Genomic DNA, 144,179 nt, shown 5'->3' with positions numbered 1-144,179 from the left:
GTCCACCAGCAGGCGCTTGGAGTACAGGATCTTGTGCAGCAGGCGGTCCTGGATTACCTGGTTAGTTAAGCATTATGCATTAGTTATAGGGGTTTATTTATAGCCTCTGCTTTTCGACACGGCACTCACCTGTTTCTGCTTCAGGTCATCCGCCCACTGGCGTCGCTCAAACCGTTGCTGTAACGGTTATATAGATTATATATAGTTTATATTGTACATTATTGAGATAATATTATAAGGTCTATTTACACCACGCACCTTGAGCTCTTGCATGTTCCACCTTTTGTTGTTTAGAAATACTTGTTAATTTATTCAACACTAAATATACCGAAAATACCAAAAATACCGCCAGCATGCGGTGGTGGAGGGTATTCCAGCCAGTATTGCAAATACAGCTATTTTCAGCTAGAACTAGCTTTTTTAAGCAACAGCAAATAATAATTTTTAAAATTTAGGTACGAATTTGGTACGAATTTTATAAAGCTACATTTTGAGAGCAAGGGTATGTAACGCTTATTTCAACAAGTCCTATGACTAGGATTTTAAAATTATAAAAAACTGTTTAAAATAACATTTTTTCGCGTGTTTTTATTATTATTATTTTTTTTTTATTATAAATGCCAAATAACTTTTATTCTAGCGTATTTTTGTCACAGACAGAAACTCAAAAAAAAGTTATATTTTTAAAAGGTTATTTTACGTTTAGTCCATCTCTAGTCTTGGCGGCAATTATCGACGGTTACTATCTCATTATCGATTTTTCAATTTCGTTCAGTAAACTTTTAAGAAAAATATTCATCCGAAAATATTAGGAATTTTTAGGGAGCTGATTAAGATAGGTTTATAATTTAATTATTATTATGTTTCCACATATTCCTCATTAATCTTCAAACCATATTTAAACGTTTTTGGCATTTAAAAACGTACGTTTGAGGTATTTTATTTATACTTTTATTTGTAGATTCTTAGAGTAGTTTGTGTTGTTCAAGATTACATAACATTTGTTTACATATCTAGTAGATCAATATCCCATTTACATAGACTCAACATCATAAAATTTTTTCGCCGCGGGTTATAGACATTCCATTTTTCTCATCTCTTCATAATATTGTAATCCATCGGGCTGCGAACAGGGGCTAGTGGTTGGTGGATAGTGGGTGGTTGGTTAGGCGCGATACAAATTTGGCTATATGCTAGACGACAGATGTGAGACATTATAAAATAAATAACATGGTTACTGCTCGCCGCCCGTGCCGAATATCTGCGGTGGCCACTCCTTTTCGTTTTCGGGGTAGGCGGAATGGATCTCCATCTGGATCTACATCTTGTAGGTGGCGGGCACTGAGCGAGGATAGTCCAGGTCGTACATCTGGGCCTTGATGAAGGCCAGCTTGTTGGCCGGCTCGGGGCGGATGGTGGCCAATCCGTTCTTGTAGGCGTACTCCACGATACTCTCGGCGATGGCCACCGAGCAGCTGACAATGGAGCTGAGTGGTGGATACAGGCTACCCTTGGCCAGGTCATCCTTGGAGACGATCTCGGCCAGACGCTCTGCGGCGACCAAGAAGACCTCCTCGGGAATGGTGAGCATGCCGGCGCACAAGACACCCAATGCCACTCCGGGGAAAATGTACGAGTTGTTGCCCTGACCCGGGTAATACTTCTTGTTGTTGTATGTCACGGGGGCAAATGGAGATCCACTGGCGAAGATGCAGCGACCCTTGGTGTGGGTGTAGGCCTCCTCGGCGGTGCACTCTGCCTTGCTGGTTGGGTTGGACAGAGCAAAGATGATGGGGGTCTCGTTGATGTCGGCCATCAGCTCGAGGATCTCCTGGTTGAAGGCTCCGCCCTGGGCAGCAGCTCCGATCAGGACATTGGGACGCACCTTGCGCACCGCCTCAGCCAAGGTATCGATGGGCTCGTGCAGCTGGGCAAAGTGCAGCTTGTGCTCGGTGAGTCCACCCTTTGGGCGATCGCGGACGATGACACCACGGCTAAAGGGATAGATTTATTAGAATTCAGTTATAAATTCCATATGTTATGTATTTACCTGTCCACCATCCAGATGCGGGTCTTGGCCTCCTCCTCGGACAGACCTTCGGCCTTCATGGCCATCAGGCACAGGTTGGCAATGCCCAGGGCAGCCTCTCCGGCTCCCAAGAACAAGAGCGTGTTGTCCCGCAGCTGGGTCTTCTTGATCTTCAGCGAGGCCAGCAGTCCAGCCACGGCCACCGAGGCGGTTCCCTGGATATCATCGTTGAAGGTGCAGAACGAGTCGCGGTACTTGGACAGCAGCTTGAAGGCATTGGCATTGGCAAAGTCCTCGAACTGGATCAGGCAGTTCTGGCCAAAGCGACGCACGCAGGCGTGCATGAACTCATCCACGAACTCGTCGTAGAGGGCTCCAGTGGCCCTGCGCTCGCGCAGACCAATGTACAGGGGATCCTCCAGCAGGGACTCGGTGTTGGTGCCCACATCCAAGGTGATGGGCAGGCACTGCGATGGCTTGATGCCGGCCAGAGCCGTGTACAGGGACAGCTTGCCCACGGGGATGCCCATTCCGTTGGCTCCCAGATCTCCCAGACCCAGAATGCGCTCACCATCGGTGACCACAATGGCGCGGATGTCCGTTTCCGGCCAGTTCTTAAGCACATCGTAGACGTGTCCCTTGTCCTTGATGGAGATGAACATGCCCTTGGCGGCCTGGTAGATCAGGCTGTAGCGCTGGCAGGCCAATCCCACGGTGGGCGTGTACACCAGTGGCATCATGTGAGCGATGTCGGAGCTCAGGACCTTGTAGAAAAGCCTTTCGTGCCTCTCGGACAGGTTGATCAGGTACATGTACTTGTCCAGGTCCTGGTCCAGACGATCCAGCAGGGTGCGGCAGTGCTCCACCTGCTCGTTCGCCTCGCGCACCACGTAGGGCAGCAGGCCATGGATGCCCAACTGCTGGCGCTCCTCGTGCGTGAAAGCCAGGCCCTGAAAGGAATAAAAATATGAAAATTATATTAAGAAATTGTCAAAAATCAAGAGGTTCTAAATAGACATCATGATCTATTCCTTATTTACATTAATAAACCTAAAATAAAACATCTCAAATATCAACAAACTTACAAAATTTCGAAAAAAGTTTAGGCCTTATCTTAGAACATTTATAAACCTAAGGTGACCATATCTGCTTTAAAAGCAAAAAGATGCTATGATGGTACTATGGCATTTGCTATAGCAAACATCAAAGAAAACTTCTACGACTTGTTAGTAAGAAAAATCAAACCATAATAAACCCATGATGTACTCAATTTAAATGGCCTGATCGCCCCATAGAGAGATTGTAGAACCTTTCAAACAAAACAAACAAAAGTGGGATTGTGGAAAAGTTCGCCTCTGCTTATCGTGGACTCATGTACGAGCAATACCAAGCACGCGCCCCTATATACTCTAGACAATCCGGCTGGAACTGGCCACCGAGACGGTAGGAGTTATCACCCGACCTTCACGGATCCGATCAGACGGATCTCCCGCCCGGGCACGAGTCGGGTTTCAAGTTCAAAGTCAAGTTCCAGCGACAAGTCGATGGAGAATTTAAGCTGAAATACGACTTGCACTGGGAACTCTGCTGTAAACAAAATTTCTGAGGGGAAGTGACTCAGCGTTGGCCTCGTTTCACACGCACTATTATGAGTTGCTTTCGAAAGTTTTGTGCTTCGTAATTGCTGCGGTTATGATCGAAATAGACAAGACAACCCGGGATTATGATGGGGGCGTTATTTCGAACCTTTCACTGGGTCACATAGTAGATAAAAAATACGTACAAGTTGGCATTCAAACACAAATTACGCTGCATTATGTGGCATTACATTACGGATGTGCCTGCTAGTATGCACATTAGGAAATAATTACTCGTGCTTTAAGTAACTTAGCAAGTGGCAGCTGTTCGAAAATCGTGCCCATACGAGGTCTGTGTATAATGTCATAGTTCATTACAGGTTTCTTGGAACATTTAGGTTCAACCTTGAATATTTAATACCTGCAAACGGGTAAATTTAAAACTATCCATCAAAAAATTGTTTTAACTGAAGGCGTATTACATAAACCTTATGAAGAAATTCAATTTTCATTTCTTTCCCTCTCGAATTAAGTAGTTATTCAAAATGATGGTTATTAAGTCATCTATCATTCACAGTCATTTTGAGTTTTATTAAAACTTTTGTTTTATTTCTGTCACGCAATGCTTTTAATGATCAACATTTAAATGTTTAATGTTATAGTTATTAATTTATTTTCAGTAAGTCAAATTATTTTAACGAGTTTTAGTTAAACTTTTAAAGTTCATTAGTGTCGATATGACACTTATTTTTTGTAGCTTCGCAAACCCACTATTTATCTGATTTGGAAAAGATACATTAGTTAAACACAACTTAGCTGTTTACATTCATGGTGAGGTATCTATCAGCTTTTGGAAAGGATATTAAAGTTGACCACAAAATTGCTGAGTTATAGTGACATGGATTATTTTTTTCATATTCATGATGACAGGCAAAGAAAACCAACTTCATCATGAGTCGGCTCTTCGGGAATATATATCATTTGACCACAAATTATCTTTCTTTTGCTGCATTTTCATGGTGAAAGGCAAAGAAAATCATGTTTAATCTACTTAATAATACTCCTTTTGTTTTATGGAGTAAACAAAAATGTCAACTTGTAATCCAGAAGATGTTTATTTAAATGTACTATTTCCAGAATTCTTCTATTTCAGAAAAGAAAAAAAAGAATAATAAAACCCCCTAGTAAGTTGTGAAAGTTAAACAAATAGACTTATAACCGTTTAGAGGGAAGTCCGTGTGTCAAGTTTCGTACGTATTAAATTCAATTAGTTCTGTACTTGCTGTTTGGACAATAAACACTCGAGTGGTCCCCATAAACAATAATTTAAGAGCCTCGAATTAACTATTATCGCGCTACTACGTCACCGGTGGGCTGGTGAAATACGACGAAAAAAGTCGAGAGAACGACACCGTTGACATTGAAAGCGACGCACGCCCGTCGATAAGCGTGCGAAAGTGTTTGCAAGCCGCCTGGCAACAAGTATTCCCCGTTCTCCACTCCACATCATGCATATATTCAGTCCCCCAACAACTGCTCCAAACATCCGAGCTTGCTTCCTCAGCAAAATCCCCCAAAACTCGGGCTAAAAAATAAAACTATAAACAGATATAGCGTTTTTTAATGCAGAAACTGTGAATATTTAAATATTAAACATTAAGTAATTGTACCATCAGTTATTTCCAACAATATAAGGATTAGGTCCTCTTATTTTAAACACAATTTCATGGGGAATTCTTTATTTTCTAATGAAAATTCCATGAATTTCAGATGTATTTAGTTATTATAGGGGCTATGCCTCTCCCCTACCCTATACCTCATATCAGACATGCGTATACGTAATGGGCAACTCCGAGATTACGCATACCCACTTCGCATGATATTGCAAAAAGTAAAGAAACCAACGAAAATAGACAAAAATCGGAGCAGCAACCAAAAACCGAAGCAAAACACGAATTAGCGCGGGCTCAGCTGATTTTTTTGCACTGTCTGGCGCGACCAGTTCGATCATTACGATCGCAATCTGATCCCCCTTACACCTATGGCTATTCATTAAGTCCAGCTATCAAAGGCAGTCTGTCTCTGAACTTTGAATACGTTTCAAATGACGAAAGCGCCGCTTTAATCAGCACGAGTGGAAGTAGGCAAAACAGGCAATCTCAGCAAAGTGTTTCCTCCACAAAGGTGGGATGATGAAAAGACCTTCTTTTGCTTTTCAGCAGGTAAACTAGGGTCTTTTGTGGGTCAGGCGGTGCGGAATGATGAGGGATGTGCCAGTAAAACAGGCTATTCTTTAAAGAACCTTGGGCCTCTCGGACATAGAACATACGAGCTACTTTGCGTTGAATGAAATGAGTCACAGAGGAAAAAAACCCGAAACCGAAAAAGGGGGCATAAACATTTCTAATAAAATTAAGAAAATATACTAATTTTACAGTATTAATAAACATTTCAGAAGATATCAGAGACTTAAAAACATTTTCAATTAGATAAACAATAGCGGAATAAAAAGACTATGATAAAAAAGTAAAGATTGATTTATCTCATTTTACTCTTTGTAAAGTTTGATCGATAAATCGCACCAATATCTATCATCCAAAGCACCTTTACAATTCGAACCCATTGACAACTACACTATATATTGTTCTTTCTCCGCTTGCCCAACATAAACAACCAATACCGATAAATCGTTGGGTAAACAATGAACTAATCCAACTATTTCAACAGGTCTCGCGCTCTCTGCTCTTTCAGCACATTGACCGCTTGAATTTGTTTAAATTTTTAATTTCCTCAGACCAGCAATAAATAAGGCAAAGCCCAAACCTAGGGGAAAGAGAGCGCATAAAGCGAGAGACAAGTAAAACCTATGAATGCAAATATTTTCTACCCGCTAACTGTATTTGGTGTGGGCAAACTCACAGATAAATAAATACATAGCACAAATGTGTATTTGTCAGATACCGCATGGGGATTATCGTCATTCAGTGCTTTGTTCGAAACAAAGTTAAATTTATTGCTGAATGTAGGTCAGTTTTTGCTGGTTGGGCTTGATTTTGCGATGTTTGCTTCGAAGAGATAAGAACTTGAAAACTTTCCATGGAGGAGGCACTTAGGGAGTCAAAATCAAGCCTCCTCCTTCTGGGGGGACCTTGAGATAAACAAGTGTCATTTGCGGGGAGCGTGTAAGAGGTAATAACAAACGGTAGTACGTAGTACTCGAGTGGCGCCCTCCTGATAAGAAAACTTGCCAAGATAACTCATGGCTAAATTAAAATTCTGCCAAAAATTCATGAGATTACGGCCTGACATAGGTCGACGCAATTTGTATTGTTATTGCTATGGGGAAACCGAATTTTGGAGAGCCTCTTCACTATTCTTAGTGCAGCTGCTGTTTACATTATGGATTTTTCCCCTTTTAGATGGTGTTGCACATGGGAAAAAATCATTGCCCACTTGTTTATTTATGTACTACATTTTTCTACTAAAAGTTATATGACTAATTAATACTTTTCACACCTTTAAACATTTAAAAATCGAATTTCAGCTACTTAAAAAAATATTTTTTTGAATGATATGGGGGTAAATTAAAACCCTTGATATAAAAAAAGTGTTTTAAATAAAGAATTTTATTTCTCAAACTAATTCTTAACAGGTTTTATTTCTCTGTGCAGCTCCCCAAAACAAAACAATCTCAAAGCCCATGCGCCCTCGCTCTTAGAAGTGCTCTCCTATGTTTTCCGAAACAATCCGTGCATCAGCGCATTCATGTCTCTGTGGGAAAATAGCGCAGAAACCAACGCAAGCAGAAAAAGTGCACCACCATTGAACTTGAAATTGCAATCTGCTAATGTACACATTCTGCGAGACTGATTCGAGCAGACCGCTTCATACCCTACAGCTCCGCTATTTGACCGACGTTTAATTGGCTCAATTATACGAGTTGGCTATCGATTTTCGCCGCCTTTGACGGGCACCGTAAAAAGTAAAAAACCCGAAAAATATACATATAACAAAAACATTGAGCTTTGGTCTTCCAGAGTGGCGCGTGTACTATCCGCCGTCTCTGTCGCTCCCTATGTCATCTAAAGGTCACCCACACCACTTGCCGAAAAAAAGCGACTGCCAAAAGTATCTTTTTTGCCCCGAATTCATCAGCTGACGTTTCCGCTTAATACTTATTTATGTGTTTATGAATTGGAATTTTTTATGCTTAAAAATAGCAGGTGGCCTACAAAAAATAGACACATTCTTCAAGAACAAGGGCCAGATTTACGATAAAAAAATGTATTTAATTTGGTAATCTTCCAGAGAACTGGTGGTCCCAGGCAAGATGTTAATAAAAATGTTCTCTTTGAAAGACAGTCTAAAAATCAACTTTTCTGTGATTTTTAGAACAAATTTCCGGGTTTGTATTCCGGTTGAAATACTTCCCCAAGCCCGGCTCTCTATTAAAATGCTGGCCCTTTCGACACCCTACACCAAAAGCGGAGAACCCAAAGGCGAACCCACCCCGAAACCTTTGCCTGGTACTTTTCCACAAGCCCATGGGCGCGCGGCAAAGGGGATGGCCCGAGAACTAGCGGACATGGAACTATGGAACTCACCTTCGAGTAGCGCTTGTCGTAGAGGCGTCCGAAGCCGGAGATATTGCCCACGACTTCGTTGTCGCCGGTTCCCCAGACTCCCAGGCGATCGCGCTGGGCGTACTTATCCAGATTGGTCACGGGACTGCTCATGTTGTCCTCCAAGTTCGTCTGGCTGTCGCTGCTGTAAGAACGTATCTGTATCTGCGGCTGTTGCTGCTGCTGGTGGTGGAGGGCGTGCAGGCTGCGCTGCAGTTGGTTCCAGTGGTGTCGCGAGGATAACGGCAGAGCCTTGGGCAAGTCCTGATGCGTGTGAGTGCTCGAGCTGGAATTCGTATCCCTGTCCGTTCCCGTCACCGTCGGTGTTGCGACTTCGGCGGCACTTTGCGTTGTGATTCGTGTCGTTAGTTTTGCGAAATTGGAAAGTTCGTATTCGAGTGTGGTTGTCGTTGTAGTCGTATGATTGTTACACACACGACTACTACAAGCACAGCCCTGGCTCTCCGAGAGCTGGGTGTGTGCATTGTTGTTGTTGTTCGTGGGAGAGGTGCGCCCATCAGCTGTTCGCGTGTGGCAGTGAGAGCAACCATTGCTGCTCTCGCCATTGTTGGTGCTCCCGCCGAGGGAGCTTCCAACGGGAATGGTGGTCTTGTAGTAGCCGTGCTCCCGCTCTTTGCCGTGGTTGTGGTGTGTGTGCAGTGGCGTTATTTGGCCATTGGAAGGACTCTGGGAATTGTTAGCTGTGGGATATACCGGCGTGCTGGGGGCGAGAGAGAGCAGACAAGACAGGGGGTGAGTGGGTGGTTGGGCGGAGAGAGTGGGGGTGCCAGTGAGAGTGGGAGTGGGAGACTGGGAGAGCGGACAATAACGGAATTGTGCTGGCGGCATGCGAATGCGAGATATTTTCTCTGTCACTCTCTGTAATTCAATTAGAAAAAAACCTGAGCGCATCGAGTGTGAATGAATGTCAATGCGGGCGGGACAATAACGGCATTGCCAACTGTGTATACGACTTTGGAATACACTTTCAAAAAAATGTTATCCCCAACCTTTTATAGCTGTAACTAAACTATTGATTTAAAAATGTTATCTACGAAAATTTTGTAAAAATCCTTTTTTTTTTAGGGTTGTATGCTTACATCTATTTTGTCACAGATGTCCAACATGTCGTATGAAAGATTTTTCAGAATTTTATGCAAATTTTAAAGTAAAATGTCCTTAAAAAAATGGTTAAATAAATTGACGATCGAGTATTTTAATAAAATTAATCAAATAATTAATTAATTAAAATTTTTAAAAATTAAAAAAATGTATTGCTTGCGTACTCTTTAAAAATTTATTAATCGTCCAGTTTAAAATATGAACATATTCGAACAATAAACAAAGTTCAAAGCATATTTTTTGCAAATGGAAAATTAAATTTTTTTTTTTTGTCAAAACAACATTTAGAATCCATTAATCACCGGCTAGACGACCTTAATTGTTAGAACTTTATGTGTTGTAAGTATATTTTCCCTTATCAGCGTTTTAAAGAACCTTTACAAAGTGCATACATCAGTACATGAATAAAGGTTTATATGTACATATGACCGGGCAAGCACTCTATTAAGCCCCACTGAACACGATGAGGTGATGCACCGCCGACAGGCCTTCGAGATGGGAGCCGATAATAAAATCAGGGTGACAAAGTGACACTGATTATCGCGGACCCAGAAACACACCCCTGGCTCCATGGTCCAGTTGAGCCCAGACGATTGTACGTAGTACCGTATTATTCTTATTCCTCGATTGTTTTTATTTTCCACTCACAGCCGTCCAAAGGTTTTTCTGATTCCGGAGCAGCGCCGGAGGATCGCGTACATGGCGTGCACTTGGATGTTCTGCTTGTCCTATGCCAACTCTTGGTGCTGATTTCCCCGGCAACTATCTCGCTGTCTGAGTTGCTGCAGCTGTCGAGCCAAACTGAGCCCTATGTTCGATTTGTCTTGCCATCGAGTCTTTTTCTCTTTTACATTTTACACTTTTGCGAACTCTGTTTTCCACGCTCTTCTCTCTCAGATTAGTTGGATCGTTTCTATAGGGGGCCGTGGGCGGGGGAAATCAGCTGACTGATAAGGGCGGTTCAAACACTTATCTGTACCCACACTACTGAACCTGTGGCGCATAATAACAATAATAATTACCAGTCTAATCATTTGTCTGGGACCTGGAAAACATTTCGAGGCGGCGTGAAAAACATGCGAAAAATATTCCGTGAGTACAGCAGAGGGCGAGGTAGTAATACGAAAATTAATACTGTACTACTCAAATCTCTTCTATCATTTAAATAGTTCCTATACGCTGATAATGAACTGACATATTATTAAATAAAGGTATGTTATCATACTACCTTAAGGGGTATTAATACAGAACTAAAATAAGTAGTGTAAGGTATATATATTATATAAGGATACAATAAAAAATGACCAATAAAAAAAATAAAAAATGTTAGAAAAAGAATTAATAGCAAAAATGTTATTTATTAAACGATTATAAAAAGTACATTATTGTTTTCCTTATTTTATAATGATAGAACTGATGCTTAGAAGTTAACTGAAGGTTATATAGAAACTAGTTTGTTGAACTCGATTCTTGCTATAATACCTTTAATAAATAAATTACCTATTAATTTTGTTCTCTCTAACGATTCCTCCTAACTTTTGTGTACTATTAAGAGGTATAAATAATTTAAAGAGGCAGAAACCTAATTACGAGCCGGACCCAATTGAAACCTTAGCCCCAACCTTCGGTGTCCCGAATCGTTTGAATCCCCGCCTCACTCACTTTGCACTTGAGTCACTCATACGCCCGGTGGGTTCGATGGCTGCTACGTTAAGTTATTACACAAAAATTGAAAGTAAAACACGACAGGCGAATAAATTGGAATACTTCACACAAGTGTTCGAGTAACCTTCATAAATATTAACAGTTTGCCTCAACTGCGTCTCATAACGAATTCTGACTTTATTTTGACGAGGACTTTCGTGAGCGAAACACACCTGTCGCTGCTGTTTTTCTGTATTTAATTCGAAAATCGGTAATTATAGATGTAGTGCACCGATTTCATATCGATGGGTGGGATGGCACGCGCCAGGAGTCGTATTCTTTGTCGAAGCGTCGATGAGGTTCTGGCGATAAAAAGCTAGTAAACCGCATCATTAAACACTAATGAGACCTCAAGAAGTGGATTTATGAGGGGGCGTGATCTTGGGCGGTTGTTTGCTAGAAAAAAGCCAGGTATTTGCTGGGTTAAACTAGAAGTTCAGGGAAGGTTCTCATATAGGATTGTTTATAAACAGAAAACAATTTAAGCCACAGTGCCAACATGCTTTTTTAAGGCTTTTTTAATTAAAATGTATATTTTTGTGTTTTTACAAAAAGGGTTCGCCAAATAAATCAATTTTCTATAGACCCGAAACTTTTCAACCAACTCTCGTATTTCTGAAATCTTCTGTTAGTTTGCAATGTGCCTCTTACAAACTTTTAGTTTGAGCACTATTCCCCTTCATTCCTTACCCATTTTCATCGAAATTCCTTATGGCATTGCGTTCGGCGCAAATGGAACTGGAATTGCCCATTTTTGTTTTCAATTTTCCTTTGGTTAACTGCACTAAAATTGTTTGAGTTAATTGTTTTCAGAAAATAGGGAAAACACCAGGGGACCGAGAACAGACGAGAACTTTAACACGCGAGTATATTAGCTCAAACCCCTCAGTTCACACGGTATTTCGCCTAAATTATTCAAAGCCGTTAATAGCTGAAATTAACAGAGCGTTTTTAGCAATTGCGCTGGACTAAGCGACTCTGAACCGCCTGAAACTGAATCAAAAACTGAACTCGCGCTGGAGCCTCAGCGTTTCGAGTACCGGAGGCCACTTGTTAGCGAGCGGCCCAAAGGAGAATGTCCGCTGCAGGTGCGAGCGGGACGGGGCCACTCGCCCCCTCCTTCTCGCTCCCCCAGGCGGGCAGCACGCGACATTTGAGCGGGAGCTGAGTTGAGTCACTTAGGGTGGCCCCAGACGACTACAGTGTTACCTGGCTAAGGCTGACATGGTTTGTATGGGTGTAGAAACCAAAAAAAGGTTGAAATATCTCAAAAAGATAAGTATTATACAAGTAATTTGGCAGGTTTTGTCAATAATTTTGAATGTTTATAAACAACTAAAAAGGAGCCTGTATCATATATTTAAAAACACAATTTTTCAGAAAACATTTAGGATTGTGGATAATATTGAAAAGAATTATAGCTTGACAAACTAATTTTTAAAGTAGTTTATCTTCATATCAATTATGTGTTCATTAAAGAAGTAACACCCTATTATTAAACTTTATTAATTGATTTAATGTTGGATTTTATGTCTTATAATATATATTTTTTGTTTATATAATTTTTATTTTTTATCAAGTAAATTTCTGTCTTAGAGTTTTTAAAAATTGTAAGTTCTTAAAGAAAACTTTAAAATCGATATGTTTGTTTAATTTTTTTATTTAAAACTTGTTTAATTTTAAATACTTGTATTACATATTCAGGTAGCACCGTACTTGATGAATCGTTGCAGCCTTAGAGAGGCTTTGGTGTTGAGCTAAACTTCATTTGGAGTCGCACAAAACCTGAGCGGTTGGTTAATCGCAGCGACCTCTGGGCGGCTCACACAGGTGCATGAAGCAATTTGTTGCTGGCCAATTAAAAAATAATAACTTCAGCCATAGGAGAAGGCGACTCGACGGCTGACCATCGCGTCCCAGTCGGCTGCACTTGGCAACCGAAGAAAATTGATAAGTAAATACAATGGATTCCGGGTCATTTGAAAATCAGTGAAGCAAAACGGTAATGTAGGAAATTGAGCAGTCGGCTTGGCAAAACCTTCAGGTTTTTCGACTGGTCGTCTCCGATTTTATCAACTAATGATTTCTCCGTTGCTTCAATTGTCGCGCAGGATTTTAATTAGATTTGTTTTATTACACTTTCGTATGTGCATGTCAGAATATACATTGCACGAGGGTTTTAAAATCTTGTTCGGTTGTGCAAATATGATCTAAATTAATTACTGTGTTTAGTTTGTTATACTACACTTATTATTCCAGTGCCTTTTTGTGCGCATTGTTTATTGTTTGTAATTTTGCGAAACTGTCACATAAAAAGTTGCAACACGATTTCAGTTGTAGTCAGGGTCAAATGTAATTTTTATTAAGTGAGTAAATCTTAAAGAAAATCTTCAAACAAGTGCAAAACAAGGAACAACAAAATTTGGTTTTGATATCACTTTGCGGCTTAAACAAAATATGTTTAAGTCGACCTTAAAATAGTTTATCATTCTTTGGTAACCACTTTTTCTATTCACTTGAACTTCTTTATTCAGTTCCTTTGTTTTAGTAACCACAAAGTAAGATAAAACTAATAGTTAAACATGACCCTGATATTTGTCGGCTTTTAAAGTGTGTCCTAAAAAATATATTCCATGGTGTTTTTTTTCCGTTATCTAATTTATTAATTTTTTAATTTTGTAAAATTTAAAAATTTTTTGAGATTAGAATTTAATTTTTTCAATGTTAATAACAAAAAGCTCTTTAAAGCTTTTTACTGTCACTCTCTACTTCTATTACATGCTAATAGGTGGCGCCAGCGGTGTAGTTCCAGAAATTCCCAAGCTAAACGCCACTGAGTGAGTTTAAAAGAAACAAAAAGAATCTTTGGGGACAGAAACCTTTTGAGTTGGAACCTATTATTCCACAGTTTTCTGTGTCACCAAAATGATTGCATACTGATTTTGGTAGAATTGCCAATGCTTTAATTGTTTTTCAAATAATTATGTAAAGAAAACGGAAACAAGTGCTTTGTTTTTACTGAGTTGCCATTCGAAAGTGAATCAAAACGGCATACTGCCACATTATAATAAACCAGACAACATAATGAAATATGAATGTTATTTCAGATGGATCCATTGTGTGTGTCAGCTGTTTTCCCAGGACCTTTCACATCCTCTGCTCCACCATGTTTTTCACTTTTTGCTAGTCTCAATTTAATAACAACGAGATGAGGGGAAAAGCAACGACGTGCAACAAGCAGCAAAGCAATTGAGGGCCACTTTTGCCATCAAATGATTTTACCCAGCTAAGCTGGCGCAATTTCCACGAAGATGCATGAGACGAGGACAGCACTGAAAAAATGTTAGTTTTGGAAAAAAATTTTAAATTCCTAGCAATTTTAAAAAATGTATTCATAATTAAAATGAAAAGGTATGCTATACGGCTATCCTAATTATCATTTGTGAACTATTTGGAACATAACTTAGAATTTGGGCTAATGTGGTTGCTGATATAAGTAATTTTATTAAAAGCAATGTGGCTTTGAATAGAAAGTATTTAGAAACTGTTAAAATAAAAAAAAATTAAAGATGTTTTTAAAGTGTAGACAAATATTGTGGGGACTGCAAAAAATTCGACGGGGGGTGGTGGTTATTGCATGGGAGTGCAGCGGTAATCTATCATAATTTTTATATCCTAAAATCCCATTTTCCGTATAGGGCAAAAATGTCTGAGAGCAAATATAATAAAAGGGCCAACACATCGACGTGGTCGATGGTACAAAGGACGATGGAGAAGCCACACTCCTGCCCTGCCAACCGTATGAAATTCCAGCCATCCGCTTGATTTTTCCCTATTTTCTATTTTCGATTCGCTCCTTTCGTGCCCTCTCTTTCTCTGCACCGCCATCTGTCTCTTTCTATTAGCCTTTGCTGGCCGCGTTTTATTTTTCAATGCCTTGACTTTGGCCAGCACAAAAAAGCGTTCAAATGGCCAACAATTTTATGAGTCCCGCGTACACGATCTCACTTCGACTCGCTCTTCCATGCCGGAAATGCCAAACTCGACAAAAAGGAGTTTATCGGACTTGAAAGTCCACAGACATAAGCTATATTTCCACATATTTTAATGTTCGTACTATATAGTAAACATATTTTTTACTGGTTAAGCTGGTGATTAAAATATTAGAATAGATTTACTTCTAATTAACTTCCTTAAAAAGAGGCTTACCCTAAAAATATATTAGAAACTTTTTTTTTAGATAAAAGCAAAAAGGTTAAAGGGCAATGGTCGATGGAAGCTGGGGGATTTCCCAGCTTAAAGCCATGAATAAGCCATGAAAATTCTCGGGAACCTGGCGATGGGATCCTGAGCGTCCAAAGTAAATTTAAATTAATACGCGATAACTATTTTTTAATATATGACCACGTGGTGTCGGGTAGCGGTAAGTCAATATTTTATATTTAAATTAAAAATGGCAACGACCGGTAAAAATGCGACGAAGTAATGCGGCAAAAACCCAAACGAGCCAACGTGGCATATAATTAATTTTTAAATAATAATATAAAAGCAGTCAATAAAAAAAAGGCAAGACAAAAATCCGAACACCAGGCTGCCGTTAAAGTAAAATCAAGAATATATTGAGGTTGGTTATTGAAAAAAATCGTTTCACGCGTTTTAAACCGCTTTAAAAAATCACCGGCTCATCGACGGTAAGGGAGTCCGAGCGGCTCATTATGCATTTACAACTACATTAAATGGGATGGCAGTCGGTGGCAGTCTGGTGGTGCTATACATATTCACCGCCGGCCACGCCCACCTGGGAAAACCGCCTGCGGGCGACAGCAGATGGCCGGGATGTCAGCGCCGCCGGTGTCCTTGTTTGGAGGCATGTAGCACTGGCCACTTGACTAGTGGGCTTCACGCGCTTTAATTGAAAGTCAAGAAGTCGACCTTTACAGGGGAATTTCCGCATTATATCGAATTCATCAAACTAACAATTTATTTAGTGTTTAAAATGAAAAATAAATGTACATATCTGAGCTTACATATCGTAAAAAGATCTCTTAAATATTTATATAAAACTGTAGCTATAACACTAAAGACGATTAATTTCTTCTCATTTACACCATGTTTAGCACATAAATTTCCTTCGCTCCCATTTTTCTTCCTTAAAACTTTAAATACTTCACATACTGCAATTAATTTTCATTGAAGACCTATTTGAGACCATGCTGGCAATGTTTTGGCGTTGGAAAAATAATGGCAAAATGGAGACAAAGAAGCGACAATCAATTTAATTAAAACTTTTAACAGGCTTTGCCTCATTTCACTTTCTCCCGGTTAGGCTCGTCCGTTTGTGTGCGTTTCCAGTAGGTTTTTGATTTTGGGCCATTATTTGGGATGCTCCCGGATATGGCAACGTTTCATATTTGATATTAATTAAAAAGTTTACGCTGTCTGCTTGCTGCTTTAAAACAAATTGTTGTCAAAAGCAACAAAAAAGCAGAGGGGAAAAATAAAATCCGTGCCCTGATAAAAAAGCCAAACAGAATGGCACTTGCATGTGATCCATCAGGAAAAGATTGGAAAAATGGCGGGACGATGGGTGAAAGTTCGTTGGGCTATTGGGGTTTCATGTTGCACTGTCGCCGAAAAAGGAAAACCCCGCGGTGACGACAGCTGCTAATGTCACGCCTCTGCCCTGACATTGCCGAAAAAATTCATAACAGGAACAAGGGAAAACAATGGAAAATGAAAAATCTCTCACACGACATGAACAAAACTTTGCCTATTAAAATTGAATATTGACCTTCAAAGGAAGCGTAAAACAAAACGTGTTTGAGGCCAGGAACTGAATTCTCCCTTTATAAAAAATCGGATTTCCACAAATTTCAGCATTTATAGAGCGCATAACGCTTTAAAATAAGAAATATTTACTTTAACCTTTTTCTAAGCATAGCTTTTTCGTGCCCGGGCAGCATCGTAAATTCATAAAATGAGTACTTGCTTAATAAATATCTTTTACAAATCATTATTATTGTATAATTTAATTTTTATAACAAAGTTAAATAGCTTACGAAGAGCTTATCAATGAAAATCATAAACCGATTTGCCAATTCTAAACAAATTAATACCCATTGAAGAAGAATCCCCCATTTCCTACACATCATTTAAATCCACACTGAAAGTTCATTGAATTGATGCTTACAATTTGGCGGAACAGAAACGAAATGCAAATTGATTCCCTTTTTTGGGAAATTACAAATGTAATACGGACTTGACTCATTTCTTATATTTCCCATTACATAAACAAAATACAAGTAAGCAGTTTTTACAATTTACATACATATGAAAATATATATGCCCGTATTTATGCTCTTTGAAAACACGAACATTGCTGGCATAACTCATAAGTCTACTTATCCGGGAACCCTCCAGCAAATCCCCACATGCAAATATGTGTTTGCAGATACATATATATTTCGTGCCTATGACATTTTCAAATAAACGAACGTCGCGACGACAACTCGCCTTTCACTTTCACATCATAAAAGTCAAGAGCTTCCACCTCAAAATCGCACTGCTTCCTAGCCACGCCGCCCGCCCACAGTCTCGCCCTAAAATCGCGAAACAATATCCACCATATACGAAGTCGTATGTAAAAGGAAATTAATACACTGGTAAAATAATTAGTTTTTCTTTTTTGTTTTATTATTTATATATGCATTATTAATTATAACCTTTTTATGTTCATAATAAGAGTTTTAAGATTTAAGAATAAACGTTATTTCGAAAGTAAAACAAAATAAATAGTACCAAAGTAATTTCGAAAATTGATTTTTACATTAGTTTAGCTTTCTAAGGTTTTAATATTTTTATTAAAGAATCCTTAACTTCGTGTTGGATTCATATTTTTGGAACGAAATTTTTCCCAGTGCTTCGTGCTGAACCGAACTCAACTTTTGCACAATAAACGAACGCACTTGACTGAAAATGTAAGCGATAATCCCCCGGGGCCAGGACATTTCGGGGAGGTGGAAAACGCGCGTAATTGAACTCGGAACTGGGATAAGTGGGTTGGAGAAAGGGGGACTCTGGAGCGGGAAATGCATATTTATGCGAAAGTTGCTCCTTTTTTTACAAACTCCATTCAAATGGTAGCCCATACTGTGGGCGCTCGCCCATATTTGATTATTAAAAAAAAAACAATTAGAATTGATCAAACATTTTTAAAAATGCTTAAATATCTTTCATTAGACTCAAATTACATTTTAAGATCTTTTTCTGTTGCATTTCAGATGTAAGTAAAGAATTTTTTTAAAGAGTCAAATGAAAAAACAGTGTTTCAAAAACAGTTTTGTGGCTTTACTTCGCTTACCTTTTTATATTATCGGTTCCACTGTGCAGCGGTGTCTTCTCGAGAACCGGGCTCCTGTGAGTCCCCACATCCTGTTGCTAATAAACTCTCGCCGCATTGCCGAGTGGAAGACTCCGCGACTCGACTCGCCTCGACTGGAGTCCTCGTCCTCGTTCTCGTCCTCGAGGTTGCCGAGCGCCAATAAGCGCCAAACTTTGTCGATATTTATCGAATTTCATAGCCTCTGGTTAAATGTTTGCCGGTTTTGCATGTGTATTTTGGCGGCGGCGGTGGGTGGCGATTCCTTTGGCATTAAATAAAAGGCTGGGAGGAGGGGGGCCTCGTGGGTTAAGGGATGTGTGCACCCACATCCTTCGCGAGAGATTCTTCCGCCTTTGGGTTTATGGCATGTACTGAGGCATGTTTTAAGTGGTTTTACAGGACGCGCTTCATTGCGTCATGCAATCAATTTACTCAGCTCGTTATGTTTACCAAACGTTTATACAAACGCACACATTCGCTTGTAAATTTATTCATATTTTAACTAATATTTATCAATACGAGTTGCGGCAAACGATTTTTCCCAGGTAAAGCGAAATTGTGCGCTTCCTTTGGGTGGGTGTGTCCTGCATATTTAGTGCTTATTATGGCGAAATGATTGTTTTCTTTTAGACGAGTTACATTTACATATCCGCATGTTACGTACACACCGCCTAGACTCGCACAGATACTCATGTTTGGCGGTACGAAAACATAAAAAAGATATTTATGCGCATAAATTGCGCTGCGTTATTCTAGCATTTAATTGGCCTTCAGCTACAACACAATAAAATTCAAAGGCGCACCGCTCGGATAGCTGTCTCATTAAATTGTATAGGAACAAGCTAATAACCATTTGGGCAACGCAAACAAATTGACTTGAAATGTTTACGAAAACAATATTTAACAAAAAAAACAATTTAACAATTAAACAATCAATTCGCATTCACACCTTTAAAATTTTATTTTTAACCAATTTTTGCAAAAGAAGACTTGAAAAAATGTGATCCAATGTTAAATTGCTTTTATTACGAGGAAACGTTTAGTTTAGTTTACTTTATCTAATTTAATTTTTTAAATTTAAAAATGTTATTTACATGTATTTAATTCAAAAGCGACTTTAAAAACCGCTTAAAATGGAACCCTAAAAACAATGTGTTTCATTTATTTACCTTTATCCTATGTTTCCCTAGTGGACTTACCCATCCATGGGGCAACCTTTAATAGACAGACATTTGCATTATAATATGCCACTCCCGTTGATCGGGTAAAACAGAGTCGTTCGCTGAGAATATACAAAAAGGTGTCAAAGGCCTTTTGTCTGCCTGTCAATGACAACCGGGCAGAAGTGTGCCAAAAAACCAGGCAAAGGACTGTGTTAACCCCAAAAACGACAACGACATCGAGACTTTGTCAGCCGAGAATATTGTGTGCAAAATTCAAATGCCTCCCCTTTTGCCATGGCTGTGCTTGGCAGTCCTTTTTAGGCCCGCTGCCATGTCTAACATAATTTAAAGCCGTAGAAAATCGAAGAAGTCGGAGCCGGAGCCGGAATGCCGGACGATTTGGGGGCCATAAGCTAAGCGCTGTCAGGCCTGCCAGTTGACCCTGACGAGCAATCGAGCAATCGATTTGCCAGCGACCGAACGACTTCTACAAGCCTGTCACTTGACTTGGTCCTTGGTAGTCCCCAGTCCCCGGCTCTTTTGTTGCCCGATTTTATGCGGCTACATCAGCGATGTGTGGTAATCGGGTCTCGAGCATGGGCGGCGATCCTAAGTCGGATTATTGGCACGCCCACCAGGGCACAAACACACGGAGGCCATAAAAATTAAATTTACAACACTTGGAAAAATCCTAGGGTAATAATACATCGTTTTAAAAATAATTCTTCAATATTTATTTTTTATATAAATATATAATTATACATTTACTAAGGTAATAATAATTTTAAAATGTATATTATATGAATATTCAAGTGCTGAATTGTACAGAATTATAAGTTAAGTGGTTTCTTTAAGCTTAAAATATAAAACACTTATACAATTTTTTTTTTAATATTTAAATCTGAAATTATAAATAAACTTGAAAATATTTTTCGATTTGTTTAAAAAACCTATCAATTTAAATACTATTCTATATGTACCTATCAATGACTTTTATGACAATTTAAAAGTGAATTTAATGGATTAAATGAAGAAGAAATAATTGAATAAAACACCTTTTAAAATCTTGAAAGAGTATAAAAATTTAGTATTATTAAAAAATGTATTTCTTAGTAAGTTAGTTATATTATCTGCATTTTGGAATACACCTGAGCCCCTTTTCCCGCAGTGCGGTCATTTTGCATTGTCTCCGATGCAGGCCGTATCTTGAATTTCAATTAAACGTTCTCCGCCCTCTAATCGAGTGAGCGGGGCCATAACTCAGTCAAGGCTGAGCTCCGCGCACTGCGAGTGTCCTGCGATTCAATTATGCTCCTCCTGTGCAATTTACCCTGCCGCTCGCCCCATCCCAGCCCGCCGCAAACTAATCGTAATTGAAGACTGCGCCGCGGCCTTCATCCCCTCAGGTGTGTGTGAGTACTGGTCTCATTATTTATGGATTTGTTAGTGCAATTTGGCTTAATTAAGGTGTTGGACGTCGGCGGAGATCTCATATTGTGTGCGAGGGAAAGAGGAGACGGCAGGCGGCTTACCGAGTGCTTGCCAGAAAGCGAAATTGCACAGGAGTTGTTAGCCGAATTCCTCGTCGGCTTAATCTCTGCCAAAGATTTGACCAAAAATTCTGAGGGACTTAAAACATCCGTGACAAAGAGAATATTGCCCTCGGCTGTATAATCTTAAACATATAATTTAATCTCCATTCGAAGAATAATAAAACTTAACAAGTCGATAATTTCAATTAACACGCAATAAGAACAGCATTCTTGTACAACCGTATCCAATTAAGTTGGAAAACTACTTGAAATGCAATTGCAGCTGCTGAAGTTTAATAATTAGAAAGATGATTTAGCCCCCAAGGCAACTCCTGCATAAGTTTTCTGCGAAATGAAAAGCCAACATTTCATATTTTGATCGGAATTGTTTGTTCAAGCCACAGCCACAGCCCCAGCGCCCAGCCCCCACACAGTTCACATAACCGATTAAATGTTCTTTGTGCAATTTGGGGGTAATTTTTCAGTGGAATTTTTCTTCTTCGCAATTGAGGCTCATAAAAACCATACTGCACACATGTATAAATATTTCTATGGCCAAGAGTGTGTGCGCTGCACTTATCCTTTCACTTGATGCGCATAATGAAGAGCACTTTGCGCTTATAAAAGCAATGGCTAAAAACAGGCAACAGAACAAACAGCCAAACAAACAAACACACAGACGTCAACGAGCGTGCGATTCGCATAAAGAAGCCTGTTGGCCCCATCGAAAGGCGGGGGCGTGGCAGGGGCGGCGGAGGGCGGCGTGAGGTGGGCTGTGGGTGGTGGGCGAGGTTGTTGCATTTAGCATGCTCAAGATAGCACCCATACTCATATTCAAAGCCATGCGTCTGCGAAGGACATGAGCAGTGACTGCAAAAACTGGCTGTCACAGCGAGGTCCGATTCTTTAGTTCCTCTAAAGGATAAATAATTTATATAATTATAAAAATATGTTAATGGAAATTATATATAATAATTTTTTATTTTTCTAACATTTATAAATTTTTGATTGCATTTTGTTATAACTTAAGGTTCATTTTTAAAATAATTAAAAAAAAATCATCATTTTATTTATCATCGTTACTTCTTGGTGTTTCATATAGAAAACCTTTTTTGTCATGCGTGACGTACGATGAACTATTTTGTAGCATACTTTTAGACAGCCAAAATGACATTGAAAAATGTTCACAAATCATAGTGATTTCTGTAGAAGGCCGAGTGTGTCCAACCTCTTATTCTGAAATTAATTTATTTATTTCTAGTTGATATGAATTACGCCTTAATTTTATAAGTAAGATCTATACCTACTTGAATGTTATTATAATTAAATAATTATGACTTAGTATAATTGAGCCCTAGTTAATGTTTTAAATTAGCCCTCGCATCTGTCTTTTTATGCTTTTTTCGTTGCAAATGAAATGCAAACAGTTGAGGCTGGAAGGGCGCTGTGCAATCCCTGCTGTCCCGCTGTCAATTGACGGCCACGCCTCCTTTTTTGCCAGAGGAGAACTTAGTTTTTAATTTCACTTTCGCTGGCAGAAACGCCCCCGGCGGCAGCCCTCACATTTTTGCTCATTTAATACGTGCGTTAGCCACAAGGACACTCCGCAGCTGTAGTCCTCCCACAGTTTTGCAACCTTTTTTAATGCGCTTTAAAAGGGTATTTTAATTTAGTTTTTCAACGCACTGAGTGGGGTTTTGAAAAGATTTGTATGTAGGGGATCAGCTGAGTAGTTTTTGTTTTATTAGTTACCTTTCTGTTTTTATAGGAATTCATTTTGTATACGTACTCAAATAATATCTAAATGAATAGATGGGTAATGAATTAACTTCTATAAAATTATTAAAATAAATAATACTATTTCTTTGAATAAACTTTGATATGATATTCTAAAAATATTCTTTTACTTATACATAAAATTTAAAGTTATCTATTAATTCATTTTGACTTCGAAATATATTTTTGCAGTCATATCTGTTCGTGATGAGTAGTTTTGGTTGCTTAAGGAAAATCCTTTTTGGATTAACTATTAGGGTATCCAGAGTTCCAGTCGCAGGACCTCAGCCTTTATTCCCTTTTTTATTTGAGCTTTTCATGTTTATGTATTTACAGCACACACACATAAATCACACATACACCCGCATTTGTTGGCATGGGCATAAGTGGCTTTAGCCAAGCGTGTATGGGGTGAAACAGTAAACAGCTGCGAGATAAATTGCTCATCTGCTCGACCTCGACGTTGATGCGATGTCGCCTTTCTCTGACCCCGCGCCCATTTCCCAATTCGAGTCCACTCCCGCCCCTTCCTTTCCCCCCTGAGAAAGCCTGGACTCAGTGTCATCGCATCGCAGGGTGCTGAGCTGAAGTGTTAAGTACATAAAACCCACATACATTGCGTTTATCCATAATGATGACCTAACTTATGACTCGTCCGGCCACGCTGCGTATACGTAATGCGCATAAGAAGCGAAGAGCAGAAAGAAAAGCATTGCTGGAAAAGCGGAAAATCGCTGCGAAACGCCTGAGCTTGTGTTTGTCCGAGTTATTGGACATAAAGATTGGATTTGTGACGGCTGCCACTTTAATTTTGAGGCAATTGTGGCAAGTGTCTGAGGTGTTTGGAGAGATTTTGATTTGTTTTGGAAATCTGATGGCTCAAAGGTGGGCCAGAAAATCTTCTTCTTTAAAATACCACACCAAAAGATGAGAATTTTCTTAAAAATAAATATTTTTTGATAGCAAAAGAAGACATTTTCGTTTATATCAATGATTTTAAAACATTTATAGAATTATGTTAAATATTTAAAACATTTTTCTATATTTAAAAGTTAAAAGATATTGCTTTATGTGGTTCTTCAAAGACAGGAACCATTATTCCCACAATTGTAGCTCTGCAGAGGAGATGCCAATCTTGTGTAACAATCGAATAAAGTTTTGTTTAGTAGTGCAGTGCACACTTTCCGCCATCACCTAGTTTTCGAATGATTCCGGATGTTTTGTCTGTGACATCGGTTGTGGCCTCTTTGCCCCTTGACCTCTGCCAGTCTACTCTTTCAGCCATTTGCCTGCCCCATTGGGATGCCTTGGTGGAGAATTGGCAGCCAAAGCAGCCAATCGGGAGCACTTTGCCACTCAAGTGCCAAACAATTTCAAAAATCAACACCACCTACCGAGTTCGAAGGGAAAATCAGAGGGGTTCCAAAAGGAAAACAGGAAGTGGGTAGGGTAGAGGGAAAAAAAGGAAGGAAAACCAATTCATTTGGAGCTCAGGAGTACTCGTGTTGCAATGACACCGGCAAAGCCAACCAATCTTTGCGCTCAATTAATTAACTTGGCCAAAAGGTAACGCCGGGCTTGGCTCTAATGAATACCAAATGAGCATATCAGCATGTGTACCGGCAGACAGCCCGTGATTTATTTTGAGTAATAAATTCGCTAAAAAAGTGTCACGAATTTATGGAACCGCCGACATTTCAGGCACGGATGACAGATTGCTTTGGATGCGAATGAACAGAGATTGCCCGGGGTTTGGGATTCGTGTGGGCGTGTCTGCACGCCCAGCTCTTGAGTAACCCTGAACGATATGGATCCTTGGATCCTCCTCCATCTCGCTTAGTCATTCGTGCTAATGTACATTTTTTATGCCCACCGCTGATAAGAGGACCCGTCGCCTGTGCTTCTGCCTCGTACAAATCCAAATCCATCTCACAGGCGGGCTCATTCGGAACGCGGTCCTTTCGTTTCAATTTACATATGCCCTCGCCTTTTCAAAAATACACTGAGAAATACTAAACTAAAAAGTTCTTAAAACGCTTATTTAATGAATTGAGTAAATAGTTTTGTTTAGTTTTCAATAAACAAAATCCGAAATATTTATCTTTACCATAACAAACTTGTATAATTTTTGTATTCTTACATTGGAAAATTTTATAAAATTTAATACCAGGTGTCCAAAAGCATGCAAGGAAATATCTGAATTCAGTTAGGAAAACTGCTATCGTATATTCTTTGCATACTTTTGGGCACCTAAATGTCATTTTACGTTTTCTGGATTTTAGAATTTGATTAGAAGTGTATACCCCACATATAAATGATGTGTCAGTTTGCGTTGCCGGTTGCGTTTTTACCTCCAACTTGCTTTCACTCATTTTACGCTTCGCCGCCGCTGCTCACTCGAGGTTACCGCTTTTCTCGTTTCCTGATCTTGGTCGTGGCCTCCTCCGGAAAAATTCTTAGCCATCCAGGTGGCGGGCGGACAGGTGGGTGGTGCAAAGCTGGTTGGATTTTGGGGTGGTGGGCGTTCGCGCGAGTGCTAAAACAGATTACAGTTCGGGACATGTTTTGATAAGCAGCAATTTAAAACGTGATGCTATTTTGGGCTTACCCAATGAAGAAGATCCGCCACAAAATCAATCTTGACTGGCTAACCAAACAAAAGAGAAGGGGACTTGGAAATAAAAAGGTAACTCAGACATTGATGTATTTTTGAAAGCTTATTACCTTTAATGCAAAAAGTATTATATATATGTAAATGCAACATAAAGTTAGTAAATTATGTTTAAAGTTAGTAAATTATGTTTATAGGTTGTAGTTTGGACAGTAAATAGATTCAGGGACCGATTCGGTTTTTGAATCCAATGCCAAACATATTCCTACATAATTCGCTTGAATTTCAGTTTAATTAAGCCAATTCATGATTTTATGAAACTGAAATACTGTTAATCAAGGATGCTGACAAAGTGGTAAAACTCTGATATCAATAATCCAATTTAATGGCATTATGAAAAGAAAAGCCAAGTTCAAAATAAATAGCAAGCAACAATAGGGACAAATGAAGTAAATCAATTACAAATGGGAATAAATACAAACAAACAAGCGTTAAACGTGAAGCCTTTAAATTTACCCAAGCTTAAATTTTCCATCCTGCATCCTAAAGGGAAAACAACAGAGTTCCAAGATGAAAATGAAGTGCTTGGAGTTTTAAAGAGCGCCATGAGAGTTCCAAAATGTCGCAGCAATATGTTTTGATTTGAGGGATAAGCAAAAGATGTGGAAGCGCTTTTGGCTGCTGCCTCTTTTATCCAGGACACAGACAATCAACGTGGCTAATAACTGTCATAAACAAAATTGGTGAAATCCTGCCAACTTTCGATATTCTAAAAACATTTCCTCACTTAAGAACACAAGAAGTTATTATATTGGTAGCTGGTTATTTTCTTAAAAACAATATAATACAAAATTTTTTATTTTTTTAAAAATTATTATTAGATGTCTTTCACTAATATAGTTTTGTGTGTTTTGCGAAATGTCAACTTTTTATAAAGCTGTTGCCCTGCTAACAAGGCTTAAAACCCATAAAACATTGCGACCAAAACGATATATTAAGTAAATTTGATTTATTAAACTCTGGCTAAAACACCGTGAGAAGATAAAATACAGACAAAAAGCCATTCCGTTGGCTGTCATTTTCTTGTTGTGTGCCAGGTTTACTATCCTAGAGTCTTGGCCAAGCCAAAGAGCTCAATCTGAGCCAAGATCCAGAAGTTTCCATTTCGATTCTCCAGTTTACCCGACTACCACCCCACCTATTTATTTTTTTTTTGGCGGCACGTTCGCACTTTTTGCTGTCGCTTCATTTTGTATCCGCCCCTCCACTCGCCTTTCCGTTTTCCTTTCTTTTCCCGGCTGTTGTTATAAGAAACTCATTCGTATTGTCAACTTCGTTTTCATCAGCAGACAGCCGGAGAACCTGCAGGGGAATGCCGGCTAACTGACAGCAGCTTTAAGATAACAATTTTTATAACTACACGGCAGCGTCTCATCCACTTTCCTGTATATCTTAGGCCTCCAAGGGCACTCGGACAAAAATTGTACTTTAAAATCTTTAAAAAAAATTTTTATGTATACTTTAAAAGCATTTTTGAAAACTGAATACAATATCTTATCTAAAATTTTATTATGTCACAAATATTTCTTTGGGATGTATTTTAAATTAGAAATGCTCGAATTTTTTTCTGAGTGTGTGATATAAGGTTTCACAGCATTTTCGCACGCCTCTTCGGTTGCCCATTTATTTTTCCTCTTCTTGTTATCGTTGTTATTGTCGCTCGCTTGTCGTGTCCTGTCATAAAAAAGGAGCAGGAAAAGCTGCGATTCGGGGTGGTGGAAAAGTTAAGCATCTTGGCGGGCATATGACAGATTGCTTAAATGGTACCCATGTGGGATATTACCGGTGCTCGAAGGTCGCACTCCTAGTTGACATTTCAAAGTTCCCGCTTCCTTTCTACTGGCTTTTTCGGAAGTTAATTGGAATGTTGTTTCAATTTTAATTTAAATTGAAACAGGATAAACGAAGTACTTCGAGTAATATTTTCACTCAATTTATTTTAGGAATAGTTTGTCAAAAGGCATTAAGTAGTATTCCAAATGAGTTATCATAAGTTAAAGAAAATCCAAAGACAATCCTAAAAGTATACTACATTTGGATTATTTATTTAATCAAATTTAAACTTAATGGTGACATAATGTTAAGTTTAAACAGAAAGTGTGTTGCTGAAACTAGAATTTAAATTCTGAAACATTCCCAGGCGGCTTATCTTTGCGTCAGGGGCAAATGTGAATCAGAAATGCGAGCATTAACTGCAACAGCAGCGACACATAGCGCAGGACATTCGATATCCTGCGAAATGTCCTGCGGCGAAGGGAAACTCGTTTCCATGCTCGTCCAGTGGACGATAAACGGACGCGATTAAATGAGCAAATCGTTTAATTATAAGTCCACTTAATGCCAAGCGTAAAGCCAAAGGCTTTATAGGCGACATTTTCTGGCAAAAGCACGAGGGCATGGACGGGGCTATGGATTGGCAATTTCGATTGCCCTTAGCCGGATCGGGAATCGTGACGCGACATTTTGACAGTCGCAGGGACCCAAGAACACTCGACATGGCCGATAGCAACAATATGTCAATGCAATTTGGCAATGATACGGCAGGCTGTGTGTGAAAAACAGCCTGCCACCCACTTTTCCACCCCCTCTGCTAGATTTTCCCCAAAAGTGCCAGCAGTCAAAATTCGTTCGACAAGACGACTGCTGCCCTTGGCAGTTCTTTCTGAGGAGTCACAAAAGGAATGGCATTGGCTTTGGGACTGCCGATCTGACAACCGGCCCACCTTCCACGATTTTCCATTTAATTACTACAAAACATGCACTCAGAAAAATGAGTTCACAAAGACAAAAATTTAAAAAATATTCAAATGATTATTTTTTTTGACAAATATTTTTCAAATATTATATACATTTTCCTAGGAATCCTATTGGTGTATAATTACTTGGATCAAAAGTTAAATACATTTTTTTAGTGCTTTGTAACATGGTCATCTGCAGATCTAGCAGTCCAAAAACAGCATAGTAAGCCCAGGAAAGGGCCGCCGAATAAGGGATTCCGGGGCAGCTTAAATTGCCATCATCGCGCTGAACGCATGTCGGGTTCAGAGCCTTGTCATGGGCCAGGAATCATGACCTCGCAGCGCTTTGACTGACAGCCCGTTCTCGAAATGTAAAATCAATGCTCACACCAGCTCACACATCAAATCCCTGCCTGGAAAAAGGACACCCAGCGATGACACTGACTTACTGATTTTCCAAAGCTGCGCCAGCGTCTGATTTTTAGAATATTTATAGTACAACATTTCAATATTCGTTTTTGGGGTGGCTTAGACTTTCAAGCTATAGAAATGTTGAGAATTAAGCCCTCTACTAATTTATATTAATCTGCAGATATAAATAATATTTTCTACTGAATGAAATACATTTTTCATTAATGTTATTTAATATAAAGATTTACCATTCTTTCTTATTTAATATTGTTCTTAATGTTTAATGTAAAAATATAAATCTATATCTTTTATAGTCATTTGTATCTGATATACTTTTTAAAGCCCCCCTATTCTATCAATTCCGTTCAGTCTACTCCTTGTCCGTCATCACTGTTGTATATAAAATCAATTTTGTTTTAGCAAGTTAGTTTAAAATGAAATCCTAAAAAACCCAAAAAGTAGGGAGATTGATAACAGCAGCCAGGATGTGAAAACCAGTTTATGTTTATTTGAATCCGTGCAGACAGAGTGTCACAGCCGGTCCGTCCAAATATTTAATTTAAATCAGTGTCACTGGCCATTAGGCGAATCTGGCCAATTGTAAACTGGTTAAATAAAAATACACACCGTCCTAGTGCAAATGCAAATGGGACAAAACATGCTCAAATTAAATTAAAACTTGCTTTAAATTGAACAATGGGAAGAAGGAAGAGCCAGTTTTGGGACGAAGAAATTAATCAAGAAATGGTGAGGGAAGTGGAAGATAAACAGAACCCACATGTTATCACCTGAGAAGCGACTCTTATGCGGTTGTTTTTGCTTTCGTTTCATTTGCCTGAAACTACATGGGTACATCCCAGAGATTCCGGAGGATGGCGGAGCCATTTGGGTGTTTTCATTTAATTTAAAACATTTTCTTTGCCGAAATTACAAAGTGCATCTAGAGCTGAGCTCACCTATAAAGGCCTTCTAAATACCCCCCGTACGCTTTAAAGAGTGGCCAGTAATAAGCTCAGATAGACAATTATTTACAATGCTGCTTTAAAAGGAAACCATAACCAAGAAATATATACGAGTATATATTTATATATATATATATCTTGTAATATATTATTGTAATATATATATATATGTAATTCTTAATTTAAAATTATATACCGTAAAGTGGTGGGTCTGTTATCAGACCAAAACTTTTGATAATTCCACTTATCTTATCAATTTAATACCATTCTCGCTAAATAAATGCAATATACTCAAGATTTATTTTATTGATCGCTACAATAATAGCTCCCTTGATAAACTTTTAATGAGAAAGAAATTTTCATTACATCAATTTCAATAATAACAATTTCATATATACTATTTAATATTAAAAAGGGTATCATATAATTTAGTAATTAAGTTTTAATTTTCAAAGTTTCCCTAGTTAAAAGTTTTTTTTGTACTATTTTAATATCATAGCGACTAAGTTCTTTTCGAAAATGTATTGTTTTTTTGCAATCCAATCGAAACCTTTCAGTTAGTTTTTTCCTTCCTTGACATTGTAAAGAATTTTCTGTAAGTTAATTTCACAAGCGCCTTGAGAATAAGTACAAGAATAACTAGAATGACTGCGAATAATGCGTAGATATCGATATTATTGGCGGATATGAAGTTCATATGGACCAGAGGACTCTGAAGATGGGCAGCTCCATGGTGGCGGATCACGTACTCCGTCCAGTAGACCACTGACTCCCTGGCGGTCATGGGGCGATCGCGGTAGAGGGAGGAGAACGATGCCACCTTTTGAGCATACTGTGGGTTCCACAGGATCTCAAGGATCGCCTCCTGGAAAGGCTGCTCCTCCAAGGTTAGTAGACTAAGAGTGAGGCCAAAGCCCTTTTTGACCATGGCATCCGCATTCCCCGGTTGGTCTGCAAACACTGGCAGAGACAGCATCGGCTTCCCATGGTACTGCGCCTCAGTTATGCCACCCTTTCCGGCGTGATTAATGAAGAGTTTGATTTTCGGATGGGCCAGAATGTCGTCCTGAGGCAGCCACTTGGAGTAGAGAATGTTGTCCGACTGGCCGGGGGTCTTCTCCAGATCCTCCCACTTCCAGATGACCCTTTGCTTCAGTTTCGAGAGGACGTTGAACATCTTGACAACCGTGTCTGGCTTGAGATGGCTACCCTGAACTTTGGAACCCAGGGACAGAAGAATAGCTCCATCAGTTGCATTTCCAAGGAACTCTGCCATATTCTGGGGAAGCGGATCCGGCTTGTCCTTAATTTGAATACCCCCAATTTCTATGGCACCAGGGACATTGGGTCTGATGGGACCTTCACTGGCCGCGTGGGATGCGAAGAATATGAGCGACGTGTTTTTGAGAACTTCAGAATACTCTGGAATGGTAGGATCATCTCCGAAAATTTCCCTGTAAACCAAAATCCATATAAGCTTTTAAGTATTGAAAATCACAATTTCTGGTCTACTTACTTGAACAATTTTCGATTCCGTCTCTCCGTGAGGTATTGAAAAAGCCCAAGGGATACACTGGACACGTAGTTGGTCAAACGCTGCTTGAAGGGCAAACCCTTGCCCTTTTCCACAGAGTCACTGATTGAGGGCACGTAGGACACCTCCAGGGGGTTTCCGATCAGGGGGTTCACCAGTTGGTTGGGTGCCATTGTGGCCACGACGATGACAGGTGCCTTCACCTTCTTAGCGAATCCCAGCTGGAAGTCGTTCATGAAGTATCCAGAAAGAACCAGATCGAATTTATTGTCCTCATTCAGGTACAGGTCCTTCACTCGATCGTCCATCAGTGTTTTTGCATTCCTTCTGAACTTAAACTCCATCTGTCCCATCATTCGGAGCAGGGATAGAGCCAAGTTGCTGTTGTCGGATTCGGACATCTTGCCAACTGTGTCGCTCATTTGCCGCTTTTCCTCCTGGGAAAGAGGGACTTGAATCACAGTGATGTTCTTATGAGTCACCACGGGCTTTAGTGTTGTGACCACAGTCACATTGTGCCCTTTCTCCGCCAGAACCTTGGCCGCCGACATTTGGATGATCAGGTGCGAGGGACTCAGACTCGCGAAGATGCCCAGAATATTTGCACTCTGAGAGCCACTTATGAAGGCGACGGCTACTGCCAGCAGCAGAAATCGACTCGGCTTGCTAACCATTTGGGCGGATCGCGAACAGCAAACTGATGGGGAATAATCGCTGGCAGTGGCTTTTATTTGCAATTGCATAGATGTTGAGTTCGGATGACACTTTCGTTCGGCACCGATAAGTAGGCCGCACTTTTCGGGTTTCGGCCCACAAATATTTCACCACCAATTTAAGCTTGTTCGAGAATCTATTCACTAAAAGTTAAAATTTTAAATATACATTTAATAAATCTTAATTATGTGTTCATTTTTAATAAATAATAAATGTTTTGCCTTCGAAAAAAATACATGGATAAAAAAAGGATAGGAAACGAATGGTGAGTAAATCGCACCACCATTACAAAATAAAACTGGTAACTACGAATAGTAAAAACCAAAAAAAAGTATTTCCTTATAAATAATATTTTCCATATGAAATTCAATGTTTTAATCAAATTTTGAATGGAAAATGTTGTCAATGTTATTACATTGATAAGATATTGAATTAGATTAGTAAGTACGAAATATTGGACGATAAGAAAAAGTTTGAGTAGACTACATTTATTTTACGAGAATGTTATCACATTGATAAGAACTAGAATTAGATTATAATTATTAAAACGTTATAAGTAATCGATGAAATGGGTTGTGAAATGTTTTTTGGTCTTTTAACCTATCACAACAATGTGGAATTTACGCTACTCACTTATCGGTGGCAAACCGAATGGTCATCCGGAATCAGCCCGAAACCAATTTCAAATATAGGGAATTGCCAGCCGGTTGAGTTCGTCAGTCTGCCTTTAGCTAACCGCCGAAATGGTTTCCAAGTCGGGTCGGATTTTTGTGCTGGCGATAGCCCTCGCTGCTTTTGTGGGTGGATCTCAAGGGGCAAACATTCTGGGTCTATTTCCCAGTCTGAGTCCCTCACATGTGATCATCCAATTGTCAGCGGCTAAAGCTCTGGCGGAGAAGGGCCACAATGTGACGGTGGTCACAGTGCTAAAGCCGACGGTTACCCACAAGAATTTCAATGTCATCCAAGTTCCTCTCACCAAGGAGGAGTCCCAGCAAAGGAGCGATGCAATCGGAGCGATTTCCAAGAGCGACAATAGCAACATGATCCTGTCCTTGATCCGCATGTCGGGACAAATGGACTTTATGTACTACAAGATGGCGGAAGCCCTCAAAAACGATCGTGTTCGTGATCTCTATCTGAATAGTGACAACAAGTTCGACCTGGTTCTCTCTGGATACTTCATGAACGACTACCAGCTTGCGTTTGCTAGGAAGGTACAGGCACCTGTCATCGTCGTGGCCACAATGCCGCCCAACCAACTGCTGAACCCCCTGATTGGCAACCCCCTGGAGGTCTCCTACGTGCCCTCCATCAACGATTCAGTGGAGAAGGGCAAGGGAATGACCTTCCGACAGCGATTGTCTGGCTTTGCTACAAGCCTCTTTTTCGAATTTTTCAGTTACCTTTCAGAAAGGCGTAACAGATATTTGTACAAGTAAGTTAGAACCTGGCCTTAGTTTGCACTCTCTGTTATTTTACTTTCATCTATAACTTTCCCGTTTATAGGGATGTTTTCGGTGACGATCCCAACTTGCCAGAGTACTCGGAACTGGTCAAAAACACTTCGCTTGTGTTCTTTGCCTCCCACGCGCCCAGCGAAGGACCCATCCGACCCAATGTTCCTGCAGCGATAGAGATTGGCGGTATTCAAGTTAAGGACACGCCGGATCCACTGCCCCAAAATATGGCAGAGTTCTTGGGAAACGCCACAGATGGTGCGATTCTCCTCTCTCTGGGCTCCAATGTCAAGGGAAGCCACATCAAGCCAGACACGGTTGTCAAAATGTTCAACGTCCTCTCGAAACTGAAGCAAAGGGTCATCTGGAAGTGGGAGGATCTGGAGAAGACCCCCGGCAAGTCGGACAACATACTCTACTCCAAGTGGCTGCCTCAGGACGACATTCTAGCCCATCCGAAAATCAAGCTGTTCATCAATCACGCCGGAAAGGGTGGCATAACTGAGGCGCAGTATCATGGAAAACCCATGCTCTCGTTGCCCGTATTTGGAGATCAGCCTGGCAATGCTGACGGCATGGTCAAGAAGGGGTTCGGCCTCACCTTGAGCCTCCTTACTCTGGAGGAGCAGCCCTTCCAAGAGGCAATCCTAGAGATCTTGTCGAACCCGAAGTATGCCCAAAAGGTGGCCTCATTCTCCTCCCTCTACCGCGATCGCCCCCTGACGGCCAGGGAGTCAGTTGTCTACTGGGCGGAGTACGTCATCCGGCACCATGGAGCTCCGCACCTGCAGAGTCCATTGGTGCACATGAACTTCATAGCCGCCCATAACATAGATCTATATATCTTGCTTGCAGCTATTTCAGTTACTTTCATACTGCTTCTTAAGGTGCTGGTGCAGTTTATTTACAGGAAGTGCACATCGAAGCCAAAGAAGGAGAAAAAGCACTAAACATTGCACTAAAGCAGGCAACCAGTGAAAATACTCGGCACAAAATTTTCGATTACCATAGCTTTGTAAAATAAAGATGTTTAAATATTTATAAAGAAATGCTTTATTCGTATTGGAAATGTGGTTATAAAAAAGTAAATATGTCCTTACCCAAACTACAAAAAAGCGTGGCTATTCCTCTAAATCAATAATTATATAATTCCAAATAAATTGTCAAATCATTTTTAAAGTCCTAACAGTTCGAGAGCAAAAAGGCTTATCAAAGTTTCTGATACCATTTAATGTACTTTAAAAAGCGTTATCATAACAATTTTGTTGTACAAATGTATGAGTGAAATGGTCAGATAAGATAATTTAAGCAACAGGTTATCATTGTTCCTACTATTAGTATTAAGCTTGAGATTCCCAGGCTTACTTGTAGAACTAGATTAGTCATCGTGGGAACGTAAACAAATTCGATTTCATAATTCCAAACTTATTCCCATATTTTCTTTGAAACTTTTTTTTAGCTTTTACTTACACCACCCACAATTGAATGAATCGATTGGCTTGTAAAAATAGTTTAACCATTTCCCAATTATTGGAATTTTCCGAAACATCAAATACAAATAGATTTTTTTTTTATGTATACATTTATTTGTTTATTTTAATTTATTCTTAATTAATTTTTAGCAGAGTATTTGCCTTAAAAGGTCCCATAATCTTAAGTCTTGAAAACTTTTAGTGAAGTTTTTCCTTCTTTGACCTCGATGAAAATCTCCTGTAAATAAATTTGACTACAGCCTTAAAAAGCAGTATCGAAGACACTAATACAAGGGCAAACAGGACGTATATGTCGATATTATGGGCGGCTACGAAGTTCATGTGGACCAAAGGACTCTGAAGATGGGCAGCTCCATGGTGACGGATCACGTACTCCGTCCAGTAGACCACTGACTCCCTGGCGGTCATGGGGCGATCGCGGTAGAGGGAGGAGAACGAGGCCACCTTTTGAGCATACTGTGGGTTCGACAGGATCTCAAGGATCGCCTCCTGGAAAGGCTGCTCCTCCAAGGTTAGCAGACTAAGAGTGAGGCCAAAACCACTTCTGACCATATCCTCCGCATTACCGGGCTGATCTCCAAAGACGGGCAACGAGAGCATGGGTTTTCCATGATACTGCGCCTCAGTTATGCCACCTTTTCCGGCGTGATTGATGAACAGCTTGATTTTGGGGTGTGCTAGAATGTCGTCCTGAGGCAGCCACTTGGAGTAGAGAATGTTGTCCGACTTGCCGGGGGTCTTCTCCAGATCCTCCCACTTCCAGATGACCCTTTGCTTCAGTTTCGAGAGGACGTTGAACATCTTGACAACCGTGTCTGGTTTGATGTGGCTTCCCTTGACATTAGAGCCCAGCGTCAGAAGAATGGCTCCATCAGTGGCATTGCCCAGGAAATCAGCAATATTTTGGGGCAGGGGATCCGGCTTGTCCTTAACTTGAATACCGCCAATCTCTATCGCTGCAGGAACATTGGGTCGGATGGGTCCTTCGCTGGCCGCATGGTTGGCAAAGAACACCATCGATGTGTTTCTTAGCATTTCTGAGTACTCTGGCATGGAGGGATCGTCACCGAAAACCATCCTGGAGGTGGAAAAGGAAAATAAGTTTTGGAGTGCAAACTTGGAATCGGGGCTTGACTTACTTGTACAATTCCCTGTTACGCTTTTCCGAGAGATAAGTAAAGATCCCGAAGGCGTAGCTTGTAATGTAGCTGGTCAATCGCTGCTTGAAGGTTGCTCCTTTGCCCTGCTCCACATCGTTGCTTCCCGCGTAGGAGATCTCCAGGGGATTGCCAATAAGTGGGTTCAACATTTGATTGGGCGGCATTGTGGCCACGACGATGACAGGTGCATTAACCTTCCTTGCGAATCCCAGTTGGAAATCGTTCATGAAGAATCCAGAGAGAACCAGGTCGAATTTGTTGTCCCTGTTCAAGTACAGATCCCTAACTCGATCGTCCATCAGGGTCTCTGCATTCTTTCTGAACATGAAATCCATCTGCCCCGTCATGCGAATGAGGGATACAGCCATGTTGCTGTTGTCGTTCTTCGACATCTTTCCAATTGTGTCGCTCATCAGCTGGGACTCCTCCTTGGTGAGGGGCACCTGGATCACGTTTATATTCTTGTGGTTAACGACTGGCTTCAGCACTGTGACCACAGTCACATTATGGCCCTTCTCCGCCAGAACTTTAGCCGCCGACATTTGGATGATCAAGTGCGAAGGACTCAGGCTCGGAAAGAGACCCAGGATGTTTGCACCCTGGGAGCCTCCCATAAAGGCAGCCATGGCTATGGCCAGGAGCAAAACCAGACTACGGTTGTGAACCATGTTGGTAGATCGTTAGGCACAGACTGATAAGGTGCATTTACTGGCAGCGCCTTATATTGGAAATTATACGGACGCTGACTTCGGGTGACAGCTCAGTTTGCTACCGATAGCCGGTATCACTGTTTCGCGATTGTTGTGCTAGGTTGCACCAAACAAAAGCATTTCACAACCGATTTCTGATATTTCGTGAAAGGTGGCTTGCATTTCTTATCGCGCTAAACATTATGATAATCTTGAGCTTTCTAAAACGGGAACATAGTCTTATCATCGTATTTTATTGGGAGATAACTATAACGCAGCTTATCAAGGATTTGTGTATGTATATTTCAATATTTACTAATTATTTCGCTTTTGACTGAAATTCTAGCCGATACTTTTATACCCTTTACTTGAAACTTAAAAAACTAAGAGCCAACAAATTGAACAGACGTATATTCTTGATGATAAAGGTAATTTTTTAGTTTAGTTAAAAGAAATTTTAAGAAGACATGGGAAAGAGACCCAGAATATTTGCACCGTGAGAGCCACTTAAGGAAGTGGAAATCGCAATCAGTAATAATTGTTTTTATATTTGAGTACAACATACGTATTTCGACCGTATGTATATATTTTCGGGTGATAAAAGTCTGACAAAATTTAGGCAATTTTTATAACCGATTATTTGCTACTAGTTTCGCAATTATAAGTAATGCATGGGTGATCCCTTGACCTATAGTTTAATATTGTATTTTTAAATTATTATGTATTTAAAATATATAGTATGAAAGGGATCGTAATAAAAAGAGGGAATGACTTTTATCTTCTCTCATCTTGAAATACAATTTTGTGCCTTTTATACGTGTTCTGGCAGAGCCTGCGGTCAAAAGTGTGTACTTTTTGCTGTCGAAATTCGGTGGAAAAACATTTGACTGGGAAAAGGGGGCGATGGCAAACGCAAGTAAAGTAAAAACGGCGACACTTTGTGGCACACGACTTGGAAAACGGAACCCACACCTGAGCGGAAAACCCGGATGAGGCAATTTACAGTTACGCGGCCACGTGACTTACTAAATCAACTTGGACTGTCGCTCGTTTTGCGGCATCCGAAAAATACAGGACTAAGAAGTGAAAATAAAAAACACCTCGAATCCAATTCCCGCCCAGGGTGACGTCGCCGGAAATGTCGGGCTGACAAATCGCGTGCAAAAATCTGTGAAATCTTCGTTTGTTGCCATCTCTATCTGTAAATTCCGAAGCTGGAGACCTCGTGCACTCAGAAAAATTCTTTGGTTTTTATTTAATTATAAAATTTACGGATTTAATAGCTCACGGAATGTTAGACAATGGTAATGGTAGTGACAATAAAAAAAGTGGACTGCCTAAATTATGTTTATATTTGAATAATTAGAAGTTACTATCAAATACTTTTTCAACATAGCTTATGGTTTTTAATTTTTTACCTAGATTAAATAAAATTAAAATAAAACTATTTTCAAAATATAAATTTTTATAGCTTTCCGAAAGTATAACCCAGTGTACGTACTGCACTGTTAATTATCTTTTGTAACCTAAAAATACCTAAATTTTTTCGAGTGCAGATTGTCGAGCAACTGTTCCGAGTTTCCTTTCCATGAGTAGGGTTTTTGCTTTGGCGCCTCGTCCTGGACTCAAAAGATCCCTCCGAGCACCGGCGGCGCCTCTTTGGCAATTTGTTGGGTTTTCTTTTTTTCTGCCCTCGCTTTTGCTGTTGTTGTTTTATCCCATTCCACTGGCCGTGGTAAATTTTTTGATTAATCAAAGGACATTTTTTGTGCAGTGCCCGTGTCTCTTGGCTGTTTGGTTGTTGGTTTGGCCAAAAAAGGAGGCAGAATTAATGCAAAAATGATGAGTGGAAATTTGTCAAGCTTATTTACTTCCGTCATTTAATGGGCCCGCGGCAAATTGGGAGAGGGGCGCCGGGGGTCGAAGGCGTATCCGGATCCGGAGCTGGAACTCAAGGCAAGCCCAAACCAACAGACGGCGGAACTTATCTTTGTTTGCTCCAATTTTTTCGTTGGTTATTTTCCCGTAGCCCCAGGCAATTTTATGCATAATTTTCGGTCAATGCCTGACAGTTTTTTGTTCTTGTTATTTTTGCTACTGATTTTTTTCGGCTGTCATTTTTACCTGCGGCGGCCATTGGCCATTGCATATTTTAGCCCGGATTTGCCCTAATGCGTTGAATATTTTTCACTGCCCTGTAAAGTGTTTGGTTTTATATTTATTTTCTGGGGGATGCTAAATCGAATTTTCCGTTGTTGGCATTTTCCTTTCATTTTTGCTGTGTTTTTGTTTGTTTGTATCTGTTTGCCATAAGTTAGGTAAACGACTTCAGGAAAGGAAATGTGGGGCATAAGCGGGGTTTTTTTCCTTCAGGAGTCCCCATTGGGTTTTCGGAATTCAGATTAGGTAAGGCATTCGAGTTGAGATTTTTTTCCCCAGTCCAAAAGAGGCACTCAGTAGATTTCCAGGAAATGGGAAACACTTTAAAGATTAAGGAATACTCGAGGAATACTAATTTAATAAATTAACCAAAGGTTCGACAGCAAATACTTATAGCTTGTTAGGTCTATAAATTCTATAGTAGTTTATGTAATTTTAAAAAACAGATTTAAGTTATCTTTCCTTTTTCTTTCTCATTTCAATTTCAAAAAAATTGTATCCGATCGTTAAAATTTTCAGTGCATAAATCATTTAAAATGCAATGGCGTTCATTACTATGCAAGCTTTTGTCTTTAAGTATTTTATTACTGATGGAAATGACTCACATTTGCCGGTTTCTTTGGCAGCCTTTGAGCTGTCAGGATCCAGACCCAAGTTCTATGATATTTACTGCTGCCATCCACACTTACCTCCTTCAAGTTGGACCACTTCGCAAGATCAGAAAACAGCATAGTATCGCTTTCAGACATATCATAGGACTTATAGTTCTTCATCTAGTTGTGGCTTATCTATTACTGGCAGTGGTTTGGGACACATCCGGTTGCCTAATACAAAAGATATTAGCTTATGGAGAAAATATAAAGTTACCCAAATATTTTAACCTAATTCGACTTTCCATGGCGTTCACCTTACTTATGAGCTGCTGGACTCTTCCAAAGAAATGTGAAAACTACTGCAAAGGAAGAGCTGTTGGCTTGGGAAAAGATGATGATATTTTTGACTTCTATACCGTGTGGGATGCTTTTCCATCTGAGATCCACTTGGGTAGTTTGGGCCTGCGCTACAGAGAACGCTTTCCGCGGCCAAGGGAACCGGCCTATAATGCTATTGCCAGGGGCGTCTATAAGCCCAATAAATATGTATGAATGTTTGTTTTAAATGTACATTATTTGATGAAGCCAAACACATTTTTCTTCATAACAATATTTACAAATGTAACCTACCCTTACATTTTTTGTACCGCAATCAAAACTTCAAAAAAACCCTTTTTAGTACTCTTTTATTCGTATTTATTTATTTCCCATACATCTTTTAATACAATTAACAATTCACATACAATAATTAAGTTTACTTGCCATTGATTGTGTGTGTTCCTTTTTCTGTGCTCAAATATTCATGTGTAAATTTGTTGATATTCGAATTTTCCTCCGCTATTGAAATTATTCTGACATATAATCGTATTTGGTAGCAAATTTTACGTTTAGATACCTATGTATTAATTTATATTTCATAGTTTGCCATCTGTGCTGTGTTGTTGATTTTCTCGATTTCACTTTTCCGACGGCTTCTTGTTCACACATAAAACAAATGTTGCATTACACTTATGTAGGAAATGGCTGGGCTTCCTGCGCGGACCTAGACTAATTCGGTTTCGACTATATACAAATTCAACTGTTGCTGCCTTGGCTTGTTAACTTTTCTTTTGGCTCGAAATGGTGCGAATCACCCAATTTATTTGGTGCCCGTCTCTGTCTCGTTTCTTGAATATTTATTTTAGAGTGTGTGCACTGGGAGACAAATCCTGGAAAGTTAGGCCACAAACAGAGCCCCCGTCAATGCCAGCCACTAACTCTGGGAGCCGTGCCAGCGCAGAAAGTGGACGAGGCTTAGTAGCCAGGCGGCCAGGGAAGCTGAGAAAAATAGGAAAAAATTAGTCTACAGTTTTAGGGCTTTTTTTTAATATTTAATTTATTCATTTAATTTTATAGGTTATTGCCATGATAGTTTGAAGGAACATTTTTAACCATATAAGCAATAAATTTGTCTATGCTTTCTAACACAACTGAATGCCATCTCACCTGGTTGGCCGGTGATGCAGGATCCGTTCTCGGTGAGCCGCTGCTTGGTGCCGGCGTCCTTGAGCGCCAGGATGGTGGTCCTCACCCGGCTCTCCCGCCGCACCGCCGCCAGTCCCATGATGTCCGCCGTGCAGCGCAGCTCCAGCATCTCGCTCTTGCTGATGAACCGCGGGTCGTCCAGGTGGAGGCGCAACTGCAGGTGGCTGGCGAACAGGTGAAAGCCGTCGGCGTTGCGTGTGACTTCGTTGATTTGCGGCTGCAAACTGTGCCCAGGTGCCTGTGGCCGGAAGCAAACGGAAACGGAAATGGAAATGGGAATGCAAATGGAGAGCGGTGGGCTTAAAAGCCGAACTGTGCACCACATGCGGGCGTGACTTTCAGCCGGTCTTCTGTCCCAGTTCTTTGTCAACATTTGGACAAGTTCGATGAACAGAGCGGGCTTACTAACTGACTGGCTAACATACGGCTCAAATATAGAATGAAGTCAATCTAATACACTCGAAAAAATTCTATAGAAAATTCTTATTAAAGCAGAAATCGTCTACACTGTCTATGAACTCGTATGTTTCAGTAACTATTCAGAAATATTAATTTCAAACTTTATTCTTAGGAATTTAAATTGTCCTTTTTTTAAATTTTGATTATTGTAATGATAAGTTAGATATTTGTTTCATAATATGTAACAAAACCAAGGAGAAAATGTATCCTAATTAAGTTGGTTGGTTTCCTAATGTTTTATAACTTAATTTCCTTATATTTATTTATTTCTTACCGTTTTGTTGTTTATATACCACATTAACTTTGCCATGGGACTAGACATCTCTGAGCTGCAGTTGGCCACCAGATAATCGTGATATTTATAGGCATGTCGCACGCCCGATATAAAAGGATCAAATTTGGGTAGCACTGAAATGAATTCAAAAGAAATAAATAATTTTAATTATAAATAGAGTAAAAATAATTCCAAAAGGCTAAGCATATAAACCTCAACAGGAATTAAAGGCCACCAATTTGCCATTTGCCTAAAGTGCATAAAGTTTCATTTCAGTTCGCCCACTGGCAAAAGTACATTTTTGGCTTAAAACTCTGCCGGCAAATGCATAATGCCATTCGGGCACCAAACTTATCCCAATTAGAACCGAAATCCGAGCTTAGTTTCGGTAGCAAATGGATGCTGCATGGTAAAGTACGGCACTTAGACAATTACCGGCACGCCAACACCAAATATTTATTTGAAGTGTTAATTAATCTTAACAAATAATTGCCCAGGACAAAGTTTTTTGATGAAAACAAGCGTAATTTAGTTTATGGCGAAGGTCCCCTCCTTTCCTCTAGCCTTTCCATTACCGCAAAGGCAACAAATCCCGCATCCGAATGAATGTTGTTGTGGAAAATTTGTGAAATATGCTAAGGACCTCGAAGGACTCAGGAGACAATGGACTGGGCGAGGGGCACAATCAGGGGGGCATCAGAAGTCAGGCAGTCAGCAGGACTGTAAACTTTTTAATTGACTTAATACAAACCACTTTGGTGGAAAGTTTCTGACCTGTTTCAAGTACAACCTACGGGTCGGAGGGTGCCAGGGACTGACGGACAGACGAACGGAATCCGGAGTTGAAGTTGATGATTGCGGCCATGTTGTGCCGGGTGCCACGCCCACTTGGCCCATTTGCCCATTTTGCCCGTTTTGCCGCCCCCAATTGTGTGACTTGCATTGCGGGCGAAACAAAAGCAGCAAAAATGAAAATTCAACGAAAACAAAGCAATCAACTAGGGTAAATAAACCAAAAATGGCAATGTAGTATACCCAAGTACTAGTAAACCACCAGAAACAAGATTGAAAAAATACACACTCTTGGTGGAGAGGGAAACTCCCACCGAAAACCAAAAAATACAAAGGAAAGTCAGTTTTTGGGGGGTCAGAAATTGTGTTGTTGGAATGCTAAACGAGGCTAAACGAGCCAAAAAAAAACAAGTGGAGAATTGCTAGTCTGGACAGGTGTAACCATTTCGGAGAGTGTGTTTAGTTTAAAGGGAAAGCTGACCTCGAATGATAAGCCCCCGCATTAAAATACAGAAGCATAGAGAGGGCATTATAAAGTGGGTTGGGTCACCGAGAATTCATATTTTAAAATAAATATGTTGCGTAGAACAACGTGCTTTTTGTAAAACTAGGTTACAGGACTATTTTTCTGTACTTAAAAGTCAGAACAAATATGTTTTTTAAAATAGCTTCTAATACATATTTTATTGATCAACATTAAAAGGTTAACTTAATTTTATTACGTTGTTGCTAATGTTACTAGCAGTTTATATTTATTCAACTTTATATTTAATTTTGATGTATTTTAAATATTATTTAACCGGTATGTAAGTGATCATATCGTAATGTAGGCTATTTATTGCAGATTTTACTTCAGTTAAATTACACTATGAGCGCAGTAAAATTAAGTATGAAGAGCTCAATTTATTTAAATAAGAAATTTGCTTCTCCACTTTCCACAATGACCTTTCTTTCAGTGCAAAAGCTAAAAAGAACGTAAACAGCTTGTGCCCAAAAATGCGGCAAATCTCCGAAGTAATTAAGTGCGGCTCAGTTGCCGTTTTATGGTCAGTGTGTGGACCGGCATGTCCTGGCGTTCCCGGCGTATCCTGTCATTTGCCGGCCCACTGGTGAGCTGTGCAAACTTGGCAAAGTTAATCAGTGTGATGACACACGGCACGCAGCTAAGCGACAAAATATTTGCCAGGCAAAAGTTTAAACCAAACCTCGAGCCCCCGGGCCTGATCCTGTTTTCCTCTGTTTCCGTGTGTTTCCACGGATCCCCGTGTCCCTGTAGCTCTGGTCCTGTTTCTGGGCATCATCAAAGCGACCGGTTTGAAAATCGAGCGAGTGCTCTCGGGCCGATGCCGATGTTGTTGTGACAAAGTTTTTAAGGTGGTTACGATGGCGATGGCACTTTAGTGACAAAATTCCCAAGTCGATTGTTGGTCTGTCAACAGCTTCGCCTTCATTGAAACAAAAAACGGGCGACACCAGCTAAAACTACGTGCATCCAATTCCCCCTTTAACCACACTTTTCCGAACACTTTCCCCGCTTTTCCCCACATCTCCCCGCGTTTCCCCGCTTTCCCCGCACACGGACACATTGTCCCGCCCAAAGAGGACTTTAAACTTTGCCGCTATCTCGTTGATGAAGTTTGATGCCATGGCTGGTTGGCTTTATTTTGTTTTGGCTCTTGCCCCTGGTGGCATTGTATTTTTGTACTTTTTTGTTGTTCAGCTTATTCTCTGGGTTTATATGTATATAAATTAAAATGACGAAACCAACTGGCCACTGACACTGGCATATGCCAAAGGCACTCATCGCTCGTCGGACAATGCAGCCACTATGATTATATGGTCTGTTCTCCCTTTTATTATCTCGGAAGGGATTTATTTGAATTTCATATGATGTGGACCTATGTAAGTTGGAGCAGAGCAGAGCAGGGCAGTCGTGAAAATAGCGGAGAAATATTAGGCAGAGCTTAAATTTAAAGACACAAAAAATGTATAATTTATTATAAAAAATTAAATATAAACTAAGTGTAACAATTATATGTCAATCTTGGAATAAAAATAATTGGAGAAAAAATAGTAAAAAAATGTTTAACAATTTATTTTTCATGTAATAAAACCCCCTTGTAATGAATTGAGTTCCTGCACTTCTGCTGCTGCACTCATTTCAACTTTTCACAACTCCCAATCAATCACTAAAAATCAGGAAGCCATAAATAAATGCCAACTAATAATCGAGTATCCAGGCAAAAAGCAAGGGAAAATCCATCAGGTGAGGGGGGAAAATCGAGCCAGGGCAGGAGGGAAAACCATCCACGTTTCAGTAAGCCGTCCTGCAGACTGGCACTTAATCTAGCCACTGGGATTTCCATGTACAACCACTTGAGCATGGCTTACTTTGTCTATTTAAGTACGCTGAATAGATAAAAGTCAAATTGACATGCAAATAGCGAGCACACAAACAGTCTGCCCTCTGCCAAACATCCAATTAAAGACGCAATACAAATACGAAAATGCGAATTCAAATTTGATTGTTACGCGTAAACAAATGCCTAAGTGCGCATTATGCAAATCAATATCTCTTAAAGTAACGTCAATAAATAAGACGCCCACAAAACCGAATCCGAATACAAAAACCCACTCGAAGCCGATGCCGAAGCTCGAGGCCCCGGGCCACGACCATCATCCAGTTAGCATCTATGTAGAAGTATTGCCTGCTCCAAAAAGGAGACAAATCGCTGAGCGGCGAAATTGCGACAAATAAATCATTTTGAGCCGCATAGAAACTAGAAACAAAAGACATAAGCAGGCCATTTCCATTTGGACCGAAATCAATTGATTTGAATTTCAAAGTAGAGCCAGCCCAGCGACCGAAGCTCTGACTGACTGTCTGCCCGCCTGACGGATCTTCCTCCTGGCCGCAATCAGCCGCAGAAAAGGGGCAAAAAGGGGCATTGTTACACCTAGAGAATAATTTATAGGTATAGATCTATTTAAGAAATATGACATTTAATATTTCACATATCAGTAAAGGTATTCCAAATCAATGTATATCTATTTGTTGGCCATAAAAAGAGCCATAAATAAAAAAAATACAAAGTTTCAGTAGTTAATCCACCTAAATCAGCGGTCGGGAGCTTACCATACGGCGTAATGCCGCCACACAAACAGTGTGAAATGAGAAATACCAAAACGATCTTGTATTTCGTGCCTGACAACTGATTAATTATCAATCAAACAGAAATAACTTGTGGTACTACTTTAATTATAAAAGTGTTCTAATTATTTTATAACAAACTTGTTAACAAAATGTAAAAAAATTTTTATGATTTTGATTTTTGGTACAATGTATAAAATACAATAAATTTGTTTTAACAAAGATAGTCTTATAACATATTTTTTCTAAGCTCTGATTTCGTTCAGTGTAGCTCAGAGGGTTGGGTGCTGGGCGGACTCATCGTCATGTACGCTGCCAATCAAAGCGAAATCAAAATGGTGGGCGATGCGTTGCCAGCGGCTTTCGGCGGTTCGGTGTTGGGTGGCGCGGTGGCTCGGCGGTGCGGCGATGACGTTAACAAACCCAACTACAAGTGCCGCAAACGAGTTGGTCCTGGGACATTTGTTGTATTTTGTGCCATTTCTCTGGCTATCGTTGTTGTTGTGCTGGGTAGGCCCAGCACGTGACAACGGCAAACGACCGCGCATTGAAGATTATAAATTGATTCGTACAAAACTCACAATTGAGTCGAATTTGTTCAGTAGAGCGGCAGGTGGCGCGGCGGGGCTTTCGTCTGGGGTGTTCACTGTACACAGGCTGAGCGTCGGGATTTATTAACAATCATTACTCATACAAATGGCTGACGCGTGTCACAATTTTCCAGCGTTTATGCGACGCCCTTTTGAACTGCCTACTGCCCTGGGCTCGCGACCCCGGGAACCTCCGGCACCGTACTGCCGGCCCCCACCCATCTATCCGTATCCGGTAATCCGTGTGATTCCCTCCGCAATCCGCCCGGAAAACACTCTGCCGGTGTGGCATTGATAAATGGAAAGGAGTTCAGGCGGCGAACTCCCGACCCCGAATTCTGGTGGCCGTGCAAGGACCATTTATAATTTTATTAAGTGTTTGCAAAATTGCACATAATTTGTTGTCTTTCTGTTGCAAAACATAAATCAAAGACAGCTACAAAAATTACACAGTGTGGAGAAAGGGGCATCGGACAGAAGGTTGTGTTGTGTGTTTTCTTTGGATCTAATTTTATAAGGGAGCTATAGTTAAATGGTATTATAGCATTTGGATATAAATGTGTTTTTCCTATTTTTTTATTTAATTAATAAATGTTTTTTAATTAATTAAATATTACTATCTAGTTTAGAAAAAAATAATGGATATTTTTGGTATTAAGAATGTAATAATTGGTTAAAATTCAAAATAGTCTTAGTGAATTGTTTTATCTTATAAAAAATGTTCTAACTCTATTATAGGTAGGAACTAGGATCTAATGGGTACTTTTAGAGATCTTGCCCACTGTGGGTGGCCTGGGGCTCTGGATCGCTTTTGAGGGTTTGGGGTCATTGTGCACCTACCTCCGACTGTCATATTGGCCGTCTGATCGATCAGCTTGAACTCGGGCGCGTCGCCGGACACCTCGCACCTGTATTGCCCCGAAGAGTGGGCGCTGAGCTTCTCCAGCTCCACGTTGCAGATGAATTGATTGCAATGCGGCGAACCGTCGGCGATGGTGACACCTTTAACGGGGAACCAATTTGTTGTCGGCGGTGTTAGTGGCGAATATCTGCAAGGATAGAGATGGCAACACTGCGTTAGAAAGAGACAGGCAGACAGAGGGGCAGAGACTGCTGCTTGAGTTCGAGTACTGCGCAAAACCGAAACCATGAAATATTGATGAGCGAATCATGCTAAAAAAGAAATCTTTTTTGGTTTCCATTTCAGTTTCTACAGCTGCAGCTCTCGTCGAATTGTATCCATTTTTTGGCCGGGCTGTCGATTTTATTATGAATAATATGCAGCTCCACTCAGGTCCGTATTCTCTCCACTGCCCAAATAAAATTCAAATTCGAATGCGAATTCAAATTCCGTTCGTACATATATGTATGTACGTATGCAGGGAATGTTGCATTTGATTACAGCAATTAGCGTGGCGATTGGGGAAAATCGTTTTGAATCGCTTCGAATCGAAAATGTGTTGAGAAATATCTGAAGGGAATTTAAAACAAATATTTTAAAATTGGGCAAAGGGAGAACAAAAGAGTTGTTAAATTTAAACAATTTGTTGTGCTCCAAACGAAGAGTGCATTTACTTGTAGACCACATAATTTCGATCCGATTCTCTAATAATTTTTCATTCTATTTGATTTTTAAAGATCAATCTATATTTTTACCAAAGGTTTAGCTTGGGAAACTGCAATTCTCGACTTCATAACTTTTATAATTTTATCCCGATTTTGACGTGGGATACCTCTCTGAGTTTGTGCTTAGATTCTCTAAAAATTTGTATTCAAATTAACTTATTTTACGAGGGTCAAAATTTTAACCCATTTTCATGTTTCGTTTTTCCGTATTTTCAGCATAGGAACCCAAAACTGCACTTCTATATTCTATAACTTTTATAATTTTATCCCGATTTTGACGTGGGATACCTCTCTGAGTTTGTGGTTTGATTCTCTAACAATCTGCATTAAAATATTTTTATTTTACGAGGGTCAAAATTTTAGCCCATTTTCATGTTCGGTTTTTCCGTATTTTCAGCATAGGAACCCAAAACTGCACTTCTATATTCTATAACGTTTATAATTTTATCCCGATTTTGACGTGGGATACCTCTCTGAGTTTGATCTTTGTTAAAATTTGTTTATTTTGCGAGGGTCGCAATTTTAAGAAATTTTTATGTTTGATTGTTTTCTATGTTTCCTGGTTTTCAGTTATTAACACATAAATACATAGTTTTATAGAGACAAATTTTGTGTTAAAATCTGACCACTAAGAGCATTTTTCTAAATGCACACAAAGACGTAGAGGAAAAATCTGGCTTTGCGAATGCAAGTGGTTTTGCAATATTAATCAAAAAAACCACAATTAAGAGCTATTTTTGTAGGACTTCTTAGTACGCGCAAACAACGAATGGATTGTTACGTTGATTTGTTGTCCGTAAACACTCAATTTAACAAATAGAAAAGCATGGCCGAACAAATTCAGAATTACACTCGAAATGCGTGTATCTTTTGTGGCGTTTTTTGTTACAGATGGAAGCAACCGCAGTGTCAAATGCACATGAATAATTGAAGCCGAGTGCAGACCGCACAATCAAAACGTTCACACAAAAGCGTAATTGATAAAAGCCAACTGCCTACGGCAGTAAATTACTGGGAAGCCATCCCAGAATACGCCCCCTTCTGCCACAACCGTCCTCAACGGCCACGCCCCCTCGCGAATATGTCAAAAACAATAATTTGGAACTGGGCATGCCAATCGACTGTGGTCGCCAAAATGCTTCAAATTTACATGGAACCTTGTTGCAGTGGGCGTGGATGCCAGAGTGCACTGAACTATAAGGAAATAAATCAAGTTTCCAGAAATATATTTACAATTATAATTTCAAAATATTCACAGCAACGATTAAAAGGTGTTAGTAAAAAGAATAAATTGAATTTTTAATCCCAAAATTTGAAATAGAGCCTTTTAAATATTAAGGTTTGAATGAATAAATAAATTATCCTATTCATTTTTAAATATGAAATAAATAATGTGGAACTCTGACGAATTTTATTTAGATATTCATGTAGCACACCCGAATAATGTTAATTTAAAAAATTGCAATCACACGAGAGCATCCCACAATTAATACAAAATTCAGTAAAAATAATGATAAAAAATAATTTCTTTCGCCCACAGATTAAGAGTGTTATGAATTCAAGTGTTTTTGCCAAAGTGGGTGTGTCCGACCATTTGGCAAAGCCCATAAGCCATTAAATGGTTCTGATATTTGGCATAAATAATAATTTTTTCCGCTGCCCGACATCGCCATATTTGTAGCTGACCTTAAAAAATCAATAAGCAAAACATTAAAAAAGAATTGTAATGCCCAAACACACACCTTTGTTAAAAATTTCACGCTCGATTAAGTCCCGGATGGGAAGCACGGATCTGAGCTACGGTCGCTACGGTTCCTCACTTTCGGGGATATACGTGGTATAGTATATGCGGCAATGTGCAACAATTAAGCCAGTTAAATAAAAGCCCTCTTCGCACATATTTGGACCCGATATGGCAGCGTCACCTGGCCGCAACTGCAGGCGGGCCATAAAAATCCATTTCAATTAAGCATTTAAATTAGTTGCGACACTTTCAAGCGACCCAGCCCACTTCCATTATTTTGTTTTTATTTCCTTCATTCGTTTTTGGTTTGTTTTGTTTTGTTTTTTTTTTTTTGGGCAGGGGGACTTTACTTTGTTGCGGACAGTGTTGCAGTTTCATGACGTTTTCAATTTGCGCCATAAAATCTGCATGAATGCGCCGGCACATTTCGCAGCTCCCAATCTCCGGGGCTCCCTGGCGACATTTTATTATTTCAAACTGAATGCCGAAAAATATTTTTATGGCTTGGGTCTAGGGGGCTCGGGACTCTGGGTTCGGAGGGACCGCTTTTATTTGCTCCACGGCCGCAGCCGGTGGGTGGGCTCACCTGAAAAACTCGAGGCCATCCTTGTACCATTTGACGGAGTTCAGCGTGCGATTGCCCATCGCGTAGCTGCAGAAGAGCTTCGCCTTCTGGGCCACGTCGATAATGCGCGGCACGGAGAGGTTGGACAGGTGCAGTCCCTCTGCGGGCACGGGACCCATTCCTGGAAGGAGCATGAAGGCAGTGCAACTCAGTATATAGGAGATGAAATCAGGTATCAAACGTGACTTAAATGATTTTTAATTTTGTGCTATAAGTCTGGCTATCGTAATGAATAAATAACAATATTTAAATAAAGAGACATTTTTATACGACTTTTAAGATATGTTTTTCAAAATACTATAATATATTTAAATAAAATATTGTATACAACAAGTATAGATAACTTTATTTATTATGTTACAAAGCCTTCTAATATTGTATAGTTATTTAGCCGGATATCGGACTCTGTAAAAACCATGGTTGTAACATAGCTTCTTTGCCATCACTGAATGCAACCGGAGCGGGAAGCGCTTCCATAGGTATTACTCGGTAAGCTGTTGATAAGTGCGAGCTTGCCACGCGGGCGGATAAATGGGTGATTCGATTCCGGGGAAGGGCAGATTGACCTGCACATGAAAAACTTAAAATAATAGATTTTGTTTCGTTATCCGCGGGATTTTATTGTTTGTAAATTGATTTTTTGTTGGGCTTGAATAACTCGAATGTGGAGGCTCACACCTCCAAATGTGTATAAAATAAAAGGAATATTCTATAACATTTTCTGAAATATTACAAGTGGTATTCTTTATGAAACTTTTATTTTTTCAGAAGTTAATTTTTGTTAAACCATTGCCACAAACAATTTATACAAGTATTATTTGTAATAGAATGTTTTCCTTGGGCAGTTCCCACAGTGTACCCAAGGAACCCCTTTTCCCAAAGCGGAGGTGCCAAAAAGGTCGAGGCGTGGTTAAAGCCCTGACTTTGGGAGCTGACCCGTGGTCCGACCTTTACGCCTTCACACTTTGTGCGGTCATACTTTGCACATTTTTATACGCTTACTCTTATTTTATTCCGCGTCGCCACAGCCATTATTGCATTTAAGCCGGGCCCCGCAAATGCAGGCCATGAATCAAATGCCCGACCCGTCGGCCGACGTGGGTATTAATTAAGTTTATATTACTTGGCCTGATAATAAAAATTATACAAACGGACCAGCGACGAGTGGGCGGTGCTTTTCGCCCCTTCATGCCCTGCGCCGCTGTTTGTGGCATGTGAACTATGAACTTTGGCTGACCGACAAAATAATTAGCCCGGACTACGACCATCTCTTTTCGTATATATAGTCCCTATCTCTCTCTCTCTTTTTTTACACGCAGCCACCGGAAGCAACAGTTTTTTGTTTGTTTATGTCCTGGAGCGTTTCCGGCGGCCAGGGACGAGTTTTAATGGCCCCTGGGACAACGGCTTGAACGTCGACTAATTACAACAAATAACAGGCAAACAGAAATTAACTTATGTGCTACATAAATTAGCGATGTAATATGACTTTTTCTGGCGACCCCGCCGGATGCCCTGAATTTATTGCCACGACAACTACGGCACGATGATGATTTTCGTCCCCAAGGAGGCGAAACGATGACTAATCTGCGTGACACGGTTTGCATGCCAAACGATAATGAAATTAAATAATTGGGAAACTCATTATGTGAATGACATTAAAATGTGCTGTTTATTGCATATACATATTTATATATATTTATCACTTAAAAAGATTTTTAATGTAGTATTGCAATACCCTATATGTAAATGGGGTCCCCAAAAAACAAAGGACAAGAAGTTCACTGAGTAATTTCTTGTATAATCATAATATAAATATAGAAAGGGTTCAGAATTTTATTTTACCTCTAGGGACTCTGATTTGCGCTATTTAAATATTTACACACTTTTGTTAACCATTTTTGCCATCTCGTTAAATGTTTTTTTGACTGCTCGTTGGCCATTTGTAATCATGTTTTGTTTGTCTGCGAAATTAAGGCCAGATGACATGTGCGATTATGTTGGGTTGGCATTTTGTTTTTCATTTTTTTAATATGGTTTTGCTGATTTAACGGTGGATTACATTTAAACGGTTTCATTGTTTATGGCGGTATTTCGCATAACCCGAATAGTTTAAACTGCCGGGGGCTTAGGGCAATTTGCCACTCGGCACAATCTTCTCGACAAATTGCTTTATGTGCGCATCCCAAACACATTACTCATAATGACAGGCAAAAAATTCGATTAGCCTGGCAAGGCAATTAACATGCGAGCTGCATAGACGTCCTTTGAAGGGGGTTATTAACCCTCTTGGCTCTAGAAATAAAGTAGTAAGATAAGATTGTCTTCACAAATTAAATAGTTGTTATTTATAAACGCTACGTTTATTATAACAATCAAAAATATTCGTATTATATCATTTTTATAAATTTTTTTCTTTAAAGGAAATAGTTTTTGTTATGCCATATTTTTATTGTAGATTAGTATTAATATAAGTCACCTTCAGAAATTGTATAAAAATCCTTTATTTAAAGCTTATTTTTATGGACTGGGAAGTATCCCGTCTTCCCTTCAGTAAACCACATGTGTAACATAGGGTTAAATCTGTATATCCGTGAAAATGACTAGGGCTATTCGTGGTCAACTTGCCAGGCGCTCGAATGGTCTACCTCGTCTCCGCTCCCCGCGATGGCCGAAAATCTGGTCTAAGCCTCTTTTGGCCAACTTTGCTTTGGCCGCCGAAGCTCCAGTTGCCCTTGACTGATTGTCGGTCAGTTAATATCACTCAAGCATGCCGTGGCGACGAAGCCTCGATGACAGACAGAAGGACAGTCGGACAGCCGGACAGCTGACCATGTGAGCCCGGCGATGAGTTGGTCAAAAACAGGGCATTTGGCTCAGAACCCTCGCTTTCTCGGCTCTGGGCCTTCAGCTCTAGACTCACATGCGATGAGATAATGAATGCGTTGACGTTCAAGGATTTAATGTGCCGAAACAATGATGAATTAGTGACGAGACAGAAATTTCTCGAGCGCAAAATAATGAGCATTAGGCAGTTGGCTTGCCGTCTCCTCGAGGACATTCGTGATGTCTTCCCTGGCAAACATTTGGGCTGGGCCATTGTGCGGACAATTTGCTTTGAATTTAGCTGATTGCCGGACGGAATTTGGCGCCATTTGTGCGCCTCTCTTCTCTCTAGCAGCACATTAAATTCACAAAAAATAAGAGGAATTTGAAATTTAAGGAGAAGCTCGGGACTATTTTCCAATTTACATTTTTAATGGCCTTCGCTGGCCGGGCAAAGTGAAAGATCTCCTTGCTTGCCGTGTTGGGTGAATTTATCTTTGTCATCGCCGTTGACATTGACATGTGGTGCGCTCTTTTTTTTGGTGATGCATTAATTCAGTAAGTGTGTGATGGTAAAACTTTCTAGCAGCGGTTCCGAGTCCTTAATTTAGTTAGCTATATTCATAATTTAAAATCAAAGCAAATGTTGGCCAATCGAACATTCTCAAAACCCTGGTACAGATTTACTACACATTTTGTTATGCTATACTTCCTTGGGCTTCCGCAATTTCTGTCTCTCAGAAAGTTTCTTGTTTGATTAGCATTTGCCTAAAAGCATTTCAGCTACCCCCCAGTTCTCATTTAGTTTCCGACAGTTGCTTCTGGTTTTCGTAATTTTAAAGAAAACGAGAAGTGAGAGCTCAGTTACATGATTCGTTACGCCCTGAATGGAATGGAATGCAGGCTCGAAATTTTCTTGTTAGTTTTATGCTGAGCCACACAGGACAGCCAGGACTATTTTGTGCTTGTCAATGCCCTCCATCTCAACCTCCGCCCCTCGAAGTCCGCCCCACGTTTCCGTGTCCTATTTCCATCTGCTCCCCATTTCCATCATAATTTTTTGCTCAACATGTTATTGCTGCTGCCGCTGGAGCTGTGCACATTTCATCTTGGTTACATTTACTTTCCCTTTCCCTGTGTCTTCCCTTTTTTTGTTCGTCTGAAACCATATATTCTCCCTGTATTTTAGTTAACATTTTTAGTGGCTTTCGGAGCCGGCGAACAACAAAAGATTCATCATCTTTTTTTTCGCTTTCCGGATAGTTCGCTGGCGGTTCTTAAAGCAGGGGCTTTAACTTGGCGAGTATCGGATGGTAAAGTGTTTTATTTTGTTATTTTTTCCTCCCCTACAGTCGGCGTTCGCTAGTTCCTGACAGTTTTATACACTGGGGAATTGGTGGGGTTTAGTTTTTGGGCGCTTGCCGAGCATGATACGCCTTGATGGATTGCCCGGGGCCTGTACTCTGGCGTGCCTTCGATTCCGGAAGGTTATCTCTCACTTCCCCGCTGATTAAAGCCAGTCCGGAATGAACTGAGCTGTTATAGCATTATGCATAAATTGCGAATAAATATGTAATCAGATGAGCAACTTTTCTGCAGATGCTCAGCAGCTAGAAAAAAGAAACTGCATACTTGCAACTATAAGATGCAGCGAGTCGACACTTGATTGCAGGCGCAGAGGGAAACTCGTCAGGGAAAAAGGGCTGGGGGCGGGAAAAGCTGAGCGGAAAGAGGGGGGCGTGGCCGAGATCGACCGAGCCAGCCGGCAAGTAGGTAATAGTTTCAGGTAAAAGCCTGTAAACGAGCAAAACTGGCACAAACGAGCTGCAAGTTGAAGGCAGACGAAGATGACGATGATGATGGCATGGAGGAGCTGGAGAAAAGCAAAGACTTTTATGTATCGAATATGTCATTTCCTTAGAAAAATATCTGTTTATATATGACTAATATAACTATAAATATATTACAATAAAAATATTACTACAATTACAATATGTTATTTAATTTTTTTTATAATTTTTGTTTTATTTAAAATTGTAAAAAAGTTTTTCTTTAAATAAGGGAAGGAAAGTTAAATGAAGAGAACAAAAAGGACAGACTTTAAGACCTTAAGAATATGCATTGTCTTAAAACCAGCTTCTATCAGAGGATAATATGTAGAAGTAAATTCCCCTGTCAGCTTATAAAACCCGATACAAGCGTATCAAGTGACTCTGGAGAGGTGGGACATAGGGCAACTCCACGAGGATGGCCAGAGATCCTTGGCAGCTGTGGCAAAGGCAGTCCTAGTTGTTGGATATAAAGCCATTCAGTTGGAAACTGTTTGCCGGTGCCAAGTTGCCGAGAAGGGCTCAAGGAGCAGCCACTCCTCGTCCATTTCCACTCCCATTCCCAGTCCCATTTCCATTCCCACCTCTTTTATTTATTACATGGCGTATACGCAATGCAAATATTCCGCAATGCATTGTTTATGCTCCTGTTTCTCTTATATTTTTTCCCTTACTCCTATTTTTTTGTAGTATTTTGTGAGCCGCTATTTTCGCTGTCTGACAAATTCGGTTTTTCCTTAAATTTATTTCCGCTCTGTGCAATTTTTGCGATTGTTTGTTCTGCCTTTTGCATTCTGCATTTTGCAACTTTTTTAATCATTTTTATAAATTCAGCGCTGCAGTAACCTTTTTCAATCCGCAATCTGCCGCTGCCATTCTTGGCGTTCCTTTTGCGTTTAATTAAAACGAACTCTCAATACAATATGCTCGACTCTGGGAGAGCGACGCTTGCCTTTTTGTTTGCTCTTAATTTTCCTCCATTTCTTTCTATATTTTTTAAAATTTTTTCCCGGAGTTTTCCTCGTTTTTTTCGGCTTGGTTTTTGCTACCAGTAGATTTCCCACGTCCCATAGTTTTGGTTGTTTCTACGAGGTCTCCACAGACTCAGAGGTTTATTTTTTGTGTGCGTGTGTGTATATATAAGGATGTTTGCTCGTTCGTTTTGGACAACAAAAAGTTGCAAAACTAAAATTAGTAAACTGGGCGGAGCCGAGAGTTCTGAGTGCGATGCGGTGGCCTATAAATGGGGAAATGGATCCCAAGGAAAAGTGTGCCAATTGTAGAAGTTATGGGTGGGAATTGAAGAATGGCCCAGCAGCCTGGCATATTTCAATCTTCACATTTTTACAAAGTGCTAATTGCTGAACAAAACAGGCAGAGGTCTTGGGTTACGAAATATAAACTAGAAAAACCCAGTAAAATTTAAAAATAATTTTACTTAGATTTTATTTGTCTTACACGTATCGCTTTTTGAGTTTTAAAAAAGCTAAACTGTTGGCCTAAAGATCATTAACGGCTGGCAAAACGACAAGAGGAAAAGGGAAAACAAGGACACTTCACCTGCCACGAAGGAGTAGCGGCCAACTTACACGAAAAACTGCAACAAACACTTGGGCAAAACTTTTCTCATTTAACGTCGACTCAAACTGAAAAGCTACTCAAAATCTATTTGAGTTGCCAGCGCTGCCAGCGACTTTTTGCAATGGAATAAAAACCTTTGGACACTTTTGCAAAACTAATAACAAAATATTAAGTTTACACAAATTCGAAAAAATAAATAAAATAAAAATGGAGAGGGGGAAAACTTTCTCCTGCAATTGACAGCCATTAAAGTTGTCCGACTTGCGGGCCAATATCAATTTTAATGTTCATTTTCAATTGCAGCGTTTAGGGCGAAAAACTTTTCGCTGGCATAAATATTATTCAGGGCTTTATTTCAATTTTTTTTTTACCAGCCATCAATGTTGGCCTGCATATGCTGCAAGGGAATGTGATGAAGGGGAATTTGGTATCCTTAAGATACTTTCACATCAGCGCAAATGTCGTCGCATAATGTTTAAGAAAATATATATTTTTCCCATTCGATGCAATGTCGCTGCGTTGTTTTTTCCACATCGTCTGCTTATTTTGCCAAAGTCAAATATTAGCTGAAAAGTTGAGAAAGTTTTCTCAAGCAATTTTGCGCTTACATTTTACGAAGGAGCAGCAGCAGCGGAGGCAGCAGAGGCATCCCGGCAACTTCACGCTGGCTCCTGGTCTATCTGTCAGGCATTTCCCTCGGTTTTCCTCTTGGTTTTTCCATGGCTTTCCACTGGGCTTCCCCAGCTTTTCCGCCATCAGCCCCACAGATCCTTATCCCGAGCAGCTGCCTCGGCATCCTTCTTGCGTTTCATTTTCCCCCAAAGTGCATTAAAAAATATTGTTGCTGCATGGTCGGATACGAACAGCGCGTATCATTTTTGATAAAATTCATGGTAATTGTTTCAACTGTGAATTTATCGAAGTTTTTCATGTTACGCACAAAACTTTGCCAAAGCCAACCACTGAGACAGAGATCCCGAGATCCCGAGCAGGAGGAGCAGGCATTGCTTTTTATGGTTCAGTGGGGAGAGATGGTGCTTTTCGGGCGGATTGAATGGAGAATGGATGCTTTCGACATCGACATCGACACGGCATTGCTGTCAGTTAGCTGCCTCAGTTTGACTTCCCCAACCCGCCGAACGAAAGTCTGCTCCAATAGTATGTGGTTGTCTGGCATGAGTGAGGAGGAAATTAACTCTTTAAATTCAACTCCGGTTCAGAGGTTTCCTTGGCGAAAAATATATTTGCAGGCTGTTGAACAGGAAATTTAAATAAATACTACTAAAAAGCAGGGAATTTAAAAAATAAATAGTTTAGTAATAATTTAGGTGCGTTTCAGACATGATATATTTTTAATCATTAACTAAAAAATAGCTTTTTTATTTATTAACAACTTAAATATTTTAAATAATACCCAAATTAATAAATATGAAACCAGATAACATAATTTTTTAGAAATATATTTAAACAAAAATCTATAGCACACAAGTTTTTTTTTTGTGTTTTAGGGCTGTCATGGTCTGGCCCAAAGTACTCGAAATCCAAGTGAACTGTCACAATTGCAACATTCTGGGACATTTGTTTGTTTTTTTGGCCAGACACCATCCCATGTGCTACCTACCAAGTTGCATATCTCTCTCGTAGATCGACTCCCCGGTGCCAGTTTACTTTGATCAGAGTTTATCAGAGGGAAAGACCCTTCGGCCACATCAAAAAGAATAGTAAAGTTGGAAGTTTTAATTTGGAAGCCCGAGCCCGAAACCCCCAGCAAACTGTCTCGATGCACAGGGCCACAACATTTACATTAACTTCTGACCTTATCACAACAAAGCCAATAGAATCAATTTGGGCGTCCAAAGAAAACAACAGGGTAATGCTGATGGCAAAGGGGCAGTGCCACTGCCAGATGGAAATGGAAATGAAAATGGGAATGTAAATGGAACCAGTACGGGGAAAACGGAGTTTGTCTCACTGGCAGGACATACAAACAATTGTGTGTATCATTGGCAATAAAACAAACACCAAAGGTTCAAGTTTCCCAACCGAACTTGTGTACTTTTGCATACAGATGCGTACTTATGGGGCTCAGAGTGGTCACCACACGTATTCTCGGCTCTGGGGGACTGGAAAAGCTTTTCGAAAAAGAACAACTTTAACAAAAATGCAGGACAAGGAATCGAAGGATATTTAATGTGACAGTACACCAGGGCAAAGAGCCGTATAAAATATAGAAATGCCACTTAAAGCTGTTGAATTTATATATTGGGTGACATTTTAAATATATTGTATAAATTTTCTCTATAAATAAGTACTATATTTTAGCAAGTAATAGTAGTTTTATTCATTGCTGTAAATAGCTTAGCACGCAAGCAATTGCCACCTTATTGAATTAGCAATTGGGGATAAATAAAGCGAACGACTTTATCATGGTCCGACACCCTCCGAAGCATATTTCATGGTAAATTATTACAAATGTACGTGGCTCGGTGGCACATAGGGAAAATGATAATACAATAACAGGATTGGGGCAAACTAAAGTAAAATTTAAACATATTTTCTCCCTCAGCTGGGAGTTTGGGTCGTAGGAGTAGAATGGCGATGGTGTACAAGGCTACGTGGCTTTCTTGATTCAAAGTTATGACTGCTCAAGACGCGGCCGGCGGCTCTAAAATTTATTGTTCGCTACTATGAAAAACTGCTGCGAACGTGGCCCAGGCACTTGGCTGTGCAACTACACGAGATTATGATTAATTGTTCGGCGCCCGCTCTACAAACCGAACACGAAGCAGCCCCCAACCACTTGAATTTACAGTGAGACATCAAAGGGTTAAACGTTTCTTAGAAACTACAAAAAGGAAGGTAAAAATGGTAAATGTCAAGTGTTAAATAAGGACATCATAGATCAATTCATTTATTTGGAAATACAGTAATGATTTTAATTATAATATTAAAAAAATCCAAAGGTATATAAGCACTAGTATTAAACTCGTTTATATGCAAAAACTATTTTTATAAGAAAAATAGTTATTGATAATATGGACGTTTTTTTACTGGACTGGCTTTTGAATGTATTCTTGAAATTTTAAAAACGGTTTTATATATTCAGATCTAAGGAGGGTTCCTTTCATAACTAATATCAGAAAGAGGAAAAATAAAACCTATTGGTCTATTAAAATTATGATTTTGTAAACATTTCCCTCATAAACTCTATAAAAAAGAGAAATACTCAAAACTAGCTTATTAGTTTATTACAATTATCCCCAATCTGAATAAACATTTACATATATATGTATTTTTCTCGCACTTTTTTGTCGAGCTTCACTGTACTGGGTGTGGGCGTGGCACGTGTGACACAAGCGCGGTCGATGACACAAAAAGCATGCAGCTTGGGCATACGGCAGCTGCTTTGGCTCAGCACATAAATATGGGGCCGCCTGACAAAGCCAAGGCATTAAAAATTAATTTACCCCCGACCAGGACTGGCTTACAGGAAATAAGAAACCAAAATAGCTGGCGCTAATATTTCACGCTCATTTTTACGTAATTTAAAAACATCAAATATCCAATTAAACTTGCCACAAGCATTCATCCTCAATTTATAATAGTTACAAACTAATTAACTCTGATCCCTCGTCCGGGCAACGCGGGCTGCCATCAACCACAAGCAATGCCGAAAATGCGAAAATAATTATTAACAAAAATTAAGTCAAATTATAGCGGAACCCAAAATCCAGCTCCTCGCCATGGCAATCCAGCTGAGAAATGAGACGTGGAAAAAATGTTTAACTTTCCCAACAGAATTAAAGCGCACCGCAAAGCCAAACTTATCCCCCCGGCAAAAAATGACTTTTCGGCGGGCCGAGGAAATCTGTTCGCAACTACGGCTCATTATAGACGTTGTCCTGTTCTGTTTGTTTACTTTAAAGCGGGGGATGAGCCAAAAAATTGTGACAGAATTTGTAAAGTCATGGAATACCTACTGTGGGTGTTCTATGTTCTGCACTGCTAAAAATTGTAATATTTTTGTGGGGATACCTCTTAAGTCAATGCCTAAGTTAAATAAAATACAAACGACCAAAGTATATATGTTATTTAAAAACAATATGTAATACATTTTGAACAGAATAATATCTAAAGGTTCTATAGGGACTTTTGTTTGATTGTAACATCTTTAATACATTTAAAGTATTTTGTTAACTTTAAAATTCCATAACTATAGATATCGAAACATTAGGGTAATGGTAAGTGTGATTTATTATTAGTTAAAATAGGTTTAAAGTAATCTAATAAATTTAAAAACCAATTGTTTTTAATGTCAAAACCTTGAGATATGTATCTTTATTATAAAATATCATTAGTAGGAATTTGTGCACATTCTGTGAAATGACATAGGAAATCTTAGGATTTTATCTAATCAGTAGAATTTTCCCCAGTGATGTCCTTTTGTCCAGGGCCCAATGCACGTGGCTGCAAAACTTCATCGGCCACAATGGGATGGCCTGGCTGGCGGGCGGCAGGACGATGGGGAGCCTGAGCATGTGCGTAACGTTAATGGAATTAGAAAAGTTTTTAAGCAAAGCTGAATATATGAGTGTGATTTTGATAAAAAGTCGCCCACTATGCCGGCAGCGTCGAGGTGCGTATGTACGCTGGCGTAGCGCAAAAATTGCGTAATGAAAAAGTTTTGCGTGTTTTTCCCCCGCCTTGCGGAAAAGCTCCCTCTGCACTACCACTTATACCCATACCTTGGAAATCTTTTCAGCACGCATATGGATGGGCCGAGTATTTTTCTGACATTTTCCCGACTTGCGGCGAAAAATGGTGCAAAAGTTTTTGCCAAACGCAAATCACTGTCAATGGCAGTCGTAGCTTTGGCAAATAACCAAAATTCACGGCTATTGGCATGCAGAGTTTGAGAGCGTCTCCAAATCACAATGCATTATGCCCAAGGCCAGAATATTTAGGCATCAAAAAGAACAACATTTTAGCACACGAGCGATTTTCGAGGGATTCAATGAACTTAATTATTGGTATAAGGCAGGTAGCCCCGGCACATAATTGATTCAAATTGATAAGCCGCTTTGCAGAAACTTGAAATTGCTTTATCGACCACTCTTGCGATACATTTTTGGGATACTTTGTTTCCTAACAGGCTTTTAACTTTTACTACTAATAAGCTTATATTTTGTTTATTTCATTTTAAAATTTTGTGTGGTTTTGCTAAGGAGCTGATTAAATTAAAAATCTTTGAGTAACTGGATTACCAATGAAAAGAAGTTGGTCTGTAAGAACGTAAACCATTTTAATGTTTAATTTTGTAAGAAGGGATATAAGATTTTAGATGCAATTTTAAAGCTTCTCCCAGTTTCTTTGGAAACTTTTTTCTTTTCATGGCATGCAATCATTTAAAGATATGATCAAATATAAATATTTCAATTGTCTTCAAGTCTATACCTAAAATCAATTAATTCCCACATTAAAGTATATCTTAACTACTTGTTAAGACAATTCCATGAGGCGTCGAAACGACAATTCCATTTATGTGCTGCCATTAAACGGAAGTAAATAAAATTAACGACTTTTTAAATTAAACCATTTGATTTTACTGCCAAAGTTTGAACATATTTTATGGCCACTAATGCAAATCGAAATGATGCAAATGAAACTTGAGCGGCATTTAAAGCTTTTCCTTTGGCATTTTCTTTATATTGAAGTTGTTTGGGTGAGTTTTTCAGTTAGTTTCCGACATCTGTAACAGGATACCGATTCAGGAGATGAAATCAGATGAGATGCGAAAAGTTTGGCAGTGTTGGTGTTGCTGCACACATATCAAAGTGCGATATAAAAAATCAAATTTATATTTATGGGTCGGCGCCAAGGCATCAGACGGCTGGCTGGTCAAAAGAACTTTGCCGCCCGGCCGGATGGAATTATAATTTCAAATTTTCATTCTGACTGCTAATAAGGGAGTGCACTTCGAAAAAAAATTATTACTTTAAAGGGGTAGTTGCTCTAAAGAAGTTTTTAAAAATAATTGTACAAGTTCCAAAATCTTAATCAATTTAAAAAGCCTTTTACTAAATTTGAGCAAGTGGAAAAACGGTTTATTTTTAGGAGCTTAAAACGTTTTATGTTTTCATTAATATCATTTTTTTAATATAACCCTTTCCTAACCTGAGTTTTAAACATTTTGTTAACAGGCTAACAGTATGGGTAACCGAAACTAATTAAATACTTTTTTCAAATTTAAACATTTAATTTACTTAAAAATTTACCCGAATATTCTTAGTTACAAAATAGTACCTTTTTATTTATAATTTTTCCTTCTAGTTTTTTTCTCCGTTTAGATTGAGAAGTTGAGCCAGACAAACGAGCCGTTGGCCTTCAAGTCCTTTGGTCCCATCGTCCTTCCGTCTGAAAGTCTGCGTGTAAAATTATGCCCGTTGTCTGCCCAGAGGCCATTACGATGGCATTCGATTTCGATTTCGTTTAGTAGCAACAGCGGCAAGCTGCTTTGGCAACACTTACAACTTTCGACAGTTCAAACGGCCGCGGGGTTGGTCGGCACAATTGTGGGAAAATTTCGTTGGGAAATCGGGGGAAAATCGGTGGAGGGGCCGGAGTGGGTAGCCAAGCGCTGCGGGACACATAAATCATATTTCCCCAGCTAGAGTGGTTCAAGGAGCTGCCATTGATAAATGGAAAGGATCAACTTCAAGCGGAGCCGTGTTACAATGATTTAACAAAGGACAAGTGGCGAGTCCAAATAAATATTATTCGCTTGCAAGCGATTTGCATTTAATCGATGAAGCTCTTTAAGAGGAAATAAAGCTTGACGTTGAATTAAATTTTGTTTTTGGTAAACTAATAAGGCGTAATACGAAAATCTTAGAAACTAGAGGCGACAATTTAATCTGTGCATTATTAGGTTAAATAAATCGTTTGGGAACTGCATTTAATAGCAAATTAAGGAGATTGATATCCCTATAATTCGAAGACACAAATATGGGTGCAATAAATAGTATTGGGATATTTTCAACTAAAACATCTAAATGCACATGTTAATTAGCCATAATTCAAGACTCAACACAAAATAGACCGATAAACTAATTGTTTATGATACTCTTTGCAATAGAAGCCTCGTTAAACGCGGGGTTAAATTTTTTATATGGTCATTAACATTTCGCTGCAGACAGAAAGCATTTTTCCATCGTTTTTTCTTCCCCTAGATTTGTATTTTTTCGGTTCTGTGTTTGCGGTGCTTAACTACATATCGATGTGAAAATGGAAAAAATATTAACAGCTGGTTTTTATGAAGCGCGCTCAACTATTGCCAAGTAATCCCCGTTGTTATTGATATCATTATCATTATTATGGTTATTTTCGGGTTTTTATGGCCAAAGTTGGTGCTACGCTTGGGGTCTCGCATAAATGAATTTAATTATTTCGGGGAATTCCCCACTCGAGCACCCCATTCCATTCCAAGTCAAACACGGTGTGCTCAGCTGGGAGACGGCATTAATATGGATGCTGGCCGACCTGTTGCCTAATGGCTTAACAAATCTGGCTGAATAGCGGGAATAATTACAATTACCACGCGGCGTATACGCAACATCGTAGCGTGTGTGTGTGGCGGAGTGGGTTGGTATGTAGGACGAAGTTTGAGTGGCTTTCAGGGGAAAAGTCTTGGCGCTACGAAGTGCCCACGGCATGACGGTCACATTGTTGGCATCAGCCATTGTTGACAGCCAAAGCCGCAGTCACACTTGCCACAGCAGCAGCAGCAACAGCAGCAACACCAACAACAAACACTCGGTGAAAGCAACAGCCATGCAACGCCAACAACACAAGCACACAAGCGCCAGCGGGCCAACAACAATAACAAACAGTTGTTGACATTTATGCCGGCGAATGTCACATGCCAGGCACGCCCCTCAGCGCCAAACAGCAGAAGGTACACTCCGAAAAAAAATTTGAAAAACGAGTTCTGGAAATATTTATATTCCACTTTTTAAGGAATAGTCAATGGCTCAGATAGATGGTTTATAAGATAGTGGGATAAAAAGGGAGAAGATAAAAAAAAATAAACTAAAGCTTATTAAAGATTCCAAAAGGATACCCCTAAAAATAAAAAAAATTGTAAATTACGTTTAAAAAAATATTGATCAAATTTTAATTTACTTAGAAAGGAAGTCCCCTGTTTTTATACTTATTATAAACGGTTATACATCAAAAGTAATACATTTAAATTTGAAACCCAATTTCCCCTGGATATATTATACCATTATATTATATTTTATGTAAATTATATTATATTATAGAAAAATACCCTAAGTTTTTTCTCAGTGAATGCGAAGTTAAGCCGACCAGGGTAGAAACAGAAGCACAGGAACTACAATGCAGCCCCTCGGCGCTATGGGAAAGTGATGGAGAGAGTCAAGGACAGCTTTTAGAGCTCCAGTTAAGTCTGTAATATTTAAAGTTCCTGTTTTAATACAAATAGCAACAGCTGTACTTAAACTATTTCTTTAATTACTCAACTTTTAAACAAATAAGTTTGCTGGATATGATAAAGGAGGATTAACTTCAGTGTAATAAAATACCATTAACGAAAGTAAAATTAATTTTGAATATGTAGAAAGAATTACAATATTTAAAAGCCATATTTAATTTAAACATTTTAAAATCCTATTTTTTTGCTTCGGTTAAACAAATTAAAATGAAGATTAATCCTTTTTCCTTAAAAAGCTGAACTGCAAATCCCATTCAATCATAATTTTTGTCACAATCTATTTGTCAGCGGTAAACTTCGAGAATTCCTGCAGTTAAGCCAGTGTGGCACAGTGCGTATGCGTAATGCGACTTAAAAGCACTTGGCATTCTCTTTTTGGCTTAATGTAAAACTGTAATATATTTATTAATTTAAATAATGGCCGGGCCAAAAGGAGCAGTCTGGCGAAAGGCGTAAAGAAACGTAAGTACATCTCCGCCTATATAGCCCAGAGTCCTTGTTGTTGTCCTGAATTTATGTTGCTTGTGCATCGTTGTTATTTTTCACAATTACTGTGTCTGCGTATATGCATGGCATAAAGCGAGTTTATGGCCTTCTGTCGGGTGATATAAATTAATAAAATATTTTAATTAAATGCGGTCGAATACTGACGAATTGAGTTATTACACTTAGATAGGCTCAGGCAATATTTTCTTATTCATTACAGCAGAGCACGTGAAGGCACTTTAAGATTAATTTCTTTACTCACACTGCCCTGGTAATCCTTTGAGATCAATCAAAAGACTTGCAGTTAACCTCTGACATTTAGCACACACTTAGCACAGTTAAGCCGTAATTACTTAAACTGTCAGGCCAGCAAATCAACGCTGGCTATACCAGTATGCCAATCCCAAGTCAATTGCCAAATGACACAGTAATTACTTTCAATGATGTGGTAACATTTTTACAGCTTCTGGGGGGGGGGGGGGGGGGGGCGATGGGGCGATCTCGACAAAACATTAACAGGATGTCTGGCTGCAGCAGCTAACTGGGCAATTTGCTGCAATCCAGTTAGCTGGAAAGCTGCTGAGCAATTTGCCCGGCCATTATTCATGGCACATATTGGTCCAGGAACCGGAGACCGGAGTATCTAGTTACCACCACCAAGACTGCCCGGTCAAACGAGCGGCTAAAGTGGCAAATCTTTGTTCACACCTCTGCAAATCCGGGGAAAAGGGGCATCGACTCGATTCGATTTGGCTCGGGTCGCATGTGTTTGGCGAGCTATTTTTATGGATTCCTGCGTATGTCCTTTTGGTCAACCTTAAAAGTGTTTTCCTCTACATAAATTTGCTATAAAAACCATTTAAACGGAAGCGTTTCAAACATTCAAAGGGGAACCGCTGCCAAATAGTACACTGGGGGAAAACCATTTTAAAAAAAATAAAAAATGTTAAAAAAATATGGTATAAAATATCTTACAGATATATCTCTGCTCAAACGACATTACATATGGAAATTATAATTGTTGATTTTTTTTCGTATATATATTTTTTTTTCAAAATATATTATTCTGAACCAGAAAAATATTTTATATAATTTTTAAAGTAACTGTGGAATTGAGTAAATTTTAATTGGTTTGTATGGGAAGACTCACTACTACAAATTAGTCCAAAACAAACGTTGGCATTAAAAGGATTTTATATTAATATTAATATCGATGTCTACCTTAAAAACTGTTTTAGACTCTTTTAATATTTCTAGTAATTTTTCGACATATTTATTCTATATTTCTAGTAATTTCCTAATATATTTTATTGTAAACCTAAAAATATATATTTAAATTGAGAAAATAGTAGTTTTCTACTCTGCAAAATTCTTAACTGCTTTCAAATCTATGTGATTTCTCAGCTTTAATAATATATTTTCCTCAGTGCACCCCAGAATAAGAAGGAGTCAAGATTGGGCCCCAGTCTGGACACATGGGTACGCTCTAGTTGTCGTTTGACTTGTGGTCCGGTTCGGTGCAGACCGGACCGCTCCGCTGGCCAAATCTAAACGGCTTCAATAAAGCAAATTATCGTTAAAATGCTGCTGCACATAAGAAGATTTACGATTGCTCAGCTCGTTGCTCGTCGTTTAAGATTGGGTTGGGTTTCTTTTTTTCTGGCAGCACAAACAGCACCAGTAGTTGGGGCCTTCAGGAGGGGAGTGGGAGAAGCTTTGGCCATGATTCGGTTTTGGTAGCTTGTTGTCCGTTGTACATTTGCGGTTCCCCTTTTCGTTTGTTTACTCTGCTGCTGCTCTTGATTTTTGTGCTTGAATCCTTGAATCGTTTAGTCGAACCTTTTCGCCTTATCCCTTTGCCCTTTTTTCCTTATCCCCTAGCCCTTTTCCCCACACTTTCCCTATTTCGGTTTTTGTTTTCCTGAGCTTTTTGGGGTCCTACGTTCGATTCTCCCTTTAGAGGCGAAATGAGCGTATGACCAAAACAAATAACCCACAAAGTGAGATGTTCGGAGGGAGCTCCCATGTGCGTAAGTGCACTGAAATGAATCTATGAAGTTTTAGGGGGTGTATCTCTAAGGCACTCACAAAAACTACTATAGATTAACTTTCAAATAGAAAATATTTATGTTACAATAAAAAAATGAAATTTACAAATTGTTAGGGTAAAAAGGGTCTAACTTTAATCACGGAACTCATAAAGTTCATCCTTTAATACATTTTATAAACGTGATTAATTTAAAAAAAGTAGTCTGTAAGATACATTTCAACACTCAAATCGAAGTTCTTCCCTAAAAAATATTTCCTTCCAACATAAATCATATTTTTCCCAGTGCATCTGTGTAGCAGTGCCACATGTGTGTGCACATCCCGTATTCGTTGATTTGCAGTGCCATGAATGCTTCAACGCTTCTGGCCACAGCTGGTGCGCAAATCTCACACAGTTGGTTATTTGACAATTGATGATAGCATCAAGATTGGCTCGCCAAATGCACACTATGCCAGTCCCAATCCCACCCCCATTTTTCGCTGTGTGTGCGAACTAGCGAGGAGCACGTGACCAGTGGCAATGTCACGAAAACTACGGTGAGGGTCTGGCAATTAGCCTTTGACCCCAGGTTTGGGTGTGCGAAGTCGAAATGAAAAAGGTTAAGGCAATTGATTCGCTGGTAGGCATTCAAATGGTTTGTCTTGATTGCCCAACTAGGATAAAAAGTTACATGTAAAGAACAAATATTTCAAAACCTAGTGCTTTTTTGAGTCTAATAAATACTGAAAACACTCTAGCTGACAAATATCAAAATCAAATACCATATTGCTTTAATTTTGTTTGTTACCGCCATGGTAATACATTCAGACTCTCCTCCCTAAAAAATCAGGCTTATCTATTTCTATTTTTACATACAAATGCCACATTAGCATTAACTTTTGTCATTGGCATTTGTGGTTTTAGGGGGCTAAAAGGTTTTTCGTGGCTTCTATTAAAATTTGGGCAACATTTGATTGCAATTTAATAGTTGCTATTCGGCCGAATCGGCCACAAACCATTTCCTGGACGAAAGGGGCTGGCATTATTAATTAGTGGTAAATTTACATAGCAGTTTATGGGCCATGTGGGGCTGCTCTTTTGGCCATCGTCCAGCTGAAATGCCTCTGGCATCCGGAATTTTCGACTGGGTAGCCGTTGCCTCTTGATCAGCGCTAATGAACTATATGCCAAACGCCACCCCACTTTTGTGCCCCCGGGTGTCGGCTTTTTCCCACGGCCGTTATCTGTGTTAATGCATGCGTTTTCTTTGTCTCCTTTATCGGGACTTCCTGTCATTACTCCTGCTATCGTCCTGTTCCCAGCCTCCCAGGCTCCGCGCTTCCGTGTCCGCGCGTTACCTTGTCATCCTGTCCGGTCCTGTACTTCTGGCCTTTCCTCGATGTCCTCGCACTCTGGCTCCTTCGTTTAACCGTCCTGGGCCCGCGAGATTACAGCACTCACACTGACAATAAAATCCGACTCAAAATAAAGGGGGTGTCTCGAAGTCCAGGGAACAAAATAAGGATAGCCACGGAGTATTCCAAAAACAGTAAATTTTAAAAAATTTTACTTTTTAAGATTCATAAATAGTATTAATTTTTTAGATCTATATCTAAAATAACATAAAATTATGCCTAACATTTTCTTTAAAAGTAAAGATTTGTAAGTATTTTATGGGCTGATTCGAAAAAATGGCTCCCAAGTGTATGGGATGTTTTTCCTTTCATTATAGCTTTTCTTTCGAATTTCTCCCAGTGCATTCCCTTGCCCAGTGGCCATCAGCAGGTCCCCTTTTACCGCCTCCCAGCCCATTGCTTAATTTCGATGGCAATTATTTATTTAAACCGCCTGTCGCCCTTTCCATTCGAACATGGCTGGGCTTAATTGTTTGACTTGGCGTCTCTGAAACTATGGCCGGCCGCCCCACCCACTTCCCGTTTTCCCTTGATTTTCCCACATTTCCCTACTTGCCCGGCTTTGCCGGTGCCGCTTTGACAACTCGTTGACCGTAAATTTCCAAGTTTTTCATTAGGCTGCCTGCCAGTCCCAGGCGAGACTTTCTGCTCGGCTTTCTAATCAACTTGGCCGCAGTTTGTCGCGCTTTTCCCGCAGCCCCTAGCTTTTCCAGCCTCCTTTGTCAGCCACGCCCCCCTGAAGGAGGGGAAAAGTTTTGCACCTCCCATTCCAGCATTCAGGCATTCTGGCATGTTTAATGAAAGCGTTTTCACTGCGATTTCATTTCATTTAGTCGCCTCTTTTGCCGCTCCACGGGCCGTGCGCCTTCATTCATTATGCGCCGCTCAGATTTGTAATTTACACCTGAGGCTAACAAGCAGTTGAACAATGCGAGCCGCGAGGGCAGTTATTTAAGTTTCCGAGCAGGGGAATTGGCCCAATCACAAGTTGTGCAAAACAACATGGGGAAGGCGCTTGACAACTGGGAGGAAAGTTTTCCATTAACTCGGGAATATTTTATGTAGTTGGGGAAATAGAAAAAGGTCAAATAAGGAGTTGCAGAAAACTCTAGGGTTTACAAAGTAGAAGGAAAGGGTTCTAGAACAGCACAAAATGTATTCTTTCTATATTTTTAGATCTGAAAATATGCAAAAATCAGAGTAACAAAATTGTAGCTTTTTATATTGATTTAAAGACGCTCTCCTGAGTTTTAAACATTCTGGTAAACTTTGTTTTATTTTTTTAAAAGAAAACTTTTAAAAACTAATACAATGCAGAAATAAGTATTCTATAAACAAATGTATTTGTAGTAGGTAACTAAGTTGTATTTCAAAGAGGTGATGATGAGGACTTCATGCATATTATTTCATGGAATGCATATACTTAAAATATTTGACATTCGGGCTGGCTAAGCATTAAAAAGGGAGAAAAGCCAGCTTAAAAGCTTAAAAATCCCTTACACACACATGCGAGTTTATAGTCCTCCCTCTGATAAAGCCATCCTAATTCCCGGCTCCCCGCCCCCTCCATTTTCCGGGACTAGGCCAAAATGTAAAATGGCTGGCTGCAATTATGAGGGTGGCACAGAGGAGCGGCACCGTTTCCGCTTGCTGGGGCAGTTTTCTGCAGCAACTGCAACTGCTGTAAAATGTTTATGATGCTTTTATGGCAGCTGCCCTCGGCGACGGATGGGAAGGGGGGTTGTGCAGGAAGGGCAGGGGGCCTTTCGAGAGGAACCCAGAGAATTAACAATATGAATATGAATTATAAATATATGCAAGGCTGTCCCGCCATGAAGTGCTAAATGGCTTATTACGATTACAGCCATTGTGCTTATTGTACTTTTGCCATTTGCCAGCAATTTAAAGCCATTTTCTTGTTTACACGACGGCGAACAGAAGTGGCAACAACAGATTTCTCTGCCATTGACGTCATGCGGTCCCAAATCCATCATACGCCACGTGGCCCAAGGTCGAGCTTTGTTCGCATATTTAAATTTCAAATAGCTTCCCCTTCCCGGCGTTCGCATGGCTACTTTTTCACTTGTGCATAATCTTTAATTTAAACAAATGCCGAAAGCCAAAATAAAGACCCACCAGGATCTGCACCCGGGCCAAAAAACCTAAAAACTGAACGTGTCGTGCGAGCCAAATAAGCCGCATAAAATAGAAACAAAAATATCGCATATAGTATAGCGTAAAGCGTTGTGGATATGGTCAACGGTCCGGGCTTTAGGAGCAGAACGGAAACTGTCGTCGAAATGGTCTGGGGATGTGCAGGAACCAACCCTATAGTGGATTTTATTAAAGCAATCCGGCTTATCGGACCTTTGGTATATTAAAGCTGTGTATCTTGGCAAAGTACAGAGTTACTTGAAATGTGCGGGAATAAAGTATAAGAACCTGATTAAAAATTAATGAAATGGTTGATAAGGGTTTTAGGATTAGGTCCTCTTATACATGTTATTATTGGTAAAATTATTTGGTATAAAACCTAAAAAGGCATATTATTAAAACTTATTTCTTCCAAATTTCAAAGAACCCTGCCATATATTGACCTAATTTTGTTAAATAAGTTCATATTTTGTTCACTATTTTGATATAAATGTGATGGTATTAAACTTAGAGCATTACAAAGTCGATCTTGTACATAAGTCACTTGCTTATTTGTTTTGGCCAGAGTTCCTCGTGCAGTATTTTCGCAAATTCCATCAAAGCCGCAGCGGCTTTGGACCTAGCTGTTGGCCACTGCGCCCAGCGTCTCTTGGCCAACGTTGCTCTGCTGTTGCAGTGGCTCGAAAGGAATTGGCCGGGAAGTGAAGGGCAGGATGTTCTACGACACATAAAATACGTCCTGTGAAATTTGTGGCTCGCGTTGAATTTCAGTATCGCCCTAAACTGGAAGTTTCGGGCGGTGACAAAAATAACTTAAAGTTTGATAATTAAACGGGGATCTTCTCCTTTCATTAAACATATGTGGCAACATGATTTGAAAAGAAGATGGGAATAAAAAAATGTATAAAACAGCCAAGAGCTTTTGTTTGGCTATTTATAATATTTTCTTAAATTTCAGTCAACATTTAACGTTGGTAAACCAAAAATTAAATACAGCTTATAAAATTCTAATACATTGGTAAAGCACTTCAGTAATTCCTATATAATCTTTTATTCTCGTAATTGTTGTAAAGTAGGCTTATGAGATCTTGACCTGGTCAACACGTTTTCCACCATATCTTTTCTGGAGCCCTTGGGTTTGACTTTGGGTTTTCGGCTGCCTTTTCTCTGGAAGCTGTTTGTTTTGTTAGAAATTTATTTATCAACGCTTTTTGTATTTCCGCTGCGGCTAGCTGGCTGGGTCGTTTGGCTTTTTGTTTATTTTCATACACTTCCTCATTTTTAATTTATGACAATGGCCCCGGCTTTTGTGAGGGCCACGCCCCCTCAGACCGCCCGGCCGCCCTGCAGTGTTATTGTAACTGATGCTCTTATAAATGGCCTCTGCCCGTCAGACAGAATTTTCGTTTGTCGCTTTTATCGCAGAGACCGGAAAACGAGCGGATGGGAAAGCGGTGGGGGGAGGGGTGGAAAATTCAGGAGCACAGGGGTGGGGGGCAGGGGCAGAGGCTCACGTACACTTTGTATTTCCGTTGGCCCCCTATTGTCCTTGACAGTTTCATTATGACAGCTGGCGGGAGTCGCCTTCCACACCCATTTTTCGTTGATTTCGGTTTTTGTTTAGTTCCGCATTTGTGCTATTAAAGTGTCATCTTGTTGTTGCTGCTGCTTTCCCGCTTGGCTTCCACTAAAACAATGGCCAAGTGTTGGCGCTGTTATTATTATTATTATCATCAAACGCGCTTCCTCTTCCGCCGCACAAAACGCAAAGATAATGGCCGAAAGACAAGCGACGAGATAAAACGCTGCCATTCATGCTCTTGACTGATTTTTAGTTAATTTCATTGGCTTTGTGTTGGCAGGGCGGGCGGGAAGAGGGGGGGATTATTGCGCAATCAACCCTTGGTCATTTTCCACTAATTATGGCAATCCCTTCAACGGACTTAAGACTCCCCTTGCTGCGTCTTTAATTGGGTATAACATTTAGTGCTCTCTAACAAATATTTACGATCTGCATTCCTCAGAAAAATTGAGTGAATTATTCGAGTATTCGGGAAAATGTCAAAGAGAACAAATAATAGTAAGGGTTAATAAACACAAATTAAGAAATATTTTTGCTTAAAAAAAACACTGATTTACCTACTTATAAGTGGAATATAAATCAATTTAATATGTTAGAGCACCCAAAAAATCTTTAAATTTAAGTTTTAGCTTTTCCAGAATCTAAATAGCTAATATCATCATAATCCGCGTATAGGAAGTATTTTCTTTAATAATAACAAAAATCAGGATATGCACATTTACTTAATTGAAATAAATTTACGTCCCTGGACGGACATTTTGACGGCGTATGGCGAATATTACGAGCAGTCAGACATTTGCGCATTTCGGGCTGGGATTGGGATTCGGATGCGTTGTATTAAAAGCAGGCAAGCCGCTCGGGATTTATGGCTGCAGCTCACAGCTCGCCGTTTCGTCCTTTTCAGATTCGAGGTGCCAGATCCTTGGGCTCAGTGGCCGGGCGCACATAAATATGCAATTATTTTGCATTTTCCGCTCTTGCGCTCGATTTTTATTTTCATTTTTATTTATTTGCAGATGGCGTTTGCCGCGGCGTTGCGGTCTCACGCACATTTCGCCATGTTTATGGCACTCGCGACTTTCGGGCGGCGACAGCAAATTGACTTTTACACAAAGATGCGGGTGCCCCACGCCCGCCACACATATCTCTTCATGCGACATATTTATTTGTTGATTCATATATTTATTCTTATTCATATGCATAATTTGCATTTGACATATTTTTATGGAGCCTGTTCGGCTGGCGCAGAGAAATCAAAATACTTTATTCGGCAGGCAAATGTTTCAATATTGGCTGGCTTTATAATCACCAGAAAATCTCTTCGCATCTGGTTATTTTGAGCCATTTAAAGTTCGGTTATGCTTTCTGCATTGAAAAAAACGGAAAAATGGAAAGTAATTGATTTCTTCTCCCTTTTTTATTTTTTTTATTTTGTTTGTTTTTTCTATTTTTTTTATTAGTCTTTTTATTTATTATGCAAGCTAATTGTGTCACATTTTTAATGCTTGTCATGACAGCCTTTGTGATCACAATCCAAAAATAATTGTCAATTAGTTGTCGTTTTCAAAAGGGAAAGCCAGCTAAATCAAGAATCATGGTCATATCTGTTTCAAGATTGCCGAGCCCAAGGATTATCTTGCAATTTAGTCTGAATTTTTCGAATCAATATTTCGATTTCTAAGCCTTTTGTATTTTCTCCTCTAAATATTTCACAGTCGAAATAGGAAATCCTCAATGCACACATTCATGTTTATTATTTTGACAAATATGCTTGACGAAATTCCGTAATTTACATGTTGGAAATTTGCTCTTTTGTATATCCAAATGGTTTTCATGGGATCTTTATGCACTCGGCCATGTGGAGTGGGCATGTGAGTGAGTGTTTTAACAAATTGAAATGCATTGTGAGTGCTGTCGAGGGTTTTGCCATCGTGTAATTTGGGTGCAGCTTTGGTTATTACTTATTGTTGTGTTTTTTTGCCTGCACAGCCTTTTGTGGCATCGATAAGCCTTTGGCATATCGCATTTTATTTGCCAGTCAGGCGGCAAAGCTGCAAGAAAAATGTTTGTTCATTTAAGATAAATTTATTGTAGTTGTCGATGCAAATTGCAACATTTATTGAATTGTTGCTGCCATGGCTTTCGTGCTGTGCTGCTATTATTATGATTGCCAGTGCCTGCGCTCGTAAATAGTTGTGCAAATAAATTGTGAGCGCAAATAAATCGAGGCGAGCGGGCGAAAGCCGAGCGTTTATGACACTTTCGGGCTGGGGCGGGGCTTACCGTTAATCACGTTCATAAATTTCGAACAGCTCTTTATTCTGCACTGAGAAAAAGGGTACTGACATGAGTTGGGTGAAAACCTTAAGATACAATCATATGGATTTTCATACCATCTGTCCAAAAAGTCTAAAATATAGATTTCTATCTAATTTGTTTACAAACTAAATTAATAAATTAAATAGTTTTGTATTATTTAAAATAGCTATGTTTGCAACCTATTAAGTCAAATATATAATTCTTTTGAATAGATTTTTATTTTCTTCCAAAATTGTTTCCCTTTAATTTATTTACCACCTTAAAAAATGCAGTACATTTTCCCAGTGCACTCACCATTGAATGTGGCCAGCAGCAGGGCACCAAGCAGGCGCAGCAGGCTCATCTTCAAATCCTTTCCAATTTACTTGTAATCCAGCGCCGAGCTGCTAGTTTAATGCCGCTCCCGATGAGCCTGGGATTGAGTCCTAAACGGAAACGCGTTTACATTGCCGCGATAAGAAGCGGAAGTGCTCGGCTCAAGGAGGCGCTGCCAGGAAGTGGGGTGGCAGGAGCAGCAGCAGCAGACTTGGGATTCCAGGATCTCAGGAAGCACTGTGCCCGACGGCTGCCAGTTTGACTGCCTCTAAATGCGGCGCGCCACCCGCTGAGCTTTCCCTGTTGATTTTCGCTCCCTTTGGTTTTTCCTTTGTCTTCGCGGGGAAAACTCGTTTCATTGCTCGGCAACGCTCAGTGGCTGATGATATTTATGGCCGCGCTAGTTGCTCGTCGTAGCTGGCTGCATTTTATTGGGCAAATTAACGCCGCTGCACTTCGAATGCTGAAAATGCAGCTCTTTCAAGGAGTTTACATATTAAACCCGCTTTTGGCTCATGCATCATATCGTGACTGAGAGTCTTTTGCTGGCTTACATGCATGAAATCCACGTTAAAGATTTATCGTTCTGGGGCTCCACGTTGCTGCTGTGAGTGCTCTTGTTGTTGTCTTTATGGCTTTGTGGCTGCACGGGGAAAAATATTCAATTAAATTCAGATTGAGAGGAAGAGGATAAAACGTATTGAGAGTAATATTAAAGAGAATAACTTCAATTCACCTCCAGAAAAAAAGTAAATAAAATATGTACTTGTTCCCTGGTCTAAAAATAAAATTATTCTTCTATATCACATTTCAAATTTATAATCCACATTTATTTTGATCTCTGTACACTGTTGCGTTCTAGGAATTTGGCGTCTGTCTCGTCGCACGACTTTCAGACGTTGGCTTTGGCCTGTTTTAGCATTGGCTTACGGGCGAGACGAGACATGCAGAGCAGGTTGGCTTGGAATGCCATCCCGGATCCCACCTTCCAGCTTTCATTCACCAGGTCCCAGATCCCAGTTGCCGTGACACCCGTGACCCATGTGGCGTATACGTCATGTGGATTGTCTTTGCGACATGCGAGCGGCCACAAAAGTGAGCCAATGCAAGTGGAAGGGTGAATCTGAGTCCTGTTTTACTCTGTTTTGCGTTATGATTTTGTATGGCTTAAAGGAAGCAGGGAAAATCTTTATGAAAAGCGAGAAATGTGGGATCAAAATTCCTTGAATTTTATATTTTAAATACATTTAAAAGGAATTAAGAGACATTTTATTTATGTCTTTTAAATTATATTATTAATTATAAATGACTATTACCGTATGGATAGTTATCTGACTTTCTTAAGGCCTTAAATTGACTCAAATGGTATATTATCCCTTGGTTTTCCGCCAGTTTTCCAGCCAATCCATCTTGTGCCATCTCTTTGGCTCCAGCACACAGGAATGCCAGCAATTCAAAACTCAATCTGTAATACACTGCCGGGTACTTGGGCTCATTCGCTGCTCAGCCTGCCACTTTGTCCGCCTTGAGTCCCACGCCAAATGTCTGACAAATCGACAGTTGTGAGCTGCAGGTCCTGCCAAGGGGCCTTTGGACCGGATCTTCTGGCCGGCGTTGGCCGGCGTCAGAAGTCATCCATCAAGGACATGGAACAGGTCACCGGAGGATGAGGATGCGAAAGGGGCGCATTCAACTTTGCATGAAATTGGCTGTGTTTAGGCCAGCGGCAATGGCAACAAAGCGAACTTGGAACGAGTCTAGTGCACAGAAAGATAGGACTAGAAAATCTAAAAAAAAATAAAATAAAATACAAAAAATTAAAATTTTATTCAAACGAACAAATAAGGAAATATATAAAAATTTGCTAACAGATTTTGGCTTCATTGGGGTAGGTCTATTTTTTTAAATAAGATATAATATATCCTTTTTATCCGGCTCCGGATTTTTTCAGTGCATTGAAACTTTTCCTTGGAGGGAGTAGAGTTTGCCTAGAAGTCGGAGAATGGGTCTCTCCACTTGAGACTTAATAAACTGAGCCCGCCGGGCAGCACGGTCCCAGAAAAAAAACACCAAAATGCGAGTACATGTAAATAAATAAACGCTTAACTCTTTTCAAAGCCAAGTTCGTAGAGCCAAAAAAATGTATGTATGTAAGTATACGGGAAACGTTGTTGCCCCAAAAACAGCGACGAGTTTTGTGCATTATTTTGCCTAAATCCCCGGCGGCATTATCATCAATTCATCATCACAGGGGGCGTCGGCAGAGGGGGCGTGCCAAGGGGCTGAGCAATGTGGCAGTTTAGCTGCCTGCGATGCCTGCTCTGTTTATTTAATTTCGACAACAAAAAAGTGCGCCAGCCAACAAAGAAGAAGACGAAGTGAATGAGTTGGTCCGAGTCTCCTGCATATGTGTATGTGTGCTCCTGCCAAATGTGCTGGTGTGTGTACGTGTTAGCCATTGCGGCTGTGGCAGCGTCACCAACATAACCATAGCCACAACTAACGCCAAGGGCTTGAATGCGACTGGGTGTGAGTATTACACTTTGGGAAAGTAAGGGTTCTAGATTCAGTTAACAAATTAAATCATTTTTTTTAAATAATTGTACACTTTGAAAGCATTTTAGAATTGAAAGCATTGAAAATAGGACTAAGCGTAGGCTCAAAAATGGATTGATGCTTGAAATGTACTGCTGCTTAGTTTTTAGCATCCTTACCGAGCAATTTAAAAATTAGTTTTTTAGTAGTCCCCCGCAAATGAATACCATATTTACTAATCTTAGGCACATAGTTTTTTTCCAGTGCCTGTAAGTGTGTGTGCTTTTTTTACACTCTGCTGTTGCTGCTGCTGTGGCTTTCTATGCCCAAACAACAGGCGAGCTAACAGCAGCACATGAGTCAAATAAATTACCCCAACATTGTTGTTGGCAAATTTTTGATGGTTTAATTTTGTGGAAAATAAGTTAAGCCGCTGCTGTGGCGGCCATATAACACACACACAGGCACACATGCACAGACACACTTGCACACCAGTAATACTCGAACGCACACATGAGCAAATACAAAGCATGCGAAAACCCACTCCGCAAAAATTGTTGCCTACTTTGCTGCGCCGCGTATACGCAATAAAATAAACGCGTCGCAGTTACATTTCCGGCCTGAGAAAAATAAAACGGCATGGAATGGTGGCTCAACTCGGCTTCTCGGCACATTTTATGCCGCATTGCCATTTTTATTTATTTATTTTTATTTGCCTTTGGCTGCCGCTGCTGTGCGCCCTTTATTCGTTCATTTATAAATTATTATTGCAAAACACTCTGCCTCCACCTCTGCGACGACTGCCTAAGCATTTCCCCACTTGAATTTTGAGGAATTGTGTGTGTGCATTTCACTTGAAAACGCGGACATTGTTTGCTTTAAAAATGTATGAGTTAATGAGTTTTGGGGCTGGCAAAATAAATTAGCCGAATGCTTGAAAATCTGTTCAAAGCCAAGGCAACGGGGCTCAAGTGGAGCCAAAGTGAGTGGAAACCATCTATCCACATTTCATCCATTTGCTTGTGTCTTTTCATTTTCAGGATAAATTTGGACCTGTCGTTTTTTGCTTCCCTTTTTTATTTTAATGTTCTTGCCATGCATGGAAACTGCTTGTATTTTTTTTGCTCCTTATTCGGCGAACTTGTGCGACGGCTGTTCTGAATTGAGCCACATCATCATCATCCACTTTGTCATCGTCATCGCCATCATCATCATCATCTGAGCCTGATGGCTGACATTGTCAAAAGGGTTTAAGTGACTATACTTGAACCAGGAGAATCAGCAGCAGTAACGGCCAAAGCAGCAGTTGAAAGTCCTCACCCCTAATACTAGACAAATATGAATGCTTCGGTGGAGTGGGTGGAAGTCTGAATTCTGAGTGGTTCGGGAAGTGGAAAGTGGGCAGAGCATGACAAGGAACTTCCACACGTTGCCAGGACGCAAGTTTAAAGCGAGTCCTGCGGCGGTGCAAAGCGGAACGAACCATAAAATGAAAATTTAATGCGATATTGATTTCGTTATTCCATAAATAATATAGAAAATTGTGCTTTGTTGTGAAAGAACCTCGGCGTTTAAGATGGAAGAAGGGAATGCAATGGTGGGATAGAGCTCAATGTTTGGGAATATTTCATTCGTTCAACTTTTGAAAGCGTTTACTAACTATAAGATGAAATTATATTTAGTGTTTGTATTCCACCTATTTATATGCTTACAACTTTATCATTATTTGCAAGAAATAGTATTTCAATATGCAGTACTTTATTCCATATTATTTCCTAATTAATGCAGGACCATATAATTGGGAATACAGCAAATGCTACATCCCCTTAAAGGTTCATCCCATGCCCATCCTCTTTTGAAACCTCCCCCAATCACGTTATTTAACACTCATCAAGCTGCTGATTAAGTCACCTTCGAGTGGTTAACTTGTCCACTTGAATAAAAACCCACAATTACACACCGCCCACCGAGTCACTTCAATCACGCCTTTCGACCCCAAAAAATAGCCGACAATAAACATTTAATTACCGGCCATTGTGCCGTGTTCCGCACGGTAATTTGTCAAAGGGTCTAATTAAAAACATGTAAGCGCCTCGAAAAATCCAAAATCCTTGTCAGGCATCGACACTTTGGAAAAAAGAGGCTCTCGCATTTAAAAGGTGGTAATGTTCTGTTGAGGGCTGGTTGGAGCATTTAAAAAACACGCAATTCACCTTCGTCATTGTCATGTTAATTAATTTGCCGACACTCAAGAAGACAAGTGAACACGGTTGCCAAAAAAAAGAAAAAATTAAATATAAGGGGTCGGCCAAAAGTGTCAGAAGCAGTTGGAAAAGCCAAACTCGAGTGGCAAGGGTTAAGTCAGCCCGCCTTTCACACTTATTAGGACATTCTGATGGGCATCGATTTAACACAGGGATAAAATATGGAGGTAAATTAAATGTTATGATACAAGAAAAAAAAACTTGAATCGTTAACGTAGTTTAAATTACCGTAAAAATAAATTAAATTTGATTTTACAAGTAAAGTAAATCTGATACACATATAATGCATCCAATCTTATAGGTATTTCTTATGAACTAAACGTTCTACACATAAAATGCAGAATTCCGCAATTCAAAACACTGAAGGAAATTCATGTTTTCGAACTTTACAAAATAACTTTACAAACGCAAAAATGTTCTTTACAAGTTTCTAGATAGAGTTCTGTGAAATTCTGATGTGCTTAAATATTACGTTTAGGTAGCCTGAGCTAATGCCTTTCTTATGAAAGCATCGCAATTGGAACCTTTTAAGCCTGAATATAAAATATTTTTTCTCAGTGAACACAACAACAACAACAGAGTGGCCGGCACAGCTCAATGGCTTTGGCAGGGTTCATTGCAGACGGTAAACCGGTAGCCGGCAAACGATAAAATGGGAAAAGGCCGAAGCACTCACACAGACCGGGCACTCACATCTCTATATAGGGTCCTTCGTTTCGTTTTGTTTGCCTCCTATTTATGTAGTACGCGGGATATTTCGTCTTTTTTGGTCTACAGCTTTTACGAACGCGTTGCGTATACGCCGCGTGTGTTTCGCGCGTTGAAAACCCCTGCACGCACAGCAGGCTTTTCGAGACTGAAGCACCGATGCTGCGAACCTGCGGCTCAGGATTCTGATTCCGATTCCGCTGGCAGCGAGCAGAGCAGAGCAGCCGGAGCAGCGCTGCGGCAGAAGGACGAAGGACGAGGGAGAGCGGGCCATCGCTGATGTCATGAGCAGGTCCTTTCAGCCAGATTCCCTTGGCTTTCGCCGCCGCCGCCGAAGAAGAATCTGTGGGCCCAGTCAGTCAAGCGGCCATACAGTAAGGCCAACATATTGTCGCAGGGCAGCATTCTGATGCTGCTGATGCTGACGAAATCAAGGACGAAGTTAAGCACTTCGTGACAGAATCAAGAGTCCCGGCCAACTTCGTGTGGCAAGGAGAGCGCTTCTCTGCTTTTCCGCTCTTTTGTAGCTTTGTAGCCTGCATTCTCTTCGAGTGTTTTCTCGTTTCTGGGTCAGTTAGGCGAGACGGTTTACAAGGCAGACAAGTGCTAGGATAACCTTTATTTTTAAGAAATTCCTTATTTTATTTAGAAATATTTTTTAATAATTACGGTTTTTTTCTTTGAATTTTTAATTTATTTTCAAAACTTTATTTTATTTTGTTTACCTATCTAACATTTTTAACGGCTTATCTTGGCAGTCTGTTAAGTTTCAGATCTGTTATGTGGCTGCCAAAAAGTCTCCAAAATGTTAGCACCCCAAACACGGACCTTACATTTGCTGTACTTTAACAGTTAAAAAAGGATGTAATGTTAACAGTATAATAACATGAGAAAGAAGGAAGATTAGTACTTTTGGTTTTATTTTTTCTTGCGTTCAATATGTTGATGTTGAAAAGTATTCAGGCTTAAAACCTTTGAAAAGTACTTATTCTTACAATTTTATGAATAAAAAATCTTATTCCACATTAAGATGATAACATACTTCAACTTATAATTACTATGTTCTAGTACTATAATCAAAGGTACACATAAGCACATAGTTTAATTTAATATAAGCTCCCCTAGGCGAGATAATGTAAAGGTAATTGGTGAGACGGAAATAAATTATAAGTTCCCACTCGACTTAAGGCTATTCTACGGGCTCTCCAACTGACAAAGTCTGTGCCCTACAGCGCTATAGCCTAAAACCTATAAAGGATACAATCGTTTGTATGCATAAAAGGACAACAGGATCTGTGACTTGAAGCACACTCACTCAAACTCACTGGCACTCCCACTCTAAGCCGACACTCAGTGGACCAAAGCCAAAGCAATTACGGCCTCAGACAATGGGCATGGAAATCGGGGCTTTTAACATTTTTTGATGGCCCGCAATAAAAGACGAAGTCCCAGCCCGATTCCGATCCCTATCCCTTTCCCCTCCTTTCACTTGCAACTAGGAAAACTAACCCAGATGTATCCAATGAAATACGAAAAAGAAAAGCGACGGCGGAAAGGGGAGCGCTGAGCTGAGAACTTCACGTAGCCAAGAAAGTCGCGTCAAGTACGTTTGGATATTTAATGCCATTTGGGGTCGTAAAAATTTTGAGTGTATCTCGTGGAGCTGAGGATTTCGAAATAGAAAATGCAAAGCACAGAGGACAAACTCGGGCTGGCGCAATTATCTTGGTCTTGGACTTGGTTCAGCCATTAGATGACCCAACTATTTTTGCGCATATATTTTACGCATATTTTATGTGCCTCCGCTTTTTTGTTTTTCCCTTCTGGCCATTTTATGGCCTCAAAGTCAAACGGAAACAGCCTTCCGGGCAATTCGCATGTCGTTCAAGATGTACTCACAAATAAAGATACAAAATAACTCAGAGGCGATACGTATACTTATAAATATAAAACGAGGCTTAAAAAGAGGTTGACTTGGCAAATGGAAAACGATTGAGTGCGCCAGCCGTTATTCGTGGTTAAATATGTGACATGACCCGGTGTGGGTATAAATTGTTTGCGGAACTTGGCTTACTTTAGTGTGTTTTCTAAAATTTAAATAATATTTTGATAACTATTTATAGGGGTGTCTAAAATGGGCAGTAAAAACGAGACTTTTTAAATTTTATTATTTCTGTAAATTTATTCTTTAAAATTACAGGGTTTAAGAAACTTGAATTTCTCCAGTGTGGTTTTTTTAAGTTTAAATACTATTTTCATAACTATTCTTAGAGGTGTCTAAAAGTATGCAGTGAAAACAATATTTATTGCTGCATACTTTTAGACACGCATATTTAAATTCTTTCACATAACTTGTTATAAGTAATCTAACCTATTTTGCAAGCCCTGCAAACGTCTGAATACTTAAAGTTCCTGATCGCTTAGCTGGTTTTGGTATGTACTCGCACTTAAATACGCATTAGTAACTTTCTCGAGGAAACAAAACCTCTTATGGGAAAACAACAAGGCGGCGGAGGCAACAAGAACACGAACAATGTCGACAACAATTTGGAAATTGAGCTTGAAGCGAAGGGCGGAAAGTTTTTGCATTTCATGTGTTTTTGTCATTGGAACCCGCTAATTTCCGTGGATAATAGTTTCATCTTCGTGACAGCTCGCCATCTCTCTTCCGCCCCGCCGCCCCTTTCTCCTTTCTCCTTATACCAACTATATCCATCCCCCTCTAATGCCTGACATGTTGAATTTGTCGTCCTCAGTTGGGTTCGTTTTTCAACTTTCTTTTCGCATTTCTCTTGTTGCGTGTTATTGGCGATGTGCGTGTGTGTGAGTCTGGGAATTGTTTGTTTTTTCCCTTTTCCCAAAATGGGTGTGTGTTTGTGTGTGAGTGTGTGTGGCGGCTTTAACTTGTCGCAAAAGTTTGCAATTTAAAAAAGTAAATTGAAATGGAATCTTTGTCTTTGGGTTAGTTCCCGGCTTGTTGGCCTGGCTTTTGCTCTTGATGCCAAGTGCATTCGGCACAGGCGAACTGGCGAGAAATGAGCCGCATCCCGCCGAAACACTAAGAGAAAATGTGTTTGAAATTAAAATAATTATTTGCTTTTTAAATCAGCTTTAAAAAAATTGTTAAAACTAAAAAAAAAAAATTTTATCCTTAAATTTAACAGACTTTTTGATTTATTGGCAATAAAATACATAATACTCATACAGTAATATTATAGAAATACAATTTGATAAGATCAACAATACTGTTTAACAGGTATTTCGAATTGTATAACATTTTATATAATATTTTGGAAATATAAAGTATGATAAATACGGAAATGTACTATTCTTTTATAGAAGCTGTTGCTTTTTTTCTTTGTGCATGTTTTATGAGCCAGTTGCACTTGCAAAGTGAATGGCTGGGTAGTGGGTGGTCGGCGGTGGGTGGTCGATGGCGGGTGGTGCGTGTCACAGCCAAATTGACCCCATTAATCCTTGCGGCCAGAGATAGCTGCGACGAAGCAAATGCCAGGCCAAAAACAATGACAAAACCAGTGGCCCAAACAAGAGCACAAAAATCACATTCAGAACGACGGCACTGCTATGAACTGAAACGGGCCAAAAAAAGCTGGCCAAAACAGCAGCAAATGCGGAAGAATTCGGAAGGCCAAAGACAGAGCACTTTTTGCATTCTTCGTTTGGCTTGTTTATGGCTTGTTGCTCCTTTCATTTGGCATCCTAAATTTGTGTTTGCCGGCCAGTTGTCGGCAAAGTACAAATTATTCAAATGCAACAATACCTGATTCTCCCGATGATAATTATGAATTCAGCAAATTGATTTCAAACCCATCATGAATAATTTCAGCATGAATAATTTCAGGTGAATTTTAAAGCGTTTCACCGATACCTGTGTGACTGGCATATTATTTCTATACCTGCTCATTTTACTTTGAATTTTGGTTAAATGCCGAAAGCATAATGTTACCAATTTACTTAGCCCTATTTGTGCTTGCCGATTTATCTGATTGGTAAACCTAGAGCTAATATTGATTGTATGTCAATTGCAAACTGCCTGGCATATTGTGAATTCCCTTTGGAAATTATTACGGACACGATTTAAAGGCTTAAGAGCTTAATTCCATCCCGAAAAACCCTTCGCCTGGGATAGATGTTTTTCTGCTGGCCCATAACAAATGATCAATGCTTGAAACTGTTGCGTTTAATCTTGGACTTGGCTCGATTTCCCAAAATCCATTAATCATTTCGGTCATCAAGCATAAGAGCGATTACTCATACATAGATGACTCTCCCGCAAACTTTCCTTGCCCCCTTCTCCCTGCTTTTTTCTTGCCAAAACAGAAATTGCCACAACAAACACTGGCTAATAGGGATACTGAGAAAACAATCATTGCTACAATTAAGTACATATTTTTAAAAATATATAATACAAAAAAACAGACGTAGCTTTTTCTCTTATTAAGAAAATGTTGATAGATGGTATTAAAATTGTTGTCTAAATTTGTTGAGCTCATGTTTCTTTTTCTCAGTGCAGGCAAATGGAAAAACGAAATGCTTGTGCGTCCCATAGAAGGGGATAGTGAGTGAGCCAAGAATGATATGCAGAGGGTGGGTGGTGGTCGGCAAGCTGGCTAAAATTGTGAGCCAAGGCTGATCTAATATTTGCTCAAGTGTTATTTCTGTCGGCTTAGCTGGCCCCCAAAATTATGCTACAATATTCCGTTATATTTATCACATTTGATTGTGCGTATTAACGGCGAGTTTAGTGGGGCGTGATGACAGGGAAAAGTCGGGGAAATCTCAGAGGGGGAAAACTCATTGGGGAGTGCGAGTGTGTGTGATGTGGCGAGGAATTAATAAGATAACTTTTGTCTCAATTTTGGCCAGGCCAAGACAGCCGCTGGCTTATGCCTGTCATCGCGTTTCGGCGAAACTTGTTTATTTACCATTTTGGCTTAATTTGTTTTTATGGCTACGAAAAGCGGTCGACATCGGACCTATTTCTGTGTAAATCAGCAGATTTATATTTCACCCGACTGCGTGCCGTCTGACTAATTTGATTTTGAGACCGCACATCCACACATTCCGCCGGCGAGAGAAAAGAGCGCATTTAAATGGAAATGGATTCAAAGTTAGGGACATGTTGTGCAAGTTAATTAGCACAAACAGATGGGCGAGCTTTTAGTGGGGTTGGCCCTTTGGGTGTTTGCACCAAAGCAAAAAATCTTTGAAATTTTTAACTTTTACTTTTTTGACCATTAAATATGATTTTAAAAAATATTTAATTTGTTTTTTTATTAAATAACTAGTTGGGACCATTTGTGCGGACTCAAATAAAACTAAAAAAAAGAGTAAAAGTAAAAGTAAAAAAGTAAAAAATTAAGATTCAATGTCTTGGATGTAGCTCAGATTTATCCCAGTGAACTTTGTGCTCAAATTGTTTTCAGACCTTGGCTCCAATTCAATTGCTTAGTGCAATACCATTTACAATTGTTTATTTTAAGTGGGCCCATTGCACGTAAGTGTGTGTGTCTCCGCCGTGCGCTTGTGTGTGTGCGCTTGTGAGTGTGCATTTGTGTGTGTGAGTGCGTTTATTGCGGCTAATTAAAAACAAACAATGGCCGCACAAAGTAGGTTGCATGCGGTTGCCCTGCAACGACAACAAAGGGCCAGCCAATCAAGTCAAAGCCACATTACACGTTACGTTATTTTCAAATCTTCTCTTTCACTTTGCCGGGCATTTTCTTTCGACATTTTCCACTTCCATTTTCCACTCTCCATTTCCCTGCTGCCACTTTGGCCCCAGCCTTTGGTTTCGGGCCTTTTGTTGATGCGGCGCCATAATGAAACAATTAAGTGCACAAAATTAGGTTACAGCCGCAGTCGCGCTGCACAATGCCATGCAAATGCTGTGAGTAAAGTAAATACCAGCTGAATGCAACATCGGGACAAAGGCGGCTGAAAAAGAAAAGACAGAGAGACACTTTGCCAGATGGACAGCACAGGGGCGGCTGTGGGGCAGGATGAGGGACGACAGGACAAACAAGCGGAGCAGAATGTGACAGGAAGGCCGGAGGAAAAGGACCCCGATTGTTAGTCGAGGCACAGTGATTGCAGCTAAATTCTGATTTCACTGGTCCCCTTCTTAAACAATATTAAAATTACTAAAAGCTATAATAAAAGATTTAATATGTTTAAATTTGAATTAAATATTTATAAAAATACTAATAGAGTAATTACCATTTAAGTAAAAATATATTTTAAATGTTATTCTCATTAATATCAAAATTGAAAAATTATTTTCGTTTGATTTACGTATTTATGGTCAAATAAAGTGTTGAAATAATTACCTAAATATTTTTAAAATAACGTAAACATATATTACCACTTAATAAAAAAAAATATTTTCATTATTATTTTACAATTATTAAATATTTCAGTGCTTAAATACTTACTTCACAATTTGTTTTAATAATTGCTTTTGCACAAATACTTATCAGATTGCTAAAGTATTTTTATGACCATTTAATAAAAATACCTTTAAACTATTATTACCCATTTCTTTAAATAGTACCCTTTGATTTAGCCACCCAGGCTACCATAACGTGCTGCAATAATTAAAACACTTTCCCTCAAATGGCTTAATTACCTGCAAATTAAATGAAGCCCGGCTCACGGTGGCCAGGGGGCGGACTAACTGGCTGCAGAATGTCAAGCCCCCGAGATCCCGGTACCTTTGTCCATTTAAAGCGCCAGGACTTCGGACTTTGGACTGTGGACCTCGGACCCAGGACTCTCAGACGACATGTGTTATCAGTGTCAAGAGCTGCGCTAAAGTATGCTAGAGAAATTGCATTGTGCAGCGCCTGGGCGAGTGTGCGAATGGAGATGAGTGTGTGAGTGAATGGGTTAAGCACTTGATGGGCCAAGCCAAGGGGTTGCACAAGGAGGGTGCAAAAGAATGAGATTGCTATATTATTGCCACTGCAGCCGGGCCTGGGAAATGGGGCAGCCACTTGATCTAGTTATCCGAGAAACCGAGTCGGAATCTGTTGCATTCTGCTGCAAGCGAGTAGCCAAAGTCACATAAATTGGATTATTATGGAGTGAGCGAGATGATCGAGTGTACTTTAATAAACGCATAAATCACGGCGCTCGGAAAACGTATATTACATTGGGCAGTTTGTTTTGATGTCGCATAACGATAACAAAATAATTTCGATGCAGTGTTTTTGTTTATTTTTCCCGATGGCTGTCCGCGCGTTATGTTTGCTTTCATTTTCCCAGAGACTTTCATTCAGATGTTTTATAGCTAAAATAGACGCGGTTGAATGATTAATGGCAAAAGATAGTAGTTTACTAAGATATTTTTAATATAGCTATGTATCTTATGTATATGTTTCGGTAAGAAATGCCAACCCAGTATCTGCTTAAATATTAGCTATTATTTGAATGCCAATAAATGTTTAAGTACTTTTTTCTCCTTATTAATGTTCAAATTATATACATTGTTAATTTATATTTACTATTTTGAGAAAAGGTCCAGAGCCAGCATCACTTTCCCATTTTGATACAAGAGGGACAAATTGTTTTTCGTGAATGTTTTGTCAACATCATGCAGGATTCATATAGCTGGCAGGTCCTGTCATTCTGAGAGAGTTGCCTATTTCTGTTGGTCTGTGTCTGTTCATATGTGAAATGTGTTTCAAGCGAATTATATAGAGCCCGCGGTCCTTTCTCCCAGCTAACCCTATCTAAACAAAACGCGGGCGAAACCTTTTTTTGGTTTTCGAGGACGCAGATTGATGTTTATTTTAATGTTAGTTTGCTGTCTTTGCATTTTATGCGCGCATGTGTCGTTTCAATTCGGTTAAACAAAATCATAAAAGAGAAACCCAGGACAAGGGTCACCAATGAATTACATACAGTGGAATATCTAAAATTGGAATAATTAAAATAAAAAGTGTTGGAAGAAAAATATACGAAGGAAAATATCTAGAGAACAAACTCAATATTTATTAAACTTGAAGTAGAACCTTTAGCTTAGATGCATTAACTTTACAAATGGGTGAAAATATTTACCATAGTCCACTGTACCTTGAAATGTTATGCACAGCCCGAGGAGCCCGAAATGCCAGCTGAACAGTTTTTCAATTAAAAGAAAAGCTTTTGATCGAGATCGCTGCGAGGGGCCACAGGGAGCATTCAACCGAGCTCGGCTTGATTTAATTAGGGAAATGAATTCAATGTTAATACAGCAACTTAACTGATTTATGCACTGGCACTGGCCGTTGTCCCTGCCACTCGCCATTTGCAATTTGCTCAAATTAATTTGGTAAGAAATCACGTAGATAAGCAATTAACATTGCCACTGAAGTCGCAACAGGGTTTCTCTTTTGCCACTCAGCTGTCCTGTCATTTTATTCACTGGCCACGTACGAGACGTCCGTCTATTGTTAAGGAGCACAAGCTACGCTGGCAGCTTTCAAATGCTGCAGATACTTTTCCGCAGATGCAGATACAGATAGAGATACAGTGAATGTCGCTCGGGGCTTTAACCTATTTCAAGATTGCCCTTTGCTGAATGAATTTTATATGGAACGAATACTTTATCGCCATTACCGTAATGGAGGAAAACAATTAGGTATCTGATGGAATTCATTTTCACTTCTTTAGATGAACAAGAAATATTTTTATTTCTCCCATTATTCATTCCTCTTTCTTTCAATAAATAATACCCACAAATTGTTTCATCTATTTGCATCTATTGGGAGCTTTGATCATCAATAGCTGTCAGTTTTACTTATTTGTCGTTTCGAAAAAAATGCAAAAATAATTTAAATAAAATAACCAAAAATAAATGAATGCAAATTAGCATATTTAAAACGTAATGCCTGCTGACAATTACACAATGCCAACCGCCCAGAGCTGCAGTTTTATTATTTATGGCGCATTAAATGCCAAGCTAAACAAAACGAGGCCGTGGGTTCTGAAAACCTACTGCAGTCGGTAATTTTATATTTTCAGATTCAGTGGAATTCAATGTGCGAAAATAGAAAAAAGTAGCGCAAAAACTAGAGCTTCGTGCTGAGCTTAATGCATAATTGCAGGATTTTATATTGTTTCGCGGGGCTTTAATGCATAATTATTGCTCCTGATAATTAATAATAATAATTTTCGGCGGTTTATTTATTGCCACAGATTTGTAATGAGATTAAATGGTTGTATTTTTGGAGCTTTCTGCTTGCTAAATTAAATTATTTGTCAAATCGCCAATATATGTGTGAATATTCAAAAAGCACCCATTGATTTTAATCATTTTTTGTATTGTTCATGAAATTAACAAAATATGTTTGCATCGTTTTTTTTATTTCCACTGCAAACTGTAGTTTTCTTAATTTTTGTATAGTTTCTTAAATTCAGGGAGAGAAAGAATTTAAAAAATAAAATGTTTGCATATGCATGCGGCGAGCTTTTTGTATATGGATATAAAATATTCAATTGACTTTTGCCCGAAATATTTGCCGGGTCACGTTTTATTGTTAATTTGAACAAATTTTTGCAAAATGCATATAAAATTTAACGACTCCCCACAATGGCGCATACAGACCGAAGAACCTCTGTATTTTGGTGTGCCGACGAGGACGCCACAGTGGGTGGTGAAATGGGTGGAAAAATTGGTCGGCATTGTCAAAAAAAAAGAATGCTCAAACACACAGACAGAGGTTACGGACATATTGTAGGCAAACACACATATTTTGGTTATAGGCCGATTTGGGCTTTGTGCCTTTGCGACATATCTTTCGTGTTTTTGGATTGGGGATTTATAGTAGCGGGCAAAATTATGGAACTGATGTAATTTTACAAATGTATTAAATTGTGACTGAAAAAAATTGTGTACTTATTATCTCACAGTTTCATATTGCTGACTAACTTAAAAGAAAAATGTTTTCCTCGTAGACCAGTTCAATAAAAATATTTGGTACTATTTTTTTCGCAACTTTTCCTGCTTGTTGCATATTTAAGCGGTTTTAAAACATTTGTTACTCTCTTTTCTGCTTGTGTGTTCGAGGGGGCCCCCATTTTTATTGTTTTGGTTATCAATGCTCAGCGCTTTTAAAAAATTCAATTGCGGTCGGAAGTCGTCGCACTCCCATAAACTGCGACCCGTCCACCTCTGGGCCCCCGAACGGCAACAATTTACATTTAAATGGCGATAAAAAAAGTGATACAAATGTAAAATTCTAGACTAGACCCAAGCTGGACCGCTTCGCTTTAATGACACGACATTTTCCTCTACCGGAGGGGAAAGCTATGGGCGGAAGGCCATGGCTGGGGATCCTGAATACCTCTTACAATTTTGCGCAAAATGCAAATTTAAATTCTTTCCAATTGTTATTGTTGGTGCTCTATTTGCACTTCGGTGCAAACACTCGACGCCTTTCCCGGGCCACAAAACAAACGACAAGCTGGAACATACGTTAGCTCTCGTTTCCTCTGGGGGATTTCCCCCATCGCCTCACGATTTTCCCCATTGTCGTTGCCATTTTGTTGCTAGCATTTTCGTGTCTTGTTTTTCCCCCCAGCATCTGTATTGGCGAAAGATTTTTAAATATTTCATGATCTTCCTTTCGGTGCTCCGTAGTCGTTGACCGCATTGCCACAAAGTGCACGGAAAAATTTCAATTTGCTGGCAAATGAATTTTTATCGAGACAAAATAATAATTGCAGTGTGCAAATATGGGACTGATTCCCCAAACTGATGTTTACACGATGCTCGACAATGTTTGCAGAGCTGATGATAGAATGAATTTCTAATGACTTTTGTGTGCATAAAAATAAATTTATTTGCTCAAAGGATCCGAATGAATTCTTTTCTTACAGTTTATTGAAAAATCGTTTGTTTGTTTACTTGGGTCAAGGAAAAGTTCGCTCAAGATCGTTATTTTATTTGCTACAATTAGGGAGTTGCTTATCTTGTTTTGCCATTTCATATAAAAACTTTAAAAAGGGGAAATTTACTTATTTTTATTGAAAAATACATTTTTATACAATTTTAATGCTAAATATTACGACTAGAACTTTTTTCGCTTCAAGGCTGTCCTGTACATCTTGGGAATTTTATAAGAATTACATCGGACGCCATAATTTACAACATTTTTCCTATTTACATCATATTTAAGTAGTATTTATTTCAACACGCATTTCCCAGTCCGCAGCTTTGCCGTTGGCGGAAATTTTGCCAATTTCCGATGTGACAGAATCAGAGAATTTACAGCACCGTCAATCTTTATCGAAGCCATTGCACTTGGCTGGCCAGAGAGCAACAACAAAATGGGCGGTTCGCCTATGCCCGGGGCGTGGCACGTGCCATATTTTCCCGGGGAGAAAATCGGGGAGAACCCCGATAAGCGAGTGCAAATCAGTTGGCAAGGCGAGCAGAACGAAAAATTATTCCTCCAGTTGATTTTTTGCGGCATTTTATATTCAGCCCTACTCGTGCATTTTCCGATTAACCGACTGCGGCGATTTTGGCGAGACTTTTGAGCCAGTGCCAAAAGGATTCTTGGCAAATCTGTTATCTGCCCGAGTTTTCACTCGCCTCGGAAAATGTTCCAGTCCACTGCAGCCGGACTGCGTTCATAATTGACAAATTTATGAGTTGCCACGAAGGATTTATGCTGAAGAGCCTTAAAGTCGGACCGGTTCCTCGTTTCCAAATAATGTCTTAATTATGGCGCTCTATTAGAACGAGTTCGAACTCCACTCGAAGCCAGAAGTCGACTAAACAATGCACATTTTATGCTCCAATTGGCAACAGATTCGGTTTTTACTGTGCACTGAGAAAAATAAAAGAGCATATGGAGATCATAAAATTTAATATGATCAGCTTGCAAATTTTAAATATTTTATTTTTGTAATATTTTAAAAAAATATTCATATTTTATCTATAGTCCATGAAGTCATAGCTACATTTTGTTTTGTAATTTTAAAAATCAGTTTTAAGCACATCAGATAGTCAATAGAATTTTTTTTTGTGCGGGTATTGTTGCTGGGTACGCATTTTAATGAAATCAAAAATTTACGACACTTTTGCCGAGTCAAGCATAAAAATTCATCTAGAGCTGCTGCAGTCTGGAGACTTACTTCTCCCTTTTCCTCCTTTTAGTAAAGTTTCTGCAAACAAAAATCTGTTTGCGCTTAGAATTGTGCAACGAGAGTTTTTCCTGGGGGCAACGCGGGGGAGTGCGCGGAAAATGGGGAGAGGGAAAAGCTTCTCATACATGCAAATGGCGCATTGAAACAATAAAAAGGGCGCAACTGACTGACTGAAAAAAGGGGCGGGATGCTTGCAGTTATTTATGCAACGAAGCGAAACAACTAAAATGCAAAATGCGCGAAGATTTCGCTCCGCCGAAGTGACGAGCCATGCAAATTGGCGAAGGGGCACAGTGGGCGAGAACTAATGGCCGGGCCAAGCCAAACACCCCCGCCCCCCATTCAACCCACTGTGCAGAATGCTGCAAGTAGCTGGGAAAAACTTTCGATTGCAACTTTGGCGACAAGTTGCTTCAAACTTAACTTACAATAAATAAGAAATAAATTAGCTAAATGCAATGAAAAACGGAGGATATGCCCCAGAGTCAACGGAAAAGTAAACTTGTTATAGGAAAATGGCTAAGAATGCTTTAAAATATTTAGAAATTTTAAATAAAAGTATTAAAGTACTATCATTGCTATTAATAAGAACTGGTTGGTGAATACATTTTTGCTTTATAAACGGGTTTATAAATTTATCTTTATAATATGTTATGTTATTAATAGTAACAAATAAATGTTAATTAGTATATTATTCCTTACTCATAATAATAAGTATCTATTTCGTGCTATGAAATTAAACCCCCTGCGATTTGCTGCTGCATTTGAGGTACTTGACCACAAAGCTGATTTTCCCAGCTAAACACCTCTCCACGTCATCCACAAATGTTGCAGCTTCTGTTGATCCGGACACAATGCATTATGTTAATTTGTGAAGATCTGGCTTTGTAACTGCCTGTGGTGCCAGTAGCCCCTCATAAACAGAGGACCACTCCGAATTAAAGTCGAGATGCCAAGTGGCGTCTGTCAGCGTCAGGATTTGGTCAGGAAAAGCCCTCAAGCCTCTCACCAGACCTCTGATTCTGGTTCTGACTACAACTGCGACTGCGACTCCGACTGAAACTCCTACTCCGGAGAGCAGACTCATGTCAAAATTCCACCAAGTGAAAATATTCTACCGACTCCAGCGCTTTGGCATCTTTTGCCGCTGCTGCCGCCTCTGTTGACATGGCTTTTGCGGCGTTGTCACAGCCGATGTCTCGTGTTGCATGTTGCACACTGCTGCCACATGTGCAGCATACTGGCACTCGCACTCAAGCAGCCGGGGGAAGAGGGGGCGAGGGAGTAAGGGCTCCCCGGGAAAATTCGGGAAAACCCTGGGAAGATGTGAATGGAGTGTGAACGCGCGAGGCTGACGGCTGCTGTCATTTGCCATTTGGCTGCCCCTTTTTTGCATGCCACTGCCACCGTTTCCTTCGGGCTTACTGCCTTTCCTCAGCCCAATTTTTTCTGTATTTACCGTCACTCGTGCAACTTGTCGCTTAATTATGCCACACTCAAGCAGGCCAAAAGTAGTTGACAAAGTTGACACGGAATCGGCTTAAGAACCGGCTTCGCAATAAATGGGTTCAATTAGTCGACTTTTGAGTACTAAGATGTGTAGAAATTTAATAAAGGTATTATTATAAAGAAGGAAGAAAGAAAATTGGTTAATTATATTCGTTTAAAAATCTTTTTGCTAAGAAGGCAATATTTTTGTATCCTTTTTTTGTGGTACTTGGCCAAAAAAGGTCGAAAACAAAAAAACGAAAGGTTTTAGACAGCTAACAAGCTTTATAATTGATCGCAGTCATTATCTGGCTGATTCTAAAAACTAAAAACAGAAATCGAATATTTTCGTTTTTTTACAGGGGAGTAGCATCGACATTTTTAGCAACAATTTGAAAAAAATAAAATTTTTGAGGTGTAAATGCCAAGTGATTTGAAAATGTATTACAAGATTAACAAGATATGACATTCTGCATTTGAACCATTACTTTTTTTGTTTCGCCCAAAAAAGTTACTAATTTGGGTGGAAAATTAAGACTATTCTTTCTTGGACAAAAACCAATAGTTTCTGTCGCTTTTTTTGGTGCAACTTGGTCAAAAAAGGTCCGAAACCTAGAAGATATACTGTTTTGGACAGCTAATTAACTTTGTAGTTATTTTCTGATTAAATCTGAAAACTAAAAAATGTGTCAATTTTGTACATTTTTTTTAAGGGGTAGCATCGTATTTTTTTCGAAAATTGGTCAAAAATAAAATTTTTTAGGTGTGAATGCCAGTTTATAGGAAATTTTATTACGAGTTCAACAAGGTAGGGCATTCCACATTTGGAGCATTACTTTTTTTGTTTCGCGCAAAATAGTTCCATTTTTGGGTGGAAAAGAAAGACTTATGTTTTAGCACCGTCTTTTTTTTTTGCAAAAATTGGTCCAAAATAATTTGTTTTTGTAAATTGATTGAAAATTTTATTGCGAGTTCGAAAAGGTATGACATTCTATATTTCAACCATTACTTTTTTTATTTCGCCAAAAATGTATTAATTTTATAATACTTTAAATAATATTAAAATACAATAAAGGGCTCATTATTCATATTAAACATTTTGAAACTAATTTTCGCTTATTAATTGCGATTATTTCGAATTCCGTTGACAAGTTTGACAGCAAAGCAATCTGAAAAAGGAGTTGCCACCAGCCCTTAAACTATATATGTAATTTCTGCACAGGGCAGAGTGGGAATCATTTTCCACACAATTTCTATAATAATTGCACAAATCGCAGACTTGACTCGCAGCGGCTGTGAAACTAATCAAAACTTGGCTTGCTGCTTGTAATAACTTCCATTTGCAGACATCAGTTCCACTTGCATTTCCACTTTTTTCCTTCCTCTTTTTTTACTGCTCTTCCTTCTGGTATTTTTTGAAGTTGTGCAAAAGTTTTAACTTGACAAACCCAACAAGTGCCGATGACAATGGACCGGCCATGGACGCCGAAGTGAAATGGGATAAAATATTAATAGTCGAGCGAACTTTTGCAATTGACTATCATCAAGGAAGTAGGCAAGTGGGCGGTGTGGGTAGTGAGGCCAGGGAAATGGGATTGGGGCATCAGCATCTATAATTTCTTACGCTCAAACAAACTTGGCCGTCGAAAATGCACTGCCAGCTGGCTTTCACTCGCCTCCTTCGGCCATCTTCCTTTTTCACAATTTGTTAATTACTGTAAAATGAACTTCTTCACTGATGACCATGCTGGAACCGATACCCGAGACCATGGTTCTGAACTGGCTCTGTGACTTGGCCAAACAGCAGTTGCCGTTTCCTGGCCAATCCGGAGCGGAGTGGAATCGTTGCCTCCGACGACAATGTTTTCAGCACCAGGACTTCAACTGCTCCTCCGTGTCCGCCCGTGGACCCATCACTTTCGATGTCGCCGTTGTCGGCCGCCGGCTGACGTGACGTTCCATCAGCGGACATTCCATCGCCACTAGCCCAGCTCCGTTTCCAGATCTCATCTCTATTCTTGTCCAGACACTGAACCAAAAAATTGTAAATAATTACCAAAGGATTCGTTTAAGTAGGGCTGTTGTGGTGAAATTAATTTACATTTTTAAAATACTTTATTATGTTACTACTAAAATGTATCTCCATATTTTGGCTTCCATATACATAATTTTAAATGTGTCTAATTTTTATAATCGATATAAAATCGTGTTGAAGTACGACAAAAAAATAAGGTAACTTTTAGACTTCAATAAGAAAACATAAATTATTTTTTAAGAAAGACATAATAAATACTAATTAATTAAAATATCTTTTTTTTTGTATCTTTTGCAGTGCTGCTGTATCTGCTCACTAATGCGGTTTGTTTTCGCCATTTTTGTTTTGCGCTTCGTTATTTCTTGTTTTGTTTTAAGTTCTGCCTGACGCCCCTCCCCTTTTTCCCCGCTCTGCATACTTCCTTGGAGCGGCGCTTTTCAGCAGAACAAACAACGTCACTACGCGGCCAGGATGCCAAACAAGCTTGAGTCGCCAGGCGCAATTTTTCATTCTGCGCCCAGGATGGGCGAAAGGACATGGGCAAAGGACAATGCCACCCATTCATTACCAGTGCTTTGGTTGCATGCAGCGTGGCCGCGTCCTGTCGAGTGGTGCCAACTTGCCCCGGAAAATATTCTGGATGAGTCTGTCTATATTCAAAGGTCTGCTCAAATTTCCATTTGCAAAAAAATATATTTTGTACGTATTTTCATAAAATCGAAAAGTAATTGTATGAATGCTAAAATTGCTTCAATATTTATTTTATTAAATTCTCAAATCTCAATGTACTTTTTAGAAATAGCCAAAGCAACCATATTTATTTATTCCTCGAAAGTAAACAAAACCCTTCTGTAAGAGAATATATTTTATTATTTATTATATATTTTAAATCACCATAGGCCCTTGCTAAACGGCTGATTTGAATTGCTTAATTTGGCGACTTTTTCTGGAATACAGATGTCAGCACTGTTTCCATCCGCCGTCGCCAGTCCTTCCCCCACTCCGGGATGGTGTTCTGGGTGTCCTGCAATCGCCGCCTGTACATCATCCGCTGGTCTATCTGCTCGTCCTCCTCCGCTGGCTCGTCTTTCCTTCCTTCCTTCCGTTTCATTGCCAGCCGCGCATCCTTCCGCATGATGACACTGTTTTTGGCGGCCACCATAACCGCCGCTGCCAGCTCCCCATCCTCTCGATCTCCATTCCCATCCCATTCCTATGCCCAGTCAGTCCCTCGCCATTTTCCGCATCTCGCATTTTCCCAGCTTTCCCAGTTTCGGTCCCAGCCGCGGTCCTGGCCTCATTTAACTTGTAATTACGCTTGAGCAAAAATCAAAGTGGCTCAAGTTGCCAGCGAGCCCCGGAAAAACTCCATCCGCCGCGCTTGTCACCAGCGATTTTCCCCCGCCCTTCGGCTTAGCACGTGCCCACGGCTCTGCCTTTCTGCCCCTTTTTTCCCAGCCACGTCGCTGGGCGAGCCAAAAGGCATATTGGACCAAAGTTGCGGGGCATTGATTGGTTGGATGATGCAGGTCGGGATCGTACAAAATTCTGAAGGACTCTGGAATACAAAGGGCATTTTACAAAGCGGTTTACTTTTTTTATATTTTGAATGCTTTGCTCAATATATTTAAAAACAAACTAGTTTCTTACAAATATTTATATTTAATTGAATTATTTATAGCTATTAAAACTGTATAATAAAAAAAGGGTATTATAAGGGACTTATAAGAAACATTTAACATGTAATTCCTATAAAATTAGTTGATTTATAATGTAACTTAGATGGTATTTATCTGAATCAATTAAAGTCACTTTATAGTCTATCTGCCTTTATCAAGTTAACCGTCTTTCTTGGCTACTTTTTGAATGTTTTTTCTGGCCGCCAATTTGAGGGGTATAAAATATTTAACGTGTGCCGGGAAACTCGGTTCCCACAAGTCGCGACCCCTTTTTTTGCGCAACTTCCTCTGCCTTCCCTCCACATCCCATGTTCCCACGCCTATGACAGCTTTTCATTTAGCAGATGCCTGCTACTCTGGCTTTTGTTACATACTTTTTGCCCCTCAAAATTATGGCCCAAACCTTTTTTCTGTATTTTGGTAATTTTTGTTTTCGCCGATTTCCTGCGCGACTTTCACGCACTTCCGTTTGGGGGACTTTGGGATCTCAAGGGGAAATTCGACGTTTGGGGAGTCGCGTGTAACCGAAATGATGTGCTGATTTGCGCTTAGGCTTTTAGTACATAATTTATAGGACAGGTCGCGCATAAACAGCTTAAATTATGTGACTGTCAAAAAGGGCTTGAATAACAGGGGAAAATGTGGATTAAATTCGTTCTATCGGTGTTTAAAAACAGAGCTCAAAAGTTCGTATTCCCCTCGGTAGATGGATTTATGGGCTGAAGTAATTTGACGCAAATCTGAATGGTGAACTTGCTCAACAAAGAACCGGCAATAACCCCTTTGAAAGGCATGTGAGCTGATGAGCATAATACAAAGAGGTTTCATTTGCCATGATTTGGATGGGTCTACCGTCTCCTACTTTCATATTGACAGATTCAATGGGCCTTGTGCACTAATAAAAATTCTCATCGAAAGCATTAAATTTATAGAAATTATCTTGGAAAATACGTACATGATATTGCAATATTTTAAAACACAAAATAACTTTTCCAAAGAACGCCTGACTTTAATCAGCTTTGTTTTCTTTCAGTGAATGATTGGTAGGGCCCTTGGGAAAAACTCTTTCAGAACGGGCTCCTGTTATCTGTCGGTAAACATGGCTTAAGCCGCAAATAATCACAAACGCTCATATTTGCGCAAAAGCACAGTGGCCCACTCATTTGGCCAGGGTCCCGGGAACCTGGAACGAGGACTCCACCCAAACCCAACGAACGACCAACGACCATCTAGCAGTCCCATTCACTCCGACCGCAATATCAACACATTTGGGTTTTAGCCATAATGAAGTTGCTAACTTCTGAAGTGCGCCAGAAACGGCAGTGGCAGGGGAGTAAGTTCGAGCGAGTGGCAATGGCGGCTAAGACCAAAACATAATCAAAACCGAATTATGTGCTTTAAATGCGTCCAAGTCGTTGTCTGCATGTCGTCCCTTTTAGCCATTTTCCCCTCTCGCATTTCCCGTTTTCCCCTCGTCGCAGCAAAGCATTCAAACTATCATTTTCCTACTTAGGAGAATGTGTGCCGACAGTCGCCAGCAGTCTGTGGGTCCCCTTCTCACATGCATATAGTAATTAGAAAAGAAAAGAGTTGGTTGGAAAGAAAAGCAATTAGTGTCTCTCTCAATTTCTATGCGCATAGTTTCACCATCTTCAGTTGGTATATGCGGCTGGTTCCCAGCTCATCATCGTCCCCTTGGTTCGAAGGGATTTTCTTCCCCCATTTGCCTGGTTACTTGGTGACTGACCCTATTTTCCTTCTCCTCCAAATGCGAGTGGAGTATCCTAGAAGTGATTAAGCGCATTTGTGCTCTCTCCGCTCACAAACACACACACAATGGGCAAAGTTAGAAGGCAAAGGACACTGGGGAAAGTCCCAGGGGTTAATATATTAATGTTCTGTGTATTCCGGTTAGCATTTGAATGATGGTCATTACGGAGTAATTCGATTATTCTGACCACTAAAGGTAAAACCTATTTAGTTATTCTAAAGTTTCCCCTACTATTTCTTCGAGTGTACCCAGCTCGAGAGCTATCGGAAGTCCATCTCCAGTTTATTGGTGGCGCCAAGCGAGAACGGAGACGATCAACACGGCGTATACGTATTGGGCGGCAACCCATTAATGGCCCTTCGATATATAGTGGGTTTTGTGATGAAAACGAAAACAATTAACACCGAATGATGAAACGAATTGTGGTCAGGGCGGGGTCAAGAAAACAAGAAATGGATAGGCATTTATGTGTATGGAGCCGTATACATATATATATGTATACCCAGAGAGACTGGGCGAACTGCACAAAAGTTGAGAAGTGTTGAAGGCAGGCAAAGTTTTTTCATCAACGAAAACATTTTCCCAGCGATGGCGATGGCGAGTAGTTTCCCGGTCAAGCGTGGTCCGGGGCTTTTCCGTAAGTTTGATGGACGCATTCGCCGGCGGGACGGCGGACAGACGGACAGCGGACAACTGACGGACAGGAGGACAAACGGACAAGCGGACACAGCGGACAGTGGATAGCGGACACCGGACGGAAGTGAGCCAAGAAACTTTGCTGGGCGGCGGTTGGGCAGTATAGGTAAACAGCAACAAAGTAAATATCAAGTTAACGCCTGCGGCTCTCCACTTGGCCAACTGCTCGAAACTAAAAGCGGAAACGGAAGTTTGCCATCGAACAGCGAATTCTGTGCGTGCGCCGCGTATCTCCAATACCAATAGCGATTCGAATGCGAATGCGAATTCGAATTCCTATTTGTTTTTTGCAGCTCACTGGCTACCTTTCCCTTGGCTTTTGTCTGGGTCCAAAGCAAATAATGGCTGAGATTCCATTTCGCCCAGCAGTTTCTATATATCAAAGTGCTCGGCGTCTGATATATCAGTCCCTGTCCCCGGTTCCCCATATGGGCCAACTTGGCCTTTGTTTTTGGCTTTCAGTTATTTGCATGCCCTTTGCCGCTCTAATGTCACGCCACACATGTATATATGGTATGTTTATATATGGAGAATATAGGGAATGTGTGCCGAGTTCAGTTGTCGCTCAGCGGATCTTTGGTACATGTATATGCAAACCCAACTATTTTCAGGGCTCCCCTGCGAAATATTTCGTGACTTTATACTCTTTCAAAGGCCCAAGTTGTTTATTTTGGTTTTGGTCTGCGTAATATGTGAAATAATCTTTAGTTCAAGCATTATCCCACGGTTTTATAAGAAATTTTGATAAGTAGTAAATCCAATATAATAAATGGTTTTACTTATAAATCGACTTCTACTTACATATAACATCCTGAATGTTGTTCTTTGTTATTGCATAAATAATATAAATATCAAGTTGTTATTTTGTGACTATTATTCTGGTCATAACCATAAGAGCATTTGGCGTTCAGCAGGCGAAGATGGATTGTATGAATTTTTCTAATTGAAAAAACTGCGCAGAAAACTTTGTTTGACATTTATTGCCGTAGGCCAAACATTTTTAGTTTTTCCACTGTCTAGCGAGCCGAGTCTTCGCTTACAGCGTTTCAACAAAATTAAAGAAGTTTTGCGTTGGCAATTTGTCCCCGTTTACCCCGTTTTCCAGCCCGGACTATGTCATTTGATGCCCTGCACATGAAAAAGTACAAAAGAAGGCACAACCGAGAAGTGAGCACCGAATATATTTTGCATTTTTGCCAAGTGAAGCGGAATGGGAAGCCATTCCCATCATCGCGCAGCGCAAAATATTTGACATTTGAGGGAACAACAGGCTCATGCATATTCAATTGCAGATTGCGATTGTCATTGCCAGTGTGCAGTGATAAAGAAGCTCGGAGGCAACTTGGGCCCAACATAAAATTCTATCTTGTAAATGGCTTTGACGAAGGACAAATAACATTAAACATCTAAAAACAAAGTTATACAATTTTAGTAGAGAAAACTTTGAAAAGTTTAGGCTGGTTCCGTTCTTAGTTTTAGAAAATAGACAAGTAGCTTTTCTTGAAGTGAATAAGCTGAAAGTAAGCCATAATAGTTTTGGGTATTTAAAATCCATGAAATTATCTTATAAATTGTGCTTAAAAGTATAGTGATTTCTGTCGCCCAAAGTGAAGTGTTTTTAAATTCCTTTAAACAGTTTCTAGAGCATTTTCAAAATAATGGCCCTGTGGATGCCCCGCAGAACTGCACTCCACTGGCCGAGACAGCAGGGCGTATTTTTAATTTCATTTTTCCAACCTCGCAGTTGGGCCAGCTTTCCCATTTTCCCCGCCCACCGGTCGGCCACTCGGCGGCGCCCTCTTTCGGTGCTAATATGAAGCGTTACACGGTCCGCCTCCTGGCCGGAAAAGTGCCTCCCCTTGGCCTAAGTATGCAACAATAACAATATTTAAAGGTATCTGCCAATTTATTTTAATGGCCGCAATTAAAGTTAATTACTCGCGTAGACAAAACGTGCAAAAGCCAAGGAGCTGACGACAGGAGGTGAGGTGCAGAGGGGGGAAAAGTGGAAAAGCGGAAAACAGGCGACAGCTAGGTGCTCCAGCATCTTTTTCCTGGTACTGGCAGCGCCCAATTAGGCATAATACGCTCGACTTGGCCGGGTGTCGTTGCTCGACGGCTAAAACTTTGCGGCCTCCTTCATCCCCCCTCTCTCCATTTTCCATTTTCCATTTACCCAAGCCAGCCCCAACCCGCCGCCGAAGCGCCACCCCCTCCGATTTGCCATGGCCGTGTTTAATTTTCCTAATGATATTATTGCAATTGACCCTATTAGAATTTGACTGCGGCAAATGACTCAAAATGAATATTTAGTTTCCGAGGCGAGTGCGAGTTTAAGCGCCTGCTTAATTGCCTGAAATGTGATATGGTTACTCAGCCGGAGAGGCTCGATCAATTAGTTCTGCGGGCTAAGCCTCGAAGATATAGAAGGCTAAGCCGGTTGGCCGCGGTTAATTGACAGAGCGACAGTGGAATCGGAAAAGAAAGCGGGCCCTAATGGCCTTCTTCCTTGGGGGAAATCCCCCACATCTCGCACTCATCACTTTTCACTCATTTACTATGAGGTTTTGCCAGTTTCATGAAATAGCGAAATGCGGAGTGGCTAGGCAAACTTTAAATGTAAACTTTTTATAGGAAAATATGGGATATATAACCTTAAGAAAATCTTATGATAACACAATAGTCATCATTACATAAACATATTTATTAAAATTGGTTTCAAGTATTTCTTTCAAATAATCAATTGTTTCATGTAATACAAAGAAGTAATTAAGGAATTTTCCTCTACATTTTTACATCAAAATGTTCTCCAGAAATTTCTGCCAAGATTATTTATATATTAAATTCAATTAAACACACTCCATTCATACTGCGGATGCCCACTAATAGTAAGCAAAGGGACAGGAACGTGTTTACTTGCAGGAAAAACGTACTAAATGGAAATTGTTTTCTGCGGCTGCCTTGGCCATCGGCAACATAATTTCATTCCCCGTGCCACAGTCGCACAAACGACAAACACTTGAGAACAATAGTTGCCAGGGGAGAAGATAAGCAGGATAAGAGGTACGAGGCACGAGGCACGAGGCACGAGGTGGGGCCTGTGGAATACGGCTCCAACTGCAACCACAACAATAATGACTTTATGAAAAAATGATTATCCTGCCGTGCTGTCTGCAGTGCCAACTCAACGGTTCACGGTTCCACTCTTCGCAGCCCGGTGCTCGGTCTTTGGTCTTCTGTCTCAGCGATGCTAAGCAGCCGGGTCTGGCCAACTCTATTAAAGGGAGATAAATGAATTTGGCTAGAGATGGCCGGGCAGATAGGTTCCGCGGAAAGGTATAAGCATCTGAAGGCAACATAAACTTGTTATTACTATTCTGGAGGAGCCCTCTAGTAAAATAAACCAAAGTTGCCAAGGAGGATGCGGATAAAGTTTAGGCTTCTAATAAGGATATTACTTAAGTCAATACTTACCGTAAAAAATACTCAAATCATAGAATATGATTAATCCAAAAAATGCTCATTAATTTAATTTTATTAAATTGCAAATGTTAGAATATTTTATAAATCAAAGGCAATCTTAAACTGTTATTGATAATTGATATTAATTTTTGTACAGCCCGTACTTTCAGAGGTATCAATTAATTTATTTATCGAAAGATAATCTAAAAACTCCCGTTTTGTACCATCTCTAGAGCTCTTTCGATTGGTTTCGCTTTGTGGCAAATAAGCAGAAAATCGTTTGCCAAAAATGTTGTCAACCACGGAAATGGAAATGACCAGGCCCAGACTAGAGACTCGAGACTGGAGACTCGGGAGCCGAGACCAGGGCACCAGGGACTCCTGGTGCAAAATCATGTTAGCACCCAAATGGGGCTCCAACCTAGACGGTGGCAACATTCCTCCTGATCCCCCGAATCGCCCGCTTTTATCCGACAAAATTCTGCTGTTTACGCAAGATGACAAAAGAGCGCATGGAGCCGAAGATGGAGATGGAGATGGGGAGGTGGAGGTGGAGCTGCAGCCGAGGGGCAAATAGGTTTGCTCTATAAGTTCACCGTTAGATATATGGTAATGGCCTCGGTGGCCATAGAAAACCGTTTTCACTGCGTAACTTGGCCAGCCACTTTTCCAGGGATATCTTCGGGTTGTCATCAAAAAGCCAGCGACTGCCAGACAGCGCTCTAAAAACTTGCCGGTCGAAGGTTGGGCGGCAGCGGCAGGGTTTTTGGTTTCCAGCCAAATTACTCGAAACTGTTCGGGATCGAAAGAATGGTCGGCGGGGCGGGGAGGGGTGGTAGAACTGATTTGGAATTGAAATGAACGAAGCTAAGAATTTTAACTTTTGCAGCGCTGGCAAAATTCAAATGAATGCTGCGACAGGATGCTTAAGCCCCAATCAAATCTTCATTTTGCTTAAACATTTCGACATATTCCTTTTATTTTACATCGCTTTAAATTAAATTATTTGCAACAATTATGTTTGTCCCAATTAAAAATCTATCTCACAGATTTACTCAACCTGCAAGTTGAGTTACCTTTGTAGGAATTAATCAATAATTATAACAAACATTTTAATTTGCTTGTTTCGAAAAGTTTTCCCATAGTAATGCTTTTACTTAAGAACTTCTCGTTCGAGCACTCCAATGATTCGGCTTCCCAATGAAGCACTGAACTAATTCGAAATAGTTCCTTATTAAAAGTTTAATGCACTTTTCCATATTGCGCTCGACAAAGGGCTTTCCAGATTTTCCCCTTTTACCTCTAAACCAATTCAGCAAAGTGGGCATTTTAATCTGTGTCTCTGCGAAAGCCCGGGCAAATTTATGGCACAAAAGCAGCAGGGAGGGGAGGAAGTCCAAGTGGACAATGCATTTGACCCACTCAAAGGGTGGTAAATAAAATAAATAAACTGCAATTGCAGGGCAAAGAGTTTTTAGCCAGCAGAAAATCAGAAGCGTTTCCACAAAATGGGCAAAAATATAATTTCAAAATGGGATGGCATCGAATAAACGAAGCGATGACTTACATAAACATTTGGACAAGCTAGCAGCAGAGTGGAGCAGAGTAAACAAAAATGACACAACACATAAAAATGCTCACCCATACACCCAAGTACACTGCGAGAAAAGGGGCTGGCGGACTGTGTGGGGAGGTGGGTCAGCTGGCAACTTAAACGAGCATCCGAAAGGATTTTGTGTACAATTTCCGTTTTATGACTCTCCAGAGTGGCAATAAATCTCACACAAAACTATTTCCGTTGCATTCGAGCTGCTGCTTAGCCCTCTCACATGCAACCCCGGATCGGGAGGAGGGGAAAGGGGGAAGGGCGGCAGGATAAGGAACGAGGGCCAGAAAGGATAGTGCTGCACATTATCTTGTGCGCAAATCCGAAAAATCCGAATCCATTCGCTATAAATGGCGGTCGTCTGGCTGCGGCTTTCATTTTTGGCCCCTGTCCCTCCATTTGCCCCCCGAAATCCCACGGTCCCGGGTCATTGTCGGCCACCAAAACGGCTCAAGTCCCCACTCATCCCCTCGAAATCCTTCTTTCAGCTGCTTATGACTCGTCTGGGTCGCGTGTTTTGTTTGGCCCGTGGCACGTACTCGCAGGACTAGCTCACTGGGAGAAAATGGGTCCCAGGAATTACAAAACATAAATAAAGTTCTATAGATGTGTCGAACTTTATTTATTGTGAGTTTCGTAAATATATTATATTAAATATATTATATTATATTATTGGGCAAAAGGTATCTTTTTTCTTTCATATTCTCAAACCACTTTTTGAATTGTTAAGATAAAACAAAACCGTTTTGAAATATAACTCTTAGAAGTACAAATAGGAAAATTAGTAATATTATTTTTTTTAGTTGTAAGTTTTTATTATGAAATACTTTCAGTGTGCCAGTGGCACATTGCTTTTTTTGCCAGCCCGCTTTCCCAACTATTTCCGCTGGTTGTCTTTGAGCTGAGTGCGCTTTTAGTGCGGCATCCGCTTCGGCAACGCCCATCGAAAATTATGAAATACTTGCACCGAATCAAAGATATAATAATAATAAAGCAGGGGAAATATAAAAGGGGATTTGCAAGTCAATTTGTCAAGCACTAAGAGAGATTTGCCGACTCGTCCTTTGTCCTCGTCATTAGCGCCAAAGTCACGATTCGACTTTATTGAAAGCACTTTAATTTAATGTGCGTGGATTTTGCTTTTCACATTGCCGCTGCTGCTGCTACTTCTGCCTTTTCCCTGATTCCCTCTTTTTTTAGCATAATTTTGCATAATCCTTTGGTGTATGAAGTTTGCTTCTTCTGCTGTTGCTGTTTTCTCTTTTTCCGGCTGCAGCACGGGGCGTATACGTAACGTGTAATTTCATTGCATTTGCATGTTTTATAAGACACGGCGCTGCATACCCGCTCTTCCTAACATAATCTATCCTGTTTCCATGTTTGTTTCACCCACACTCTCCGAATGTAATATTTCTTTTAAGGGATTTTTGCTCTGCTTTCATTCTGCCGGCTCAGGCAAAAGTTTTATTGACAGTAAACGTGGGCGATACGAAACTAAAAGTTCCCCCCAGCTCTCGGGGGATTTCCCTGCCGTGCGTTTTGTGGGCCACACATGCCCGGCACAAGAAGCTGAGATTCATAAAACAAAGGCGAGAAACGCTTCAAAAATCGAAAACATTTTGTTTGCAAGTGTTTAAAGCCGAACTTTTACACGTGTCCAGCATGCGAGCTGCCAAATCTCGTGAGCGTATGTGTGCCAGCAATGAAATGCCTGGCATTAGTAGCTGCAAAAATACTTGAGAGCATTTCTCGCATTTGCTTATTGTTGGCCAAATATAACTTTATCCGAATTGGCTAAAAACTTTGCAACACGTGTTACGGCATGTGCCCCGAGCAACGAGTAAGCCAATTTTTGAGAGTATAACTTCGCCTAGATTGGGCCATAAGTGGCAGCAGTTTAGGCAAGTTTGATTTGGATATTAAACGAGTGCATATTTGTGTTGTGCACTGGAAAAAGCATTCTTGACAAACAAATAGTCTATCCTAGCACACTATCCTAGCACACATTTCTGCTGATTCAAGTTTCCCAGAACTATAGAAAAAATTAAAATGGATTTTTCTTCAGTATCCTTCCTTGGAATAATAATCTTTTACTAGGAAACTAAAATCTTGGTCACAAATAGATGTCAGTGCTCTCAGGGCTTATTCAAACAAATGGTATCCAATCTCATCAGTTGAAAAAAGCCAAGAAACATGTAATTAAAAACCACTAACGAGCTGGATCCCAGTCAGCCGTAGCAGTCAAACCATCTGAAACATCTAATTAGGCTGCACCGTAAAATGTCGAGAGTTGAGTAGGAAAATAGATAGTGAGACGGCAAGACAGGCGAGAAAAGAGACCAAAAGTATGGCAAATATGGGAGTTCATTAGACGACGCACACAGAGTTTTTGGCCAACGTTTTCGTTTCACTGCCACTGTCGGCAACGCTGCGTATGCGTAATTTATGTTGCAGGTGTTTGCTCAACTGCTAAACGAAATGCTAATGCGGTAAACTGAATGCAAAAACCATTTTAATTAGCACGAAAATCATTGTAACTCGTTAACGCTAGCGGCTGCCATGGTAGTTAAAATGGGGTGGAAGAAAAGCCAGTTTCACTTACCATCCCACCACCCATCGACATGCAGCCGAAGAAAAACAAGTACATGGGCACACCGCAAAAAGGATTCGAACATGGCCAACGACTACAGTCTTTAAACTTGTATACATTAAAATACCTGTAATAAAATAAATATTTAAAATAAAAATATCAGATCAGTAAATTGTATGTAAGCAGCTATCAAGAGTTGGTAGTTCGGCATTTCACCCTACTGCTTATAGCACAAATCCACCTTTTCCTCAACATTTTCCACATTTTTCCTTGGCATCGGCCATGCTGCTGATGAAGAGATAATATTGTGATCACGTTCGGCAACCTGCCGAAATGCAAATACTTCCTTTGGCTCCCTTGGCAGGCAAACCGTGTATGTAGAGCGAGTCGCGCTAATGAAACGTTCATTAATCATCCGCCACTTGGCAGCGGTCGGAATTATTTTGGATATGGGGCCAGGGATCAGGTTAGTTAGCAAGACCGGCTATGTAACCGGGAATGCGCCTTCAAATCTGACAATGCCAAGTGCCAACTGCCAACACGAGGCACACATGGAGGCCAAAGGCCGACAGATCTGGAAGCTCGTGCACTGCGAAAAATTGTATCTTGTTAAAAAATGAATATTATAGTCTAAATATTATCCTCTCCAAAAACATACATGTATCATACATCCTCACCAATATCTTTGTGGAAATAGTTTAGTAATTTAATACTACAGAAAACTAAATACTTGAATGTTTCTGAGGATTTTATTGGAAATATTTCATAATCTTTTAATTAAAGATAAATTACTTTTTAAAAATATATATATTTAAATTAAAAAAATATTTACACCCATTCTACAGAATCTCTTTATTGATTTCAGATCTTTGCTAGCTGGATTCGATAGTTTGAGATTTCTTTAAGAAATTTCTTGTTATCATTTTTATTTTGCACTTCCATATTTTTTTATACCTCTTAACACATTCCTTTATCGATATCCCTTTGATTTCTCGCAGTGCACCTGAGAATGTTACGTGTGTATCTGTGGGCATTAGTGTGAGTGTCCCAGGTAGTTAGTTAATTAATATTCCCGTTGCCGCACGTTTCATGTTTGCATTAATTTGGCAGGTAACTTGTCAACATTGTTGTTGCTGCCGCTGTTGGCCCTTTTGGCCTGATGAGGATGTCGGTGATGCCGGGCTTTGTCTAACAAGCTGCGCACACACACAGATACCCACGCTCACACGCTCACGGCGAGGACAGACGCAGACAGGCAGACACACAGATACAGATGAGCACCCACACCCACACCAACACGGCGGCTCGAAGCACGAAGCTGCTAAATGTATGTTCTTAGCTTGTAATTAGCAAAGATCGAAGTGATTTAATTACTTGGGCAAACTTTTAACATTGTCTACATGGCATACAAAAACTTGGCTGCATAATCAGGCCGAGACGTTTGCCGAGCTGTTATCGATATCACTGGATATTAGGTCCTGTTTACCCGGCTTATAATCAGATGTGGTATTCTTATCATCGATGCGAAATGAATGTAATTAGAGCTTGGCAATTGCCGTCGTCAGCGCTCTAATAAGCCTCTAATTAAGCACTTGGTCGGGCTCAGAAGGCCCGCAAGTTTTTGGGGGTGGCAAGAGTTCGTCTCCAGGGTCCGGAATTAGGATAAATGTATCCAGATACACACTCACATTTTTGAGGAATAAGTTTATGCCACGCTTTCCCCCTTTTTACAAAATCATAAAAATAAAATTGTTTGAAATTCCTTTCTTGCCCTAATTAGCACCGTGTGATGTGGTACTTGATTTAAGCATGCCAAAAGTCAGGCCGCTCACCATCATTGAAATCCCAATGAAAATCGAATGAGGCATTTGTGACAGCTCTGCGAAAAGCTTTTGCAACATGAGAATCGTATGAACGCAGTAACAGACACCCGGCCATACAAACACGAGCTAATCAGGCTTATTTGTTCTGTCTGTGTTGGCGCTGGCCTGACTTTTTGCCAAACTGACTCTTATTAGAAGCGACAAAAACACAGCTAACGATTGCGCATACGCCGCGTAGCCCGCCCGCTCACCAAAAACCCAATTCTAAACTCTGCCGCCCGTTCGGCGAGTGTTACGCCGTGCTTTGCGGCTTCGCATGTACAAGTAATCTAATTAGTTTTATGCTAATTAGCACGCGGCTTTAATTTAATAAATTATTATAGCGCATTATTTGGCCAGAACTACACGCAACTCGGGCGGAGGAGTGGAGCGGAGGCATCCGAATGTTTACGGCTCGACTGATTTGCGTTGTCATTTCGCAAATCGCAGGGTAAAGCCAAAGATTAGGTTATTTAGAGCGGTTTAAAGTCCCACTCAACTGATGTAGAGCTTTGTTGGTGAATGTTTTAATCAAAGTTGGGTTTCTCAAAAGTATTTAATTTGTATGGCACTTATACTATTGATATAGGATTTGGATAAAATCTTTTTAATTTTTAGATCTCAACATTACTAGTACGTTTAATTAAAACATTGGCTTCGCTTTTAGTTATTATTACATGTGCGCAGTTCGATAAACTGATCAAGCTTCAAAGACGGCAAATGGACGTTAAACTTTTAGCTTCTAAGAGGAACACAATTTAGAGTTTGTAGGCGCGTCGCATCATCAGATCGAAGTAGGCATCATTGTCGATCGAAGCGCTGATCGTGGCATAGTAGTTGATGAACTCCTCCCTGGTCACAATACCATCCGGGTTCGGAGCTCCAACCTCGAAGTTCTTCAGGAAACCCGTGAATATCTGCGCCTCTGTCAGTTCGCCACTCAAGTACTTCGGATGGTCGCGCACCGAATAAACGTTCTTCAAGTCGGCCACAGTAATTTGACCATCGCCATTGGCATCCATTTTGTCGAAGGCTTTTTCGATAATGCTGATACGCGAATTATTCATGGGAGGCTGGAAAATATATGAGATAAGTACAAATACTTCTTGTATTAAAGTTTTATATTTAAGGTTTATTTACCCGCAGCTTTACCAGGAATTCTGTCATGTTTATGTTGCCACTTCCGTCTGTGTCGAAGCTGTGGTTAATCGTAAGAATTTTATTTAATTTAAGATATTGTAAAGACATTTTAAAATAAATAATTTCATTCATAGAAAATTCGATGGATAAATAATTTAGATTTGCTTAAGCAGCTGTCACCACATCAACTTCTTATTTCATTTTCAAGCATAAGTTGAAGAACCCAGCAGACCTCGTCGACTTATCCCCAAATCCCTGTTTGTCATTTAAATTTAAATTGAAAATTACCAACCTGGTGAACATTTCGTCGATTTCGGCATCACTCAGCTCCAGACCGATATCCGTGACTCCTTTTTTGAACTCCTCGGCGCTGAGAGTTTTGCTGCCATCGTCGTCCATCACCCGAAATGCTCTGGAAATTCAAAAAAGAACACCGAAACGGCAATGGCAAAAATAATTCTCAATATGAATGGCAAAATGAAAATATATTCCTATTATTGCGACGGGACAAAGCGAGCCGGATAAGAATATGCCATTGATAGATACTCGGAAAAGTGGGTGGTTTAGTGCCGAGGCGGAGGAGGGGGGCTCATTCAGCTATGCATTCGATGCATTGAATTTTCCGGCTGGCAAACAAACAAATTGCATAAATACAAATGAAAATGCGCGCTCACGAGGACGAGGCCAATAGGCGCAGCCACCATCCGACCGACAAGCCAACAAACAAACAAATGCACACACCGTACATATGTTGCAGATGCGAGGATTTTGTACAAAATGTCTATATATTCAAAGCGGGAAATTGTTAGCAGACAGCCGTCCGGGAAAAGCAGGTGGAGGCGGTGGGCGGCGGACGGGGCCGCTGCAAGGGGGGCCGAGGCAGTGGGCGGAACAGGTGCTAGCGGTTTTTCTCTCCTCTGCTCGCAGCTCAAATTGAAATAAAAACTAACAGTGGGCTGAGCAGCATACTATGGGGATTGTGGAAAGGGGGCGTGGCAGGTCGCTGCACTGGCAAAGAAAATTATTTTTCAAGCCCCATGGAACACTTGTCCTGCAGTTCCAGATTCTATAACTTCAGTTATTGAATCCCGATTTTAGAATGGGATACCTTTATAAAATTGTGATTGTATCCGTTGATAGTCTGCATTAAAATTTCTCTGTTCTACGATAGTAAACCATTTAACCATTTTCATATTCGGTTTTTCCGTATTTCCAATGGTTTTCAGTATGGGACCCCAAAAATGCTCTTCTGGGTTCCATAACTCGAGTAATTTTAGCCCGATTAAGACTTGGGATACCTCGTTGAGTTTGTAATTCCATTCCCTAAAAATTTCATTTTAATTTCTTGGTTTTACGAAGGTTAAAATTTTAGCCCATTTTCATGTTCGGTTTTTCCGTAATTCCAATGGTTTTCAGTATGGAACCCCAAAACTGCACTTCTGGATTCCATAACTTGGGTAATTTTAACCCGAGCAAGACGTGAGATACCTCTTTGAGTTTCTGTTTCGATTCTCTAATAATCTGCATTAAAATTTCTCAGTTTTACGAGGGTCAAAATTTTAGCCCATTTTCATGTTCGGTTTTTCCGTAATTCCAATGGTTTTCCGTATGGAACCCCAAAACTGCACTTCTGGATTCCATAACTTGGATAATTTTAACCCGATCAAGACGTGAGATACCTCTTTGAGTTTCTGTTTCAATTCTCTAATAATCTGCATTAAAATTTATCAGTTTTACGAGGGTCAAAATTTTAGCCCATTTTCATTTTCGGTTTTTCCGTAATTCCAATAGTTTTCAGTATGGGACCCCAAAAATGCATTTCTGTGTTCCATAACTCGAGTAATTTTAATCCAATTAACACGTGAGATACCTCGTTGAGTTTGTATTTCCATTCCCTTAAAACCTGCATTTAAATTTCTTGGTTTTACGAGGGTCAACATTTTAACCCATTTTCATGTACGGTTTATCCATACTTCCAATGGTTGGCACTTCTGGGTTCCACACCTCGAGTAATTTTAACCCGATTAAGACGTGAAATACCTCTCTGAGTTTGTATTTCCATTCTCTAATAATTTTCACTGCTCGAATTCTCTAAGGTTTTATGTTTTTTGTAATATTTTTTTCGAATTTATATAGCTTACGATGTAGTATAGTCCCATGATTTTCCTCGGAGTGTAGCTTTACTCGACAGCAACTACAGAAATCCAATTATGTTTGTTTGCATTCAGTCAGCGATTTTTGCCACTCCCCCTCAGCATCCGCCTCTCGTTTCCAGTCTTTCAGCGAGCGTCATAGTTATAGTTTTTTTATTTTTTCTATTTTCCCCTTCTTTTTTCTGCCCGGCCTGCACACACTTGAAAGCGCTTTCGAGAATGTTAGTTCAACATGCACTCGAACTCTCGGCATGCTCGTATTTACATGCGCCTAGCTGAGCCCTAACTTAACATCATCATCAGCAGGAGCAGAACCAGAAGCAGCGGTAGCTGGAAAAGCCAGCAAAGTTTCAGTTTCATTTGCCATATTTTCCTGCCGAGCCTCGACCATCTTCACCTACCCTTCCCTTGGCCATATGTTCTCGGGCTCCTCACTTGTCGGACCCTCAACGATTTCATCATTTTAATACTGCCCCTTTGGGGAAGTGGCGCTTCACAAGGGGATGATCCGCAGCTCAGGTGAATAAAGGGGGATTTCTGTTCATATATTCTGCCCTTTCCCATATCAAACATTTTCGGGCATAACGAACAACTTGACCAAATCTTATATGCCCTATTCTAGGGATGGATGGATTTGATTCTGGGAAATTGTTATTAATAATGTAATTATAGGTATCCGTAAGTGACTTATTCAACTTTAAATATATTATACAAAGTATTTTTTCATTAATTCTTTATTTTTAGGGAATTATTACTTCTCTTCAACCCCCACCAAAAATGTTTGCAGATAAGAAACAAATAGAAAACAATCTACCGCACGGAGCTCTCTGGCTGTGGTGCACACACAACTGGAGCACCATTATGCAAACAGGCAGTCCAGGCTAAGCCTAAGCCTCTGATTCTTTGCCAAGCTAGTTCAGTGAATCGAGGGTGCCCTACCAGGGCCAACTCACCTGGACAGACCCAAGATGCCGGTGGCACCTCGACTGAAGCACTGCAGGCGCAATTTGTAAATTGGATCCTTCTCCAGCCCGTTGGCCAACTCGCGCCTGGCCAGATTCTTCAGGGCGGCCTCCTTGGTGTAGGCGTTCTCGCGTTGCATCTGCAAAAATAAATTCACATGTTCAAATCCTTTTACAAATTATATCTTTTATAGGATAAAATTATAAAATGTCTGCTCTTGTCAGTTTAGAAACCTTTAAAAAAAAGTTATAAAAAAGTCTGTCTAAAAAAGGCTTTTAATTTTAATGGCTTTTTTATGTGGTTAATTTATATTAAAAGTAAAACCTTTAAATATTTACTTGATAACCACAAGTAACCACTGTCAATAAATTTAAGCCCAAGTCATTTGTTGTTTAAATATTGCCTGAGATTTCTATGTTTATCATTCCATCATTGGTTTTTCGCCGGATTTAATTAACATTTCACTTCCCTTTGTTGTCTCTAAGCTTGCTTATAAGCTGTCAATTGCCCGCGGGCGATTAACAAGAATTTGTTTGATATTCAATTTTTGTGTTTATGCTGCTACAATAATTGTCAGCTAGGCAAATACTTTTCAGGCAGGAAAATTCGATGGGCGTTGGTTGCCAGGCTGCGACAGCCATGGCCGAGGGCTATTACACCCGGAATTGATTTACTTTAGCTCAAAGGCGCCTAATTACACCAGAAGGTGGCGCACAGAGCCAGCGCCGAATGCCCCTGAAAAACCTAAAGCCTCTTTGTAATTTACCGGGTTGATTTACATTTTAAATGAATGTGGCCAAATATGACTTGTCAGTCACTTATGGCGCATTCCATTCACGGTTCAATGCATCGCAAGGCTTGCCAGCAATTCTCTGTCTTAATTGTCGACCTAAGTCAAACAAAATCTTGTTAAATTAAAATATGCTCTAACAGCTCGGCTTTAAAAGGAGTCTTGGTGAAATAACCATTTTGGGACAATTGATGTTTTGGAAAGTATTTAGTGCACAAGCAACAAGCATGCACTTAAAAAACTTTCTCGAGTATGATAAAATGAGTTAAAAGTCTATTCAATCATATTTTTTTGTTAAGTAAAATATTACAACTTTCTAAGTGAATTGGGTTTTTCAAATATTATTTTGAAGCAAATATTTCAACTTCGATATATTTTATAGTAAATACATTTGTTCGTATCTTATACAAAGGCTTTCTCACAGTGTGGCTAACAACGCCTTCGTCTGCCCACCTTTGCAACCACATTAGATTAAATAGAGAGTCGGGCGGGGGGCTAAACTCTGACCAGGTGGCACTTGGCTCAATGAACTGTGACGACTCGGGGTCCAACTAGTTTGATTAGCACTCAATTCGGGAGCGGGGTAAGTGTGTGCACTCACCTCAATATTTCACGCATCACTTCGCAATCATAATAGTTTCGCCCCGATATATGTATGAATTTGCGATGAAAACATCTGCACAGCGCTATTCACTCGAAAATACGTGGAAATTTAAGTAGCTTCGATTACAATAATGCGGCAAAATTATGGTATAGCTAAGTTCGTATTTAATTTAAGATTTATTGGGGTTATGGTTTGAAAAACTTTATTGAAAAAATCTTTAAAATACCATTTAAAAAATAAATTTGTATGTTCAATATATACCACTGACAAAAGAATTATCTTAACTAATTTCAATTTGATTATTAATTCCGCTAGCTGAGCTGCTAGGATTACAATATTCTTTGTTGTATTCCATTTAAAGACATCCTTGACTGGCAATAATAATTTCCTTTGATTTATTGATTCATGTAGTCATCGCCAGTAATGAAGTAAACAGACCCTGAACAGTCAAATGTTTGTCTTTCAAATCAATACCATTGATTTGGTTACTCGGAAGGCAATGAAAATACTGAATTTCAGGAAGACCTTGAAGCCTTGACTGAGAGAAAGGCTGTGGAGGACGGAAGAATTACATCGATTGATGTGATTCGAATAACTGGCATGTCGGGCTGAGTAAACAGCCCCTCAAAGCTTTTACTCCAACTGTTTTTTATATGTATATAGTATAATTATACATCCACCGGGAGACCCATTCCCGATGACCCCGTTAGATAGTCTGTTAGACAGTCACGACTAATGCGGCGTGAGTAATGAACGGTGCCCTAATTAGCAGCCCCAGGTGGCACTTTAGTGTCCTTAGATGCCACACGCCATTCGGTCACAGGTCACTGGAAAAAAGTCAGCATGCCGATGAATAATATCCCGAAAGAGGGGAAGAATGGCACTGACAAATAATACCAAAACCTAGTTTAAGACTAATATAAATTTAAGTTAATAAAGCTATATATATTATATATTATATATTTATGTATATATATTATATATTTTTTTACCAAATATATTTTCAAAAAAAACAGGTTAAGTGGAAAGAGCGAAACAATATTATTAATAAATTTAAAACCTTTTTAAAAAGGTACCCCAAAAATGAGATCACTTTATATCCGAATTCTATTGAATCGAAAGTTCCATTTTCGAATGGCTCTTAGACTGTAGAGCTTTCTAAATGGGGGATCCCCGGCTCTTGGCAACAAATGTTGCCGGGCAACAAATGCACCTTGAGTGGCAAGCTGCAGCATCCTTGCCGGAAGTCAAGGTCGTTTATGGTATCGATTTACCCCGAGCTCCTCGACCATCCTATATAATATAGCGCATACGCCACGTATGCAAAAAGTGAAATGCCAGCTAACGAGGGGAAAAAAATAGAGAGCCGAAAGCAAGAGATGCTAACGAACTGCGATAGAACATGAAAAATAAATTATGGCTTTATTGAGGGTAAGGGTAAACAAAAAGACGATTTAACACGTCAGCAGGACGCTGAGTGCGACAGGATAATGGCGACACAGGATACATCGGCAGGGCGGCAAATAAAGCAAATAGGTCACGTTCAAAGACAACATCGATTAACCATAAATTGCGAGTTAAGCAAAAGGCAGCAGGGACAGCGTTAAAAGCCGGCAGATGGACCCGGGACCTGGCTGAGTTTAAGAATGATTTGTGCGTGTCTTTATGACACGACTCGCCAGATTCCAGGATCTGAAACTGTTGCGGATACACACGGAAATGTATAGAGATGCGATGACATGTCGCCTGTTTCGCTAACAAGCAAAGTATCGGCCACTGACAACGCCAGCTGTCGCTCCAAAAAAAAGATACAAAAAAGAAAAAAAAGCGAGAAGGAGAGTCAGCTCAGCAGAAAGGAGCGACATGTGTGTGTGGGAAAACTTTCACCATAATTAACAGACATGTCGATTACTTCTTTGCCACACTTTTTACCTTTCCCGGCAGCTGCTGACGCTCAGTGTCTATTATTATTTTATTCCAGTTTCAACAGTTTCAACTTTTCACAATGCACAATGTCGCAGCAATACTCAGTTTTCCACGCACGTGTCGCGTGTGCGGAGCGTTGGCAACGAATGAGGAAAAGCCACCACCACCGGGGCAACCACTCACCCGTTGCAGCTGGGGATAGTTTCCAGCCCACTCCCACACCCAAACCCATCGACATTGCCATAAGCGGCGTCCTTACCCAACTAACAAAGTGCACAGGGAAAAAGTAGGATGACCCTGCTTATCTAATCGAAATATTACGATATCTTGTTGATTTATTTTATAATATTTGATAAGGTTAGTATGAAAAAAGATACAACTAAGCAAAGCTATATTTTGTTGTAAATATGTTATCCAATGTAGAGATAATACCCAACAAATATACAAAGTATCTGTATAATTAAAATTCAATTTGTATTTCGTATTGCAAATATACTGAATTGTGATATAAATATATTTTGATTTCCTTTATTATATTGCTCTTTTTTAAGATCATTAGAATATAGATATTGCCAAGGTGTAAATTCTTATGTTGTTATAGCATTATAATAATACAAAATATATAGAGTAGTCAACTATAATTAATTTATAATTGTTATTCCCAGTGTACTGTAAGGAAAGCTTAGCAACACACTTATTTTTGTGCCAATCGCCAGCGGATGCATAGATACATTTTTACGCGAGCTTTTGTGGCTCGTCTCACTTTGTTTAGGTACATTTTTTAAGTTCCCCTTTTCCGTTTGTTTTTGGGGTGCTCACCTTTATTTTTGGATGAACGGGGGTGCAAGAGTATCACATTTTTATGACGCGACACGGCATTATCATTACCGCTTTTGTGGTGTCGCAGTGCATAAAATTTATGCGCACATATCGTGCTTCCGTTATGCCAAATTGATGTGCGCTTTATGAGTTGTACATTTCATTTTTTCGATACCCTTCGACAGGTTGCAATAGTTCGATTGAAGGATTACAAAAATGTCTAGGTATTACAAACATTATTTTTTATATAGGTTTATATTTTATAGTTTGCAGCTCTGGCTAGAAAATAATAAAAAGTAAGGAAAATTGGGAAAGCCTAACATGAAGAGTACTCCAATCTTCGGATTCCCATCCTTGCTTACATAACCCACATTACTTGTGTCAATTTGATTGTTGACAATGTCACGGTTGTTAAGTTTTCTTATGACTATCAATAAATATTGCGATTGAGCAGTTAAATTTGAAGAAGTGGAACTGCACAAGACAAAATGATTGGAACTTGAAGGGTTTATTCATATTTATATTATTTATTTATACTTACTTACATGTAATGATAATATGTATAATAATATTATTTAAGTAAAATGGGGCCAGCAACAAAAAAATTTTCAAAATTGTAGACCCAGAGCTTCAATTAGATTTAAAAGTTACGCTTATGACCTCCACATTTTTAAGGCGTCTCCTTTAATTTTAAAAATATCTGTTCCCCCGTTATTATCTCCATTGTCAGTGCTCTCGTCCCATTTCTCATTTGGGGTAATGAAATGGCTGCTGCTCTAATGCGGCTGCTTTCTTCTCGTGGGTTTGTAAGTAAGAAAGATGGCCCCATCATGTGGGGGAGATTTGCACTTCCCTGTTGGCCAAACCGCTGGCTGTCATCAGCTGGCCCCCATTTCCCTCGTTTTACCCCTCCCGAGAAAGCCACTCACTTCTTGGCCATATCATTTTTTCAGTGGCATTCTGCGTGCATGTGTGCATGGCTCGCTGCTTTTTACTGTCAACTACATTTTGTCAAATTACTTATGCAAATCTTTCAACTTTTACAAGCGCGTCGTTGCCACGACATCAGCGACACCACCGACCCACTCCCCTTTCCTATTTTATAACAAGGGCAGCGTAAAAAGCTCGTTTAGCGATGCTGCTCAAGTTATTTTCCCCAAGAAAAATTACGCTCAAAGCCTGACATGAAGTGGCTGCGATGTCGAGATCCTAAGCGCTGCTCATATCACGCACAGTCACACACCATTTTGGCCCCGAAGGGGGCGTGGCCGGTCTCAGGGGCGCACTGGCCATTCATAACCGAGGGCGTGGCAATGCTGCCGGCATTTATTTCCTCCAGGACAGTCTACTAAAAACCTATTTTGAATACCGCGACACGGCAACAAAGTGTTGGCCAAGCATCTCAGGTATTAGACAAACAAAGTTGCCAGCCATCGAGGGAAAATGTGGAAGGAGGAACTACTTGCCGCCTCTGCAGGTCGGAGATAGGCACTGGGAGAAAGTGTTTAGTCAAAATTAAAAAACCACAATGTTTTAAAAAGTTTTGCAAACTTTTCAAGGAGTTTTTATATACATGTGGTTCATTACATTAACATTACTTATAATTTTCAATTTAAAATTATAACATTTTTCTGTCACTGGTCGAACGGCCACCTCTTTTTCTCGACCATGGCCAGAGCTTTATGCGCTTATAAAATAAATAAAATTTATGCTGCGACGCATTATTGCCGTGTCCTTTGTCCTTCGTCCTGCTCCCTAAAGCCATTCACTTCACTCTGCGCTGTTGTTGTATTTAAAAGATGACAAATCGTCGCCAGGTGAAAGCCGAGGGGCGGAGCAAACTTCGTCAGTGAAACTCATTTTGTGGCACTGATAAATTTGTCGCCTATAAAAGTGGTGTAGGATTTTCTCGAATTTCCTTGTTGGTAGTTATAGAATATAGAAAATATTGGGTTCAATGGTCTTGAATTTAGTGTTCCATTTACTATTATTAATTAGTAACTTACGTATGAGTGCTAAATAAACTATCTTGAAATTCTTTGTATACAATTTTATAGTTGTTAACTTAGTGACCTTTCACATACACAATTTATTAGAATTTCAAAACATAAGAGAAATGGTATCTTATCGTACTTTAGGGTATCCAGAAGTGCTTCATCCCAAACTAAGCCAATTTTAGCCCTGCTTATGATAAATACTTTGCCTTTGGTCTGTACCTGGCCACTTGAATCTGACAATGCTGATGATGATGACGATGCTGATGATGCTGGGGAGCAGGTGGAAAAATTGGATGGCGGGCGGTGGCGGTGGCGGCGGCGGTCCAGCTCCACTCAGTCCATTATTTATGAGTGTGTTGACAAGGAATTATTCTTAGGGTCTATTATTGTGGTAGCCACGGGATAGGCGATCCAAGGTATTCGTCTCCAGGCATCGGGCGTGCAAAATTCCAGATAGCTTGCCACTAGAATCCGAGCGAGGGCCGAGCGGAGCGGGCGCTTGGCAAATATTTACTTAATTAGTGAAATGGCGACCTCAGCAACCATTTCCCACGCCCAGTGCCACGCCCGTCTTGCCACACCTACTGCTGGTGGCAACGAGGACGTAAGCCGGCTTTAAAGCTGCGTTTTATGGCCATTGAAATGCGTCGCATGAAAAGTGGAAGTGGTTGTCGCGGTCCTGTTGATTGTTGACCCGTCGCTTATATTAATTGAGTTTGCTCTGGTTTCTGACCTTGCCGCATACTTAATTGAGGGCTCCTCTTCCTCTGGCCACACCCCCCTTAATGCCGCTGCTTTGGTAACAATCACGGGACGAATCATTAATCATGGCCAAAAACGTTTGGGTCATACATCATCGCCGCTTGGCAGGCATTTTCATATGCATGATGTAATCGAATTTAGCAAATTGCATCACTGTCAATAAAAGGCCCGTCCTGAATATATTTTCTTACTCTGTACGATCTTGGTCATCTGCATGGGTCGAAGGAGCTGCCGGCAAAACAATTTACTTGTAATATTTCACAAAAACATCAAACTGTCGTTGACAATTACTACAAGCTAACTTTATTTTATTTAATGAATGGTCCGGCTCGGCAAGCAGAACAAAGGATATGTGCTCGTTTGGTGCACCGAGATAAAAAGTGTTTAAGAAATATCTTAGTAAAATGGGAATTTTTTAACTAAATATAGTGGGGTGTGGATATTACGTAGAACAAGCCTCCCTGCACCTTAAGTTTCAAGCTTTTGGCAACAGTGTACAATAAAAGCATATTATTATGATATTTAAATTGGGGCTAAAATGTTATACATGATAATATTTTATTTTTAATGTATTGTCACCGGTAATAAATAATTTATTCAGTTTTAACTGATATGAATACATTTTTCACCCAGTGCACCTCATAGATGAACATGAGCGTGTGCAACGCCTAAAATAACTTTGTTCCTCGTAATAAATTATGGCCATAGACAGCTCCTCCTGCTGCCCTCCAGGCATGCTCCACACAATGTACATATATGCTTAAATCTGCCCAACTAGAGCCACATGGAGTGCACATTTTAAATACCTGATTCTGTGCCGCAAATTGTCCATTGTCTGGGGTCCGGCATCAACGTCGTTGTCAGGAACGGTGGTGAAATCCTCCAGTAATTTGCAAATATTTCCATAGAATATTGCATGCAAAAAACGACAACATATGCGCCACACATGGGAACAGGATCTCCGCCCGGGCATCTGCAACAATAAATTTCAAACGAGAGCGGGAATTGAATAGTGGATGGGCCACTGGATCAACTCCAACCCCAATGAAGACGAAATGCGAATACAATTCAACACTCAGTCACATCCATTTCTTTCTTTTTTACCCAGGTCCAACCCGTGTGGCTCTTATTAATTGCAGACAAAAGGTTTGGGATGGCGAGGTTCCAGTCGTTGGCGATTTTATTGAATCTTGAGGACAATGGATACAACAGGACTTTTAACACGTTAACAAAATGCAAAAGAGTAATTAAAATTAGCAAACTGAATGTCACCTATTGCAAGAACTCCAATAAAAATATTGTTTAATCTATTAAACTACCAGGATCTAAAAGAAATTTAGAATATGATTTGAACTTATTTATTTATTGCTATATTTTATTTTTATTTGGCAGCTTTATTTTACAAATATTATTTATAAATATTACATTTTTTAGAACTCTCTGAACTTTTTCCTGCCTAAATTTATAAATTAAAATGTTTCTCTTAAGCAAATATTTTATAAAGGTAAGAAAAATGGTATAGTTTATTACTCTCTGTATTATTTCAAATATTTGCCAGTGCCAGAGTGCGCATAATTTTGTAAGAGACTGTGTGCAAGGCTTTCAGCCATTGTTGTAATCACCGAGCTAGTGTGAAGCTGTAACTTCATCTGCAACAACAGCAGCTTTCAAGCCTGTGCGAGGTCCTTGTTCCTGTTCCTGCTGCGGGGTCCTTTGTTGTCCTGCCGACTGTCTGCAGGTGAAGGCTTTATTAAAGCAGGTGCCCGGGCTTCCGAGTGTTCGGGTAGAATGTTGTATGTTAAAATTGAGACTCGCACGGGCATTGCAATTTTCGAGGGCGTTCTTGCTGGGCCGGAAATTTGAGCTGTTGCAAATGTGAATTTTCTTGGGATCTGCAGATCCATTGTAGGCGTTCTCTAATGCAGCTGACATGTTCTTGTTCCGATTCGCAGAGGGGGAAAAGGGTTATGTCCTGCCAAAAATGGGGCTTAGAACAGAATACTGAATGCGAGAAGAAATCTAATTTCCTCATGGCCCTTGACTCACTGACCAAAAGTTTTTAGCTTATACATACAGTGCCTTCAGAAAAACATCCTTCTTCTGAAAGGTAGAGCTCTAAATGTATATATTTGTAAATCGCTTTTAAGTGTGAATAAAGCAAAATATGTTTTTTTAAAACCCCTTTTTTGTTTGCATTTACAAATAATTTTTAAAAATCTTAAATATTAATACATAGTAATATTCTTAGCTTCAAGATATTTTATCCACTTTCAAAATTGTTCTTCAAATCAAAAACAAAAACCCGTGAAAAAACCCCTTTAAGCAGGCCCGAGGCCAGCTAGACGGTGATGGGAATGTGATATACGGGAATATGGATTGGGACGCCTAATTTAACGCCTCCGAAAGCGATAACGAAATGTGGCAGATACAACCGCATATACGTAGATCTCCCCCTGCGCCATTGATATTGCTGTATTTTTCGCTGGCAATCGGCACGAGTCGGCCGAAATTTGGCAATGGACTAAGCAAATTGAAAGCAATTTGCATAAATTGCACCGCTGCAAACGCAGAAAGCGGCAAACACCGCTGGCGGCGCCAAGGGGGCGGCAAACCGATACCACCCCCATGACCTCGCCCACTCTGGATCCGGCATCCCATTTCCCCTTTCCAGCACCCCCAAGTCCAACCCTTTTAGTCACGGCCAAAAGCGGATGGACATTGCAGATTTTGCGGCAGTGCCAACATCTGGCCAGTGGGTCAGAGGTTGGGCTTCTGGGTTTTTGGTCAGGGCCTCGGTTTTGTTTTGGCCCAATGACTGAGTAATTTCCCCAGGGTACAACGATTTTACCAAAACTTAAAACGGGCTAAATGCAACGGCCTAAAGTCTGTAAAATATTTTAAAAGGCCCCAAAAATTCCGAAAGAAGTTGCATGGTATTATTATTCCCTCATTTAAACCTCTTGTTAGAAATAATTCTGGATTCTTCAACAAGAGATTTAAATGAGACGCCCAAATATAATTGGACGGTCTGTTTATTACCATCAACCTAAATAGTACCTTACAATAGCCCCTAATGCGTTATTGGTAATCATGTAAGCTGGTGATTAGGCCGCCCTTTCATAGCCAAAGTGTGGAAATTCGCAGGCATTCCATTGATATGCATCCCCCATGATTTGGACTCACACCTCGGCCTCAAAGGAGACTGCCGCGATGTTTCGGGGGCCTTGTCATCGAGCGGCGACGTCGGGCGAGGGAATTGCATATTTGATTATGAATAATTAATAATGTTTGGCGTTCATTGAATTAATTAGCAACCCTCTCGGATCCGAAATGCCGCCCCTCCTTCCGGCGTTGTCTTCCGCCAATCTCTTTATCTCCGCCCCGACCCGATTGTAATGAGTTCGGTGTGTGCGCATTGTAAATTAATTAGAGCCCTGTTTTCAATGCATTTACCTACTATATGTATCATAATAGCGCGATCTGGCCGACATTCTGTCATGGCAACGTGAAAACTCACACCTGCACTTTTTGCCGGTGTGGGGGGCGGGGTTTCGAAAATTGAAGCCGGCAGAAAATTGTTAACAATTAGTCAACTCAGCCCGCAACAATGGCAAATAATTAATTTTAATTGTACGCCACGCATAACTGCACTGGAATGCCAATGAACGAAAACGACTGGTTAAATCATTTTAAATTCAAATTAAATAGAACGCGTCGAATTTGAATGTATTTGAAATAATTAAATCGGTGTCATGTTCGCCTGCTAATCATGAAGTATTATTTGTTTTAAATATATCTCTAATCACCGTTTGTTTTCGATACTAAAGGCATATTAAATTGTTTTAAAAATATTTGTCTAAAAGCCACTGTGCATTAAATTCTTCTCTTTGCATAAAAAAACCATTTTGCTTTTACACCCAAAGCTCATAATAGCTCAAATAAATACGAAAACAATTAGCAAATTATTTGAAGTTCAGTTATAAGCGAAAACTCTTAGTTTGGGGCTTCCCCTACCCAAGTGAAACTCTCTCTAATCCCACAGACAAAGTGAAGCCCGAAATAAAAGTGCGGAGAAAAACATCAGACAGAGCAGCTGAAAACAGGAAAAACAGACCGCAGATGTGGGCTACGTCTGCTTTGGTATTAATTTTTAATTACGCGCTTCAATTTGCCGGCGGTGGAGTAAAGGGAGAGGAAATTCCCAAATTCCCCGGCGTCTAAGTCGGGAATATATGTACCTACCCTTTAAATTTATATACCCATATGTGCGCGGTGCAGGAACATAATTGCCGCAGTATTCCATCAGCTTTGAATCTCCGAAAACATTTGCAAATTGAGTAATCTTGCAGAAGAGCTGAGTGAAGTCGGCGAAACAGTAAGGCCTAGCTAAGGAGAAAACTGTTGTTGCACTCTTAGTTATAATTATGTATATATTATTTTTATATTATATATTTTATATTTTTGCTGATGTAATAAGACCACAAAAATCCCAACAAAAAGTTGCTATCCATAAAAGTGCAGCCGGGCAACTGCTTGAAGTTGCTAGTTCTAATTATTGTCCTCGTTCTCAGTTTCGAGTTCCCAGCTCGTTGGTAGCCACTCAACATAATTGTTGAATCCATCAGCATCAGAACTTTTCTAGCCCCCTCCATCCTTAACCCATTCCCATTCCCAGGCCAGCCGGGCAAACAAACTCAAATGTGCAAAGTTCTGTAAAGGACTCTCCGTAGTAATAGCTTCGACCACAGGTAACAGTTTTCCTTTCTGCTCCGGTCGCCGCTATCGCAAATCCACATCTGCACATTGCCCCCCGCAATTTCCCAGTGAGAGCTCTTTCAATATCCTTCATTACCCCAAAAAAGAAACTGGAAAATGCGCAAAAATAAAATCATTGAAATCCAGCTAGCCGGCGCTTTGTACGTAATGCGTTTGATTCCTCAGCGAAAAAACTGCAGGTCGTGGAAAGTCTGCAAGAGCAGAGCTCTATGTAGTTGCAAATAGATAAAAAGTTGCATAAAGAAGTTATCGAAAAGTGCTGGTCCAATCCGGCGTATCAGGCTTGCCGAAAGCTAGAAATGGAAACACCTGAAAAAAACAAGATGATTAGGCCTTAAAATAAATGAGATTCACTACTACATTACATAATTAATTGTTAAATAAAATTGTTAGTTTAGAGATGTAAATATTTTCTTCCTAGAAGTTTCTTAAATCTATGTTTTTTAAAGCATTTTTCTCAGTGCCTTGCCTTGCGTCTGCCGAATTTTCGTCTGGCTTAGTCTGGTTTTAGTTGCACCCAAGGCGGGCAATAAGATTTGAGCAAGTTGGCAAGAAGGCTTCGCAGCGATGACGACTTATTGGCGTAAGCATGTTTGACGTATTAGCCGTACGTGCGCGTGTGTTTGTCTGCAGCTCTATGTCTACCCTTTCAAAGCCATCCCACTGTCCCTATCTACTCAGCCCACTGTCCCTATCTACTCGCCTCCTTCGCTGTGCTGGCAATGAAGCCTGCCAATCTATTTTTGTTCTGCAGTCTGCTGCCTGCAGCTTGCCCCTGGAATTTGCCTAAAGGCGCTTCCTAGTGCATTAAAGACCTGGCCTGGAGTTCATTGCAGTGACAGTGGCCTAATGACCCACGGCCCATTGCTAATGAACTCGCCGGCGGGCCTAATGCACTCAACTGCTGACCACTGGTCGACGACTTTTGCGGTCACTTTCTGGCCCCTAACTCGCTACTCTGCCGGACCGGCACGTTCTGCTCCCAAATCCCGGCCCTGCCATCCCTATCCTGTTCCGAAAGCGTATATCCTATGCTGATGACGCTGGCCCATTTGCACTGATAGAGCGGCTCTAATGAAGTCATCAGCGCCATCAAAGGAGTCGAGCGATGCGGAGAGTGTGTGGGCGTGTTTTTATTTGCAACATTTTTCGGGGTTCGGCTAGCCAAAATCGCACTACACACACAGTAGCCGACCAGTGCGAAAAATACACTGAAATTTCATTCGATTTTATACAGACTTCATAGGGGTTATATGGTTTTAGTCTCGATAAATATTCTAACATATAAAAAATATATCTGGATTAAGTATTTTAAAATATAGTTACTTACATCAAAGGTATTCTGGCTATTTTTCTACAAATTGATTTGCTAAACCAGTATCTAGAAGAAATTTGTAAGTTCAATTTTTTTTTTAAATAATTAAACTTTGAAGATATTTAATAGAAATAATATGTGGATTCAAATATCTGCTTTTAAGAATACTTTCGGTTTTTTTACCTTTCATATCGTGCCTCACAACAATCCCTAGATCTCTAGATACTGTATGTGTAAGCCCAAATCCTGCCACTGTGCGTGTGGAGACCCGATGGCGTAATGATGGCTACGTGATCTGGATGTACCGCCCAGAGCCTAACGAATGTGTGACAGTGTGAGTGCGAGTGTGAGGATGTGAGTGCGAACAGGGGTGCAGGGGTGTGTGAGTGTGAGAGAGAGTGGTGAAAGTTTGCGCCGGCCAGCGAAAGTAGCCGGAGGGACGGCACGCTCTGCATAGTTAAGGGCAACTGCGGCAGGAACAACAGGAAGGACATCTTTATCAGCTGGCAGCGTTCTCTGTGGAAGCCCCTCCCCACTTTCCCCGACCAGCTACCCCTGTTCCTCTGTATGTCCTTCTGTCCGTCTGTCACACATGCCTGCATAACTTGGGCCTAGTCTGTGGTATAGTTTTGACAGCCCAGTTTCAGCAGCGAGGGCCCTTTGGGCCCCAGTGCCGTTCCTCCGTTCTGGCCAACACGAAGGCATTTAAATTGTCAGAGTCACGTCGATGTCACCCCTGATGATGTTTACCAGTTCCCCATGATTGTCCTTCTATTATTTCATGTGTTCCCCTACAGGATCAAACAGGAACACCTCTGGACAAGCTCAAATGTTGCTTCGTCACTAAGTGTAAAGGTGGCTTTAGTAAAATGCTAATCAACTTATCAAAGTCTTTCATAAGTCGAACATTGCCTGAAGAAGTACCAGCAAAAATATTACTTTTTAGCTTCTGTTCAAGTAATATAAAACATGTAAGTAAAATTATTCTTATAAATGCACTTTTAATAACATATTTTTTAAGACCTTTGAAGGAATTCAATTGAATGTTTGACAAAGGCCTTTAAATGCGTGTGGCCCCCTTTTATGTGCCCCATTAATTTCCATATGCAAAAGTACTTCAGCATTAAAGTTGATGTGATTAAGTTGCTTTGTATGTATTACTTATTCAAGAAAAGAAGAGCTACATTATTTTCTGGGGAGGAGAAAGCATTTTTGGGGGTGTTGGGTCGCATAAAATTTATTTACGCATTTTTACGTTTTGTCGTGAAATTTTCGTTGATTGTTTGGTGGGTCAGGGTCCTTGGCCCCTTGGCCTTACACTCAATCTACTCCTCTCTTTTATACACCGCAGCGCCGTCTCTTTCGGCTGGCCACATACCTTTCTCATTCTCGCCAGTGCTTACATGTGGTCCATTTGTTTGTTGGCCACATAAACATAACAAACTCGTCGTTAACTTTTTATTTGTTGCCTCTGCTGCTTTTGTTTGTTTGCTAGTCGCATCATTGCGCACTTCCCCCCACTCCCTCGTTAGCCCAGCACCCCCCTCTTGGCCAACCCCGCCCATTTGACCACGCCCACAATGCGTTACAAATAAGCGTATTATGGAGGCGCTTGTCCTGCGGAATGGACAAAAGCAAATCCTTGACACGCTGTGATAAGGATTTCTTCATTTTTTATCTGCCCCCAGGGAAATAAAGTGAAAAGGTTATAAAACAAGCAGGCAGCCCAGGAGAAGGAACTGGCCTCGTACAAGGACCAGAATCTGGACCGGAGGAGCGGATCAGGATTACACTGAACGGAATGTGTACGCCTAGAGCTGGGTTAAGGGCTTCTTAAAATACGGTGTCCCAAAGATCTATGCAAAACTTAAAACAGAAGAACTGATTTTCACTGATTGAGAAATCTCTACATTAAAAGTTAGTTTCCCCTTAAATTTTTTTTTACAAAATCATGTGTTTTTTCAAGTGTAGGGCCAACTCAAGATTAAGGCAAGGCTGAAACGCAAAAGAAATCAACTCCGTCGACGCGATGACTTCGTCTTGCTGTTCTTAACTACCTCAACGTTATAGGATATGTGGGTTTGTTTGTGCTTTCATGTGAGTGAGTGTCCGAGCGAGTGCTCAATTCCTCAACCTTAACTCCAATCTTGACTTGAACCCAACCCAACCCACGCACTTTGGGCTGCCATCACTGTTGGTTTTTATTTGGCAAGTCGTTATTATTTTTAGACACAGAAGTCTTTTGTTTTTGGGTCACATTTAACCAATTCCAGGGTTGGGTAAGTGAATCAACAGTGATTTCTCGGGGAACCGTGATCGCTGGTGCAGAGATATCTGACAAATTGAGATATGTTGTATGAAAATAAAGGAAAGGCATTTTTACTTTCAATTATTGTGTGTTAATAATATATTTTTGCAAATAATTGGGAAATAATCTTACCTAAAATTACAAAATTGAATGGCCTTTATCAAGTAAAGGATTAAGTAATATATTTCGGGATGACCACATCACAGGGAATCTTCTCCTCCGCCGCCCAGTTGCAGTGCCCTCCAGACCGCCTCATGACAATGACAGCTCATTGTCCGAGTTAACCCCTTCCTGCTAGGCTACTGAACAGTGGGATGCCCTGCCATATCCTCCAGATGTATCTGCACAAGCGCTCACCCTTCCCTGCAGCACTGGGGTAATAAGAATAAAATGTTTCTGTGTGTTTCTCTGTGGGGCGATGGGATGCTGCGACGCTTGTTGTGGTCCCATAAGTCCAATTCAAATGTCCTTTTTTATACATTTTCATTTCAACTGTGATTCCCTCTGTTTGCCCTTGTCTTTTGTGGGCAGCCCGTCGTCGTCGTCGTCGTCCTTTTCCTGCGCCTGTGTTTTATTTGCGAATGTAAACCGAAGGCAAGCATGCAGCGAGTTAATGGCTAATGTCATGTTCCGGACTTAACAACAACATTACAAACGACCAAAGAGGACCGACGACTGAGGTCCGAGGACTGAATACCAGCGGGCAAACAACGGTCTGTTTGGACCGTGGCTTTCACAGAAATGGAGAAAACTGGAGCAGTGCAGACATCAATTGTCCATAAGAAAAGGTTGCGTATACGCAGCGTTGCCCGGCCATTGAGTGCACACACTGTGAATTCATTCTGCCCAAGAACAAACAGTTGAAATGAATTATTAGAAATTCTATAAAGAAATAGCAATGCAAAACATTATTTCTAGATATATATTTTAAATAAATATTTTTAAAATAATATATACTTATGCTTAGACCAGATTTTGCTGAAATTGATCTGTTTTAGGCACACGTTTTTTTCCAAGTGCACTCACACAACTCACAGGACTGAGTGCGTTGTTGTCTCGATGCCACTGCCTTTATGTTTCGGTTGTGATTTGCAGTCATAAAGCGAAATTACAGTTATTGTGGCGGCCAAGGCAAGCAGAGGGTTAATAAATATAAAAAGTAAGGTTAAGCCCCGCTCCTCTGTCCCTTTGCCCCCAGAAGGACCCCTCTGCTAACCACTCCCTGTCTAATTTCGTTTTATTTTCGAGTTAATTAAAGCTGCACGTTATTGTCGTTAACCTGTGCCCGGCTACCTGTCCCCGAATTGAGCCATTGTTAGCAGAACAATGCCTGATTACCAGCTGGACATTCGCTCAAATGATGCCCGGCTCTCAATTTATGGTGCATATAAAATAAATGTCGCCCGGGCACCACCTGATGTCCGGCAAAAACGACTATGTAAGGTCGTGGCGTGATAAAATATATGGAAATCAAACAGCACAAAGGAAGCAGGGCACATTTGAGAGATGGGTTTATAAAATGAAAGTGCCATTGATGTTTCTGCACAGAGAGCTTTTGCAGCCTCGGAAAACCAAGGGAAAATTAAATTTTATTTAAATGCAGCATTATATTTTCCCTGGTTTCCTAGATTAAAGACACCAGCTTCGCCTAGCATCAGCATAAATCTAAGCACTTTAAATGCGAGCTGGCCAAGTATAAATAATATTCGCACACACACATCTCCTTGGCCAACAAGTGTCCCATTTGGCTGAGCTTATTATGCCGGTTATGCAGCCACTATATTTTCTCGAACCGAAATCCTTTGGACCACGTAATAAGTTGCATACATAACCAAATGGCCTGGCAACGGGTCGTGTGGGGGAGTTGGGGCTTCGAATGGCAGCACTCAATGCGAATGCCCAGCTGTTAACCCAATCAATATTAAATTATGAGCTGGCACCATGGCTCCTCCGATGACAAGTCCGAAGATTGAGCCCCAAACCGAGCGAGACGCATTTGGTCGGCAAATGAGGCATGGAGCTGAGTGAACGGTCGCATAAATGGCCAACAGACCGCACCCGCACTCAGGTGTCCTGGCATCCTGATGTGCCGATGGTGTGGGTTTTGGGATATTTCGGGCGGTTGCCGTGCCTGACCAAGTGACAAACCGCAAAAGGCTCTGACGTTAACTTTAAGCATTATTTGCCAACTTAACGCACACGCCACGCACCGCAAATGTTGCTAATTCTGCGGTTATGCCTGCAACAGTTGTGTTCGAAATCGGAGATGTGTGGGGTCGCTTTGGGGGGTCCTCGCCCTCCTACAACAATGTTATAATAATGCGCCGTTTGCGGCTGCTTTTGAGTAGTCACCGCAAATCAAAGTCATGATCTGACCCATCCGCCCGTTCAACCGTACATTTATCCCCTCGCCGCCCCGCCAAATAGCCATCTGCCAGTTTCAGTGGCACTGCCACTACAGCTGCTTAATGAAGTTCAAACAGCGCTGGGCTATTGTCGCTCCTCCAGCTCCGCCGGCTCCTTTTGCTGCTGCGGCTCCTTCTCGTCCTGCCGCCGATTCTGTACGTCCTGGTCGTCCTTCCGTCCAGCCGATGCGTCAGTTGGCCTTCCTTTGAATTCGCCCTGCGAACGGCAACTGTTGCCGTGGCCAAACAGCAGCAAGTCAATCTATGATAGACAAACAAGACACAGCTACAGTGGGTTACTGATAACTTAAAAATATATATATTATATTCTTTATTTAGTAAAAAAGTAATTAATAAATTAATTGAAAATTAACTTTTAGCATATAAGGGTTCTGTTCTGAAGATGGCTAGTTGCTCAGGCAATAACTCCTTGGGTTGAAACCATCTTATTTTTGCTTACTTTATCAACAATGTTTTAGCAGAAATGATTTTATTCTACCCATGGGAAATTGAAAATAATAATATTTCAAAATTTTAATGAAATCCCGCTTTCTTAGTAACACTCCACGGTGCCGTATGATTTGGCCTAAGCCCAACAATTGCCATTCTCCACGTGCACGCACCACCGCACCGCCCACTCCAAGTCCACCACCCCATCCACCCCGCCATTCCACCGGTGTGTCCGGGTCCGGTGTTTGCTCAGCCAGTGATGCATGCCAGGAGCAGGCGGTGGCCCACCCAGTTTGCAGCCATTTTCCCACCCCTCACACCCCGAATAAACTTCCTGAATTTGATGCGGGCACGGGCATGGGCACGGGCACGGGCACGGGCACGGGCACGGGCACGGGCCTATCACAATATGCGACACGGACATCGTCATTTGCCGGAGCAGATGCAAAATCAGTTGCAGCTGCAGTGGCAATTGTAGCCGTAGTTGTGCCATCATGTGCTTCCCCTTATCGGGAGTCGGATGTCTGATGTCGGACGTCTGGCCCCGGCATTAAGCTTAACACTAAGCCCAATGCAGGGCCCGGAAAATTGCAATAATATTGTTCGAGAGTCAGTCGTCTGCCTCGGTCTGGTTCGGTGCTCCGTTCTGGCAAAGTTCAATGTTAATTTTGGACATTTACCTGTGCTAATATTGGCCACATGTAGACATACAGCCGTGTTCAGAAAGGTAGTGGTGGGGCCTTGGAAAAATAAATGCTGTTTTGAGACATACATTGTCAAATTTCCTCTAGCCAATGAAGATTTTTGAAATACATTCTGGGGTCAGTCAAAGTTAAGGTACTAAGGAATCTAAAAAAAAAATGCAGTAATCTTTCAAATCCTATTTTCAAGTTGTACAATTTGTCTATTAGTTTAAAGTTTTAGGAAATAATAAAAAAATCGTTTTAAAGCAGAACTGAAAGAAGAACTAGTAAATGAAATATAAATAATTTTTTTTTTTAATTTTATTTAAAAATATACAAAATAAGCATATATAAAATCTATAATTATTAATTTTATTTTTATTATTTATTTCATATTCGACTTTATGAATATTTTTGATAACGATATAAGCCTTTGCTACTACTATTTTGATCTCGTCTGTTGAGGGCTGCGCCTGGCACGCGTTCCTAAAACCTTCGTTTCGTGGAGCGGGCAAGCTACTGTTATTCTACTGTTACCGCAGTTGTTGGTTTTCTTGCAGCCACCCACGTCCAGCCAGGCCCCACACCCGCCGATCGGGTGATCCGCCTCCCAGCCACCCAACTGGCCGCCCAACCACCCACCTTCGACCGCCGTCGACCATGCAATGTTGTTCTTTCCAATGTCGTTTGTTTTTGTTCGAAATTGCGCCATCAGGAATATGCACAGGTGCATTTTAGCACAATAAAAACGTAATTGCTGGCAATTTAATGCTGTTGTTCTTTCGCCGACACACACACACGCCGGCACACTCGAGCTGACCAGAAATCAAGCCAGAAATCGCACTCGGAATTGTTCAACTTATTAACGGCAAATTGCAGGCGCCGCGCTACCTTATTCATGCCGCCCACATGACATATGAGCAATCTGCCGGAGCTGTCGTGAAATATTGAGCGAATAATGCAAAGGCTACCGAACGAGCTGGACGGCTGGATATTAGCTCACAGCCTTTGATTAATGTGCTCTTTAAACCATTTAAAATTGCCGGCCAGCAAAAAAAAGGGAAGAAAATGGAGAATAAAGTAAAAAATAAACGAGCAGCGAGTCGAAAGTCAACCCTTTTCAAAGACGAGCGCCGAAAATAATTTGCGCTCTTTTGGCAACATTTCAAATCGAAGTCATCCGCTCGTTTTTCACTCCGTCTTTTCGGTCGCCTCGCTTTGCGCCTAATTAAATTTGGCATAAAGTCCCTTTTTTATTACACCGCCAGCCACCCGCCAGCCGAAGAAGCAGGAAAATTACAAATTGCCAACGCCATGCTGGTGCAAAAAAACTTTGCCCATTCAAATGTTATTGGATACAGATACAGATACAAATGCTGCCGCATTGGGGTCGGCTTTCCTGCTGCCTTCCATCCGGTTTTGTTGTGTGGTATCTCCTTTTTTCAAATAATTTTTTTTTTTTCGGGAATTGAAGGGCAATTAATCACAGACACTCGATGGAAAATGAGATACAAATTTGGACCGCCCAATGAAAAGAAGTTCCTTCGCCAGAGGACCGCAATGGGAAAAAAAAGGTTAAGGACATGCCGCGGCCGCTACAAAGGGAATTCCGCCAAAAAGTTAAATAAAATACACAAAAAGGGCGCAACTAAATGGACATTAATTTATTTATTTAGCCAACTTTCATTGGCCGCCGAATCCTGAGGAGGGTCCAGTGGGGCGTGGCGAGCTCTTTAAAACGTGACCAGTGCCGAGGACACAAATTTAATTTGATCTCTTGGCTGGTCATTAAATTGAAAACAATTAGGCGGCCACACAAAGCCGAGCCGCAGTGGCTCCCCTACAAGCCGAGTTATCGCCAATGAAAAGTTGTTACTGCAGTGAAAGGCAAAAAGGAAGGGATTGGAAACGAATATTTAGAGTGCCCAGTGATTAATATTATATTGAAATTTTCTGTTCATACCACCGAATATGTACCAACATTAGTCAAGTTAGATAAATGCTAGAAAAATACCTATATGAACTGCTATTAATTTACAAATACCTTTTAATTTAATCAAATTGTTTTTTTAACGTCCTTCACAAAAAGAATATATTTATCTTGTATTCATATATTTTAAAATAAAATAATAAAACTTTATTGTACATTGGTTTATTTACATTTTAAAAACAACTTATTGAAATAGGTTTTTTTATCGGTTAAAATTACTAAAATAAGTTGCTCAAAAGTATGCTACAAAAAATGCATTTGATATTCGGTGGTAAATATCCTTTTGGACCCTTTTAGGACCCTTTAAAAACAAAACAGATTTTTTTTATACCTTTGATTATATGTCATGAATAATTATATTTATTTTATTAACAACACCGCTATGTTCAATTTAGTAAGTAGGCTTTGCTCCTTTATGATATCATAAAACACCCTCCGTGGGCTTAGTCTATTATACCCCGTCTAGAGTACGAATAGAAACTTCTGTATCCAGAGCAGGACATGGCTGTTCCCTGTTCCGGAGTCAGAGCCGGAGCCGGAGTCGTCGTCGTAGCCGGTGAAGTTTCGACTGCTCGAGTTTAGCAATGTAAATCCAATCCGGCGTGCAGCCATCATGCGGTTAACACTTCGTATGACATAAATTACGAAAGTTTGCACATACTTTTTCGCACAGAGCCACAGCCACAGCAACACCTCCTCCTTTTTCGCATTTCGCACACCCCCAGGACCTGCCGCTTTTTAGCTGGATCTATGTGCATTGCTCTGGGCATATTCTTTACCAAATAATGCTTGCCGGCGTGCAAAATGGCTTTCAACGGGGAATACGGCCTCCTGCCCCGCCCCTTTATCGGGGCCCCTATTCACAGCCCCCGCCCCTGGCTCTGAAAACAAAAGCCTGTGAAGTGTGTCTGGCATTCTTTCATTTCGGCTTTGGCGCGGCGTTTTAAAAAAGTTTAAAAGTTTACCCAAGATAAAGGAAATATATATCTAACGGATACACGTATACATATATTTAAATTGTCCGGCTGTGTGTGTGCGTGAGCCATAAGCGTTTTCACTGTACAGTGAGTTTGCTGATTGTTAAATAAATAGGAATTTAAATAAATAACTAAATACTCGTAAATATTAACAATATGATGTATTTGTAATGTAAATATGAAATGTATATTGAATACTGTAAATAGAAATATTATTTCATATAACAACTTCCTAAGATTAAATAACCCTGCCATCATTTTAAGCGCACAAATGAAACATTATTCACTTTGGTTATCATTACCCTATAGGAAAATCCCTTTACACCGATTATACCCCAAAACTTCCCTAACTTTCTGGAACTTCCCCATGTGAACCACTGTGCCGCACATTTTGGCGCTGGTGCGTGCCTACTGTGATTTTATGATATGAGGGGATCTGAGAAAAAGGGGATCCTCCGAGCAGAAGGGCGGTGGGATGGGGGGCGTGGCACGGCGCTTTGCAACTGAGAAACAAAAGTTTGCCCTTTCGCCTGTTGTCCATTGTGTGTGTGTGAGTGAGTGTGTGTGCGTGTGCACTTAACACTTTGCACACGCACACAAACAAGTGTCGCATAAAGTTAACTGCGCATAGAAAAATGGAAATTTTTATTAGATTTCGAATCTCGTTTCTTGGTTTTGCGTTCTTGGTTTTGGTTTTGGTTTTTCCGCAAAATCTTTATAGTCGCAATATATTTGTAAATGTTTGCCATCACTTTATATGCGCGCATTACATTGTCCATTGATATTGTCTCTGTGCGTGCTGAAGACGCCAAAGATGCCTAGCAGTTGCGAGCTCTGCAAAAGGATTCCCTCGATAAAATTGTCAATTTAATAGTCAAATGGCAAATGTCTTCAAGGCCGTCCGTTTCGCGGCAGAATGGGCGATCTAAAGCGACATCTAAAGCTAATAACAATTTTTCTAAAAACTAGCACAAATGCCTAATGATTATTGTCGACAAATAAATCACAGCTTTTCCAACGCACTTTATGGCTTTCCCTATTCTAAAAGTCAATTGCCCGGGTAACAAGTAATGTTGTAGTATCCGCTTATCGCGTTCACCTTGAGCTAAAACATTTTATCGCCATCGTTTCTCCCGCCCTGCCAACTCCTTTAAGCTGGGTAATTGAATATAGCGGCTTCATCCATTTATGTAAATACGTGTACATTGTTTAGTTGAATTATTTTCCGCCCTTTTGCACATTTTTATTTTCCCGATATATTATTTCCATGGCTCATTCTCAACGTCCCGGTTGTCTGTAACCAGATTCCTGTAACCTCCACGCTGTGCCCAGCCCCTCGCTTTCCTCTCCGCTTGGCCGCACATGAGTTTTTATAGTTTTTCATTATTTGCATAGGGCTTATCTCTGGGGAGAATTAGTGTAAAAGTGGGGTGGCGGTGGGGGTGGTTGTGCTATTGAAGGAGGGGCGTGGTCCAGGGAGCAGGATTCAAAGAAGAAACCGTCGATTGTCGCGACTCCTGGCGCACCTGCTGTCCTACACTGGGTGAAAAAGTGTTGAATAGAGTGCTTATATTCTTGACACTTATAATTTAATCTTTAACTCCCTTTTGGACCATTACTTAAGTTGTTTGGGCCAAAATACAGTTTAAACTTGGATAAAAAATATTTAGTTTTTTGGTGAAAGACCGGTATTTTTCTTTGACTTTTTTTGTCGTAACTTGGTTAAAAATGGTCAGAAACTTAAAAGACGACTCACTTTAATTTCGATTTCACAAAAATACGGAAGGTTTTTGGAGGATTTTTAGTTTAGCGTACGGTGCGTGAGCCGGGGCTCCTGGACCCAGGACTCTTCCCTCTGGAGTGGCTTTCGCTTTGGCCTGGCAAAAATGGAAATTTGCTACCGCTTATTTATTTTTCCCTGCCATCCGCCCGCTCTTCGCGATTTCCACCTGCCACCCACCGATTTCCCTGCCCCCACCTCACGGGTTGTACAAACGAAGCATGAACCGGGAGCGTAATTCAAGCGGAAAATTGTCGCGCAACGTCGCGTCGTCTTGCTTTTCCTTGCCCCTCATCCTGCGACCTGCGAGTCCTGCGACCTGTGTCCTTATATCGCTCCGTGGGAATTCCCAGGACCCTCCGCAGTGCAGCGAGCTATGTAAACGGCACACGGCTCTCTGCGAGTTAACAATGTTTTTAGCCAGGTTGTTGTTACTGCCGCTGTTGACGTAGTTGTACGCGTTGTTAATATTCTCGGCTAGCACGCCGCTTGAAATTGACGCGTATTTGAGACAGGAGGTCCTGCGCCGAACTGAACTGAAGTGAACCAAGCAGGACCTTTCGCCTTTCGGGCCAGGATGTCGGCTACCTGGACATCCTGGTATCCAACCAATCGGAATGTTTGATCAGGCATTGCATTTGGCTCATCATTTTCATCGGTTGTCGCCGCATCACAAGAAGCCGGGAGGTTTCGTCCTCGAAATCGCCATTCACCGCAATTGAAGCTCGCGTCCTTCGTCCACACTTGGAGAAAACTATAGTTTCTTTTTAATTGTGATACGCACTTGCAAATAAGGTTTCCTTTGGAACTGAAATATTTAATATAGAATTTTAGTATACATATATTTTTAAGGATTTTGGTTTGAGGAAAAAGATATAATTTATTAATTATTGATTAATTTTTCGCACTGTACGTTCGATGCCGATTTGCTGTTGCCGTTGGAGGAGCATCAAGGAGTGGTCCTGCAATCCAGAGGGGATGCGGTATGGTACACAGTGTATGAAACGGATCCCGGCTCGCAGATCCCGGGTCGTGGGTCTCCTGCTCCTCTAATGTGCGCGCTCCAATGGCCGTAAACCAATTCAAAAGCATATTTGCAAGCACTGATGGACCGTGGACCGCAACGGGAGGAGTTGCAAAAGTGGGTATACAGACCACCGGCGAAGGGTGATGTACAATAGACGGAGCCTTGAAATATAATATTTAGCCCGGCTGCGAGTGAGTTGAGCCCTTGGCTTGTGTCTGGCCAGAATCACTTGAAATCTAACCCGCTCAGAAAGTGCACTGACGAAATATTTCAAACATAACTAATGGTAAGTATAATAAAAATAAAGTAATAAAAAAATATTAAAGATAAACTGATTATTTATTCACCTTTATTCATTGTTTGTTTGGAAAACTATTTTTAATGTTTCAAAATTAGTTTTAAGAATACCAAAAATGTATACAAAATAGGCACATATTCCCAATTCACATTTTAAAAACAAAACATGTGTTTTTCGAAATTTTTTGATAGGATCAACAAACATGGCATTAGGCGCTAATCGGCTTAGATTCAAGGGGAAGCACTTGATTCTTTGCCGAGTGCAGATTCGACGTAATCTCGACGAGAAGGGCTTCCACTGATAATGGCTGGCCTATGTCACCGATGAAGATGCCAGAGTGCCAATGCCAATGCCAGGGCCAGAGCCTTTGCCTTTTCGTTTGCACCATGTGCGAGCCATAACAATGTGGAAAATTGTTTCCTGTATCAATTTCACACATTAAGGAAGCAATTCGATTTTATCGCTTCCTCATGACTACACGTTCAATTATTGAAGAGTTTACGTTTTGCCCTCGGCATTCCAACACTTCTCCGTTTCCAAGCCCCCAAAACTGGAGGTTAGAGCCCTAAGTAGTCGTGTGCTAGCCTCTTTGCCAAAAAAGCATTTTGCATACATTTGTCTGCCGTTTGGTAGGAGAGTTTTGCGAATGGCAATGCGTGTGTGTTGTGTACTCGGTTTAGGAGGTAATTCTTTTCAATTGTTGTCTTACAGGGCGTTTTACAAGCCGTTTTCTGTTGCCTGATTTTGGGGGCGGAGTAATCAGTCCTTGAATTCGATGCCATTTACTCCCTCTACTTGGTTTTGGGTACCATTTAAAAAATAAACAAATATGGTAAGTAGAACTAAGGCTGAAAATATGTTGCTCGTAATTAAGGTAAAAATTTTAAAATATAAAATTACCTGTCCAAATGCCTCCGACAAAATTATCTTAAAATGTAATGGCAAGCTCGTTTCCTGATATTACATATTCCCCGAACTGTCTCCCATTTCTCTTTTAATATTTACCAATTTTGATTATCCAATGCCGGGCGAGGCCAGACCTGAATCAAAATTGAAATCTCTGCGCCGACAAGAGCATTTAGGTGACGGGGATGAAAACTTCCGACCTTGTCCCCGCGATCTGGGCCCTGTCAGCCGTTTTGGCCTTTTCAGCCTGTTCAGCTTTGCAGCCTTTTCAGCTTTTCAGCCAGCCTGTGCTGTTTGCATATCAATTTGGGAATAAGCAACTCGGAGCTGACAGCGTTTGTGTCAACATCAACAACTGCTTGGTATGCGTGGCAGGCGGCCGATGAGGTTGCCATTCGGGCCACACACAAAATACAAATGAGCCATTGTGGGTCACGTAGCGCTCAATAGGTCAACGGGTCATAACAGATTCGTTTCGATATTTGTTTATTGATGGCTTTCAGCCAACCAGCCAGCCAGCCATCCAGCCAGCCCCATGTAATTAATAAACAATGGACGACGGACTGCGGACCATGGACGGCTCTGCCTTTTCCGCCTCTTTGGTTGAACACAAATTCAGCGAATTAGCGAAGAAATTAAAAAGTAATTTCTGCACAGCAACAACGGCCGAAGGATTTGCAATTGTCAGTTGAAAATGTTGCTCATGCAAATGAAGAGGAAGATCCGTAAACGGCTGATGATGATGGTCTGACAACGATGCCAACTGCCAGACCGAAGTTGAAACTTTTAATTTGATTTGCAGCATTTTAATGGATTTTAATGAAACGCAAACAGGCGACGATTGCAGCAAAAGGAAAAAATAGGAGAGAGAACGGAAAGAGCCAGTCGAAAGGGACACTCAAGGGGCTGGGAGTGAAAAACTTTGACAAATGCCAAAGCGCGAAAAATTCACTTCACTTTATTTTCGGTAACTTAGACGCAACTTAAGAACTTCCACTTGATAAGCGCCGCCCAGACAGACAGGCAGCCAGACGCTCCCTTTCCGTTTGTTAATTGAAAATGTTTGAAATTCCATGCCGACTGTCGGCTGAATTGCAAAGAATCTGCGGGGTGAGAAAAATTCAAAATTAATTTCAATTAAGTGTGCTTCTCGGATCGTGGATATGACAGCTATGCGTCATAAGTCATGCGTGTTTGCGCTCTTTTCGCTGCAGACAGATGGACAGGGCGGGCTAATTAAAATCACATAAATTACGCATACGCCATGTGGCCGCGGCTGGTGCGCGAAATGAAGCGAAAATGTGAAAAGTTTCGGCATTTTTGATCAAAAGTCCTTGGGCCGGCTAATTTGATTAGCTCGCAGGCTCGGGCCCAGGCTCATTAAGAGGTCCTGCCCTTTGTCCTCTGTCCTTGGACCTCTCCCACTCACTTGTTTCTCGCATTTTCCTCTTTTCCGGCTTTTCATCCTGGCATCTTCCACTTTCTCTGTGAGGGTGTGTGTGTCCCATGGCCTATCTTTCGGACAGAACTCATGCAACATTTAGTGGCAACTAATTGCAGCAGCATTGAAATTAATTATTTAACCCTTTTTATTGTTTAAGCCCTCGCTCGGCTTTCGACTTTTGGCTCTCAGGAGCCGCACCCGTGCCTTTTTGGGCCGCGCCTCATTAGCATAATTAATTGTGCAAATTTACGTAGTTAAACAAGTTATTATTTCAAATTAAACGAGTACATTTCGTCAGGCCAAACGGTTGAAAATGTCAGGGAATTTAAAAATCATTTCTTTGATATTATCCGGAGCCAGCTGAACATTTAAATGGCTTGGAAATAAAAGTTAAGTTGCTTAAAATGTTGTTAAGTAATTTATAAAATGTATTTTAAATAGGTTAAAAGAACTCTTTTAGTAAAATAAATATATATATCTTATATTTTTAAATAAAATTTAAAAACACTTCAAATTAAATGTTTACTCTAAGTCCAGACCTAAAATTCATGGCATCGACCGACAGTCTGCAATGTAAATATTGTTCGACGACCCAACCTATTTATTTTCCAGGCCCTAGCTTTCAATTAAAACTGCCGTACTGAACTCGGGCCAACCAACCTGTCTGTTATAATACAGATTAGCGATTCGAACTCTGAATAAACGCATTGAAATCCATAAATTGAATTATTTATTTATCTTATTTATTTGAATTTTTCATGAACAGCAAGAAAACAAAAAACAAATGCACTGCAGTTCGCCTGTTGAAATATTTTACACAATTTAATGGCCATTCGCCGAAATGAAAAACTAAAGTAAATGCTTTTATATACATTATCGTTATTTGCTCTCGTTTATTTTTATTTTATCGTGTGTGTTTTTTATTCTTTACAACCGAAAGATGTGCGAATGAGTAGGTAAATTAATTTATACATTTATATTTTATGGTTTGCATGTTTTCTCATCACACACGCTGGGTTTCACTTTAATTGGATATACTTCTGAACAAAAAGTGATTTCGGAAATGTCCAGGCAACGTTTTATTACTCTGACACGGTACAATATGTTTTATATAGTTTTTAGTTGGCCGTCTGTGGCCAGATCTTTTTAGAGGGCTTTGACCCGGCGGATAATGTCTATTTGTAGTTGCTCAGCCAAATGAAATTTGTATTGCGTTTTGTTATGTTTTATTATCTATGTGATTTAGCATTTTGCTTCTTTTTATGTCGGCCTTGGCAAATACATGCTGAGAAATATAGCGAGTAGCTTTATATACATACGTATATGGTTGAGTCTGGCTTAGTGACATGATTTATAGTTGTTTGTCCTCTGTTTTGAATGTTTAAAATTGTATTTACAACATATTTATGCTAGACTTAATTATAATGATTTTTACAGCATCTGCATTCTCGTTCTCCACTGATAAAATCGCATTTTATTCCATTAATTCTCTTTTTATGTGTTCACTTATTTTTTATGGTGTTTCATATGTGTTATTTTTTATACTTTACCCAAAACCCTTGGCATGGGGTGTGCGTGGATATATTTGCTCGAAAAAATGTCCATGTGCACTACGAATGAAAATCAATTGCCGAAGAACAATCGAAAAAATTACGCTTATATACATATATTGGAAATTCGTTTGGTTTGCTGGAGAGTGACTTATTTTGGCTAGTATCAGTGTCAGGCAGGTAAATCAATTTTTTCTGGCAGTTTTTGTTTGTTTTAATTTCAAGTTTTTTATATCCACTATGCTTGTTGAACTAACCGACATGAAAATATTCATTTACAAGGATAACATGACTTTCACTGAAAAGAAAATTGTGTTATTCGCACCAAACATTGTGTTAACATGGTGAATTTTAAAAGAAACAGTGACTTTGTCACACAAAAATGATTAAGTTTCAATACAAACAATATCTGATTTTGCTAATTTCTTTAATTGATTGCATACAAAAGATATCAACTTTTACTTATCAAATATATGATTTAAATACCCAACTGATAATGAATACTAATTAAACATTATCTAAACCTGTGTTATAATTTTTGTATCAAAAGCAAAATGGTAAAAGTATCTTAAATTAACAAAAACTTTTCATATAAATTGTATTTATACAAAAAAGGTAATTAAAACTATTTTAAAAATTTGAAAACAGCAAGAAAACTTTTTGTTTTCTTGTTCCTTGAGCATTTCTAACCTCCAACATACTTTCCTTACTCCCTAGATTTTATTTACAATCATCAACCCAAAAGATTTCCCTATCCACTAGTTCGCGGTCTTACCTTTGTCTGTTACCCTAACTAACTAACTAGGTGATTAACTGACTGACTAACTAACGTGATGATATAGTTGACAAAGTTGCCACACGAGGCGTTTTCCATTCCGAACCCGGGAATTTTAGTGCTCCTCCGATTCAGATTCTGCGAAAGATGTCAGTGTTCATG

At 40.2% G+C, this 144,179-nt stretch overlaps 8 protein-coding genes and 2 long non-coding RNA genes across 11 annotated transcripts in view; 2 read left to right on the top strand and 8 right to left on the bottom strand.

Moving 5' to 3' along the window:
- Positions 1-480, bottom strand: part of LOC108024583 (uncharacterized) — a 2,969-nt gene extending 2,489 nt beyond the window's left edge. Inside the window, exons 1-3 of the mRNA XM_017094587.3 lie at positions 259-480; positions 130-177; positions 1-57 (exon numbers count right to left, since the gene is read on the bottom strand). The exon at positions 1-57 is cut by the window's left edge and continues 344 nt beyond it. Of these exons, the coding sequence (XP_016950076.1) occupies positions 1-57; positions 130-177; positions 259-273 (120 nt within the window). The 5' untranslated portion in view covers positions 274-480. The remainder of the gene's footprint in view (positions 58-129; positions 178-258) is intronic.
- Positions 481-928: 448 nt separating this feature from the next.
- LOC108024815 (NADP-dependent malic enzyme) lies at positions 929-12,041 on the bottom strand. Its single transcript, XM_017094944.3, has 4 exons — positions 11,745-12,041; positions 8,211-8,949; positions 2,051-2,979; positions 929-1,994 (listed from the first exon to the last, which is right to left on the bottom strand). The coding sequence occupies exons 1-4, from the start codon at positions 11,804-11,806 to the stop codon at positions 1,319-1,321; spliced, it is 2,406 nt and encodes an 801-aa protein (XP_016950433.1). The 5' UTR covers positions 11,807-12,041; the 3' UTR covers positions 929-1,318.
- A 1,104-nt stretch (positions 12,042-13,145) lies between these two features.
- On the top strand, positions 13,146-14,551 carry LOC122818211 (uncharacterized). The gene is made up of 3 exons (XR_006367705.2): positions 13,146-13,420; positions 13,843-13,891; positions 14,162-14,551. It is a non-coding gene; the product is annotated as an uncharacterized LOC122818211 (long non-coding RNA).
- A 15,690-nt stretch (positions 14,552-30,241) lies between these two features.
- LOC108023578 (UDP-glycosyltransferase UGT5-like) lies at positions 30,242-31,896 on the bottom strand. Its single transcript, XM_017093176.1, has 2 exons — positions 31,205-31,896; positions 30,242-31,142 (listed from the first exon to the last, which is right to left on the bottom strand). Exons 1-2 carry the CDS (start codon positions 31,894-31,896, stop codon positions 30,242-30,244), a joined length of 1,593 nt encoding a protein of 530 aa, XP_016948665.1.
- A 783-nt stretch (positions 31,897-32,679) lies between these two features.
- Positions 32,680-34,445, top strand: LOC108023415 (UDP-glycosyltransferase UGT5). Its single transcript, XM_017092885.3, has 2 exons — positions 32,680-33,374; positions 33,446-34,445. The coding sequence occupies exons 1-2, from the start codon at positions 32,680-32,682 to the stop codon at positions 34,344-34,346; spliced, it is 1,596 nt and encodes a 531-aa protein (XP_016948374.1). The 3' UTR covers positions 34,347-34,445.
- A 540-nt stretch (positions 34,446-34,985) lies between these two features.
- On the bottom strand, positions 34,986-36,730 carry LOC108023439 (UDP-glucosyltransferase 2). The gene is made up of 2 exons (XM_017092933.3): positions 36,029-36,730; positions 34,986-35,967 (listed from the first exon to the last, which is right to left on the bottom strand). The coding sequence occupies exons 1-2, from the start codon at positions 36,715-36,717 to the stop codon at positions 35,067-35,069; spliced, it is 1,590 nt and encodes a 529-aa protein (XP_016948422.1). The 5' UTR covers positions 36,718-36,730; the 3' UTR covers positions 34,986-35,066.
- Positions 36,731-38,337: 1,607 nt separating this feature from the next.
- On the bottom strand, positions 38,338-39,867 carry LOC127011580 (uncharacterized). Its single transcript, XR_007764665.1, has 4 exons — positions 39,780-39,867; positions 39,588-39,722; positions 38,610-39,219; positions 38,338-38,528 (listed from the first exon to the last, which is right to left on the bottom strand). It is a non-coding gene; the product is annotated as an uncharacterized LOC127011580 (long non-coding RNA).
- Positions 39,868-40,185: 318 nt separating this feature from the next.
- LOC108025654 (uncharacterized) lies at positions 40,186-80,960 on the bottom strand. Of its 2 annotated transcripts, none has more exons than XM_050889066.1 (7): positions 80,806-80,960; positions 75,304-75,967; positions 50,238-50,397; positions 47,122-47,330; positions 41,749-41,882; positions 40,977-41,253; positions 40,186-40,808 (listed from the first exon to the last, which is right to left on the bottom strand). In XM_050889066.1, exons 2-7 carry the CDS (start codon positions 75,350-75,352, stop codon positions 40,744-40,746), a joined length of 894 nt encoding a protein of 297 aa, XP_050745023.1. In that variant the 5' UTR covers positions 75,353-75,967; positions 80,806-80,960; the 3' UTR covers positions 40,186-40,743. The 2 variants fall into 2 exon arrangements, with proteins under 2 accessions (XP_050745023.1, XP_016951685.1); XM_017096196.3 differs by having other exon boundaries at positions 80,817-80,960.
- Positions 80,961-110,704: 29,744 nt separating this feature from the next.
- LOC108023378 (calcyphosin-like protein) lies at positions 110,705-117,888 on the bottom strand. Its single transcript, XM_017092787.3, has 5 exons — positions 117,762-117,888; positions 114,426-114,574; positions 111,612-111,731; positions 111,320-111,377; positions 110,705-111,252 (listed from the first exon to the last, which is right to left on the bottom strand). The coding sequence occupies exons 2-5, from the start codon at positions 114,572-114,574 to the stop codon at positions 110,938-110,940; spliced, it is 642 nt and encodes a 213-aa protein (XP_016948276.1). The 5' UTR covers positions 117,762-117,888; the 3' UTR covers positions 110,705-110,937.
- Positions 117,889-142,482: 24,594 nt separating this feature from the next.
- Positions 142,483-144,179, bottom strand: part of LOC108023488 (uncharacterized) — a 7,954-nt gene continuing 6,257 nt past the window's right edge. Inside the window, exon 7 of the mRNA XM_017093017.3 lies at positions 142,483-144,179. This exon is cut by the window's right edge and continues 99 nt beyond it. Coding sequence (XP_016948506.1) covers positions 144,175-144,179 — 5 coding nt within the window. The 3' untranslated portion in view covers positions 142,483-144,174.

The sequence above is a fragment of the Drosophila biarmipes genome, chromosome 3R, assembly GCF_025231255.1.
Source record: "Drosophila biarmipes strain raj3 chromosome 3R, RU_DBia_V1.1, whole genome shotgun sequence".
NCBI lineage: Eukaryota > Metazoa > Arthropoda > Insecta > Diptera > Drosophilidae > Drosophila > Drosophila biarmipes.
The sequence above is the reverse complement of the archived record's forward strand: the minus strand, read 5'-3'. Positions and strand labels throughout refer to the sequence as shown.

Excerpts from the sequence above, each read along its gene's own strand:
- LOC108023415 (XM_017092885.3), top strand. The coding sequence starts at position 32,680 with ATGGTTTCCAAGTCGGGTCGGATTTTTGTGCTGGCGATAGCCCTCGCT. Across the intron at positions 33,375-33,445 it reads CGTAACAGATATTTGTACAA|GGATGTTTTCGGTGACGATC; the intron begins GTAAGTTAGAAC and ends TCCCGTTTATAG.
- LOC108023378 (XM_017092787.3), bottom strand. The coding sequence starts at position 114,574 with ATGCAACGCGAGAACGCCTACACCAAGGAGGCCGCCCTGAAGAATCTG. Across the intron at positions 111,378-111,611 it reads ATCGACGAAATGTTCACCAG|CTTCGACACAGACGGAAGTG; the intron begins GTTGGTAATTTT and ends GATTAACCACAG. Across the intron at positions 111,253-111,319 it reads AATTCCTGGTAAAGCTGCGG|CCTCCCATGAATAATTCGCG; the intron begins GTAAATAAACCT and ends TATATTTTCCAG.
- LOC108023439 (XM_017092933.3), bottom strand. The coding sequence starts at position 36,717 with ATGGTTCACAACCGTAGTCTGGTTTTGCTCCTGGCCATAGCCATGGCT. Across the intron at positions 35,968-36,028 it reads CGTAACAGGGAATTGTACAA|GATGGTTTTCGGTGACGATC; the intron begins GTAAGTCAAGCC and ends TTCCACCTCCAG.
- LOC108024815 (XM_017094944.3), bottom strand. The coding sequence starts at position 11,806 with ATGGGCAATTCCAGTTCCATTTGCGCCGAACGCAATGCCATAAGGAAT. Across the intron at positions 2,980-8,210 it reads ACGACAAGCGCTACTCGAAG|GGCCTGGCTTTCACGCACGA; the intron begins GTGAGTTCCATA and ends TATTCCTTTCAG. Across the intron at positions 1,995-2,050 it reads CGCATCTGGATGGTGGACAG|CCGTGGTGTCATCGTCCGCG; the intron begins GTAAATACATAA and ends CTATCCCTTTAG.
- LOC108025654 (XM_050889066.1), bottom strand. The coding sequence starts at position 75,352 with ATGAGCCTGCTGCGCCTGCTTGGTGCCCTGCTGCTGGCCACATTCAAT. Across the intron at positions 50,398-75,303 it reads GCTGCTGGCCACATTCAATG|GAATGGGTCCCGTGCCCGCA; the intron begins GTGAGTGCACTG and ends TGCTCCTTCCAG. Across the intron at positions 41,254-41,748 it reads GGTATATAAACAACAAAACG|GCACCTGGGCACAGTTTGCA; the intron begins GTAAGAAATAAA and ends TTCCGGCCACAG.
- LOC108023578 (XM_017093176.1), bottom strand. The coding sequence starts at position 31,896 with ATGGTTAGCAAGCCGAGTCGATTTCTGCTGCTGGCAGTAGCCGTCGCC. Across the intron at positions 31,143-31,204 it reads CGGAATCGAAAATTGTTCAA|GGAAATTTTCGGAGATGATC; the intron begins GTAAGTAGACCA and ends TTTGGTTTACAG.